The 140,681-nt window shown below is 49.0% G+C and overlaps 6 protein-coding genes and 1 non-coding gene across 14 annotated transcripts; all 7 read left to right on the top strand.

Annotated features, from left to right (window-relative positions):
• Positions 1 to 9,107: 9,107 nt before the first annotated feature.
• On the top strand, positions 9,108 to 24,715 carry LOC114808169 (butyrophilin subfamily 1 member A1-like). Its single transcript, XM_029056031.1, has 8 exons — positions 9,108 to 9,216; positions 12,992 to 13,210; positions 13,574 to 13,663; positions 14,878 to 15,225; positions 21,834 to 21,950; positions 22,549 to 22,569; positions 22,670 to 22,696; positions 23,595 to 24,715. The coding sequence occupies exons 3-8, from the start codon at positions 13,576 to 13,578 to the stop codon at positions 24,251 to 24,253; spliced, it is 1,260 nt and encodes a 419-aa protein (XP_028911864.1). The 5' UTR covers positions 9,108 to 9,216; positions 12,992 to 13,210; positions 13,574 to 13,575; the 3' UTR covers positions 24,254 to 24,715.
• Positions 24,716 to 55,904: 31,189 nt separating this feature from the next.
• LOC100089841 (butyrophilin subfamily 1 member A1-like) lies at positions 55,905 to 117,288 on the top strand. Of its 3 annotated transcripts, XM_029056019.2 has the most exons (9): positions 103,595 to 103,695; positions 106,751 to 106,806; positions 107,200 to 107,329; positions 107,563 to 107,652; positions 109,180 to 109,527; positions 114,452 to 114,568; positions 115,159 to 115,179; positions 115,280 to 115,306; positions 116,129 to 117,288. In XM_029056019.2, exons 4-9 carry the CDS (start codon positions 107,565 to 107,567, stop codon positions 116,809 to 116,811), a joined length of 1,284 nt encoding a protein of 427 aa, XP_028911852.1. In that variant the 5' UTR covers positions 103,595 to 103,695; positions 106,751 to 106,806; positions 107,200 to 107,329; positions 107,563 to 107,564; the 3' UTR covers positions 116,812 to 117,288. The 3 variants fall into 3 exon arrangements, with proteins under 3 accessions (XP_028911856.1, XP_028911852.1, XP_028911851.1); XM_029056018.2 differs by lacking the exon at positions 106,751 to 106,806; XM_029056023.2 differs by lacking the exons at positions 103,595 to 103,695; positions 106,751 to 106,806; positions 107,200 to 107,329; positions 107,563 to 107,652; positions 109,180 to 109,527 and adding exons at positions 55,905 to 56,164; positions 56,520 to 56,609; positions 57,562 to 57,906.
• LOC107547148 (selection and upkeep of intraepithelial T-cells protein 1-like) lies at positions 57,579 to 60,792 on the top strand. The gene is made up of 4 exons (XM_029056034.2): positions 57,579 to 57,668; positions 59,396 to 59,629; positions 60,473 to 60,493; positions 60,594 to 60,792. The coding sequence occupies exons 2-4, from the start codon at positions 59,458 to 59,460 to the stop codon at positions 60,626 to 60,628; spliced, it is 228 nt and encodes a 75-aa protein (XP_028911867.2). The 5' UTR covers positions 57,579 to 57,668; positions 59,396 to 59,457; the 3' UTR covers positions 60,629 to 60,792.
• On the top strand, positions 61,785 to 83,992 carry LOC114808168 (butyrophilin subfamily 1 member A1-like). Of its 6 annotated transcripts, none has more exons than XM_039910720.1 (7): positions 61,785 to 61,859; positions 77,490 to 77,577; positions 77,842 to 78,189; positions 80,919 to 81,035; positions 81,926 to 81,946; positions 82,047 to 82,073; positions 82,829 to 83,992. In XM_039910720.1, exons 2-7 carry the CDS (start codon positions 77,493 to 77,495, stop codon positions 83,509 to 83,511), a joined length of 1,281 nt encoding a protein of 426 aa, XP_039766654.1. In that variant the 5' UTR covers positions 61,785 to 61,859; positions 77,490 to 77,492; the 3' UTR covers positions 83,512 to 83,992. The 6 variants fall into 6 exon arrangements, with proteins under 6 accessions (XP_039766654.1, XP_039766653.1, XP_028911847.1 ...); XM_039910719.1 differs by having other exon boundaries at positions 61,796 to 61,859; positions 77,487 to 77,577; XM_029056014.2 differs by lacking the exon at positions 61,785 to 61,859 and adding an exon at positions 69,638 to 69,817 and having other exon boundaries at positions 77,374 to 77,577.
• TRNAR-CCG lies at positions 70,766 to 70,838 on the top strand. The gene has a single exon. It is a non-coding gene; the product is annotated as a tRNA-Arg (tRNA).
• A 7,996-nt stretch (positions 117,289 to 125,284) lies between the features above and the next one.
• LOC100087886 (myelin-oligodendrocyte glycoprotein-like) lies at positions 125,285 to 133,572 on the top strand. The gene is made up of 4 exons (XM_029056032.2): positions 125,285 to 125,381; positions 131,269 to 131,398; positions 131,632 to 131,721; positions 132,668 to 133,572. Exons 3-4 carry the CDS (start codon positions 131,634 to 131,636, stop codon positions 133,021 to 133,023), a joined length of 444 nt encoding a protein of 147 aa, XP_028911865.2. The 5' UTR covers positions 125,285 to 125,381; positions 131,269 to 131,398; positions 131,632 to 131,633; the 3' UTR covers positions 133,024 to 133,572.
• Positions 133,573 to 136,836: 3,264 nt separating this feature from the next.
• On the top strand, positions 136,837 to 139,764 carry LOC120637993 (butyrophilin subfamily 1 member A1-like). Its single transcript, XM_039910902.1, has 4 exons — positions 136,837 to 137,433; positions 138,030 to 138,050; positions 138,151 to 138,177; positions 138,737 to 139,764. The coding sequence occupies exons 1-4, from the start codon at positions 137,277 to 137,279 to the stop codon at positions 139,297 to 139,299; spliced, it is 768 nt and encodes a 255-aa protein (XP_039766836.1). The 5' UTR covers positions 136,837 to 137,276; the 3' UTR covers positions 139,300 to 139,764.
• The last annotated feature ends 917 nt before the right edge of the window (positions 139,765 to 140,681 follow it).

The raw sequence follows: 140,681 nt of genomic DNA, 5'->3' as shown, positions 1-140,681 counted from the left end.
TGAGCAGATGAGCACAGTGCTGAGGAGAGGGGAAGGGAGAGGGGGAGGAGCAGAGGGAAAGGGGGAAAGGGGGCTTACTTGAGGGGAGGTGGGGGAAGGGCAGAGAGGCAGCAGAGGGAGCAGAGGGGAAAGGGGAAGCTCAGTCTGGGAAGGCCTCTTGGAGGAGGTGAGCTCTCAGTAGGGCTTTGAAGAGGGGAGGAGAGTTAGTTTGGCGCAGGTGAGGAGGGAGGGCATTCCAGGACAGTGGGAAGACGTGGGCCAAGGGTCGACGGCGGTATAGGCAAGAATGTGGGACATTGAGGAGGTGGGCGGCAGAGGATTGGAGCCTAAGGGGTGGGCAGTAGAAAGAGAGAAGGGAGGAGAGGTAGGAGGGGGCAAGGTGATGGAGAGCCTTGAAGCTCAGAGTGAGAAGTTTTTGTTTCATGCGGAGGTTGATAGGCAACCACAGGAAAAATGAAATGTTTTCCCACCTTATCTTGGGACTCTGGACCCCGGAGAGTGAAGAAACAATGTGGCCACATGTATCCCTGGAGTAAGGGGGAGTGGGTAGAGTCATTCCTAGGAATCAGTCAATCAGTCAATTAATAGTATTGATTGAGCACCTACTGTGTGCAGAGCACTGACCTAAAGACTTATGAATGTACAATAATGTTTGTAGACATGAACCCTGCCCTCAGGGAGTGTACATTTTAGTGGGAGAGTCAGACACAAACTAATGAAATCCCAATTTTGGGTTCTCCCCTCCCTGCCAGGACTGTGATACTCATGTGGAACAGGGACTGGGTCCAGCCTGATAATCTTCTACCGACTCCAGTGCTTACTATAGTGCTTGGCACGTAGTAAGAACTAGCGAGGCCTAGTGGAATAGAACACGGGCCTGGGAGTTAGAAGGACCTGGGTTCTAATCCCAGTTCCACCACTTGTCTGCTGGGTGACCTTGGGCAAGTCACTTAATTTCTCCGTGGCTCAGTTACCACATCTGTAAAATGGGGATTAAGACTGTGAGCTTTATGTGGATCATGGATTGGGTCCGACCTGATTACCTTCTATCAACCGCAGCACTTAGTACCAGGCCTGGCACACAGTAAACTTTTCCAACTGCCTCTGGCGAGTCCTGTCAGTGATTGATAAGATGTTCAAATGCCGCCTTTCTATCGGAGAGTGGAGCCCACCAGGGACAAGTCCTGGAACTGATCCTGCAAAATGAACGTCAGGTCCTGGTGAGGAGAGCTTGGCCACCACCAAACAGCAGAGAATCTGCCCTTCTGCCAGGGCTGCCGGGTGTGACGGCCCAAGGAGGAGTCGGGTTGGTGAGTCTAGATGGACTCTGCCTTCCGGGGCTGGAGCTAAATTCTGGGGAAATTCTTCTGGAAACTGGAAGGGGTTGGGGTAACTACAGGGTGTAGAGGGCCATGTGCGGGGTGGATGGGAAATGTCCTGAGGGCTGCCCCTTCCCCAGTACAGGTAGAGGTAGGGGTGGCTGGGATACGGGGTGCCCTCAGGAACAGAGTGGAGGGGGAAAGACCCAACACCCCAAACTCCCTAAACTGGGAGGACTCTCTCCTCCCCTGACATTGAAACAAAGTCCCTGAACTGTTCTTATAGCCTCCAGTCCATGCTGCCCTCAGGGACTTTGGGCATATGAGGGTTGTGGGTGGGTGGGAAGGTTGGGTAATATAGGGGATGGTGGGAAGCAGGGAGAAGAAGAGATGAGGGAAAGATGCTCCCTTGGCCCCCTGAACCGGTCTAGAAGGAGGAGACAGATAACAAAACAAAACAAGTAGACAGGCATCAATACCTCAAAATAGATAAATAGAATTATAGATATATACACATCATTAATAAAATAAATAGAATAATAAATATGTACAAATATACACCAATGCCATGGGGCGGGGAAGGGGGTAGAGCAGAGGGAAGGAGTAGGGGCGATGGGGAGGGGAGGAGAAGCAGAGGAAAAGGGGAGTTCAATCTGGAAAGGCCTCCTGGAGGAGGTGAGCTCTCAGTGGGGCTTTGAAGGGGGGGGAGAACTAGTTTGGTGGATGTGAGGAGGGAGGGCATACCAGGCCAGAGGTAAGACTTGGGCCAGGGGTCAACGGTGGGACAGGCTAGAACGAGGAACAGTGAGGAGGATAGTGGCAGAGGAGCAGAGTGTGTGGGGTGGGCTGTAGGAAGAGAAAAGGGAGGTGAGGTAGGAGGGGGCAAGGTGATGGAGAGCTTGGAAGCCAACAGTGACGAGTTTTTGCTTGAAGTGATGGTTGATAGGAAACCACTGGAGATTTTGCCCAAGGTCACATATGAGACAAGTGGTGGAGCTGGGATTAGAACAATGATCCTCTGACTCCCATGCCCGTGCCCATTCCACTGTGCCATGTTAAGTCTCATCATCGTTGTCCATATAACTTTTAATTGGTTGTTCCGTTATTGCCTGTTGGGTAACTGACTAATCAAGATAAGGTAGGGGGAAATGAAGAGACTGCAACCCAAAAAGGCAAAGAAAGAATCTGATCCTTTCTGGTTAACCCTCCCAACTTTAATTTTGTCATCCCATCGGTTATCCTTTGCATTCGTTCATTCAATAGTATTGACTGAGCGCTTACTATGTGCAGAGCACTGTACTAAGCACTTGGAATGTATAATTCGGTAACAAATAGAGACAATACCTGCCCAGTAACAGGCTCACAGTCTAAATGGGGAAGACAGTAAAACAAGACAGAACAAAACAAAACAAAATCATCAAGATAAATAGAATCATAGAGATAAACACATCATTAACAAAATAAATAGCGTAATAAATAATGTAAATAAATATGCTCAGTGCTGAGGGGAAGGGGGAAGAACAGAGGGCAGTAGAGGGTGGGAATGGGGAGGGGAAGAGGAGCAGAGGGAAAGGGAGGCTCAGTCTGGGAAGGACTCCTGGAGGAGGTGAGCGCTCAGTAGAGCTTTGAAGAGGGGAAGAGAGTTAGTTTGGTGGACGTGAGGAGGGAGAGCATTTCAGGACAGCAGTAGGACGTGGGCCAGGGGTCAACAGCGGGTTAGGCATCAACGGGGGACAGTGAGGAGCAGAGGAGCAGAGTGTACAGGGTGGGCAGTAGAAAGAGAGGTGAGGTAGGAAGAGAGGTGGAGGTGGTAGGAAGGGGCCTGGTGATGGAGAGTTTTAAAGCCAAGAGTTTTTGTTTCATGTGAAGGTTGATAGGCAACTACTGGAAGTTTTTCAAGAGGGGAGTGACAGGCCCAGACCGTTTCTGTAGGAAGATGATCCGGGCAGTGAAGTTATAGACTGAAGTGGGGAGAGACAGGAGGAAGGGAGATCAGAGAGAAGGCTGACACAATAATCCAGTCGGCATATTATGAGAGCTTGTACCAGCAAGGTAGCAGTTTAGATGGAGAGGAAAGGGCAGATCTTGGAGATAGTATGAAGGTGAGACCGGCCGGTGTTGGTGATGGATCAGATGTGTGGGGTGAATGAGAGAGCAACATGGATATTCATTGATTCATTCATCTATTTATTTTTGGTATTTCAGTTCTCCCCAATGATGATGATCTGGGCAGCGGAGTGAAGAATAGACTGGAGTGGGGAGAGAGAGGAGGAAGGGAGATCAGAGTGGAGGCTGACACAATAATCCAGTCGGCATATTATGAAAGCATGTCCCAGCAAAGTAGCAGTTTAGATGAAGAGGAAAGGGTAGATCTTGGTGATATTGTGAAGGTGAAACCGGCAGGTGTTGGTGACGGATCAGATGTGTAGGATGAATGAGAGAGCAACATGGATATTCATTGATTCATCCGATCCATCACCAACACCGGCCGGTCTCACCTTGCTGGTACAAGCTCTCATAATATGCCGACTGGATTATTGGGCACCGATTGTCTCTGTTGTCTCTGTTGCGCATTCCAAGCGCTTAGTACAGAGCTCTGCACACAGTAAGCGCTCAATAAATATGATTGAACGAATGAATGAATCAACTGGGGTGAAGAAAAATTAAGTGGAGAAAAACTTCTGGAGGAGGCAGGATATCAGAAGGTCTTTGAAGGTTTTCTTCACCCCAGTTGATTCATTCATTCGTTCAATCATATTTATTGAGCGCTTACTGTGTGCAGAGCACTGTACTAAGTGCTTGGAATGTACAATTCGGCAATAGAGACAATCATGAGCAGGTTGATAGGCAACCACTGGAGGTTTTTGAAGAGGGGAGTGGCATGCCCAGTGTGTTTCTGTAGAAAGATAATTCGGTCAGCGGTGTGAAGTATAGACTGAAGCGGTGAGAGACAGGAGGATGGGAGATCAGAGAGGAGGCTGATGCAAAAATCCAGTCGGAATATTATGAGAGATTGTACCAGCAAGGTAGCAGTTTGGATGGACAGGAAAGGGCAGATCTTCATGATGATGTGAAGGTGAGACTGGCAGGTTTTGGTGACGGATTGGTTGTGTCGGATGAATGAGAGAGCTGAGTCAAGGATGACACCAAGGTTGCGTGCTTGTGAGAAGGGAAGGATGGTAGTGCTGTCCACGGTGATGGGAAAGTCAGGGAGAGGACAGGGTTTGAGAGGGAAGATAAGGAGCCCAGTCTTGGACATGATGAGTTTTAGGTGGTGGGTGGACACCCAGGTGGAGATGAAGGCAAGAGGAGATACGAGCCTGGAGGGAGGGAGGAAGAGAGAACAGGGGAGGAGATGAAGATATGGATGTCATGTAGATTTGGGTGTCACTTCACATCCTTTAAACTATCAGCTCAGCACACTGGCACTCACAACTTTCTAACTTCCCTGTACCTGGAAGTTATTTCAGTGTCTTTCTCCCCCATTAAAATGTAATTTCCTTTAGGACAGAAATGATGTCTATTAATACTGTTGTGCATTTCCCAGCACTTAGTACAGTATGCTGCCCAGGATAATCTTTCATTAACACCATTTACTAATGGATTGATATTGTACATAACAATTTATGGAATGGTATGGCACTTAAGGGCTTACTGTCTGCCAAGCCCTGTTCTAAGAACTGGGCTAGATGCAACCTAATCAGGTGGGACACAACCTTTTCCCACACAGGACTCAGAGTATAAAGAAGCAGTGTGGCTTAGTGGAAAGAGCACAGGCCTGGGATTCAGAGGACGTGGGTTCTAATCCCAGCCCCGCCACTCATCAGCTGTGTGACTGGGCAAGTCACTTAACTTGTCTGTGCCTCAGTTACCTCATCTGTAAAGTGGGGATTAAAACTGTGAGCCCCATGTGTATCAGAAGCAGTGTGGCTCAGTGGAAAAAGCCCGGGCTTGGGAGTCAGAGGTCATGGGTTCGAATCCTGGCTCTGCCACTTGTCAGCTGTGTGACTGTGGGCAAGTCACTTAACTTCTCGGTGCCTCAGTTACCTCATCTGCAAAATGGGGATGAAGACTCAGCCTCACGTGGGACAACCTGATTACCCTGTATCTACCCCAGCGCTTAGAACAGTGCTCTGCACATAGTAAGTGCTTAACAAATACCAACATTATCATTATTATTATCTACCCAATGCTTAGAACAGTGCTTGGCAAATAGCAAGTGCATAACAATTGCCATCATTATTATTTGACTATATAATTTAATATACTCTATTATTCAATTTTGAATAATTTCTATTCATTGGTTTCCCTCTCACTCTTCTAACTGCCTCTGGTGAGTTCTGCCTGTGATTGATAAGACATTCAAATATCACATTTTGGGGGGCGGGGGTGGTGCCCTTCAACCTCCCGTGTTGAAACTGATCCTGGAGAAGGAACTTCAGGTCCCGGTGAAGTGAGCCTGACCAACCACCAAATAACAGAGAATCTGCCCTTCTTTCGGGGCTGCCGGCTCGGACGGGCCAGGGATGAGTTGGGCTGGTGAGTCTGGGGGGACCCTGCTCTCAAGGGTGGGAGCTGAATTCTGGGGAAATTCTCTTGGTTACTGGACAGGCGTAGTTGTGAGTACAGAATGTAGAGGGCGTGGGGTGTGGGGGGATGAAAGATGTTATCAAGGCAGCCCCTGCGCCAGAAAAGCTAGAGGAAGGGGTGGCTGGGTTGGGGGTGCTCACAAGAAGGGATTGGAGGGGAAAGATACAACATCCCAAACTCCCTAGAATGTCAGTCAGTCAATCATATTTACTGAGCACTTACCGTGTGCAGAGTACTGCACTAAGCACTTGGGGGAATACAATAATAGACATATTCCCTGACCATAAAGAGCTTAGATTCTAGAGGGGAGACAGACGTTTATATAAACTACAAATATGTACATATATGCTTTGGGGCTGGGAGGGAGGATGAATAAGGGGAGCAAGTCAGGGTGACACAGAAGGGAACTGAAGATAAGGAAAAGAGGGTTTGGTCAGGGAAAGCCTTCTGGATGAGATATGCGTTCAGTAAGGCTTTGAAGTGGGGGAGAGGAATTGTCTGTTGGATATGAAGAGGGAGGGCATTCCAGACCAGACGTAAGATGTGGGCAAGACATTGATGGTGAGATAGAAGAGATCGAGGTACAGTTAGAAGTTATTATTAGAGGAGGGATGTGTGTAGGCTGGGTTGTAGTAGGAGATTAGCGAGGTGAGGTAGAAAAGGGCAGCATGACTGAGTTTTCTAAAGCCGATGGTGAGGAGTTTCTTTTTGATGTGGACGTGGATGGGTAACCACTTGAGGAGTGGGCTGGGGGTGCCGACAAGAGGGGATTGGAGGGGAAATATAGAACATCCCAAACTGCCTGGAATGCCAGTCAGTCAATCATATTTATTGAGCACTTACTTGAGATTCTTGAGGAGTGGGGGAACATGTCCTGAACGTTTTTGTAGAAAAATGATCCAGGCAGCTGAGTGAAGTATGGACTGGAGTGGGGAGAGACAGGAGGCTGGGAGGTCAGCAAAGGAGGCTGATACAGCAGTCAAGGTGGAGTAATATAAGTAATCAGATTATTATTATTACTACTAATAATAATAATCATATGTGTTAAGCACTCAACTAAGAGGCAGGCACTCTACAAAGCTCTGGAGCGGATACAAGCAGATGGGGTTGGACACAGTCCCCATATCATGTGCTCACAATCTCAATCCCCATTTTTACAGATGAGGGAACTGAGGCCCAGAGAAATGAAGTGATTTGTCCGAGGTCACACAGCAGACGAGTGGCAGAGCCAGGATTAGAACCCATGACTTTCTTACTCCCAGGCCCATGCTCTATCCACTACACCGTGCTGCTTCTCCTAATTAATGTGGTAGGACTTTGCATGGAGAGGAAAGAGAAGATTTTAGCGATGTTGTGGAGGTAGAACCGACAGGATTTAGTGATGGATTCAAGGCAAGATTGGATAAAATTTCAAGAAGGGGGTGTCTACAGTGTTGAAGACAGCTAAGCAGTCTAGGAGGATTTGGATAGAGTAGAGGCAATCAGATTTGGCAAGGAAAAAGTCAGTGGTGACCATAGCAAGGGCTGCTTCATTTGAGTGTTGGGGACTAAAGCCAGATTTAAGGGAATCAAGGAGAGAATTGGAGGAGAGGAAGTGGAGACAGCAGGTATTTACAACTCTTTCAAGACTATTGGAGAGAAATGGTAGGAGTGTGATGGGGTGATAACTGAAGGGAGCCACTGGGAGGGCTTTTTTAGGATAGAGGACAGGTAAGTATGTTTGAAAGAAGTAGGGAAGAAACTGTTGGAAAGTGAAGAGTTGGAAAAGGCATTCAGGGAGGGAAGAAGGAAGGGGTTGGCTGTTTTGAAAAGGTATGAGGAAGGGGATGAGAAGCACAGGTGGAGGGGGTTTGCCACTTGCCTGCTGTGTGGTGTTGGGCAAATCATTTAACTTCCCTGTTCCTTAGTTTCCTCATCTGTAAAATGGGGATTAAGACTTTGAGGTTTATATGGGACAGGGACTGTGACCACCCTGATTATCTCATGACTACCTCACAACTTAATACAGTGCCCAGTGTTTAGTAAGTGCTTAACAAATACCATTCAAATGCTGATGTGTCAATTAAATGGTTGTCTCTGGTGCCACTTGGCTTTTTGGGTTTAGTGATGTTTATTGGGAAGTATTATTCATTAATAAATTGTTAATCATTCCTGAATCTTCATTTATTGGTCATTTATTGCCTCATTCCTAGAGAGAGGCCCTTGGGTCAACAAAGGCCCGTTGTTGGGTAGGGATTGTCTCTATCTGTTGTCGAATTGTACTTTCCAAGTGCTTAGTACAGTGTTCTGCACACAGTAAGCACTCCATAAGTACGATTTAATCAATGAATGAACAAAGACAGTTTTTTGTTCTCGACTCCTCTGTGCCTCAGTTTCCTCAGCTGTAAAATGAGGATGAAATGCCTGTCTTTCCCGCTTACCTAGACTGTGACCCCCTTGTGGAACAGGGACTGTGTCCAGCAGTCTGATTAGCTTGTATCGACTCCAGGGATTAGTACAGTGCTTGGCACATAGTAAGAACTTAACAAATTTCACAATTATTATGATTGATATCCATGATGTAAAAATGAAAGTTTAATACAAATTCAATGTAGTACTATTATTACTCCATGCCAGAATCTCAGGTGGAGAAATTAACAAGACTGAGTCGTAATCATTCCTACAAACCAAACCTGAACTTCCCTTATCCTTTTCCAAATCCTCCTCGCCTCCCTCCCTCCAGTCAATCAATCAACCAGTAAAATTTATTAAGGGCTTACTGTGTTTCGAGCACCGTACAAGCACATAGGAGAGTACCATCTAACAGAGTTGGTAGACAGGTTGGCTACCCACAAGGAGTTTCTAGTCTAGAAGGGGAGACAACGTTGGAGCTTCAGAGATACAAAAAAAAACACTCCTGAGACTGTGGGACTGTTTGGTACCAAATATAGATTTCCTTTTTCCAGAAGGTAGAGCCCCGAAGAGTTTGTGGAATTCTGCCTGCACCAGGTGACTCCTCCCTGGAGGTCACAGGGCAGCAGGGCAGCCTAACTGACATCCAAACTCAGCAAACAAATTGCATTTCCTTTATATCAGTTTCCCTTTCATTTTTCTAACTTCGTCAGTGAGTTCTGCTCAGTGACTGATGAGACATTCAAATGTCGCCTTTCTATTGGAGGGTGGTAGCCAGACGAGTCACTTCTTGCAACTGATCCCGCACAAGGAACTTCCATTCCTGGTGAGGGGATCCTGGCTGCCACCGAACCATGGAGAATCTGCCCTGCTGCCGGGGCTGCCGGCTGTGACGGCCCAGGGGGTAGTCGGGCTGGTGAGTCTGAGGGGACCCTGCTCTTGGGGAGGGACCTGAATTTTGGGGAAATTCTTCTGGACAGAGAATTTGGGGTAAGGGTAGGCACAGGATGTAGAGGGCGATGTGGGGGGATGGGAGATGCCCTGAGGGCTGCACCTCTCCCAGAACAAGCAGAAGTAGGGGTGGTTGGGGTTGGAGGTGTCCTCAGAAGGGGGCAGAAGGGAAAGACTGAAGACCCCAAACTCCTTAGAATGGACAGGGTCTCTCCTCTTCTACCCATTGACTCCAATCCCTGGATTGTTCTGGTAGCCCCCTACAAGTAACCCTTTTGACCCCTGAATAGGAGGGCTGGTCCTTCCTTTCCCCCACAAAAATCCTCATGCTGGGCTCAGTGAAGCAGGAGGCAGAGAAAGCAGGTGGACCCACTGCCCAGCCCCAGATTCCTTCCCATCCTGCTGGGGGCAGGGCGAGTTGTCTGGGAAGACAGCAGGGCGACTGGGGAGCAAACAGTAGGAGGAGGCTGTGGAGAGGGGCCAGGATCCATCATCCCCCTGCCCCTCTATCCCACCTGCAGACTTCAGAGGGCAGTGCTGGGTGGGGGAGGTAACATGGGTGTGGAGAGCTGAGATGAATGAGAAAGCATGCACGGACTACACTGTTGAACTCGGCCTAACATGGCTAAGGAACCCTGAAGAGACCTGGAAAAGCAGGTGGTACAGAGGGATAGAAAGATTAAAGTGTGAAGTTGTCTTGCTACCCACCAACATCAGGGGCACAGGAGAAGGGCAGGGGGGATTTGACTGCACCGAGGGGATCCATGGATGCCGGATCCTGGAGAAACTCGGTGCCCATACTGAAGCCCAGAAGGCATAGGGCAGACCAGATAGACTCCCAGAGCCTGGGTTTAATGATTCTGATTCTCCCCCATCACAGCCTTTCTCCCTAGGAGAATCTTCCCTGCATCCCTGCAGGGCAAGGGAACAGGGTAGAAGCAGAGTGGCTCAATGGAAAGAGCCCGGGCTTGGGAGTCAGATGTCATGGTTTCTAATCCCGGCTCTGCCACTTCTCAGCTGTGTGACTCTGGGCAAATCACTACACTTCGCTGTGCCTCAGTTACCTCATCTGTAAAATGGGGTTTAAGACTGTGAGTCCCACATGGGACAACCTGATCAACTTGTATCCCTCCAAGCGCTTAGCATAGTGCCTTCCACATAGTAAGCGCCTAACAAAATACCATCATTATAATTACTATTATTATCAGTGGGAAGAGCCCCAGTCTGCAACAGGGAGAACTGGATCTAATCTCAGCTCCACCACTTACCTGCTTTGTTACTTTGGACAAATCACTTCACTTTTCTGGGCCTCAGTTTTCTCATTTAGAAAATGGGGATAAAATTACTTTTCTCCTTCTCCATTAAACTCTGAGCAGTGGGTGGGACAGAGAGTGTGTCCAATCTGACTATAGGGTATCTACTTCTGTATTTAGTGCAGTGCACATAGTAAGTGCTTTACAAATTCCATTATTATTATTATTATTTTTATCTCCCAGAAAATGTGTAAGAATAATAATAATGTTGGTATTTGTTAAGCACTTACTATGTGCAGAGCACTATTCTAAGCACTGGGGATAGATACAGGGTAATCAGGTTGTCCCACCTGAGGCTCACAGTTAATCCCCATTTTACAGATGAGGTAATTGAGGCACAGAGAAGTTAAGTGACTTGCCCACAGTCACACAGCTGACAAGTGGCAGAGCTGGGATTCAAACCATGACCTCTGACTCCCAAGCCTGGGCCCTTTCCACTGAGGCACTCTGCTTCTCGATGCATGCAGGGGATACTGCAGATGGTGTTATTTTGGTGAAGGTGCTGGGCCCTCCGGCTATTTTCCACTATACCCCCACCCCAAACCTGCCCCCATCACCCCGGCCTCAAACTGGTCTGGGAAACGTGGTGGAGATGGGACCGAGGTGGGAGTTCTCCCTTGGCTTCAACTACCACCACTATGTGAATGATTACCAAATCGACATCTACAGCCCTGATCTCCTTCCCACTCTGCAGTTTCACATTTCCTTCTACCTTCAAGACATCTCTATTTGGATGCCCTGCTGACCCCTCAAACTTAACTGTCCAAAACAGAAAACTCCTTATCTTCCCACACAAACCTTGTCCTCCCTGTGACTTTCCCATCACTTTTGAGAGTACCACCAACCTTCCTATCTCACAAGCCAGTAAGCTCCTTGTTATCCTTGACTTCTTTCTCTCATTCAACCCACGTTTTTAATCTATCATTAAATCCTGTTGGTTCAACCTTCACAACATTGCTAAAATCCCTCTTTTCCTCTCCATCCAAACTACTACCATGTTAATCCAAGCACTTATCCTGTCCTGCCTTGATTACTGTATTAGCCTTCTTGCTGACCTCCCTGCCTCCTGTCTCTCTCCACACCAGTCCATACTTCACTCTGCTTCCTGGATCATTTTCCTACAGAAACATTCAGTCCATGTTTCCCCACTCCTCAAGAACTTCCAGTAGTTGCTGATCCCCCTTCGTATCTAACAGAAACTCCTTACCATCAGTGTTAAAGCACTCACTCTCCTACCTACTACCTCACCTACCTACCTCCTACCCTCCTGCCCTACCCTCCTACCTCACCTCACTACTGTTCTACTATAACCTGCCCCACACACTTCCCTCCTGTAATGCCAGCCTTCTCATGTACCTCAATCTCATCTATGTTGTCACAGACTTCTTGTCCTGTCTCTGGCCTGGAAACCCTTCCCTCTTCATATCTGACAGATAATTACTCTCCTCCAATTCAAAGGCTTACTGAAGGCACATCTCCTCCAAGAGGCCTTCCCTAACTAAGCCCTCATTTCTTCTTTTCCCACTCCCTTCTGTGTCACCCAGACTTGCTTCCTTTATTTACCACGTCTGCCCCCAGCCCCACAGCACTAATGTAAACTTTCCTCATTTATTCATATTAATTTCTGTCTCTCCCTCTAGACTGTAAGAACATTATGGGCAGGGAATGTGTGTTACACTGTTGTACTGTCCCAAGCACCTTACTGTCCCAAGCACCTTAGTACAGTGCCCCACAGATAGTAAGTGCTCAATAAATATGATTGACTGATTGGAACTGGGTCATCCCTTAGTTCTCCCCCACTTGGGGTAGAGACATTTTGGAGTCAGAGGGAGCCATTGGGGGATTGGGCTTGGCTGCCCACCTCCCACTTCTAGCACCTGTCCATTCTCCAATCACAGCCTCACCCACTGACACCCCCAGCCACTGGGACAGAGAAGGAGAGAGAAATCCTGCACATCCCTTATCTGGGCAAGGAGGGAGCTAATGGATCAAGCACATTGTGAAGTTGGGGGAATCTGATTCCTCTCTCTCCTCCTCTCCTCGCCCCCACCCCTCTTAACCTGACTAACACTTTTGGGGAACAGAGGCAGAAAGGAGGTGGGAGGAGCAAGGGGTGGAGGGAAGGCAGGCAGTGCCCCAACTCTACATTTCCCAGAACAGGAATGGTGGTCCCTTCCCTTCCCTCTCCACACTCCCACCTCCATCGTCCAGGAGAATTCCTGTACTCAAGGGGACAACAGATCCAGGAGGGACACGAGCATCCTCAAAGTGGGGAAACAATTCCAACCACGGTGTTCACACCTATCTGGTCTGGGTCTGGGAGAGGATCAAGGAACTGGGTATTCTCCTCCTACAACTGTTTGTATTCTTCACCATAACAGGTTTCCAGAGTCCATTCACTCTCCTGTTCAACTTTCACTTCCACAGTGGCTGGTTGGAGCAGGGTGAGGTGGTAGCCTTCTACTAAGACCCAGCTGCCGGGACCCCTTGGGGACTGGGGACCCCCTGAAGAGCCCGGTCCATAACTCAGCTCTGCAAGTCTCCTGCACCCCTGCCCAGAATGTGGAAATGCCAGATGAAGACAAAGGAAACATCCCAAAGCTCCTGTTGACCTTTGACCTCTGTTCTCAAACCACCATCTCTCAGGTCAGTGTCCTGCAGCTGTAAATGCCCAGGAGATGCTGGCCAAGGGGCTGGAGCCCTGATCCCACTACCCATGTTGGAGTGAAGAGCAGATTCAGGTCATCTCCCTGACTCAACCTGAGGGACAGAGTCTGTGAGTTGTCTGGCATGGGTGTGGGAGTGTTGGGGATTGATATCTGGGTGCCTGGGGTAAGAAAGTTGGTTTGGGACATTTGGTGACAGATGTGACAAGAAGCTGATCTGTACCGATGTCAGAGCCAAGAGTCTTGCACTGCTCTGTGCCTCATGTCCCAGCCTTGGTCTGGCTCTCTGATGGTGAGTGGGACAGGTTTTGACTGAGCCACTGTTGTCTGTCTGTGGCCCCAGAGATGGAGAACGTGGCAGGTTGCCCAGAATCCTTCACATCCAGGTTCCTCGTCATCCTCCTTTTTCTCCAGCTGCTCACAATGGGTTCAGGTAAGAATTTCTTCCCCATTTCACTGCCCTGTGAGGATGTCTCATAAACAAATAACTAAATAAATAAATCCCCCGGGGGTCACCAGTGTGAATGTTTCTCTAAGAGATCGGTGCCAGGGGGATTGTATGTCCTCTCAATCAATCGAGTGTATTTATTGAACATTTACCCTTTGCCAAGTACTGTCCCAAGTAATTGGGAGAGTATGATATAACAGAGTTTGTAGACACAGTCCATACCCACAAAGAGCTTACAGTCTAGAGGGGGAGGTGGGCATATATGTACATAAATTTTGTGGGGCTGAGGGTGGACAGGAGGCAGGGAGGTCAGAAAAAAGCTGATGCAGTAATCATGGTGGGATAGGATAAGTGCTTAGATTAATGTGGTAGCAGTTTGGGTGGAGAGGAAAAGGTGGATTTTAGCAATGTTGAAAAAGTTTCACTGACAGGATTTGGTGATAGATTAAATATGTGTGTTGAATGAGAAAGATGTATTGAGGATAATGCCAAGGTAACGGGCTTGTGAGAAAGGGAGGATGGTGGTGGTGTTTATAATGATGGGAAAGTCATAGGGAGTGCAGGCTTTTGGTGAGAAGATAAGGAACTCTGTTTTGGACATGTTAAGAGTGAGGTATCTGCAGGACATCCAAGTAGAAATGTCCTAAAGGCAGAAGAAAGTGTAAGATTGCAGAGAAGAAGGGAGATCAGGGCTGGCAATGGAGATTTAATAATAATAATAATGTTGGTATTTGTTAAGCGCTTACTATGTGCCAAGCACTGTTCTAAGCACTGGGGTAGACACAGGGGAATCAGGTTGTCCCACGTAGGGCTCACAATCTTAATCCCCATTTTACAGATGAGGTAACTGAGGCACCAAGAAGTTAAGTGACTTGCCCAAAGTCACACAGCTGACAAATGGCCGAGTGGAATTTGAACCCATGACCTCTGACTCCAAAGCCCCAAAGCCCGTGCTTTTTCCACTGAGCCATGCTGATTTGGGAATCATGTGCATAGAGATGGTAGTTGAAGCTGTGGGAGCGAAAGAGTTCTCCAAGGGAGCAAGTATAGATGGAGAATAGAAGAGGACCGGACACCCTGGGGCCTTCAGAGAGCAGACAGGAGGCAGCTCTGTTCTTCCTCTGGAGATGTCTCTCCTGCCCACCAAAGCCCCAGGCCCTGCTCCTTTCTGACAGTCTCTCTCTCTCTCTTTGTTACAGCTCAGTTTTCTGTGATTGGACCTGCAGAGCCTGTCCTGGCCTTGGAGGGGGGAGACACTGAGATGCCCTGTCACCTGAACCCTAAGGAAAGCGCTGAGTTTATGGAGGTGAGGTGGTTCCGATCCCAGCCTTCTAATGTCGTGCACCTGTACGATAGTGGAGCCGAGCTGTTTGGAGAGCAGATGGAGGAATATCAAGGGAGGACAGAGTTGGTGACAGACGCCCTGGATTATGGGAGTGTGACTGTGAGACTACGCAATGTCAGAGTCTCTGATGAAGGAAACTATCATTGTTCTTTCTATGATGGCAATTCTGAAGATGAAGCCCCTCTGGAGCTGCAGGTGGTTGGTGAGTGGCTGGTTTTTCATTGTGACCAGTGGAGGATTTTTCTCTCTCATTCTTACGCAGTCTCATAGACAGTCCTGGCCTTACCCAGAATTCCTTACAGCTTCAGGGCTCTACAATGTCCACTCCCTCTTGCCCAGAGTCCTATAAGCTGCCCAACCCCAAGCTGGTCCACAGGCAGCACTGCTCAGTGCAGCATTTCCACCAAACATTTCCCATGGGTCAGACTTCCTGAGTCAGTTTCCAGACTGGATTCCTGTGATTCTGAATAGCTTGGTGCTAAGATAAGGCTCAGGGCAAGGCATTCCCCTCTCTCCTGCTGGACAGGTTTTTCCCAAGAAATATTTATGTTTTCTAATGTTGGGTTCTCTCCTGATTCAGGGGCTATTCAGGGTTGGGGCAGGAGCCTGTTCTGGTGGTTCCAGCCCAGTGTGGTTAGGATGTATCCCGGCTAGACTACTGTGTCAGCCTTCTCTCTGACCTCCCTTCCTCCTCTCTCGCCCCGCTCCGGTCTATTCTTCACTCCGCTGCCCGGCTCATCTTCCTGCAGAAACGATCTGGGCATGTCACTCCCCTTCTTAAACAACTCCAGTGGTTGCCTATCGACCTCCGCTCCAAACAAAAACTCCTCACTCTAGGCTTCAAGGCTCTCCATCACCTTGCCCCTTCCTACCTCTCCTCCCTTCTCTCTTTCTACCACCCACCCCGCACGCTCCGCTCCTCTGCCGCCCACCTCCTCACCGTCCCTCGGTCTCGCCTATCCCGCCGTCGACCCCTGGGTCACGTCCTCCCGCGGTCCCGGAACGCCCTCCCTCCTCACCTCCGCCAAACCGATTCTCTTTCCCTCTTCAAAACCTTACTTAAAAATCACCTCCTCCAAGAGGCGTTCCCAGACTGAGCTCCTCTTCCCCCTCTACTCCCTCTGCCATCCCCCCTTTACCTCTCCGCAGCTAAAGCCTCATTTTCCCCTTTTCCCTCTGCTCCTCCACCTCTCCCTTCCCATCCCCACAGCACTGTACTTGTCCGCTCAACTGTATATATTTTCGTTACCCTATTTATTTTGTTAATGAATTGTACATCGCCTTGATTCTATTTAGTTGCCATTGTTTTTACGAGATGTTCTTCCCCTTGACGCTGTTTAGTGCCATTGTTCTTGTCTGTCCGTCTCCCCCGATTAGACCGTAAGCCCGTCAAACGGCAGGGACTGTCTCTATCTGTTGCCGACTTGTTCATCCCAAGCGCTTAGTACAGTGCTCTGCACATAGTAAGCGCTCAATAAATACTATTGAATGAATGAATGAATGATGAGGCATGGCCATATCTGAGTCTGCTTATGTTCCATTTTTATAAAGTATTTATAAGTGCTTAGTAAATGTATGACCTTGGGCAAATCACTTCACTTCTCTCTGTCTCAGTTATCTCATCTGTAAAATGGGGATTGAAACTATGAGCCCCACGTGGGACAGAGACTGTGTCCAACAAGATTTATTTATATTCACCACAGCGCTTAAAACAGTGCCTGGCACATAGTAAGCACATGAAATATACAATTATTATTATTATTATTGTTATTATTACCCAGAGTTCCCACCCATCCACTTTGCTCCTCCAAAGCCAACCTACTCACTGTACCTCCATCGCGTCCCTCTCACTGTCACCTCTTATTCATGTTATCCCTTCTATCTGGAACTCCCTCCCTATTCTTTATCATTATCATTATTGTTATTATTGTTATATTTGTTAAGCGCTGATGCACTCCAAAGGAGCGGGTTTGTCTGTGGGCACTTAGATCCAGGCACGGAAGAATGAAACAAACTGGCTCACTGAGTTTTGCTAATAAAGCTATGACTTTAATGCATAAACCTACAAGAAAGCTATGGCTTTAATGCATATGCCTATGAAACAAGGCTATGGCTTTAAAATACATAAACCTATGAAAAGCTATGGATCCAATGAACAAAACATACCCAAACCTTGAAGAAAATGTATTACACCCCCAGGGTCCCACAGGCAAAGTTAACCAAGCCTCAAACAAAAGGTATTACAATCCCCTAGGGTCTCAATGTCTCACCTCACCACGGAGCACTTCATGAACGTGCACCAACCTCTATCCCAGATGGACAAGGCCTCGAACCCCTTTGTCTCTCTAGTAACTCGGCGGGTCCTTTACAGAGTTTTGGGCCAGGCGTTCCCGGATAAACCAAGCACGCTCTGGACTGTCCTAGCCTCCACTCCAGGTTGCAAGGAGCAGCAGTTAGCCCACGTGAACAGGGCTTTTATTGCAGAGGGGGCGTGGAAGTGGAAGCTGGGCGTTTGTATTCCCCTGACCAACCGGGCGAGTAAACCGCATCACTGCCATGTTTTGGAACAGATTATCTGCCTGCAACTCGAAACATTAGAGTTTCTTCTGCATGGATGCTAATATATGTATAAACAGTTCATGGAAATGCCCAGTGGGGAATTTAAGTGAGATGTTTAGCCTTTGTTAAGTGCAACCTTGGGCCTTATCTGTGAGCTGTAGCCCCTAACTACATGTCCTTCGTTACCCATACAAAACCAATAAGAGCATGTAACAATTTCCGGATAACAGAGGAGAAGGCAGGCCTTTCCAAAATGGAGTCAGTTTGTCTTGGTGTGGTGAGGCGATTGTGGACATATCTCAGGGTGGTCTCACAAGTGCTTACTATGTGCCAACCACTGTTCAAAGCGTTAGGGTAGATACAAGGTTATCAGGCAGGACACAGTCCTTACACAGTCTGTGTAGGAGAAAGTGGGAATTATTCCCCATTTTACAGATGAGGGAACTGAGGCACGGAATTTAAGTGAGTTACCCAAGGTCACACAGCAGACAAGTGGTGGATCCAGGATTGGCATCCATGTCCTCTGATTCCCAGGCCCATGTTCTTTCCACTAGGCCATGCTGCTTATCGTTCATGTTCATGTCCAACAGACCACAACTCTCCCCATCTTCAAAATTCAGTCTGTCAACCAATCAATCAATCATATTTACTGAGCTTTTACTATGTGCAGAGCACCATACTAAATGCTTTGGAGAGTATAATCCAACAAAATTAGCAGACATATTCCCTTCCCATAACGATCTTACAGTCTAAAGGGGGAGACATACGTTGATATGAATAAATAATTTATAATATATAATTTAAATATATGTACATAAGTACTGTGGATTTGAGGGTGGGGTAAACATCCAATGTCCAAAGGTCACAGAGCCAAGTGCAAGGATAACACAGAAGGGAGAACAAGCTGGGGAAAAGAGGCAGCTTAATCAAAGAAGGCCTCTTAGAGAAGACTTGACCTTAATAAGGCTTTGAAGGTGGAGAGAGTGGGGGTGTGGAATATTTGGAGAGGGAGGGAGTTCCAGGCTGGGGAAAGGATGTGGAAAAGGGGTCCGTGGAGAGATAGACGAGATTGGGGCAGAGTGAGCAAGTTGGGTTTTAGTAGATTAATGAGGTGAGAAAGGATGGGGGTGAGCTGATTGAATGCGTCACATCTCCTCCAAGATTTGCTCTTCCTCCACCCTTCCTTTTCATTCAATAGTATTTATTGAGCGCTTACTATGTGCAGAGCACTGTACTAAGCGCTTGGGATGAACAAGTCGGCAACAGATAGAGACAGTCCCTGCCATTTGACGGGCTTACAGTCTAATCGGACTCCACCCTTCCTTTGCACTTGGGTCTGTTCCACTGACACATTTTAATGGTCACCCCACCCTGGCCCCAGAGCACTATGTCCTTCCTCTCATACTTGACTGATTCCCCTATCTGTTATGTATTATATTTTCTGTCTGCCCTACTATCAGTCATATTTACTAAGCACTTACTGTGTAGAGCACTGTACTAAGCACTTGAGAGAGTACAATATAACAGAATTGATAGGCATGCTCCCTGCCCACTACAGGCTTACCTTCTAGAGGAGGAGACTTACATTAATATAAATAAATAAATTATGGATATGTACAAAAGGGTCATGGGACTGAGGGACGGGTGAATAAAGGTTTCGAATCCCAACTGCAAGGTTGAAGCAGAAGGGAGTGGGAGAAGAGGAAATGAGGGCCTACTCAGTGAAAGTCTCTTGGAGAGATATGTCTTCAATAAGGTTTTCAAGGTGGAGAGAGTGATCATCTGTTGAATGTGAAGTGGCAGGGCATAGCAGGCCAGAGGCAGGACATGGGTGAGTGGTCAGCGGTGAGATAGACAGTATAGAGGTGTGGGGAGTCACATCACTAGTGAGTTACTAGACTGTGAATTCCTTGTAGCCAAGGATATCGTGTCTATGAACTCTCTTACTGTATTTTCCTAGGTATTTAACACAGTGCTCTTCTCTTAGTAAATACCACTGATTGATTTATTAATAATAATTATGGTATTTGTTAAGCGCTATGTGCAGAGCACTGTTCTAAGCACTGGGGTAGATACAGGATAATCAGATTGTCCCATGTGGGGCTCACATTTTTTTTAATCCCCATTTTTGCAGATGAGGAACTGAGGCACAGAGAAGTGAAGTGACTTGCCCAAGGTCACACAGCAGACAAGTGGCGGGGCCAGGATTAGAACCCACAACCTCTGACTCCCTAGCCCAGGCTCTTTCCACTAAGCCACGCTGCTTCTTAGAGAAGCTTCTTAGAGAAGCAGCATGGCTCAGTGGAAAGAGCACGGGCTTTGGAGTCAGAGGTCCTGGGTTCGAATCCCGGCTCTGCCACTTGTCAGCTGTGTGACTGTGGGCAAGTCACTTAACTTCTCTGTGCCTCAGTTACCTCATCTGTAAAATGGGGATTAAGACTGTGAGCCCCACATGGGACAACCTGATTCCCTTGTGTCTACCCCAGCGCTTAGAACAGTGCTCTGCACATAGTAAGCGCTTAACAAATACCAACATTATTATTATTATTCTTTTATTTATTGATAACAAGTGCTTTATCCCCATTCTACAGATGAGGTAATTGAGGTACCGAGAAGTTAAGTGATTTGTCGAAGGTCACTCAGCAGGCTAATGGTGGATTCAGGATAAAACACAGATCCTCTGACTCCCTGGCCAGTGTTCTTTTGATGAGGCCATGTTTCTCTATTGGTTTTCATTCATTCATTCATTCATTCATTGGTATGTATTGAGCACTTATTGTGTGGACAGAATTCATTCATTCAATCATATTTATTGAGCGTTTACTGTGTGCAGAGCACTGTACTAAGCAATTGGGAGAGTACAATACAACCAAAAAAAGATGCATTCCCTGCCCACAACGAACTTTTCAACAGAAGTATATAAGCATCCCACACCCTGTCTTATCCAGCCTCCCACACACCCATACACACTTGAGTTTTGAAGGGGAAGCAGGACTGGATGGGGGCAAGAAAATGAGTGGAGGGGTGAGGTTGAGAAGGAATTTGTGGTCCAGACCAAGGTAAGAACAGAGCACAGGACCCTGCTCGCCCTCCCGCCCTTCTCCCCCAAGTGAGAACCCCTGGTTGCTGCACTGCTGACCCTCTTCTAGCGTCTTCCCTGGGGGAAGCACCGGCTGGGTAGACACAGGGAGTCGAAGCCCGAGGGGAAGCAGCATTTTCCTGGTTCCATGGGGATACTGTGTTGTAAGAATAATAATCATAATTTTGGTATTTGTTAACTGCTTACTATGTGCCAAGCACTTTATTAAGCACTGGGGTACGTATAAGGTAATCAGGTCCCATATGGGAAGCAGCATGCCTAATGGCAACAGCAAGAACTTGGGAGTCAGAGGTCGTGGATTCTAATCCTAGCTCCCCCTCTTATCTGCTCTGTGACCTTGCGCCAGGTACTTCATTTCTCTGTGCCTCAGTTACCTCATCTGTAAAAAGGGGATTAAAAATGTGAGCCTCATATGGGATAGGGTCCAACCTGATTTATATTTACCCCAGTGCTTAGAACAGTGCTTGGCACATAGGAAGCGCTTAAGAAATACCATGATCATTATTATTATTATTATTAATGTTACATGGGGCTCACATTTTAAGTAGGAAGGAGCACAAGTATTTAATCCCCATTTTGCAGATGGGGGAACTGAGGCACAGAGAAGGTAAGTGATTTACCCAAGGTCACACAGAAGACAAGTGGTGGAGTCCAGAGTAGAACCCCGGTCGTCTGATTCCAAGGTTCCTGCTCTTTCCCCTCTGCTACGCTGATTCTCCTGTGTTGGCAGAAATAGCCGAAGCCCGAGAATGGGAAGAAGGGGAGCGAGACCCTCCAACCATGGACACAGCGCTCTCCCTGGGGAATCACGAGAGGCACCTTCTACTCCGTGACCTTCCTGTCACCTCAGACCAGCCGGCCTGGCCCAGGAAATGCTCAGCCTTCGTCCTTCCCCAACAGTGCTCTCTATGCTCCCCAAACCACTGGGTTTCCAACTCTACACCTCCTTCCCTTCAGAGACAGGAAGGGAGACCAGAGCTCTCTGCCCCTGCTTTGGGCTCTTAGCATGTCCTGAAGCAAAGACACAGCGAGGATCATAAGACCCCCGGTCATGTCTCCTCCCATGTGGATCTAACTCCCCCAGAGCTATAGAATAGGCCATACTTGCCCCATGTTTCCCTCTGATGATATTTTTGGGAATTCTATTTCAGCTTCCCTCTTCCCGACGGCTCTGTCCTTGATGGTGGCCCTGGGAGTGACCCTTCCTCTGCTGGGACTGCTCATCGCTGGGGGTCTTTATCTCATCTGGAAACACCCCAGGGACAAAGGTAAAGGAACGAGAATATTTCTGAGACTTCTTTCTTGCGGCAGGGAAAGGCAGTAGACCAGATAGGGAAGGGAGAGACAGACAGATCACAAGTTACTGCCCCCAGATACCTGGCAAAGACAGATCCCCAACCTCACACATACAACCCACAATATGGCACCGTATTTTCCCAAGAGAAAGGACCGACCAACCCTCTGACTTTGTCACCCGTCACTCACGTGGGTGGGGAGACAATAGGGAGTAGAGAAATCCCAGTCCTCGGATGTAGTTCAGACTGGAGCCTATCGATAACCTTGCATTTTTCTGTCCCCACCCCAGTCCCCCCAGTGCAGCCACAATCCCAGTGGAGCCGGGAGATCTGAGATCTGGGAAATAGAGACTGGTCACAATCAACCGGCTCTTCCCAGAGATTCTGGGGACAATGGTCACCATTCCAGATCTATGGCTCATTCCTTGGGCAGTGGGTATCTTCCCGAGGAGCCAGTCCCCTGCTATATGTCCAAGAAACTGACTTTCTCCAACCCCATTTCAACCCCTGCTAGCCTACCCCCAGTTCTCCCATTCTAGAGTATCCCTGACTTATTTCTGTTCATTTCCAGAGAAATTCCTGTTGGAGCTCAGTAAGTTCCGTGTTTCTTTCATTTCTGTCATTTTCTCATGTTGGTGTTTGTTCGTGCTCCATCAGCCCAGTGACATCTCCTCTCTCTGTTGTCTTTGCAGGGCAGACACTGGTAGAGCTACGCCCCAGTAAGTGACCCTAACATGCTCTGTGATAACTGGTCCCTCCCACTTCGGGGTTCCAGACCCTCCTTGGCTTCTGCCCTGACCCCCAGACCCAGGGCCCTTTCCAGAACCCTTTGTGGCCTCTTCACCCTCCATTCATTCATTCATTGAAGTGTATTTTTTGAGCGCTTACTGTATGCAAAGCACTGTGCTAAGCGCTTGGGAGAGTACAATAGAATATGACACATTCCCTGCCCACCACTCCTCCCGCTCATCTTTCTCCTCTGCCTCCTGCTCCTCCCTGCTGCTGCTGTCAGGAGCCTCCTGGAATGGCCAGACCAGATTGCGGTGCATGGCTCAGTGGAAAGAGCCCGGGCTTGGGAGACAGAGGTCATGGGTTCGAATCCCGGCTCTGCCACTTGTCAGCTATGTGACTGGGGCAAGTCACTTCACTTCTCTGGGCCTCAGTTACCTCATCTGTAAAATGGGGATTGACTGAGCCTCACGTGGGGCAACCTGATTACCCTGTATCTACCCCAGTGCTTAGAACAGTGCTCTGCACATAGTAAGCGCTTAACAAATAATAACATTATTATTGCGGTGGGGACAGAGGGGAGGTGAAGCCCCAGGCAGGAGCGGGGGCCCCTCCGGCAGAGATGGTGGGCGGCTGGGGCCTGAGCCCTGGGGGCGGGGCGGAGCGCGATGACGTCACCGCAGTATCTCGTCCGGGGGGGGGGCGGGGCGGAGCCTGGGGGGGGGGGACAGTGTGCGGCGGTGGCCGGGGGGCCGGCGGAGTGGGGGGGTCACAGCTCTGGACCCGCCCCCTCCGGGCAGCCCTCCTGGGCTGCGCCCTGGCCCGGCCCGGCCCCGGAGTCTCTTCTGCCCCGAGCCCCCAACGCTCACCCGCACACTCTGTCCGCAGCCAACGTCACTCTCGATCCCCACACGACGCATCCCCGACTCGTCCTGTCTGAGGATCGGAAACGGGTGACACTGAGAAACACACGGCGGTACCTGCCCGACAACCCGGAGAGATTCAGTCATAACTCCTGTGTGCTGGGCCGCGAGCGCTTCACCTCCGGGAGACATTGCTGGGAGGTGGAGGTGGGAGAAGCGACTATCTGGTATCTGGGGGTCTGTAGGGAAAATGTGAGGAGAAAAGGGGGCATCTCGGAGTCACCTGCGGATGGATTCTGGGCCGTGAAGAAAGATTATGATGGATACTATGCGCTCACCTCTCCTCGCGTCCCTCTCCCCCTGACCACCTCCCCCAGCCGGGTGGTGGTTTACCTGGACTACGAGGCTGGAGACGTCTCCTTCTACAGTGGCACTGACGGATCCCACATCTACACTTTCCCCCGCGCCGCCTTCTCGGGGACCCTCCGACCTTTCTTCCGCCTTTATTACACGAATCAATGCCTGACCATCTGCCCTGTCCCTGCCCCCGCTCAGGAGACTCCAGTGAACCCCCCTGGCCTGGGACCAGCCTCAGCCACTGGAGAAGGGGATCCCCTCCCTGGGGCCGATGCCCCATTGCTCCCCCAACCCAAGCCGGGCCCCGGAGTCCCTCCTGCCCCTTAGGGAGCCTCCCGGCCCCTCCCCTCTGCCCCCTGTACCGCTCCTTCCCCTCCCGGGGCTGCAGCTACCTGTGTCCCCGCCTCCTCCTCTGCTCCCCCAGGGCAGGCCCAGCCTAGGAGGGGTCTCTGCTACTGTTGCTGCTGCTGGGGAAGTGTCCCTGCTGAGGGCGGGGCTGGGGGCAGTAAAGCAGCTGCTGCAACTCTGGTACCTCAGTGGGGTTTTACAAGTGCCACTGACCCTCCTGCTCCTTACTCCTCCACCAGACCCTGAACTCGGAGGGCAGAGGGGCAGCTCGCCTCCACCGCACAGTTGTGATAGACTCCAGATTCTCCTGGTTTATGGCAATTCTTTTTGAACTTTCGTGTGGGATTGGGTTCTGTTCCTGGCTCAGTGTGGAGGTGGCTAATGTGATTATGGGCTTCACCTTGAATTCACCAGAATAATAATAATGATGGCATTTGTTAAGCGCTTACTATGTGCCAGGCACTGTTTTAAGTGCAGGGGTAGGTACAAGGTAATCAGGTTGTCCCACGTGGGGCCGACGGTCTTAATCCCCATTTTACGGATGAGGTAACTGAGGCACAGAGAAGTTAAGTGAGTTGCCCAAAGTCACACAGCTGACAAGTGGCAGAGCCGGGATTAGAACTCACGACCTCTGGCTCCCAAGCCCGTGTTCTTTCCACTAAGCTAATAGTTATGGTATTTGTTAAGCTCTTACAATGTCACAGGCACTGTACTAAGCGGTGGCATGGATACAATCAAAATGGGTTGGACACAATTTCTATCCGACGTGGGACTCTTGAGAAGCAGCATGGTGTAGTGGCTAGGGCACGGGCCTGAGAGTCAGAAGGTCATGGGTTCTGATCCCGGTTCTGCCACTTGTCTGCTGTGTGAACTTAGTCAAGTCACTTCTCTTCTCTGTGCCTCAGTTACCTCATCTGTAAAGTGATGATTAAGACTGTGAGCCCCACGTGGGATGGGGACCAAGTCCACCCTGATTACCTTGTATCAACCCCAGTGCTTAGAACAGTGCTTGGCACATAGTAAGAGCTTAATAAGTTCTATTATGATTATTATTATCACTAAAAATCCCCATTTTATAGAAGTGGTAAGTGAGGCACAGAGAAATGAAGTGACTTGCCAAAGGTAACAGAGCAGACAAGTGAGAGAGGCTGAATTAGAAATCAGGGCCTTCTGACCCCCAGGCTCATGTTCTATCCATTAAGGCACACTGCTTCTCAGTGTGATGCCCCATACCCGCCGACACTCTCCCTGCGCTCCGTGACACAGCGGGAATAGGATGGGCGGGATGAGAGAGTGTGAATGGTGCCACACAGACCAGACCAGCAGAACTCCAATCAACTCCTCCGTGCACATTCTCACCCCAAATTCTCAGAATTGAGGCTCATCCCTTATTTCTAATGGGGGACTCCATCCCTGAGCACCTACTGCATTCAGCTCACCCAACTGAGAATGGATTGTGCACAGAGCACTGGAGAAAGTGTTTGGGAGCATACGATGAGAATTACAGTCACTATGCCTGCCCTCAAGAAACTGAGATTTTCATGGGGAAGAGCGGTAAACACAGATTGTAATAACAGGATTAATAAGTGAAATAAATCGGCTCCACACCTGCTGATTTCGTTAATCCGTTGGGGTGACATATTTGGGAAGGTGGGGATTGGTCGGGGATTGGGTTCTGTAGGAGAGGGGTTTTCATGGGGAGCTGTAAAGGGAGGTGGGGAACACAGGCTCAGTGTTTTGGGCATGTTTTGTCAGAGGTGAGAGGAAGGAGTGGTAACAAAGTTGGCTTGTGAGGAGTGAAGAGTGCAAGCGTGAGTGGTTGAGAATACCGGAAAGGTGAGAAGGAAGCAGTGTGGTGTAGTGGAAAGAGCCTGGGTCTGGGAGTCAGAGGACCTGGGTTCTAATCCCAGAGCTGCCATTTGTCTGCTGGGTGACCTTGGGCAAGACACTTAACTTCTCTGTGCCTCAGTTGCCTCACCTGTGAAATGGGGTTTAAGACTGTGAACCCACTGTGGGACATGGACCGTGTCTAATCTGATTAATTTGTATCTACCCCAGCGCTTTCTACAGTGCCTGGCACATAGTAAGGGCCCGACAAACACAATAAACTCTAATAAAGGAGAGAACTGGGGGAGAATCCTACATCCTATGAGCAGAAAGATTTGCTTTTTCTGGAGAAATCTGTAACCACAGGAGGTTTTTGAGGAGCTGAGTGAAGGCTCTGATTTTTAGTCAGTCACTCATTTTAAGAACACAGTTCCCAGAGTGCAATGCAGAAAAATCTAAAAAATAATAATTGTGGTATTTGTTAAATATTTATCATGTGCCAAGCACTGTTCTATACGCTGGGGTAGACACAGGGTAATCAGGTTTTCCCATGTGGGGCTCACCCTTTTAATCCCCATTTTACAGATGAGGTAACTGAGGCACAGAGAAGTTAAGTGACTTGCCCAAGGTCACCCAGCAGACAAGTGGTGGATGGGGGAGAGGCTGGGGACAAGAAGATTAGTGAGTTGCATCAGTGCAACTGAGAGATGACAGGAACATGACCCAACCTGGTGATTGAAAGAGTGGGAGGAAGGAGTGAATCTGGAAAATTTTGAAGGGAAAACCCAGCAGGATGTAGTGGCGCTGTGGCCTAATGAAGCATGGGCCTGAGAATCAGAGGATTCTAATCCTGGCTCTGCCACTGTCTGTTTTGTGACTTGGACAAGCCACATAGCTTCTCTGTGCCTCAGTTACCTCCTTTGTAAAACATGGATCAAGACTTACAGCCCCAATAGGACATGGACTATGTCCAACCCAATTACCTTTTCTACAAGCTAGCACTATACAAGCTAGAGAAGCAGCGTGGCTCAGTGGAAAGAACACGGGCTTTGGAGTCAGGGCTCATGAGTTCGAATCCCAGCTCTGCCACTTGTCGGCTGTGTGACTGTGGGCAAGTCACTTAACTTCTCTGTGCCTCAGTTCCCTCATCTGTAAAATGGGGATTAAGACTGTGAGCCCCACATGGGACAACCTGATTCCCCTATGTCTTCCCCAGCGCTTAGAACAGTGCTCGGCACATAGTAAGCGCTTAACAAATACCAACATTATTATTATTATTATTATTATTCACTAAATACAGTGCCTGGCAAGTAGTAAGCACTTAAATACAATTAAAAAAGAAAAGTGTTGGACTTGAAATGGGAGGAAGAAGACAGAATGCAGACAAGATGACACCATCTGGAAGCTAGTGACCAGGGGCCCACAGTTGCTCAGCAACCCAACATAATCATAAGAATGATAATAATAGTGATGATGATAATACCAATAATAATAATAATAATAATAATGGCATTTGTTAAGCGCTTACTATGTGCTAGGCACTGTTCTAAGCACTGGGGTAGATACAAGATAATCAGGTCCCTGTCCCACAAAGGGCTCACAGTCTTAATCTTCATTTTACAGATGAGGGAACTAAGGCACAGAGAATAATGTTGGAATTTGTTAAGCGCTTACTATGTGCCGAGCACTGTTCTAAGCGCTGGGGTAGACACAGTGGAATCAGGTTGTCCCACGTGGGGCTCACAGTCTTCATCCCCATTTTACAGATGAGGTAACTGAGGTACAGAGAAGTTAAGTGACTTGCCCAAAGTCACACAGCTGACAAATGGCCGAGCCGGGGTTTGAACCCATGACCTCTGACTCCAAAGCCCGTGCTCTTTCCACTGAGCCACGCTGCTTCTCAGCGTGCCTTGAGAAGCAAAGTGCCTTGCACAAGGTCACACAGCAGACAAGTAGCAGAGCTGGGATTAGGACCTGGACCTTCTGACTCCCAGGCCCATACTTTATCCACTAGGCCATGAGGCTTCCCATGAAAAGTGTGATATTTGTTAAGTGCTTACGAGGTGCCAAGTACTGAGAAGAAGCTCGGCCTGGGAATCAGAAGGACTGGGTTCTAATCCTAACTCTGCTAGTTGTCTGCTGTGTGACCTTGGCCAAACCATTTAACTTCTCTGTACCTCAGTTACCTCATCTGTAAAATGGGGATTAAGACTGTGAGCTCTTGAGGAACATGGACTGTGTCCACCCTGATTAACTGGTGTTTAGTTCAGTGCCTGGCACATATTAAGTATTTAACATACCATAAAAGAAAACAAAATACTTCTAGGTGCTGGGGCAAATCCCAGAGAATCCCAGAGAAGCAGCATGGCTCAGTGGAAGGAGCACGGGCTTTGAAGTCAGAGGTCATGGGTTCGAATCCCGGCTCGGCCATTTGTCAGCTGTGTGACTTTGGGCAAGTCACTTAACTTCTCTGTACCTCAGTTACCTCATCTGTAAAATGGGGATTAAGACTGTGAGCCCCACGTGGGACAGCCTGATTCCCTTGTGTCTACCCCAGCGCTTAGAACAGTGCTTGGCACATTGTAAGTGCTTAACAAATACCAACATTATTATTATTAAATCCCACTGAATGAGGCTTAGCAGAGTCCCTTTCCCTCATGGGGCTCACAACCATCTCTCTCCCTCCAAGATGGTCGGATGACATTCTTATTCACCAGTTCACAAAGAAGATTGAGACTGTCAGGTTGTGGTTCCCTCTCACTTTTCCCTTTGCCTGCCCCTGCATCTTTGCCCGCTGCTCTCCTGTCCTCGCTTTCCTTTGGTCTGATCAGTGCTGCTTTGTTCCTCCAGACCTGAACATGCTTCCTGTTCCCCTTCTCCTCCAATTCTTCCTGAAAATGGCTCCGCATCATTGAGCTTTCTGTGTCTCCCCAACCGTGCACTTCTATCGGGATGGGCAGAACTTGGGTAGAGAGTCAGTGGAAGAATATCGAGAGAAAAAGGAGTTTGTGAGTACTTCCATTGTGGATGGGCGTGTGGTACTGAGAATATGCAGCGTTGGAGTCTCTGATGAAGGCTGTCACTAGTGCTTCTACTAAGGTAGCATCTGTCATGGCTAAGCCATTCTGGAGCTGCCGGTGGAAGCTGGAGTGGCTGATTTTTGCCAATTGGGAATGTTTCTCTCCCAGTCCCAAGCCCCACTACATCCTCAATCCCTTTCAGCTCCAGGACACTCCAGACTGTCCCCTCCACCTCCAGAGGATCGCATCCTGTTGCCAGACACCTTGCTGGCCACAGGCAGGACTGCTTAACACAACCCAAAATCCTTTAAGTTGCACAGTTGACTTCATCCCTGAAAACATTCCATGGAGGTAGCACTGTTTTTAGGTAGCCAGGGGTATTTAGGTGGTGGAAGGAGGCAGACAGTCTCAGACGTCCTCTGGTCAATCCTGGTATCCCTGGTAGGGGAACAACCTTCGCTATTTGGGGATGGATTTGAGGATGCTTTAGGGAACCCAACACACTACTTTCCTCCCTATCTCAGAAGCCAGTAACCTTGGTTTGGTCCTTGACTCATCTTTCCCGACATATTCATTCATTCAATAGTATTTATTGAGCGCTTGCTATGTTCAGAGCACTGTACTAAGCGCTTGGAATGTACAAATCGGTAACAGAGAGACAGTCCCTGCCCTTTGACGGGCTTACAGTCTAATCGAGGGAGACGGACAGACAAGAACAATAGCAATAAATAGAATCAAGATAAATAGAATCAAGACATAGTCCATCTGTCACCAAATCCGGTCGTTTCTATCTTGAAACTTTGCTGAAATATGCCCTTTCCTCTCTATCCAAACTATTACCATGCTAATACAAGCACTAATCCTATCCCCCCTTAATTACTGTATCAGCCTTCTTGATGACCTTCCTGCCTCCCATCTCTTCCCACTTCAGTCCATATTTCACTTTGCTGCATGAATCATTTTTCACCAAAAACATTCAGTCCATGTCTCCCCACTCCTCAAGAACCTCCATTGGCTGCCCATCCACTTTCACATCAAAAGGAAACTCCTTATCACTGGCTTTAAAGCACTCAATCAGCTCACCCCATCCTACCTCACCTCACTAATCTCACTAATCACCTCACCAACCCCAGCCCACACATTCCGCTCCTCTAACGCCGTTTTACTCATTCTGCCCTGATCTCTTCTACCTTGCTATTGATCACTTTCCCATATCCTCCCCATAGCCTGGATCTCCCTCCCCGTCCAAATACACTATACCACCACTTTCTCCACCTTCAAAGCATTGTTAAGGTCACATGTCTTCCAACAAGTTTCTGCAATTAAGCCTGCTTTTCCCTGGTTCACTCTCTCTTCTGTGTTGTCTATGCACTTGGATCTGTGACCTTTAGACATTTGCTATTCACTCCAACCCCTACCCCAAAGTTTTTATGTACATATCTTTATATATTATAAACTACTTAATTATATTAATGTCTGTCTCTCCATCAAGACTGTAGGCTCGTTATGGGCAAGGAAAGTGCCTGCTAATTCTGTTGTACTGTGCTCTCCCAAGTGCTTAGCACTGTGCTCTGCACATAGGAAGCACTCGATGAATACCACTGTTTGATTGATTTTGGGAGCCCCATGTGGGATCTGATTATCTTTAATCTACTACAGTGCAAGAACACAGTAAGCAGTTAACGTATATTGTTATTATTATTATCCACTTGGAGGGGCATGAGGATGGAAGGGTCCTGCTGAAATGTATGTAGCTTAGAAGTGAACAGTTGAAGATGGCAGTCACAGAAGAAAGGAGAGAGGGTGTGTTTTAGAAAGATATGAAAGGATGGGGTCAAAAACACAGGTGGAAGGGGGTTGCTAGTTGTCTGTTGTGTAATCTTGAGTAAGTCAACCTCTGTGATCCTCAGTTTCCTCATCTGTTAAATGGGGATTAAGTCTGTAAACCCTATATAGGACAGGAACAAAGTCCAACCTGACCATCTAATGACTGCCCCAGCACTTACTACAGTGTCTGGTACATAGTAAGTGCTTAACAAATATCATTAAAAATGCTAATATGTCAATTAAATGGGTGTTTCTCATACTATTTGGCTTGCTGGGTTTAGAGATGTTTATAAGGAATTCTTATTTACTAATGAATTATTAATTGTTTCCAAATCTTCATCTATTAATCAATACAAAATCAATATTATTATTCCAGCTCAGAATTTCAGATGCAGAAATTCACAGGACTATATTGTAAATATTTCCAAAGACAAAACCTAAAATTCCCTTATTTCTCTGTCATCTCCTCCTTAACTCCCTTACTCCAATCAATCGATCAAATTTATTGAGCACTTTCTATTTGCAGACCACTGTACTAAATGCTTAGGAGAGTACAGTTAGTAGACACATTCCCTGCCCACAAGGAGCTTCTGGTCCAGAAGGGGAGGCAATGTCGGATACTTCTGAGATAAAAAGATCAGCTGGAAGCAGCCTGTGGCCAGGACTGTAGGAGTGTTTGGCTCCAAATGTGGATTTTCTTTTTCCAAGGAGTAGAGCCCAGGAGAGTTTGTGGAGTTCTGCCTGCACCAGATGTCTACTTCCTGGAGGTCAAAGGGCACCAGGGCAGCCTAACTGACACCCAAACTCAACTCACAAGTTGCAATTCCTGTTCATCAGTTTCTCTCACTCTTCCAACTGCCTCTGATGAGTTCTGCCAGTGACCGATAAGAGGTTCAAATGGCACCTTTCTATCGGAGGGTGGTGCCCTTCACAGTCAAATGTTGGAACTGATCCTGCAAAAGGGACTTCAGTTCCTGGTGAGGTGAGCCTGGCCACCATCAAATAACGGAGAATCTGCCCTGCTGCCAGGGCTAATGGCTGTGATGGCCCAGGGAGGCGTCCCCTGATTAGACTGTAAGCCCGTCAATGAGAAGGGACTGTCTCTATCTGTTGGCAATCTGTACATTCCAAGCGCTTAGTACAGTGCTCTGCACATAGTGAGCGCTCAATAAATACTATTTAACGAATGAATGAACTGGTGAGTCTGGGGGAACCCTCCTCTTGGGGGCTGGAGGTGAAAATTCTCCTGTGAACTGGAGGCGGGTAAGGGTGTCCACATGATGTAGAGGATGATGTAGCTGGGACAGGAGAGGTCATGGGGGTTGCCCCTTCCCCGAACAACTAGAGATAGGGGTGGCAGGGAGTGGGGCTGCCCACAGGAAGAGGTTGGGAGGGGAACACCCCAAACTCCCTATAATCAATCATTCAGTGATATTTATTGAGTGCTTTTGTGTCCTGAACACTGTACTAAGCACTTGAGAGAATAAACTATAACTGAGTTGTTAGACATATTCCCTGTCCACAATGAGTTTACAGTCTAGGGGAAGATCTCTCCTCCCCATCAAGTGGACCTCAATGTCTAGGTTATTCTGGTAGTACCTGTCGACATTGCCCCCAGGGAATTTAGGTCCAAGAGGGCTGTGGGTGGTGGAAAGGTTGGAATTGATGTGAAGTGCCGGGAAACAGGGAGAAGAAGAAAAGGGGAAAGACTTTCATTTGACCCCTTAACTCCAATCCTCCTGATCCCGGAGTAGGGAGGGTGGGCCCCTTTTCTCCCCTCCCCAGCAGAACTCCTCACCCACCTCACCCTATGCCTGGCGAAATTAAACACAGAGAACCTAGGCTGACCTGCCACCCAGCTCTCTCTTTCTCTCCCACCCTGGGGGACTGCTGGGGGCAGGTGAGTGGCCTGGGGTGCCAGCTGGGCAGTCAGGAAGGGACATCCTTCCCTTATTGGCACCTGATTGACATCCATGCCCATCACCCTCATCAGTTGTTCTGGACAATTAACTCAATCTTTAGGCCCCCCTCCATCTCCCCTTCCCCCATCCCTCTCCCACAACGATCTGGCCACCTACTTCATTAGGAAAATTTACACCATCAGGTCTGAGCTTCCCAAAATAGTGATGGTATTTATTAAGCACTTACTATGTGCCAGGCACTGTTCTAAGCGCTGGGGCAGATACAAGGTAATGAGGTTGTCCCACATGGGGCTCACAGTCTTAATCCCCATTTTACAGATGAGGGAACTGAGGCACAGAGAAGTTAAGTGACTTGCCCAAAGTCACACAGCTGACAAGTGGCAGAGTCGGGATTAGAACCCACGACCTCTGACTCCCAAGCCCGGGTTCTTTCCGCTAAGCCACACTGCTTCTCTATCAAAATCACCCCTCCCCCTCCACCATCCCCCCAATCCTCTCGACCTCCTCTTCTACTTTTCCATGCTTCCCAGCAGTATCTTCAGAGAAGATCTCCTCCCTTTTTTCAAGTCCCAACCCTCCACATGTGCATCAGATCCCATTCTCTCCCACCTTATAAAAACTCTCACCCCTTCCCTCCTCCCCTCCTTAACTTCCATCTTCAACCACTCACTCTCCATCAGCATCTTCCCCTCTGCCTCTGAACATGCCCGTCTCCCCATCCTTAAAAAACCCTCCCTTGACCCCACAGCCTCCTCCAGGTATTACCTCATCTCCCTTTTACCCTTCCTTTCCAAACTTCTGGAGTGATCTATAATTCTATTCATTTATATAAATACCTGTTAACTTGTTTTGATCTGCACATATCTAAAATTCTATTTATTTATATTGATGCTATTGATGCCTGTTTACTTGTTTTGATGTCTGTCTCCCTCCTTCTAGACTGTAATCCCACTGTGGGCAGGGATTGTCTCTCAATTTCTGAATTGTATTTTCCAAGTGCTCTGCACACAGTAAGCACTCAATAAATACGATTGAATGAATGAATGAAAAGAGGTAGAAGGAGTGGGCAGTGGAGAGGGGCCAGATTCCAGCATCTCTGTATCCCTCCATTCCCACCAGTGGTTCTCAGAGGATAGTAATCAGTGGAGGGAAGCAGAGCAGGGAGGAGCATCCATAAACAGCACTGCTGACCCCAGTCCCACATTACCGCGGAGCCCTGGAAGGAACCATGGAGAAGCAGGTCGGGCAGAGGGGCAGAAAGGTCATGGTGTGAAGTGGTGTTGTTGCCCACTAGTCTCTGGGGCATGGAGGAAGGGAAGGGGTTTTTTGGCTGCCCCAAGGGGACCATGGATACTGGCCCCTGATGAAATGCATTGCCTATGTTGGAGCCCAGAAATGCACTGGGCAGGCAGGCTCCAGAGCCTGGGGTTTAAATGATCCTGGCCCTCCCCATCACGGCCTCCCTACCCCCAGGGTACCTTCTCTGGTTCCTATTGGGTATGGGAACAGTCTTGCACAGGGGGAAGAGCTTGGGGCTGAGAGTCAGGAGAAAGAGATCTAATCTCAGCTCCACCACTTGCTTGCTTACTCCACCTTGGGAAAGTCACTCTATGCTCTGGGCCTCAGTTTTCTCATTTGTAAAATGGGAATAAGATACTTTATCACTTTCCCCATTAGACTGTAAGCCTTACGTGTCCCATTGGCTAGTATGGTATCTACCTCAATATTTAGTGTAGTGCATATAGTAAGTGCTTTACAAGTACCACAGTTATTACTACTACTATTATCATTGTTGTCATTATTATTATTTGTTAATATTATTAGGGGCTCCCAGTGAATATGTGCAGGGGCTCCTGCAGATGTTACCATGCTTTTAGGCATGCTAGGTCCTTCCCTTTCTTCCCTGTCTACCCTCCCCTCTGGCTTTGTGGAAAGATCAGGGGCTTGGGTTCTAATTCATTCAATCATATTTACTGAGTGCTTACTGTGTGCAGAGCACTGTACTAGGTGCTTGGAAAGTACAATTCGGCAACAGAGACAATCCCTACCCAACAACGGGCTTACAACAAAACAAGTAGACAGGCATCAATAGCATCAATATAAATGAGTAGAATTATAGATATATACAGAATTAATAAATGAATAGAATAATAAATATGTACCTATACACACAAGTGGTGTGGGGCGGGGAGAGCAGTGGGATGGAGTGAAAGACCATTTCTCTAACAAGCAGTCCCTCAGGCACGATTCTGCTCTGGGTATGAGGTAAGAAAAGAAAAGTGACTGGACACTAGGCTTGAGGCCTGGAAACTTACCTCAAAACTGATCTTCCAATCTTCCTCCACATAGTTTTCACCATGATTCTCTACCTCCTAAAATATACGACAGTACTATTTTCATTTCCTGCATTTGTTATTGCCTTTCATTTATCTCCAGAATGATGAAAAAACAACAACCCTCTGACCCTGCACCCATAGGAATTCTTCCAGGCAGCAGATGGCTCTGATTTCTGTTGGCAGGGTGGGGAACAAAGCTTTAGACAGAGTTCCCCAGGAACAGATTGAGCTCTGTGAGCTGTCTCAGTCCGGCTTCTGTTCCCTCCACTCCACAGAAACTGCCCTCTCAAAGATCATTGATGATCTCTTTCTTGCCAGATCCAACAACCCCTACTCCATCCTAATCCTCCTCGACCTCTCAGCTGCCTTCCACACTGTGGACAACCCCCTTAACCTGGAAACATGATCCAACGTTGGCCTCACTGACACTGCCCTCTCCTGGTTCTCCTCTTTTTTCTCTGGCCACTCATTCTCAGTTTCCTTCGTGGACTCCTCCTCTTCCTCGCACCCCCTAACTCTGGGGGGTCCCTCAGAGTTCAGTTCTGAGTCCCCTTCTATTCTTCATGTACACTCACTCTCTTGGAGAACTCATTCACTCCCATAGCTTCAACTACCACCTCGATGCAGATGATACCCAAATCTACAACTCCAGTCCTGATCTCTCTCCCTCCCTGCGTCTTGCATTTCCTCCTGCCTTCAAGACATCACTATGAGCCTGGGCACTAGCAAACAGTGGAGAATCTGTCCTGCTGCTGGGGCTGCTGGCTGTGATGTCCCAGGGAGAAGTTGGGCTGGTGAGCCTGGGGGGACCCCGCTCTTGGGGGCTGGAACTGAATTTTGGGGAAATTGTCTTGGAAACTGGAGGGGGGATGGGGTATCCACAGGATGTAGAGATGATGTAGATCAGCTAGAAGTAGGGGTGGGGTGGGTGGGGGTGACCAAAGAAAGAGGGCAGAGGGAACAGCCTGAACACCTTAAACTCCTTTAATCAATCAACCAATCTAACAATTGTATTTATTGAGCACTTACTGTGAGTTGAGCACTGTACTGAACACTTGGGAGAGTACAGTATAACAGAGTTGGTAGACCTATTCCTTGCCCACAATAAGTTTACAGTCTAGGGGAATGGGCAGGGTCTCTCCTCCCCCTCCCAGTGGCCCCTAATGCTGGGTTGTTCTAGTAGCCCTGGTCCACATTTCCCCCAGGGAGTTTGGCCCCATGAGGTTTGTGAGTAGTGGGAAGGTTGGAGTAGATGGGGGATGGTGGGAAACAGGTGGAAGAAGAAAAGGAGAAAAGACTTTCATTTGGCCCCCCGAACCCTAATCCTCTGACTCCTGAATGGCCTGGGGGTGGCAGTCCCTCGCCTCACCTCCCTAACAGAACTCCTCACCCACCCTCATCCTGAGCCTGGAGAAGCTGGAGGCAGAGAACATAGGCTGACCCAGCTCTTGCTTTCTCTTCCACCTTGGGGCACTTTTGGGGTCAGGTGGGTGGCCTGGGGTGACAGCAGGGCAGCTGGAGAAGCATCATGAGTTAGAGGGAAAGAGCACGGGCTTGGGAGTCAGAGGACATGGGTTCTAATCCCAGCCCCGCCAATTGTCTGCTGTGTGACCATGGGCAAGCCATTTAACTTCTCTGTGCCTCAGTTACCCCCTCTGTAAAATGAGGATTAAGACTGTGATCCCCATGTGGGACAACCTGAGTACCTTGTATCTACCCAGGGCTTAGAACAGTGCTTCGCACATAGTAAGCGCTTAACAAATAACATCATCATCAACAGGCAGAAGGAGGGAGCTGTGGAGAGGGGCCAGAGTCCAGTATCCCTCTGCTCCTCTGTTTCCACCCGCAGTTCTCAGAGGGTAGTAGTCGGTTGGGAGAAGTAGAGCAGGGGGAAGCTGAGAGAAAAGAGGGACTATCCACCTACCACAGTGCTGACCCCAGGCCCATATGGCCTAGGAGTCCTAAAGGGAGCTGTGGAGAATCAGGGTAGGCAGAAGGGTAGAAAGGGCATGGTGTGAAGTTGTGTTGTAACCACCAGTCTCTGGGGCACAGGGGAAGGGGAGGGGAGATTTTGGCTCCCCAGAGGGGACCCATGGATGAAGGATCCTGATGAAACTGTTGCCCACATTGGTGCCCAGAAAGGCACTGGGCAGACAGACTCCAGAGCCTGGGGTTTAATCATCCTGACTCTCCCCATCACAGCCTCCCTGCCCCCAGGAGAACTTTCCCTGTGTCCCTTTTGGGCTTGGGAACAGTGTAACCTCATGGGAAGATCCTGAGCCTGGGAGTCAAGAGACCTGGGAGTCAGGAGACCTGGGGTCTAATCTCGGCTCTACCACTTGCCTGCTATGTTGCCTTGGGAAAGTCACTTCTCTTCTTTGGGCCTCATTTTTCTCATTTGTAAAATGGGGATAAGATACCTTATCTCCTTCTCCATTAGATTACCTCACTATTTAGTGCAGTGCATGTAGTAAGTGCTTAAGAGATAACAGTTATTACTATTATTATTTTCATTGTCATTATTACTGTTACCATTTTGGGGGCTCTTAGTGACCATGTGCAGGGGTTACAGTAGATAGTAGCAAGTTTTTAGGGATGCTGGACCCTCCCCTTTCTTCCCTGCCCACTCTCCCCCCACCCTGCCCACATCACCCTGTCTTTGCATGGGTTTGGAGAAGGAGGGAGGGGCAAAGTTTGGAAATTAGGTCTAGTCATCTCCTTTCATCTCTCCAATTTGGGTTAGCAACATCTGAGGGTCAGAGGAAACCATAGGGGGATTGGGCTTTATCCCCACCTTTTGGTCCCTGAATCAAGACCATTACCTCATCATTGCCTCACCCAGTGAAACCCCCGCCTCCAGGGCAGAGAGAGAGAAAGAAGCCCTGAACATCCCTCTTCTAGGAAAGGATAGGGCTAAGGGATCTGGCATATGGTGAAATTGTTAGAGGATCTGTCCTCCTGCTCCCTCCCTCCACCCCACCCTCCCTGCCTAATTCTCCTGGGGAGCAGGAGCAGAGGGGAGGTGGAAGGAGCTGGGGGAGCCAGACCCCAACTCAAACATTCACAGAATAGGGCTGGTTTGATTCCCCTCCCCAATCCACAACCCTGCTTCTGTCATCCAGAAAAATCCATGTGCCCCCAGGGACCCTGGCCCTGCTCTCTGCCCAGCTGGGGCCTGTCCTGGCTGCCGAGAACCTGGGAGGGACACGAGGATCATTCATTCATTCACTCATTCATTCATTCATTCAATCGTATTTATTGAGAGCCTACTATGTGCAGAGCACGGGACTCAGTACTTGGAATGTACAATTCAGCAACATATAGAGACAATCCCTGCATAACAACGGGCTCACAGTCTAAATGGGGGAGACAGACAACAAAACAAAACAAAACAAGTATTCTGGCATCAATATCATCAAGAGAAATAGAATCATAGATATATATTCATCATTAACAAAATAAATAGAGGAATAAATAATATTTACAAATATGCACAAGTGCTGTGGGGTAGGGAAGGGGGAAGAGCAGAGGGAGAGAGTAGGGGGAATGGAGAGGGGAGGAGGAGCAGAGGGAAAGGGAGAACTCAGTCTGGGAAGGCCTCCTGTAAGAGGTGAGCTCTAAGTAGGGCTTTGAAGAGAGGAAGAGAGTTAGCTTGGCGGATGTGAGGAGGGAGGGCATTCCCGGTCAGCGGTAGGACGTGGGACAGCGGTCGACAGAGGGATAGGCGTGAACGGGGGACGGTGAGGAGGTGAGCGACAGAGGAGCGGAGCATGCGGGGTGGGCTGTAGAAGGAGAGAAGGGAGGTGAGGTAGGAGGGGGCTAAGTGATGGAGAGCTTTGAAGCCAAGAGGAAGGAGTTTGTATTTCAGACCAAGGTTGATTAAGGCTGGGACCCTTTGCAAACCCTGGACCACACCATAGTCCTACAAATCTCCTTAATCTCTGCCCTGACTCTGAAGATACCAGATGGAGATAAAGACAGTGTCCCAAAGCTCCTGCTGACCCTGGACCTCTGTTCTCAAACCACCAACTCTAAGGTCAGTGTCCTGCAACTATGAATGTCCAGAAGATGCCAGCCGACTGGCTGGAGCCCAGATCCTGAAGTCCATGTCGGAACAAAGAGCAGATGCAGATTGACTCCTTGGCTCAACTGAGGGACAGAAGCTGTGCGTGGTCTGGTGGAGGCCAGGGAGGTTGGGGATTGGTATCTGGGCACCTGGGGGCAGAAATTTGGTATAGAACAGTTGGTGACATATGACAGGATGCTGCCCCTGTACTGAAGTCAGGTCCAGGAGTTTACTCTCTTCTGCAGCCTGTGTTCCCTCCCTTATCTGGCTCTTTGATAGGGAGGAACAGGTATTGATTGAGCCATTATTGTCTCTCTATGGCCCCAGTGATGAAGAAGATGGAGGGTTTCCCAGATTCCTTCACATCCAGATGCCTCATCCTCCTCTTCTTTTTCCAGCTGCTCACACTGGGCTCAAGTAGGCGTTTCTTCTCCAGTTCACTGCCTCAAAGGGATGTTTCAGAAGAAGAGCAAAATCCCCTGTGTGTCCCCAGTCTGAATGCTTCTCTCCAGAGAAAAGAGCCGAGAGGACTGTGCGTCTACTCTCAGCTCAGGATGCTCTTGGGGCCTTCAGAAGGATGAGGGGCAGCTCTGCCCTTCTCTTTTGGGCTACTGTTCTCCCCCTTCAATAATCAAAGTCCCAGCTCCTCTCCTACTGTCTCCCTTTGTTCCAGCTCAGTTTGCCGTGATTGGCCCTGATGAGCTCATCCTAGCCCTGGAAGGAGAAATTGCTGATTTACCCTGTCACCTTGACCCCAAGATGCCTGCTGAATACATGGAGATGAGGTGGTTCTGATCCCAGGTTTCTAACATTGTCCACCTGTACGGGAATGGAGAGGATCAGGTTGAAGACCAGATGGAGGAGTATCAAGGGAGGACGGAGTTGGTGAAACATGCCATGGATTACGGGAGTGTGGCTGTGAGAATACACAGTGTCAGAGTCTCTGATGAGGGAGAATTTCGCTGCTCTTTCTATGATGGCCAAGAGTATGAAGTAGCCCCTCTGGAGGTGCAGGTGGTTGGTGAGTGACTGTATTTTCACTGTGACCAGTGGTGCATGTAACTGTCTAAGTCTAAAGCAGCCTTCTAGACCGTCCTGCCCCTACCCAGCATTCCCTTCTGCTCTAGGACTCTACAGGGTCCTCTCCTCCTGTAAAGAGTCCTTTTCTAGTGCCCCCAACCCCCTGGTGCTCCACAGGCAGCAATGTCCACAGCAGCAATTCCATGGAACATTTTTTATGGGTCAATTCCTCCTGGGCCTGTTTCTGGACTGGATTTCTTTGATTCCAAGCAGCTAGGGGCTAAGATATGGCTCTGTGCAGACATCTCCCTCTCATCTGGAGACATTTTCCCTGGAGACATTTATGTTTTCTAATATCTGGCTCTCTTCTGACACAGAAGCTGTGCAGGGTCAGGGCAGGACTGGCTTCCGGTTGTATCAGTCCAATCTTTTGGGGTTGGGAGCAAAGCCCCGTCTGGAGCTGGTTATGCTCCATCACCGTGGGGACTAGTCTGTGGTCATGTGGGTTCAGGGAGGGTTGGGTGGAGGTGGGTTGTGGTGAGGCCAGGGCTAGTTGGGGCAGGGCCTGGGGAGACAGTAGGAGTGATAATAGTAATATAAATGATAATTGGGTGTTTTTTTGGTATGTGCCTACTGTGCCCCAAACACTTTACCAATCCTTGTGGTAGATAGAGCCTAAAAGCAGTTCAGACACACTCCTTGTCCCAGCTGGGCTCACAGTCTATGGTTGGAGTAGAAGGAGAGGCTTTAAGGCTGTCAATCAACTCTCCCTTTCCTATAACAGCCTTGCTAATCCCAGCTCAATCACTTCACTCCTCCAGTGCCCACCCACTCACTGTGCCTTCATCTCAATTATCTCATTGTTGCCTCCTTTCTCTTTCCTGACTGGAACTCCCTACCCATTCATAACCCACAGAAAACCACTCTGCCAATCTTTAAAGCCTTACTAAATTCATGTCTTCCCCAAGATTTTCCCTTCTTTTGGCATTTCCTATGCACTTGGGTCTGTACTCTTGAAGCACTTTGATACTCACCCCATCCCCTGCCCATTTCCCCTACTTGAAATTTATTTGTGTCTGTTTCCCCCACTAGCTTGTAAGCTCTTTGAGGGCAGGGATCACGTTTACAAACTCCCTTGTATTGTATTCTCCCAGTCCTTAGTCTGGTCCTATGTGCCCAGTAAGCACTCAACTAATAAAATTGATCAAGTGAGATGAAGTAACTGAAGCACATAGAATTTAAGGGATTTGCCCAAGGTCACATAACAGGCATGTCAGACAGCAGGACGTAGCACGGCCTAGTGGAAGCAGCATGGGCCTATGAGTCAGGAAGACCTGGGTTCTAATCCTGGCTTTGCCACTTGTCTGCTATGTTACCTCGGGCAAGTCATTTAACTTCTCTGTGTCTGAGTTACTTTATCTGTTAAATGGGGATTAAGACTGTGAGCCCTGTGTGGGACAGGGACTATGTCCAACTCAATTATCTTGTACCTATCCCACTGCTTAGTACACTGCCTGGCACATAGTAAGTGCTTAATAAATACTATGAAAATAATAAAAGTGACAAAGTCAAAATTTGAACCCAGGTCCTCTGATTCCCAGGCCCATGTTCTTTCCACAGAGCCATGCTTCTTCACTGTGGGTTTTTAGCATACAGTTGTAGACATCACACCATCCTATCATGTATGCACACACACGTACAAGCTTCAGTTTTGAAGGGCGCACAGGCATGAATGGGGCCACAGGTCAGGGAAGCAGAAAATGGAGGTGTGGAGTGCGTTTGGGAGGGAATTTGGAGTTTAGGCCAAGGTAGGAACAGAGTGAGGGCACTCCTCCCCATCTTGTCCTTCTCACCACAGTGAGGAAACCTGTGTGTTGCACTGCTGCCCCTCCCCCCACACCTTCCCAAAGAGTACCACTAGCTGGGTGGACACAGGGAGCAGCGTGAGATCGGAGGGCAGATGGACAGGTCAGAGTTCTGAGTTCCTAGCTGGCTGGTGGAGGGGAGACCAGCCCACAGCCCCAACCCCCCAAAACGACTCCCAACCTGACATTCTGTTTCTCCCAGAGAAGAAACCAACTAACCCTGTGTCTGCGACAACTATCACTGATGGAGGTGGGGAGACAATAAGGAGTAGAGACCCCATCCTCAACTCCCCCATTCAGACTGAAGCCCAGCTCTCCCCATCCGTTTCCTGCCCCAGTCCCGTCCTGCCGTCCAGTTCCCCAGTACAGCCACAGTCCTAGGGGAGCCTTAAGATCTGAGCACTGGAAGATGCGGACTGATAACAGTGAATGATGGGGGTGTGTCTGTGTGAGTGTGTGTGTCTGTGTGAGTGTGTGTGTGTCTATGTGAGTGTGTCTGTGTAACTGTATCCTGAGTGTAGTGCCTGAGCCAGGGAGACAACTTCATTTTAATTTATTAATTTATATTAATGGCCTGTCTCCCCTTCTAGGCTGTAAGTGCCTTGTGGCCATGGAACTCTGTTGTATTCCCTGAAGTGCTTAGTACAGTGCTCTTCACACAGAAAGCACTCAGTAAATACCAATAATTGCTTGATTGATTGATGATAACCAACTGGCTCTTCCTGGAGATTTTAGGGACGATGATCACCATTCGAGAAGGTGTCCATCCTGATTATCTTGTATAATAATAATGATTGTGGTACTCGTTGAGCGTTTATTGTGTAATAATAATAATAATAATGTTGGTATTTGTTAAGCGCTTACTATGTGCCGAACACTGTTCTAAGCACTGGGGTAGATACAGGGTAATCAGGTTGTCCCACGTGAGGCTCACAGTTAATCCCCATTTTACAGATGAGGTAACTGAGGCATAGAGAAGTTAAGTGACTTGCCCACAGTCACACAGCTGACAGGTGGCAGAGCCGGAATTCAAACTCATGACCTCTGACTCCCAAGCCTGTGCTCTTTCCACTGAGCCACGCTGCTTCTCTGAACGCTGGATTAGATACAACTTGAGCAGGTTGGATGCGGTCCCTAATCCACACAGGGCTCAGTCTAAATTGAGAAGCGGCGTGGCCTAGTGGAAAGAGTATGGGCCTGGGAATCTGAAGGACCTGGGTTCTAATCCAGACTCAGCCACATGTCTGCTGTGTGATCTTGGGAAGGCCACTTCACTATTCTGTGCCTCAGTGATCTCCTCTGCAAAATGGGGATAAGAGTGATAATAATAATAACTGTGGTATTTGTTAAACACATACTGTGTGCCAGGCACTGTAATGAGGGCTGGGGTGGATTCAAGCAAATCGGGTTTGGACACAGCCCCTGTCCCACGTGGGGCTCATGATCTTGATCACCATTTTACAGATGAGGTAACTGAGACCCAAAGAAGTGAATAACAATAATAATAATAACTGTGGTACTTGTTAAGTCCTTACTATGTATCAGGCACTGTACTAATCGCTGGGGTGGGTTCAAGCAAATCTGGTTGGAACCAGCCCCATCCCATGTGGGACTCAGAAACTCAACCCCCATTTTACAGATGAGGCAACTGAGGTTGAGAGGTGAAGTGACTTGCCCAAGGTCACACAGCAGTTTTTTGGGGATCTGAAATTAGAACGCTTGTCCTTCTGAGTCCCAGGTCTGTGCTCTATCCACTAAGCCATGCTGCTTTGGCTGTTGCTGCTGCTGCTACTCTAGCAATAGCTCTCATTCTCAGCCGCCCCCTCCCATCTAACTGGAGCCTTATATGATCCAACACACAGATGGGAGCTCAATCCGTGTTTTAGTGTTAAGGCGATGATGAGGGATTAACAGTGAGTTGGTACCAATTCCATTCAGTGGAAATTTAAATTAAAAGCAGAATTTAAAATCAGAAAGTTTGTCTTTCCTTTCACATATTTAGCCTATGTTCTGTTAAGAGATCAGGCCAAACTCAAGAGCTGGATTTTGTCCAAGCACTGAGAAATCCTAGAATTAAACAAATATCAGCAACAATTGCTGTTAGGTCATTTTTAGATTTTAAGCTCCTTGGGGATAAGGACTGCATCTTTCACTTCTATTTTATGTTTTTCAAGCACTTAGAACAGAGCGCTGTACACCACAGGGGCTCTGCTCAATAAATAAAAACCTAATTTAAATATACAAGTAATAGTAAAATACGGTCTGAGAAAATCATTGTGCATATTACTGCATATGCCACACTAATAACAACTTAAGTTTTCACTCTGCACATTGCATTGCAGCGTTGCAGGTAGATGGGCTACGTCACCCCTTTCGTGCCTAAAGGTTTATTTGTAATATACTAATCAAAATGGTTTAGGATAAGCTTATTTTTTTTGCTAAATTTTTAGGTCTCAAAAATCAACAGAGCGTTCTTTCAAAGGTGTCCCTATTCCGGACTACATGCCACATTCATTCATTCATTCAACTGTACTTATTGAGCGCTTACTGTGTGCAGAGCACTGTACAAAGTGCTTCATCACGGTCAGGGAAGCTATGATACATTGAACTCTCCTAAGTGTGTAGTTTAGTGCTTGGCACACGGTAAGCACTCAATAAATATGATTGATTGATAAAACTGCTTATTACAATTCGATGTGTACATTGCCAGTTCATCTTTATCTGTTGCCAAATTGTACTTTCCAAGCGCTTAGTACAGTGCTCTGCACATAGTAAGCGCTCAATAAATACTATTGAATGAACATAAGCGCTCAATAAATACGATTGATTGAATGAATGAAGGAACTGATTAATGAAATGTTTTTCCACCCAATATTGGGGCTCTGGTTCCCAGAGAGTGAAGAAACAGTGTGACCACGTGTGTCCCCTGGAGCAGGAGGGAGTGGGTAGAGTCATTCCTGGGAATCAATCATTCAGTCAATTAATAGTATTGATTGAGCACCTACTGTGTGCAGAGCACTGACCTAAAGACTTGTGAATGTACAATAATGTTCGTAGACATGAGCCCTGCCCTCAGGGAGTGTACATTTTAGAGGGAGAGTCGGACGCAAACTAATCAATGAAATCCCAATTTTGGGTTCTCCCCTCCCTGCCTGGACTGTGAGCCCCATGTGGAACAGGGACTGCGTCCAGCTTGATTATCTTCTATCCACCCCGGTGCTTAGTACAGTGCTCAGCACGTAGTAGAACTAGCAAGACCTAGTGGAATAGAACACAGGCCTGGGAGTCAGAAAGACTTGGGTTCTAATCCCAGCTCCACCACCTGTCTGCTGGGTGACCTTGGGCAAGTCACTTAACTTCTCCGTGGCTCAGGTACCTCATCTGTAAAATGGGGATTAAGACTGTGAGCCTTATGTGGGTCATGGCCTGGGTCTGACCTGATTATCTCTATCAACTGCAGCACTTAGTACCCGGCCTGGCACACAGTAAACTCTCCCAACTGCCTCTGGCAAGTCCTGTCAGTGATCGATAAGACGTTCAAATGCCGCCTTTCTATCGGAGGCAGGTCCCGGTGAGGAGAGCTTGCCTGCCACCAAAGAGCAGAGAATCTGCCCTTCTGCCGGGGCTGCTTGGTGTGACGGCCCAGGGAGGAGTCGGGCTGGTGAGTCTAGGAGGACCCTGCCCTCTGGGGCTGGAGCTGAATTCTGGGGAAATTCTGCTGGAAACCAGAGGGAGATGGGGGAAAGCACAGGGTGTAGAGGGGCATGCGCAGGGTGGATGGGAAATGTCCTGAGGGCTGCCCCTTCCCCAGGACAGGTAGAGGTGGGGGTGGCTGGGATAGGGGGTGCCCTCAGGAACAGAGTGGAGGGGAAAGACCTAACACCCCAAACTCCCTAAACTGAGTGGACTTTCTCATCCCCCTGACATTGACCACAGTCCCTGAGCTGTTCCTGTAGCCTCCAGTCCACACTGCCCTCAGGAACCTTGGACACATGAGGGTTGTGGGTGGGTGGGAAGGTTGGGTAACATGGGGGTTGATGAGAAGCAGGGAGAAGAAGAGATGGGGGAAAGACTCTCCGTTGGCCCCATGAACCTGTCTAGAAGGGGAAGACAGACAACAAAACAAAACAAGTAGACAGGCATCAATACCTTCAAAATAGATTAATAGAATTATAGATACATACATATCATTAATAAAATAATAGAATAATAAATATGAACTAATATACACCAGTGCTGTGGGGCGGGGAAAGGGGTAGAGCAGAGGGAGGTAGTACGGGTAATGGGGAGGGGAAGAAGAGTAGAGGAAAAGGGGAGTTCAGTCTGGGAAGGCCTCTGGAGGAGGTGAGCTCTCAGTAGGGCTTTGAAGGGGACAAGACAGCTAGTTTGGCGGATGTGAGGAGGGAGGACATTCAAGGCCAGAGGTAAGAATTGGGGCATGGTTCGACGATGGGACAGGCCAGAACGAGGAACAGTGAGGAGGATAGTGGCAGAGGAGCAGAGTGTATGGGTTGGGCTGTAGAAAGAGAGAAGGGAGGTGAGGTAGGAGGGGGCAAGGTGATGGAGAGCTTGGAAGCCAACAGTGAGGAGTTTTTGCTTAAAGGGAAGGCTGATAGGACACCACTGGAAATTTTGCCCAAGGTCACATATGAGACAAGTGATGGAGCTGGGATTAGAACAACGATCCTCTGACTCCCATGCCCGTGCCCATTCCACTGTGCAGTGTTAAGGCTCATCATCGTTGTCCGTATAACTTTTAATTGGTTGTTCCATTATTGCCTGCTGGGTAACTGACTAACCAAGATGAGGTAGGGGAAAATGAAGAGACTGCAACACAAAAAGGCAAAGAAAGAATCTGATCCTTTCCGGTTAACCCTCCCAACTTTAATTTTGTCATCCCATCGGTTATAATAATGTTGGTATTTGTATTCTAATAATAATAATAACTATTATTATATTATCAGATAATATAATATTAAATAATATTATTCTAATAATAATAATGTTATCCTCTGCATTCGTTCATTCAATAGTATTGATTGAGCACTTACTTTGTACAGAGCACTGTACTAAGCACCTGGCATATATAATTCGGTAAGAGATAGAGACAATCCCTGCCCAGTAACGGGCTCACAGTCTAAATGGGGGAGACAGTAAAACAAAACAGAACAAAACAAAACAACATCATCAAGATAAATAGAATCATAGAGAAATACACATCATTAACAAAATAAATAGCATAATAAATAATATATACAAATATGCTCAGTGCTGGGGGGAAGGGAGAAGAGCAGAGAGCAGGAGGGGGGGGAATGGGGAGGGAAAGAGGAGCAGCGGGAAAGGGGGGCCTCAGTCTGGGAAGGCCTCCTGGAGGAGGTGAGCGCTCAGTAGGGCTTTGAAGAGGGGAAGAGAGTTAGTTTGGCGGACATGAGGAGGGAGGGCATTTCAGGACAGCAGTAGGATGTGGGCCATGGGTCGACAGCGGGATAGGCATCAATGGGGGACAGTGAGGAGCAGAGGAGCGGAGTGTACAGGGTGGGCAGTAGAAAGAGAGAAGGGAGGTCAGGTAGGAGGGGGCCAGGTGATGGAGCGCTTTGAAGCCAAGAGTGAGGAGTTTTTGTTTCGTGTGAAGGTTGTTAGGCAACCACTGGAGGTTTTCGAGGAGGGGAGTGACAGGCCCAGACCGTTTCTGTAGGAAAATAATCAGGGCAGCGGAGTGAAGAATAGACTGGAGTGGGGAGAGAGAGGAGGAAGGGAGATCAGAGCGGAGGCTGACACAATAATCCAGTCCGCATATTATGAGAGCTTGTACCAGCAAGGTAGCAGTTTAGATGGAGAGGAAAGGGCAGATCTTGGGGATACTGTGAAGGTGAGACCAGTAGGTGTTGGTGACGGATTGGATGTGTGGGGTGAATGAGAGAGCAACATGGATATTCACTGATTCATTCATCTATTTATTTTTGGCATTTCAGTTCTCCCCAACCTTCAAAGACTTTCTGATATCCCACCTCCTCCAGGAGTTTTTCTCCACTTAATTTTTCTTCACCCCAGTTGATTCATTCATTTGTTCAATCATATTTATTGAGTGTTTACTGTGTGCAGAGCACTGTACTAAGCACTTGGAATGTACAATTCAGCAACAGAGACAATCTGTGCCCAATAACAGGCTCACAGTGTAAAAGGGGGAGACAGACAGCAAAATAAAACAAGTAGTCAGGCATTAATACCATCAAAATAGATGAATAGAATAATAGATAAATATACCTCATTAATAAAATAGAGTAATAAGTGATTTATACAAATATACACAAGTGCTGTGCGGAGTGGAAGGGGGTAGAGCAGAGGGAGGGAGTAGGGGGAATGGGGAGGTGAGGAAGGGCAGAGGGAAAGGAAGAGTTCCATTTGGGAAGGCCTCCTGGAGGAGGTGAGCTCTCAGTAGGGCTTTGAAGAGGGGAAGAGAGTTAGTTTGGCAGATGTGAGGAGGGAGGGCATTCCAGGACAGCGGAAGAACCGTGGGCCAGGGGTCGACGGCAGGACAGGCGAGAATGAGACTCTGTGAGGAGGTTAGCAGCAGAGGAGTGCAGTGTATCATTCATTCATTGAGTGCTTACTATGTGCAGAGCACTGCACTGAGCGCTTGGAATGTACAAATCGGTAACAGATAGAGACAGTCCCTGCCCTCTGATGGGCTTACGGTCTAATCGGGGGAGACAGACAAGAACAATGGCAATAAATAAAATCAAGGGGAAGAACATATTAAAACAATAGCAAATAAATAGAATCAAGGTGATTTACCCAAAATAAATCGGGTAATGAAGATATATGCAGTTTAGTGGACGAGTACAGTGCTGAGTGGATGGGATGGGAGAGGGGGAGGAGCAGAGGGAAAAGGGGGAGAAGAGGGTTTAGCTATGGAGAGGTGGGGGGGGGGGGTAAGAGGGAGCAGAGGGAAAAGTGGAGCTCAGTCTGGGAAGGCCTCTTGCAGGAGGTGAGCTTTAAGTAGGGTTTTGAAGAGGGGAAGAGAATTCGTTTGGCGGAGGTGAGGAGGGAGGCTAATCCAGGACCACGGGAGGGCGTGGCCCAGGGGTCGACGGCGGGATAGGCGAGAACGGGGGACAGTGAGGAGGTGGGAGGCATCCAGTGGGCTGTAGAAGGAGAGAAGGGAGGTGAGGTAGGAGAGGGCAAAGTAATGGAGAGCTTTGACACCAAGAGTGAGGAGTTTTCCTTCATGCACAGGTTGATAGGCAACCACTGGAGGTTTTTGAAGAGGGGAGTGGCATGCCCAGAGTGTTTCTGTAGAAAGATAATTTGGTCTGCGGAGTGAAGTATAGACTGAAGTGGGGAGAGACAGGAGGATGGGAGATCAGAGAGGATGCTGATGCAATAATCCACTGGGAATATTATGAGAGATTGTACCAACAAGGTAGCAGTTTCGATGGAGAGGAAAGGGCAGATCTTCACGATGATGTGAAGGTGAGACTGGTGGGTTTTGGTGATGGATTGGTTGTGTGGGGTGAATGAGTGAGCTGAGTCAAGGATGACACCAAGGTTGCGGGCTTGTGAGATGAAAAAGATGGTAGTGCCGTCCACAGTGATGGGAAAGTCAGGGTTGAGGACAGGGTTTGGGAAGGAAGATAGGGAGCCCAGTCTTGGACATGATGAGCTTTAGGTGGTGGGTGGACACCCAGGTGGAGATGTCCTGAAGGCAGGAGGAGATACGAGCCTGAAGGGAGGGAGAGAGAACAGGGGAGGAGATGTAGATTTGGGTGTCATGTAGATTTGGGTGTCACTTCACATCCTCCAAACTATCAGCTCAGCACACTGGCACTCACAACTTTCTAACTTCCCTGTAGTTGGAAGTTATTTTAGTGTCTTTCTCCCCCACTAAAATGTAATTTCTTTGAGGACAGAGATGGTGTCTAGTAATACTATTGTGCATTTCCCAGCACTTAGTACAGTATGCTGCCCAGGATAATCTTTCATTAGCACCATTTATTAATGGATTGATATTGTACATAACAATTTATGGAATGGTATGGCACTTAAGAGCTTACTGTGTGCCAAGCCCTATTCTAAGAACTGGGGTAGATGCAACCTAATCAGGTGGGACACAGTCCTTTGCCCACATAGGACTTAGAGTATAAAGAAGCAGTTTGGCTTAGTGGAGAGAGCACAGGCCTGGGATTCAGAGGACGTGGGTTCTAATCCCAGTCCCGCCACTTATCAGCTGTGTGACTTTGGGCAAGTCACTTAACTTGTCTGTGCCTCAGTTACCTCATCTGTAAAATGGGGATTAAAACTGTGAGCCCCATGTGTATCTACCCCAGTGCTTAGAACAGTGCTTGGCATATAGCAAGTGCATAACAAATACCATCATAATTATGAGAGTATATAATTTAATATACTCTATTATTCAATTTTGAATAATTTTCATTCATCAGTTTCCCTCTCACTCTTCTAACTGCCTCTGGTGAGTTCTGCCAGTGATTGATAAGACATTCAAATATCACATTTTGGGGGGGCGGGAGTGGTGCCCTTCAACCTCCCGTGTTGAAACTGATCCTGAAGAAAAAACTTCAGGTCCTGGTGAGGTGAGCCTGACCAACCACCAAATAACAGAGAATCTGCCCTTTTTTCGGAGCTGCTGGCTCGGACGGGCCAGGGATGAATCGGGCTGGTGAGTCTGGGGGGACCCTGCTCTCAAGAGTGGGAGCTGACTTCTGGGGAAATTCTCTTGGTTACTGGACAGGCGTAGGTTTGAGTACAGGATGTAGAGGGCGTGGGGCGTGGGGGGGATGAAAGATGTTATCAAGGCAGCTCCTGCGCCAGAACAGCTAGAGGAAGGGGTGGCTGGGTTGGCGGTGCCCACAAGAAGGGATTGGAGGGGAAAGATAGAACATCCCAAACTCCCTAGAAAGTCAGTCAATCATATTTACTGAGCACTTACCGTGTGCAGAGTACTGTACTAAGCACTTGGGGGAATACAATAATAGACATATTCCCTGACCCCAAAGAGCTTAGAGCCTAGAGGGGAGACAGACATTTTTATAAACTACAAATATGTACATATATGCTTTGGGGCTGGGAGGGTGGATGAATAAGGGGAGCACGTCAGGGTGACACAGAAGGGAATTTAAGATAAGGAAAAGAGGGTTTGGTCAGGGAAAGCCTTCTGGACGAGATATGCGTTCAGTAAGGCTTTGAAGTGGGGGAGAGGAATTGTCTGTTGGATATGAAGAGGGAGGGCATTCCAGGCCAGAGGTAAGATGTGGGCAAGACATTGGTGGTGAAATAGACGAGATCGAGGTACAGTTAGAAGTTATTATTAGAGGAGGGATGTGTGTAGGCTGGGTTATAGTAGGAGATTAGCGAGGTGAGGTAGAAAAGGGCAGCATGACTGAGTTTTCTAAAGCCGATGGTGAGGAGTTTCTTTTTGATGCGGACGTAGATGGGTAACCACTTGAGGAGTGGGTTGGGGTGCCCACAAGAGGGGATTGGAGGGGAAATATAGAACATCCCAAACTGCCTGGAATGCCAGTCAGTCAATCATATTTATTGAGCACTTACTTGAGATTCTTGAGGAGTGGGGGAACATGTCCTGAACGTTTTTGTAGAAAAATGATCCAGGCAGCTGAGTGAAGTATGGACTGGAGTGGGGAGAGACAGGAGGCTGGGAGGTCAGCAAAGGAGGCTGATACAGCAGTCGAGGGGGAGTAATATAAGTGATCAGATTATTATTAGAGAAGCAGCGTGGCTCAGTGGAAAGAGCACGGGCTTTGGAGTCAGAGGTCATGGGTTCGAATCCCGGCTTTGCCACTTGTCAGCTGTGTGACTGTGGGCAAGTCACTTAACTTCTCTGTGCCTCAGTTACTTCATCTGTAAAATGGGGATTAACACTGTGAGCCCCACATGGGACAATCTGATTACCCTGTGTCTGCCCCAGCGCTTAGAACAGTGCTCTGCACATAGTAAGCGCTTAACAAATACCAACATTATTATTATTGTTATTATTATTATTACTACTACTAATAATAATCATATTTGTTAAGCACTCAACTAAGAGGCAGGCACTCTACAAAGCTCTGGAGTGGATACAAGCAGATGGGGCTGGACACAGTCCCCGTATCATGTGCTCACAATCTCAATCCCCATTTTTACAGATGAGGGAACTGACGCCCAGAGAAGTGAAGTGATTTGCCCGAGGTCACACAGCAGACAAGTGGCAGAGCCAGGATTAGAACCCATAACCTTCTGATTCCCAGGCCCATGCTCTATCCACTACACCGTGCTGCTTCTCCTAATTAATGTGGTAGGACTTTGCATGGAGAGGAAAGAGAAGATTTTAGCGATGTTGTGGAGGTAGAACCGACAGGATTTAGTGATGGATTCAAGGCAAGATTGGATAAAATTTCAAGAAGGGGGTGTCTACAGTGTTGAAGACAGCTAAGCAGTCTAGGAGGATTTGGATAGAGTAGAGGCAATCAGATTTGGCAAGGAGAAAGTCAATGGCGACCATAGCAAGGGCTGCTTCATTTGAGTGTTGGGGACTGAAGCCAGATTTAAGGGAATCTAGGAGAGAATTGGAGGAGAGGAAGTGGAGACAGCAAGTATTTACAACGTTTTCAAGAATTTTGGAGAGAAATGGTAGGAGTGTGATGGGGTGATAACTGGAGGGAGGCACTGGGAGGGTTTTTTTAGGATAGAGGACAGGTAAGTATGTTTGAAAGAAGTAGGGAAGAAACTGTTGGAAAGTGAAGAGTTGAAAAAGGCAGTCAGGGAGGGAAGAAGGGAGGGGTTGGCTGTTTTGAAAAGGTATGAGGAAGCACAGGTGGAGGGGGTTTGCCACTTGCCTGCTGTATGGTGTTGGACAAATCATTTAACTTCCCTGTTCCTTAGTTTCCTCACCTGTAAAATGGAGATTAAGACTTTGAGGTTTATATGGGACGCGGACTGTGACCACCCTGATTTTCTCGTGACTACCCCACAACTTAATACAGAGCCCGGTGCTTAGTAAGTGCTTAACAAATACCATTCAAATGCTGATGTGTCAATTAAATGGTTGTCTCTGGTGCCACTTGGCTTTTTGGGTTTCATGATGTTTACTGGGAATTATTATTCATTAATAAATAGTTAATCATTCCTGAATCTTCATTTATTGGTCATTTATTGCCTCATTCCTAGAGAGAGGCCCTTGGGTCAACAAAGGCCCATTGTTAGGTAGGGATTGTCTCTATCTGTTGCCAAATTGTACTTTCCAAGCGCTTAGTACAGTGTTCTGCACACAGTAAGTGCTCCATAAATACGATTGAATGAATGAATGAACAAAGACAGTTTTTTGTTCTTGAGTGTTCTGTACCTCAGTTTCCTCAGCTCTAAAATAAGGATGAAATGCCTGTCTTTCCCGCTCACCTAGACTGTGACCCCCTTGTGGAACAGAGACTGTGTCCAGCAGTCTGATTTGCTTGTATCGACTCCAGGGATTAGTACAGTGCTTGGCACATAGTAAGAACTTAACAAATTTCACAATTATTATGATGTAAAAAGGAAATGTAGTACTATTATTACTCCATCCCAGAATCTCAGGTGGAGAAATTAACAAGACTGAGTCATAATCATTCCTACAAACCAAACCTGAACTTCCCTTATCTTTTTCCAAATCCTCCTCGCCTCCCTCCCTCCAGTCAGTCAATCAACCAGTAAAATTTATTAAGGGCTTACTGTGTTTCTGAGCACTGTACAAGCACATAGGAGAGTACCATCTAACAGAGTTGGTAGACAGGTTGGCTACCCACAAGGAGTTTCTAGTCTAGAAGGGGAGACAACGTTGGCACTTCAGAGATACAAAAAAACCACTCCCGAGACTGTGGGACTGTTCGGCATCAAATGTAGATTTCCTTTTTCCAGAAGGTAGAGCCCCGAAGAGTTTGTGGAATTCTGCCTGCACCAGGGTATTCCTCCCTGGACGTCACGGGGCAGCAGGGCAGCCTAACTGACATCCAAACTCAACAAACAAATTGCATTTCCTTTATATCAGTTTCCCTTTCATTTTTCTATCTTTGTCGGTGAGTTCTGCTCAGTGACTGATGAGACATTCAAATGCTGCCTTTCTTTTGGAGGGTGGTGGCCAGACAAGTCAATTCTTGCAACTGATCCTGCACAAGGAACTTCCATTCCTGGTGAGGGGATCCTGGCTGCCACCAAACCATGGAGAATCTGCCCTGCTGCTGGGGCTGCGGGCTGTGACGGCCCAGCTGCTGAGTCTGAGGGGACCCTGCTCTTGGGGAGGGACCTGAATTTTGGGGAAATTCTTCTGGACAGAGAATTTGGGGTAAGGGTAGGCACAGGATGTAGAGGGCGATGTGGGGGGATGGGAGATGCCCTGAGGGCTGCACCTCTCCCAGAAAAAACAGAAGTAGGGGTGGCTGGGGTTGGGTGTTGGGTTTGCCCTCAGGAGGGAAAGACTGAACACCCCAAACTCCTTTGAATGGACAGGGTTCTCTCCTTCCCTACCCATTGACTCCCATCCCTGGATTGTTCTGGTAGCCCACGGCACGTAATTCTTCTGACCCCTGAATAAGGAGGGCTGGTCCTTCCTTTCCCCCACAAAAATCCTCATGCTGGGCTCAGTGAAGCAGGAGGCAGAGAACGCAGGTTGACCCACCACCCTCCTACCTCACCTCACTACTCTTCTAATATAACCTGCCCTGCACACTTCCCTCCTCTAATGCCTCCTCTAATTCCCTCACTGTACCTCAATCTCGTCTATGTTGCCGTAGACTTCTTGTCTTGTCTCCGGCCTGGAAGCCCTTACCTCTTCATATCTGACAGAGAATTACTCTCCTCCACTTCAAAGGCTTATTGAAGGCACATCTCTTCCTCCTTCTCTAAGTCCTCATTTCTTCTTTTCCCACTCCCTTCTGTGTCACCCAGACTTGCTTCCTTTATTCACCACCTCTGTCCTCAGCACTAATGTAAACATTCCTCATTTATTCATATTAATTTCTGTCTCTCCCTCTACACTATAAGAACGTATGGGCGAGGAATGTGTGTTTCACTGTTGTACTGTCCCAAGCACCTTAGTTCAGTGCCCCACAGATAGTAAGTGCTCAATAAATATGATTGACTGATTGGAACTGGGTCATCCCTTAGTTCTCCCCCACTTGGGGTAGAGACATTTTGGGGTCAGAGGGAGCCACTGGGGGATTAGGCTTGGCACCCCACCTCCCACTTCTAGCACCCTGTCCGTTCTCCAATCACAGCCTCACCCACTGACACCCCCAGCCACTGGGACAGAGAAGGAGAGAGAAACCCCGCACATCCCTTATCTGGGCAAGGAGGGAGCTAATGGATCTAGCACATTGTGGAGTTGGGGAACTCTGATTCCTCTCTCTCCTCCCCTCCCCACCCCCATCCCTCCCAACCTGACTAACACTTTTGGGGAACAGAGGCAGAAAGGAGGTGGGAGGAACAAGGGGTGGAGAGAAGGCAGGCAATGCGCCAACTCTACATTTCCCAGAACAGGAATGGTGGTTCCTTCCCTTCTCTCTCCACACTCCCACCTCCATCATCCAGGAGAATTCCTGTACTCAAGGGGACAACAGATCCAGGAGGGACACAAGCATCCTCAAAGTGGGGAAACAATTCCAACCACGCGTTCACACATATCTGGTCTGGGTCTGGGAGAGGATCCAGGAACTGGGTATTCTCCTCCTACAACTGTTTTTATTCCTCACCATAACAGGTTTCCAGAGTCCAGTCAACTCTCCTGTTCAACTTTCACTTCCACAGTGGCTGGTTGGGGCAGGGTGAGGTGGTAGCCTTCTACTAAGTACCAGCTGCTGGAACCCCCTGGGGACTGGGGACCCCCCGAAGAGCCTGGTCCATAACTCAGCTCTGCAAGGCTCCTGCACCCCTACCCAGAATGTGGAAATGCCAGATGAAGACAAAGGAAACATTCCAAAGCTCCTGCTGACCTTTGACCTCTATTCTCAAACCACCATCTCTCAGGTCAGTGTCCTGCAGCTGTAAATGCCCAGGAGATCCTGGCCAAGGGGCTGGAGCTCTGATCCCACTACCCATGTGGGAGTGAAGAACAGATTCAGGTCATCTCCCTGACTCAAGCTGAGGGACAGAGTCTGTGAGTTGTCTGGCATGGGTGTGGGAGTGTTGGGGATTGATATCTGGGTGCCTGGGGTAAGAAAGTTGGTTTGGGACATTTGGTGACAGATGTGACAAGAAGCTGATCTGTACCGATGTCAGATCCAAGAGTCTTGCACTGCTCATGTCCCAGCCTTGGTCTGGCTCTCTGATGGTGAGTGGGGCAGGTTTTGACTGAGCCACTGTTGTCTGTCTGTGGCCCCAGAGATGGAGAACGTGGCAGATTGCCCAGAATCCTTCACATCCAGGTTCCTCATCATCCTCCTCTTTCTCCAGCTGCTCACAATGGGTTCAGGTAAGAATTTCTTCCCCATTTCACTGCCCTATGAGGATGTCTCATAAATAAATAAATAAATAAATAAATAAATAAATAAATCCCCCGGGGGTCACCAGTGTGAATGGTTTCTCTCAGAGATCAGTGCCAGGGGGATTGTATGTCCTCTCAATCAATCGAGTGTATTTATTGAACACTTACCCTTTGCAAAGTACTGTTGTAAGCAACTGGGGGAGTATGATATAACAGAGTTGGTAGACATATTCCTTACCCACAAAGAGCTTACAGTCTAGAGGGAGAGATGGGCATATATGTACATAACTTTTGTGGGGCTGAGGGTGGACAGGAGGCAGGGAGGTCAGCAAAGAGGCTGAAGCAGTAATCATGGCAGGATAGGATAAGTGCTTAGATTAATGTGGTAGCAGTTTGGGTGGAGAGGAAAAGGTGGATTTTAGCAATGTTGCAAAAGTTGCACTGACAGGATTTGGTGATAGATTGAATATGTGTATTGAATGAGAAAGATATGTTGAGGATAATGCCAAGATAACGGGCTTGTGAGAGAGGGAGGACGGTGGTGGTGTTTACATTGATGGGAAAGTCATGGGGAGTGCAGGCTTTTGGTGCGCAGAAAAGTAACTCTGTTTTGGACATGTTAAGGGTGAGGTATCTGCAGGACATCCAAGTAGAAATGTCCTAAAGGCAGAAGAAAGTATACGTTTGCAGAAAAGAAGGGAGATCAGGGCTGGAGGTGGAGATTTGGGAATCATGTGCATAGAGATGGTAATTGAAGTGGGAGCGAATGAGTTCTCCAAGGGATCAGGTATAGATGGAGAATAGAAGAGGACCGGACAGCCTGGAGCCTTCAGAGAGCAGACAGGAGGCAGCTCTGTCCTTCCTCTGGAGATGTCTCTCCTGCCTATCAAAGCCCCAGGTCCTGCTCCTTTCTGACAGTCTCTCTCTCTCTTTTTTACAGCTCAGTTTTCTGTGATTGGACCTGCAGAGCCTGTCCTGGCCTTGGAGGGGGGAGACACTGAGATGTCCTGTCACCTGAACCCTAAGAAAAGTGCTGAGTTTATGGAGGTGAGGTGGTTCCTATTCCAGCCTTCTAATGTCGTGCACCTGTATGATAGTGGAGTTGAGCTGTTTGGAGAACAGATGGAGTATCAAGAGAGGACAGAATTGGTGAGAGACACCATGGATTATGGGAGTGTGGCTGTGAGACTACACAGTGTCAGAGCCTCTGATGAGGGAAACTATCATTGTTCTTTCTCTGATGGCATTTCTGCTGATGAAGCCCCTCTGGAGCTGCAGGTGGTTGGTGAGTGGCTGGTTTTTCATTGTGACCAGTGGAGGATTTTTCTCTCTCATTCTTATGCAGTCGCTTAGACAGTCCAGTTCTTTCCCAGAGCCCCTTGCAGCTTCAGGGCTCTACAGTGTCCACTCCCTCTTACCCAGAGTCCTATCCAAGCTGCCCCCAACCCCATGTTGTTCCACAGGCAGCACTGCTTGATGCAGCATTTCCACAAAACATTTTCCATGGGTCAGACTCTTCCTGAGTCAGTTTCCAGACTGGATTCCTGTGATTCTGAATAGCTTGGTGCTAAATAAGGCTCAGGACAAGCATTCCCCTCTCACCTGCTGGACAGGTTTTTCCCAAGAAACATTTGTTTTCTAATGTTAGGTTCTCTCCTGATTCAGGGGCTCTACAGGGTTGGGGCAGGAGCCTGTTCTAGTGGTTCCAGCCCAGGCTGGTTAGGATGAGGCATGGCCATATCTGAGCCTGCTTATGTTCCATTTTTATAAAGTATTTATAAGTGCTTACTAACTGCATGACCTTAGGCAAGTCACTTCACTTATCTGTGTCACAGTTACCTCAACTGTGAAATGGAGATTGAGACTATGAGCCCCACGTGGGACAGAGACTGTGTCCAGCCAGATTTATTTTTATTCACCCCAGCACTTAGAACAGCGCCTGGCACATAGTAAGCACATAAAAAATGCAATTATTATTATTGTTATTATTACCCAGAGTTCCCACCCATCCACTTTGCTCCTTCTACGCCAACCTACTCACTGTACCTGATCGCGTCCCTCTCACTGTCACCTCTTGTTCATGTCATCCCTTCTACCTAGAACTCCCTCCATATTCTTTATCATTATCATTATTATTATTGTTATATTTTTTAGGCACTGATGCACCCCAAAGGGGCACTTAGTTCCAAGCGCAGAAGAATGAAACAAACTGACTGAATTTTGCTAATAAAACTATGACTTTAATGCATAACCTACAAGAAAGCTATGGCTTTCTACCAATGCAACCTACAAGAAAGCTATGGCTTTAATGCATAAGCCTATGAAAAAATGCTATGGCTTTAAAATATATAAAGCTATGAAAAAGCTATGGATCCAGTGAACAAAACATACCCAAACCTTGAAGAAAATGTATTACACCCCTCCAGGGTCCCACAGGCAAAGTTATGGAATAGGCCATATTTGCCCCATGTTTCCCTCTGATGATATTTTTGGGAATTCTATTTCAGCTACCCTCTTCCCGACGGCTCTGTCCTTGATGGTGGCCCTGGGAGATTTGGGAATCATGTGCATAGAGATGGTAGTTGAAGTTGTGGGAGCGAATGAGTTCTCCAAGGGATCAGGTATAGATGGAGAATAGAAGAGGACCGGACAGCCTGGAGCCTTCAGAGAGCAGACAGGAGGCAGCTCTGTCCTTCCTCTGGAGATGTCTCTCCTGCCTATCAAAGCCCCAGGTCCTGCTCCTTTCTGACAGTCTCTCTCTCTCTTTTTTACAGCTCAGTTTTCTGTGATTGGACCTGCAGAGCCTGTCCTGGCCTTGGAGGGGGGAGACACTGAGATGTCCTGTCACCTGAATCCTAAGAAAAGTGCTGAGTTTATGGAGGTGAGGTGGTTCCTATTCCAGCCTTCTAATGTCGTGCACCTGTACGATAGTGGAGTTGAGCTGTTTGGAGAACAGATGCTCATCGCTGGGGGTCTTTATCTCATCTGGAAACACCCCAGGGACAAAGGTAAAGGAATGAGAATATTTCTGAGACTTCTTTCTTGTGGCAGGGAAAGACAGTAGACCAGACAGGGAAGGGAGAGACAGACAGATCAGAAGTCAGTGCCCCCAGATAGCTGGCAGAGACAGATCCCCAACCTCACACATACAACCCACAATCTGGCAGAGTATTTCCCCAAGAGAAAGAACCGACCAACCCTCTGACTTTGTCACCCATCACTCACGCGGGTGGGGAGACGATAGGGAGTAGAGAAACCCCAGTCCTCGGATGCACTTCAGACTGGAGCCCATCGATAACCTTGCATTTTTCTGCACCACCCCAGTGTCCCCATAGTGGAGCCGGGAGATCTGAGATCTGGGCAATAGTGACTGGTCACAATCAACCAGCTCTTCCCGGCGATTCCGGGGACAGTGGTCACCATTCCAGATCTATGGCTCATTCCTTGGGCAGTGGGTATCTTCTCGAGGAGCCAGTCCCCTGCTGTATGTCCAAGAAACTGACCTTCTCCAACCCCATTTCAACCCCTGCCAGCCCACCCCCAGTTCTCCTGTTCTAATGATGATGATGTTGGTATTTGTTAAGCGCTTACTATGTGCCGAGCACTGTTCTAAGCGCTGGGGTAGACATAGGGGAATCAGGTTGTCCCACGTGGGGCTCACAGTCTTAATCCCCATTTTACAGATGAGGGAACTGAGGCCCAGAGAAGTTAAGTGACTTGCCCACAGTCACACAGCTGACAAGTGGCAGAGCTGGGATTCGAACTCATGAGCCCTGACTCCAAAGCCCATGCTCTTTCCACTGAGCCACGCTGTTCTAGAGAGTCCCTGACTTATTTCTGTTCGTTTCCAGAGAAATTCCTATTGGAGCTCAGTAAGTTCCGTGTTTCTTTCATTTCTGTCATTTTCTCATGTTGGTGTTTGTATGTGCTCCATCAGCCCAGTGACATCTCCTCTCTCTGTTGTTTTTGCAGGGCAGACACTGGAAGAATTATGCTGCAGTAAGTGACCCTAACATGCTCTGTGATAACTGGTCCCTCCCACTTCGGAGGTCCAAGCCCTCCTTGGCTTCTGCCCTGACCCCCAGACCCAGGGTCCCTTCCAGAACCCTCTGCGGCCTCTTCACCCTCCATTCATTCATTCATTGATTGAAGTGTATTTTTTGAGCGCTCACTGTATGCAAAGCACTGAACTAAGCGCTTGGGAGAGTACAATAGAACATCAGACACATTCCCTGCCCACCACTCCTCCCGCTCTTCTTTCTCCTCCCCCTCCTGCTCCTCCCTGCTGCTGTTAGGAGCCTCCCGGAATGGCTGGACCTGAGTGCGGGGGGGACAGAGGGGAGGTGAAGCCCCAGGCAGGAGCGGGGGCTCCCCGGCGGAGATGGGGGGTCGGCTGGGGCCTGAGCCCTGGGGGCGGGGCGGAGCGCGATGACGTCACCGCCGTGTCTCATCCGGGGGGCGGGGCGGAGCCTCCGGGCGGGGCCCGTGGGGGACACAGTGTGCGGCGGTGGCCGGGGGGCCGGCGGAGTGGGGGGTCACAGCTCCGGACCCGCCCCCTCCGGGCAGCCCTCCCGTGCTGCGCCCGGGCCCGGCCCGGACCCGCCCCGGAGTCTCCTCTGCCCCGAGCCCCCAACGCTCACCCACACACTCTGTCCGCAGCCCACGGCACTCTCGATCCCGACACGGCGTTCCGCCTACTCGTCCTATCTGAGGATCGGAAACGGGCGACAGTGGGATACAAACTGCAGGACCTGCCCAACAACCCGGAGAGATTCACTGGTTCTGCCGGTGTGCGGGGCCACGAGAGCTTCACCTCCAGGAGACATTGCTGGGCGGTGGAGGTGGGAGAAGCGACTGTCTGGTCTCTGGGGGTTTGTAGGGAAAATGTGAGGAGAAAATGGGAGATCTCGGAGTCACCTACGGATGGATTCTGGGCCGTGAAGGAAGATGACGGTGAATACTGGGCACTCACCTCTCCTCGCGTCCCTCTCCCCCTGACCACCTCCCCCAGCCGGGTGGTGGTTTACCTGGACTTCGAGGCCGGAGACGTCTCCTTCTACAGTGGCACCGACGGATCCCACATCTACACTTTCCCCCGCGCCGCCTTCTCTGGGGCACTCCGACCTTTCTTCTGCTTTTATCGCGGATATGAATCCCTGACCATCTGCCTTGTGCCTGGTGGGGCTGGGGAAAACCCTGTCCCTGACCCCGCTCAGGAGACTCCAGTGAGCCCCCCAGGTGGGTGATCCCCTCCCTGGGGCCGATGCCCCATTGCTCCCCCCCGCCCCAGCCCGGCTCCGGAGATCCTCCTGCCCCTAGGGAGCCTCCCGCCCCCTGCCCTCTGTCCCCTGTAGCGCTCCTTCCCCTCCCAGGGCTGCAGCTACTGTGTCCCCGCCTCCTCCTCTGCTCCCCCAGGGCAGGCCCAGCCTAGGAGGGGTCTCTGCTACTGCTGCTGCTGCCAGGGAGGGTAGGAGGGGGCCGGCGAAGCAGCTGCTGCGGCTCTGGTCCAATAGTGGGGTTTCACGAGTGCCTCTGACCCTCCTGCTCCTGACTCCTCCACCGGACCCCGAACTCAGAGGGCAGAAGGGCAACTGGTTTCCACCGCCCAGTTGTCACAGACTCCAGATTCTCCTGGTTCATGGCAATTCCTTTTGAACAGTCTTGTGGGACTGGGTTCTAGTCTTGGCTCAGTGCGGAGCTGGCTAATGTGGTTATGGGCCTCACCTTGAATTCACCAGAATAATAATAATTATGGTGTTTGTTAAGCTCTTACTATGTGCTAGGCACTGAACTGAGCCGTGGCATGTAGACAAGCAAGCTGGGTTGGACACTGTCCCACATGGGACTCACTCTTGAGAAGCAGCATGGTGTAGTGACTAGAGCACGGGCCTGAAAGTCAGAAGGTCATGGGTTCTAATCCTGGCTCTGCCACTTGTCTGCTGTGTGATCTTAGGCAAATCACTTCACTTCTCTGAGCCTCAGTTAACTCATCTGTAAAATGATGATTAAGACTGTGAGCCCCACGTGGGATGGGGACTGAGTCCAACCTGATTACCTTGTATCTACCCCAGTGCTTAGAACAGTGCTTGGCACATAGTAAGCACTTAATAAATGTTATTATGATTATTTTGTCACTATGAATCCCCATTTTATAGAAGAGGTAAGTGAGGCACAGAGAAATGAAGTGACTTGCCAAAGGTGACAGAGCAGACAAGTGAGAGAGGCTGCATTAGAACCCAGGGCCTTCTGACGCTTAGGCTAACGCTCTATCCATTAGGCCACACTGCTTCTCGATGTGATGCCCCATACCCGCCGACTCTCTCTCTGCTCTCTGTGCCCCAGGGGGAATAGGATGGGTGGGATGAGAGAATGTGAATGGTGCCACACAGATCAGAAGAACTCACATCAACTCCTCCGAGCTCATTCTCACCCCGAATTCTCAGAATTGAGGCTCATCTGTTACTTCTGATGGGAGTCCATCCCTGAGCTCCTACCGCCTTCAGCACACTCGACTGAGACTGGATTGTGCACAGAGCACTGGAGGAAGTGTTGGGGAGCATACACTGAGACAGTCATAGTGCCTGCCCTCAAGAAACTGGCATTCTCATGGGAGAGAGCAGTAGGCGCAGATTGTATTAACAGGATTAATAGATGAAATAAGCTTGCAGCACACATTTGCTAATTGTGCTAATCTGTTGGGGTGACTGACCGACTCTGTTCCTTCTGTTGCCCCCAGTGTGGCCACAATCTCAGTGGAGCATAGACATCTGAGCTTTGGGAAATGCCTGCTTATACCAATCCAACTGGCTCTTTCTGGAGATTCCAGGAATGATGGCTCCCATTTTGGATCCATGGATCATTTCTTGGGCATTGGGGATTCTTTATAAGATCCCAGTTGCCTGTAACATATTCCAGAAATCTATTCCTATGACCACAACTCATCCCCTCCCAAGCCTACCCTCATTTCTCCCACTCTGGAATCCCTGAGTTATATCTGTTCCTTTATAGAGAAACTCCTGATCAAACTCAGTAAGTTCTGTGTTTCTTTCATTTCTGTCCCATATCTTATGTTGGTGTTCATGTCTCATCTACCACCCTGTTAATGTTTCCCCTCTATATTTCCTTGCCAGATGGATACTGGACCAGTTACCCCCAAATAAGTGCCCCTGACATTCTCTGAGGTTCCAGCTCCTTCCCCTCCCTGAAAGCCAGTTTCAGGGCCATTCCCAGAGCCCTGTGCGGCCCCCTCTAATCAGCACTGCCCTGTTCCTCCAGCCCTGAATATGCTGCCTGTTCCCGTTCTTCTTCAACTCTGTCTGAAAATGGCTCTGTATCCTTGCACTCTCATTGCACTCATTGTCGTCCTCATCTTCTCTTTGCATTTGCTCTTTACATATTCACCCTTTTCTCGTGTGCTGGTTGCTGCTAGCGCCCCTTTCCCACTTTTTCTCGGCAGCAGGGGCCACACCAGAATCCCGAGTCAAACCAGGTCTCTATTTACTGAGAAAAGCACCCACATCGCCCCATCCTCTGGGGGACACTCATGCAAATGATGGGTGAAGTTTGGGAGCCCCGGGAACTGATAGTCAGCGGATGGACTCGGAATAGTAATAAACTCTTGGTCAAACCCGGACTCCTTCCTCCTGTCAGATAACCTTGGGAGGGACCGATGGGGTCATGAGATAATTGGATCTACTACTTCCTGCTGACCGGAACCCCAGCTCTGCCTATTGTGGGAGAACCAGGGGGTGGGAGTACTGGGTTTCTGGATAACATATGAAAAACCTGTCAGGTATCTGCTGGGGAAAGAGAGGAGGAAGAGGGGTGTTACTCAGCTCCCCCTCCTACTGAGACCCTGCCCCTAGCTCCTCTCTGATTGTCTCCCTTTGTTAAAGTTCAGTTTGCTGTGGGTGGATTAGCAGAGCCCTTCCTGGCCCAGGTCTGGGAAAACAGTTTCTCTGTCACCTGAACCCCAACATGAGCACTGAGAACATAGAGGAGAAGGAATTCCAACCCGAGTTCTCCTCGTCTTTGCATTTGTATCCGGATGGGCATGACCAGGACAGACTGTGAGCCCTTTGTGGACAGGGATTCTCTCTCTTTATAGCTGTATTGTACTCTGCTGAGTATAGTGCTCAACACACTGTAAATGCTCAAGATATATGATTTAATTGAACTGAATTGAATTGAAGCAGGAATATTGAGGGAGGAGGGAGATGTTGAGAGACACCATCATAGGAATGTGATTCTAAGAATATGTGACATCAGAGTCTCTGATGAAGGACATCAGCAGTACTTTTTCTGAGGTGACCATACTATGGCCAAGCTATTCTGGAGGTTGGTTTTATCTTCGCTGTGACCAATGGGGGATATTTCTCTCCTTGTCTTAGACACCACTGCATCCAAAATCCCTTTCAGCTCAGAGATACTGCAGAGTGTCCACTCCCCCTTCCCAATCCTCTCCTGTTGCCCCAGACCTGCTGCTGGCCTTTAGCAGCACTATTCAACAATACCTAGTAGATAGTGCTGTCTAGTGGCCTGGGAGTCAGAAGGATTTGGGTTCTAATCCCATCTCTGCCACTTGTCTGCTGTGTGACAACATCTCTGTACCTCAGTTGCCTTTTCTCTAAAATGGAGATTAAGACTGGGAGTCCAATGTGGAACAGGGATTGTGTCCAAACTGATTGTATCAACCCAATGTGTCCAAGCTTGTATCAACCCAATGCTTAGTACAGTGCCTGGCACATGGTAAGGGCTTAACAAGCACCATAAAACCCCCACCCTACCCAGAATCCTCTGGACCTGCAGTGCTGTCCTCAACCCTGCCAACAGTCCTCGGTTGAAGCAATGTCTATAATAACAATGGTGGTATTTGTTAAGTGCTTACTATGTGCAAAGCACTGTTCTAAGCCCTGGGTGTTACAAGGTGATCAGTTGTCCCACGTGGGGCTCATGTGGCCAGCAGTATTATGGAGAAATAAGGAGTTATGCTCAGCTCTCAGATGTCCCTGTCAACCCTAGAAACCCTGGTAGGGGAAAGGCTGTGGGAATTTTGGGGTGAATTAATGAATGCAGTAGGGAACAGGTATGAGGGACAAGGTAAAATACAGACTCACTGGAGATGGAGAGAGTTTTATAGAGAAGTGGGGGTGGGGCAAGAGAACCAGGGTTAGCTTGGGGATGTAGTGCGTTTGGGACTTCTCTCCGCCTGGGTAGTGAAACAATTATTCTGCTTCAGGTACATAGTAAGCACTTAACATATATCATTATTATACACACGAAGGGGCAGGAGGGTGGAAGGATCCAGCTGGAGTGTATGTCTCTGGAAAGTGAACAGTTGAAGATGACAGTTACTGAGAAAAGGAGGGAGTGAGTGAGTGTTTTAGAAAGATATGAAGGGATGGGTTCAGAAGCACAGGTGGAGAGGGGGCACTTCTTGTTTGCAGTGTTATCTTGGGCAACTCACTTAACTTCCATGATCCTCCATTCCCTCATCTGTTAAATGGGATCACATCTGTAAACCCTACATAGGACAGGGACTAAGTCCAACCTGATAATCTAGTGACTACCCCAACACTAACTCCAGTGTCTGGTACACAGGAAGTGCTTAACAAATACTATTAAAAATGCTAATCTGTGAATTAAATGCGTGTTTCTCATGCTATTTGGCTTGCTGGGTTTAGCAGTGTTTATTGGGAATTATTGTTTACAAATGAATTATTGATTGTTTACAGATCTTCATCAGTTGGGCAATCCAAATTCAATGTATTATTATTCCAACTCAGAATTTCAGATGGAGAAATTCAAGAGAATGTATTGTAAATATTTCTAAAGACAAAACCTAAAATTCTCTCCTCCCCCTCCAATTGACCCTACTGTTCTGAGTTGTTCCGGGAGCACCAGTATACATTGCCCCCAGGGAGATTAGGCCCACAAAGGCTGTGGGTGGTGGGAAGGTTGGAGAAGATGGGAGGTGCTGGTTATTCCTTTGCTATCTCCTCCTCACATCCCTTACTCCAATCAATCAATCAATCAATCAAATTTATTGAGCACTTACTGTGTCCACGGCACTGTACTAAGTGCTTAGGAGAGTGCAATATAAAAGAGTTGGTAGACACATTCCCTGTCCACAAGGAGCTTATAGTGCAGACAGGGAGGCAATGTTGAGTACTTCTGAGGTAAAAAAAAATATTAAGGAGAAGCAGCGTGGCTCAATAGAAAGAGCACGGGCTTTGGAGTCAGAGGTCATGGGTTCAAATCACAGCTTGGCCACTTGTCAGCTGTGTGACTGTGGGCAAGTCACTTAACTTCTCTGTGCCTCAGTTACCTCATCTGTAAAAATGGGGATTAAGACTGTGAGCCCACGTGGGGCAACCTGATTCCCCTGTGTCTACCCCGGCGCTTAGAACAGTGTTCTGCAAATAGTAAGCGCTCAACAAATACCAACATTATTGTTAACCAGAAACAGGCTGTGGCCAGGACTGTAGGCTTGTTTGGCACCAAATGTGGATTTCCTTCTTCCAGAGAGTAGAAGGAAATGGTTTGTGGAGTTGTGCCTGCACTTGGTGTCACTTCTCTGGAAGTCACAGGGCACCAGGGCAGCCAAACTGACACCCAAACTCAGCTCACAAACTGCAATTCCTGTTCATCAGTTTCCCGCTCAATCTTCCAACTGCCTCTGGTGAGTTCTGCCAGTGACCGATAAGATGTTCAATTACCGCCTTTCTATCAGAGGGTGGTGCCCTTCAGAGTCAAGTGTTGGAACTGATCCTGCAAAATAATAATAATAATGTTGGTATTTGTTAAGCGCTTACTATTTGCAGAGCACTGTTCTAAGCGCTGGGGTAGACACAGGGGAATCAGGTTGTCCCACGTGGGGCTCACAGTCTTAATCCCCATTTTACAGATGAGGGAACTGAGGCACAGAGAAGTTAAGTGACTTGCCCACAGTCACACAGCTGACAAGTGGCAGAGCTGGGATTCGAACTCACGAGCCCTGACTCCAAAGCCCGTGCTCTTTCCACTGCACCACGCTGCTTCTCAAAAGCAAAAGGGACTTCAGTTCCTGGTGAGGTGAGCCTGGCCACCAACAAATAACGGGGAATCTGCCCTGCTGTTGGGGCTGCTGGCTGTGACGGCCCAGGGAGGAGTTGGGCTGGTGAGTCTCGGGGAACCCTGCTCTCAGGGGCTGGAGCTGAATTATAGGGAAATTTTCTTGGCAACTGGAGGCGGGTAAGGGTATCCTTAGAATAAAGAGGGTGATGTGTTTGGGACAGGAGATATCTTGAGGGTTGCACCTCTCCCAGAACAACTAGAGTTAGGGGTGGAGGGAGTCGGGGTTCCCACAGGAAGGGAGTGGGAGGGAAAGGACTGAACACCCCAAACTCCCTATATTCAATCAATTATTCAATGTTATTTATTGAGCACTTTCTGTGTGCTGAAGACTGTACTCTGCACTTGGGAGAGTACACTATAACCGAGTTGGTAGACATATCTTTATCTTGATGATGTTGTCTTGTTTTTGTTTTGTTCTGTTTTGCTTTGCTGTCTGTCTCCTCCATTTAGACTGTGAGCCTGTCATTGGGCAGGGATTGTCTCTATCTGTTGCCGAATTGTACATTCCAAGCACTTTGTACAACTCTCTGCACAAAGTAAGTGCTCAATACTATTGAATGAATGAATGAACATATTCCCTGTCCACATATTCCCTCTGTCCCTGTCCATTCCCTGTTACAATCTAGGGGAATGGTCAGGATATCTCTTTCCCCTCCAATTGACCCTGCTGTCTGGGTTGTTCTGGAAGCACTGGTCTAACTGCCTCCATGGAGATTAAGCCCACAAGGGCTGTGAGTGGTGGGAAGGTTGGAGAAGATGGGAAGTGCCGGGAAATAGGGGGAGAAGAAAAGAGGAAAAACCTTCATTTGGTCCCTTAACCCCAATTCTCCTGATCCCAAAGTATGGAGGGGGTCCCTCTCCTCTCCTCCCCTCCCCAACAGAACTCCTCACCCACCTCACCCTGTGCCTGGAGGAATTGAAGACAGAGAATCTAGGCTGACCCATGGCCCAACCCTCACTTCCTCCCCCACATCCCTGGGGACTGCTGGGGGCAGATGAGTGGCCTGGGGAGACAGCAGGGCAGCTGGGAAGGGAAGAGGCAGAATGAAGGGGGCTGTGGAGAGGGGCCAGATTCCATCATCTCCCTGTCCTTATTTTCCTTCGTGTGGTTCTCAGAGGGTAGTAGTCAGTGGATGGAAGCAAAGCAGGGGGAAGCTGTGAGAAAAGAGGGAGCATCCATGGACAGCACTGCTGACCCATCCTACATGACCGAGGATCCATGGTAAGAACTGTGGAGAAGCAGAGTGGGCAAAGGGGCAGAAAGGTCATGGTGTGAAGTTGTGTTGTTACCCACCAGCCTCTGGGGCACAGAGGAAGGGGAGGGGGGATTGGGACTCTTGGATGAGGGGTCCTGATGAAACTGTTGTCCACACTGGAGCCCAGAAAGGCACCAGGCAGAAAGACTCCAGAGTTTAGAGTTTAATGATCTTGACCCTACCCATCACAGCCTCCCTGCTCCAGGGCAATCTTCCCTGGGTCCTTATCAGGCAGGGGAACAGGGTAGCCTAGTGGGAAGAGCCCAGTCCTGGGAGTCAGCAGACCTGGGGTCTATTCTTGGCTGTAGCACTTGCCTAGAATGTTACCTTGGGAAAGTTAATTCTCTTCTCAGGGCCTTACTTTTTTTCTAATTTGTAAAATGGGGATAAAAGATACCTTATCTTCTCTTGTTCCCAGGACTGTGGGAATTTTGGCACCAAATATGGTTTTCCTTTTTCCAGAGAGTAGAGGCCTGGTAAGTTTATGGAGTTCTCCCTGCACACTAGGCGACTCCTCCCTGGAGGTCACGTGTCAACAGAACAGCACTAACTGACACCCAGACTCAGCTCACAAGCCATATTTCTGGTTTATCAGTTTCTCTTTCACTCTTCCAACTACCTCTGGTGAGTCCTGCCCAGTGACTGATGAGACTTTCAAATGCCGCCTTTCTATTGGATGGTGGTACCCATCAAACCTAATTCCTGGAACTGATCCTGCAAAAGGAACATCAGTTCCTGGTGAGATGAGCCTGACCACCAAAACATGGACAATCTACCCTGCTGCTGGGGCTGCTGTCCTTGACAGCCCAGGGAGAAGTCAGGCTGGTGAGTCTGAGGGGACCCTACTCTCAGGGGTGGGAGCTAAATTCTGGAGAAATTCTCCTGGAAACTGGAGAGCAGTGGGGTATCCACAGGATGGGAGGATGATGTGGGGGGAATGGGAGTTGTCCTGAGGTCTGCCCCTCCCCCAGAATTGCTAGTAGAAGGGGTGTTTGGGGTGGGGAGTGCCCACAGGAAGGGGACAGACCAGAACACCCCAAACTCTCTGGATTGTCTGGGTCTCTTCACCCTCCAACTGCCCTCATTGACCGCCATCCCTGTGTTGTTCCAGTAAAACTATTTCCAGGAAACCCCTTTCCATGCTGCCCATAGGGAGTTTGAGCACATAATGGTCGGGGGGTGGGTAGGTTGAGATAACATGGAGGATGGAGGGAAGCAGGGAGATAAAGAGATGAAGGAAAGAGCCTCACTTGGTTCTCTGAACCTGATCCCCTGCACCCCCAGATAGGGAGGATGGGTGCCTCTTTTCCACCGGAGAAATGAGGAGCATGGCTTAGTGGATAGAGCATGGGCCTGGGAGTCAGAGGACCTGGGTTCTTATCCCAGCTCTGCCACTTGTCTGCTGTGTGACCTTGGGCAAGTCACTTAACTGGTCTGTGAATCCGTAAAATGAAAATTAAGACTGTGAGCCCCATGTGGGACATAGACAGTGTTCAACTTGATTACCTTGTATCTACCCCAATGCTTAGAACAGTGCCTGATACATAGTAAGTACTTAACAAAGACAATACATTTTTTAATAAAGTGCTAATACATCTTCACTCTTGGCCCTGGGTGGTGGAAGGCAGAGAATCCAGCCTGAAGAACCACCCAGCTCCAGGTTCCTTCCCCATTCTGGGGGCTGCTGAGGGTGGGTGAATGGTCTGGGGTGACAGTAGGATGGCTGCATAGGGAACAGTCAGAAGGAGGGGTGTGTAGAGAAGAGCCCTGTATGACCACGTGGCCTAATGGATAAGGCGTCTGATTCCGGATCAGAAGATTGAGGGTTCGAGTCCCTTCGCGGTTGCCTAAATCATTTCTGTGAGCCCCACGTGGGACAACCTGATTCCCCTGTGTCTACCCCAGCGCTTAGAACAGTGCTTGGCACATAGTAAGCGCTTAACAAATACCAACATTATTAAGAGCCAGAGTCCAGCAGAGTCCAGAGTCCCCCTACCGCTCCATTCCCATGCGCCACCTTCAGAGAGCAGTAATGGATGGGATTTGTCTACCCAGAGGGGACCCATGGATGAGGAATCCTGATGAAACTCATTGCCCACACTGGAGCCCAGTCAGGCATGAGACAGACTCCAGAGCCTGGGTTTCAATGACCCTGACTCTCCCCGACCCGAGCCTCCATGGCTCCAGGGGAAATTTTCCTGGATCTCTGCCATGCATGGGAACAGTATGGCCTAATGGGAAGAGCCCACGACTGTGAGTCAAGAGACCTGGGATCTAATCCCGGCTCTATCACTTGCCTGCTGTGTTACCCTGGGCAAGTCATGCTACTTCTCTGGGCCTCAGTTTTCTCATTTGTAAAATGGGGATAAAATAACTTTTCTATTAGACTGTGAACCCTTTGTAGGAGAGAGATTTGTCCCATCTGTTTATAGGATGTCTACCCCATTACTTACTGCAGTGTTTGGTACATAGTAAGCACTTAAAAAATTCCACGATTATTATTATCACTATGGTCTCCCAGTTACTGTGCTTGAGGACTGCTGCAGATTGTCATATTCTGGGAGATTTGGGAGCCCTGTGATCTCCCCATGCTTTCCCTTTCACACCCTTTCCACCCCCTACTCCCACCACTTTGGCCTTTCACTGGTCTGAGGAAGGTGAGGATGGGGAGGGGATGGAGAATGGTGCTGGATTTATCTCCTTCCTTTCCCCCACAAGGGTTAGGGACACTGAAGAGGTGGTGGAGCAGCTGGAAGATCAGGTTTGGCTCCCCACCTCCTACTCCCTACACCCCAAACTTTCCCCCATCACTGACTCACCCAAGGACATTCCTGGCCACTGGGACAGAGAGAGAGAGGGGACCCCGGCACATTCCCGCTCTGGGGTAGTAGGGGATTATGGTATCTGGCACATGGTGGGGTTGGGAGAGGATCCTCCTCCGGCCCCCTCCACCTCCTGCCTAACACTTCTTGGGAGCCGAGGCAGAGGGCAGGTGGAAGGATCCAGTTGGGAACAGTGTCCCAGATGGAACACTCCTGGAACAGGGATGGTAGTTCCTACCCCTGCCCCTCCCCCTCGACACGCCCACCTCTGTTGTCCAGGAGAATTCCTGAAGCCATGGGAATCCCTGCTTCTCCCCAACTTGTTGCCCAGCTGGAGTCCATCATGGCCATCAAGGACCTGGGAGGGACACGATGGTCCTCAAAATGGGGAAACTTCCCACCACAGTGTTCACGCAGGTCCGGTATGGGTCTGGGAGAGGATCTGGGGACAGGGTATTCTCCTCCCACCATAGGTTTTATTCTTCACTGTAACAGCATGTGGAAAGGAGTCCAGAACAGAGTCTGGGCCACACCCTGTTCCACTCTCACTTCCAATCTGGATGATTGGGGAAGGGTGAGTTGGTAGCATTCTGTTAAGAACCAGTTCTCTGGTGGGGCCTTTGGGGATCTGGAACTGCCTGCAGAATCCAATTCACAACTCAGTCCTGCAAGACTCCTTCACCCCTATCTGAACTCTGGGGATGATAAAGAAAAACACAGAAAATGTCCCAGCTCTCCCGATGACCTTTGACCTCTGATTTCAAATTACCAACTCTTAGGTCAGTTTCCTGCAGCTATAAATGTCCAGGAAATTCATTCATTCATTCAATCATATTTATTGAGTGAATACTGTGTGCAGAGCAGTGTACTAAGCTCTGGAAAGTACAGTTCAGCAACAAAAAGAGACAATCCCAAACCACAACGGGCTCACAGTCTAGAAGGGGGGAGACAGACATCAAAACAAACAAAAAGGCATCAATAGCATTAATAGAAAAAATAGAATTATAGATATATATATATACACATCAAATAAGTAAACAGGCATTAATATAAATAGAATTTTTAGATCTGTACTTATATATACAAGTGCTTAGGGGCAGGGAAAGGAGTAGAGCAAAGGGAGTGAGTTGGGGCGATGGAGGGGAAGCTGAGGAAAAGGGGGGCTTAGTCTGGGAAGGCCTCCTGGAGGTGGTGAGCCTTCATTAGGGCTTTGAAGGGGGGGGTGTGATTGTTTGGCAGATTTGAGGAGGGAGGGCATTCCAGGCCAGAGGTAGGACGTGGGCCAGGGTTCGAAAGCGGGACAGGTGAGAACGAGGCACCGTGAGAAGGTTAGCACCAGAGGAGCGGAGTGTGTGGGCTGTGTTGTAGAAGGAGAGTAGAAAGGTAGTAAGGAGTGCTCTGAAGCCAATAGTGAGGAGGTTTTGCTTGATAAGAAGGTTGATAGGAACCACTGGAGATTTTTGAGGAGTGGGGTGACTCCCTGAACGTTTCTGATAGAAGATAATCGGGCAGCAGAGTGAAGTATAGACTGAAGTGGGGAGAGACACGAGGTTGGGAGCTCTTGGGAGCTCAGAAAGGAGGCTGATGCAATATTCCAGTGGGGATAGGATGAGTGATTATATTAACATGGTAGCGTTTGGATGAAGAGGAAAGGGTGGATCTTGGTGATGTTGTGAGGTGAGACCGGCAAGTTTTGGTGACAGATTGGATATGTGGGGTGAATGAGAGAGCAAAGTCAAGGATGACACCAAGTTTGCAGGCTTGTTGCAGGCTTGTGAGATGAAAAGGATGGTATGGCCATCCATAGTGACGGGAAAGTCAAGGAGAGGACAGTGTTTGGGAGGGAAAATAGTAGTTCAGTCTTGGACATGTTGAGTTTTAGGTGGTGGGAGGACATTCAAGTGGAGATATCCTGAAGACTGAAGGAGATGTGAGCCTGGAGGGATGGAGAGAGAACAGGGGAGGAGATACCGATTTGGGTGTCATTCACAGAAATGATAGTTGAAGCCATTGGAGTGAATGGCTCTCGCCCCCCTTTCCTTCCGCCGCTCTCGCTCCACTAACCCACAGCCCTGGATCACCTCCTCTGTCCGCCTCCTAAGGTCCTATGCTCCAGCTTCTGAGCGCTGCTGGAGAAAGTCCAAGCACCAAGCCGACCTCACACACTTCAAATTTATCCTTTCCTGCCTTAACTCTGCCCTCTCCTCCGCCAGGCAAAACTTCTTCTCCTCCCTCATCGACACCCATGCCCGTCACCCCCGCCGATTGTTCCGGACCTTTAACTCTCTCCTTAGGCCCCCTGTTCCTCCCCATCCCCCATCTCTCACCCCCAGTGAGCTGGCCACCTATTTCCTCACGAAAATCAACACAATCAGGTCTGAGCTCCCCAGAATCACCCCTCCGCCTCTCCCCTCCCCCCCACCAACCCTCTCCCCTACTTTCCCATCCTTCCCTGCAGTATCCTCAGAGGAGATCTCCTCCCTCCTCGCAAGTGCCACCCCCTCCACCTGCGCCTCGGACCCCATTCCCTCTCACCTTATTAAAGAAGAGAAGCAGCGTGGCTTAGTGGAAAGAGCACGGGCTTTGGAGTCAGGGCTCATGAGTTCGAATCCCAGATCTGCCACTTGTCGGCTGTGTGACTGTGGGCAAGTCACTTAACTTCTCTGTGCCTCAGTTCCCTCATCTGTAAAATGGGGATTAAGACTGTGAGCCCCACGTGGGACAACCTGATTCCCCTATGTCTACCCCAGTGCTTAGAACAGTGCTCGGCACATAGTAAGCGCTTAACAAATACCAACATTATTATTATTATTATTATTAAAACCATCGCCCTTGCCCTCCTCCCTTCCTTAACTTCTATTTTTAACCACTCAATCTCCAATGGCTCCTTCCCCTCTGCCTTCAAACATGCCCACGTCTCCCCCATCCTAAAAAAACCCGCTCTTGACCCCACTTCCCCCTCCAGTTATCGCCCTATCTCCCTACTACACTTCCTTTCCAAAATCCTAGAATGAGTCGTCTACAATCGATGCTTAGAATTCCTTAACTCCCATTCTCTCCTAGACCCCCTCCGATCTGGCTTCCGTCCCCTCCACTCTACCGAGACTGCTCTCTCTAAGGTCACCCGTGACTTCCTTCTTGCCAAATCCAATGGCTCCTACTCCATTCTGATCCTCCTTGACCTCTCTGCTGCCTTTGACACTGTCGACCATCCCCTCCTCCTCCATACCTTATCTCACATTGGCTTCACAGACTCCGTCCTCTCCCGGTTCTCCTCTTACCTCTCTGGCCGGTCATTCTCGGTCTCCTTCGCTGGCGCCTCCTCCCCCTCCCATCCTTTAACTGTTGGAGTTCCTCAAGGGTCAGTTCTTGGCCCTCTTCTGTTCTCCATTTACACTCACTCCCTCGGTGAACTCATTCGCTTTCACGGCTTTGACTACCAGCTCTACGCAGATGACACGCAGATCTACATCTCCGCCACTGTCCTCTCCCCCTCCCTTCAGGCTCTCATCTCCTCCCGCCTCCGGGACGTCTCCACCTGGATGTCGGCCCGCCACCTAAAACTCAACGTGAGCAAGACTGAGCTCCTCATCTTCCCTCCCAAACCCGGTCCTCTCCCAGACTTCTCTATCACCGTGGATGGCACAACCATCCTTCCCGTCTCTCAGGCCCGCAATCTCGGTGTCATCCTTGACTCGTCTCTCTCGTTCACCCTGCACATCCTATCCGTTACCGAGACCTGCCGGTTTCACCTCTACAATATCGCCAAGATCCGCCCTTTCCTCTCCACCTAAACGGCTACCTTACTGCTACAGGCTCTCGTTATATCCCGGCTAGACTACTGTGTCAGCCTTCTCTCTGACCTCCCTTCCTCCTCTCTCGCCCCGCTCCAGTCTATTCTTCACTCCGCTGCCCGGCTCATCTTCCTGCAGAAACGATCTGGGCATGTCACTCCCCTTCTTAAACAACTCCAGTGGTTGCCTATCAACCTCCGCTCCAAACAAAAACTCCTCACTCTAGACTTCAAGGCTCTCCATCACCTTGCCCCTTCCTACCTCTTCTCCCTTCTCTCTTTCTACCGCCCACCCCGCACGCTCCGCTCCTCTGCCGCCCACCTCCTCACCGTCCCTCGGTCTCGCCTATCCCGCCGTCGACCCCTGGGCCACGTCCTCCCGCGGTCCCGGAACGCCCTTCCTCCTCACCTCCGCCAAACTGATTCTCTTCCCCTCTTCAAAACCCTACTTAGAACTCACCTCCTCCAAGAGGCGTTCCCAGACTGAGCTCCTCTTCTCCCTCTACTCCCTCTACCACCCCCCCCCTTTACCTCTCCGCAGCTAAACCCTCTTTTCCCCCTGTCCCTCTGCTCCTCCACCTCTCCCTTCCCATCCCCACAGCACTGTACTCGTCCGCTCAACTGTATATATTTCCGTTACCCTATTTATTTTGTTAATGAATTGTACATTGCCTTGATTCTATTTAGTTGCCATTGTTTTTACGAGATGTTCTTCCCCTCGACTCTATTTATTGCCATTATTCTCGTCTGTCCGTCCCCCCCGATTAGACCGTAAGCCCGTCAGATGGCAGGGACTGTCTCTATCTGTTGCCGACTTGTTCATTCCAAGCGCTTAGTACAGTGCTCTGCACATAGTAAGCACTCAATAAATACTATTGAATGAATGAATGAATGAGTTCACCATGGGAGTGAATGTAGATGGGAAGTAGTGTGGCTTAGTGGAAAGAGCATGGGCTTAGGAGTCGGAGGACATGGGTTCTAATTCTGGCTCCACCACTTGTCTTCTGTGTGACCTTGTGGACGCTGCTTAACTTCTCTGTGTCTCAGTTACCTCATCTGTAAAATGGGGGTTAAAACTGTGAGCCCCACATGGGACAACCTGATTACCTTGTATCTACCCCAACAGTTACAACAGTGTTTGGCACATAGGAAGTGCTTAACAAATACCATCATTATTATTATTATAGATGGAGAATAGAAGGGGACCAAGCACTGACCCTTGAGGAACCCTACAGTTAGGGGATGGAAGGGGAAGCAGGATCTTGCAAAGGAGACTGAGAATGAATGGCCAGAGAGATAAGAGGACAACCAGGAGAGGACAGAGTCAATGAAGCCAAGGTTGGATAATGTGTTGAGGAAAAGGGGATGGTCGACTATCAAAGGAAGATGAAAGTTTGAGGAGGATTAGGGTGCAGTAGGAGCCATTGGATTTGGCAAGAAGGAGGTCTTTGGTGACCTTTGAGAGGGCAGTTTCAGTGGAGTGGAGGGGCTGGAAGCCAGATTTGAAGGGGTCCAGGAGGGAGTTGGAGGAGAGGAATATGAGGCAGTGAGTGTAGATGACTCACTAGAGCCCTGATCCCATTGCCCATGTTGGAGGGAGAAGCAGATCCAGGTCATCTCTTTGATTCACCCTGAGGGGCAGAGTCTATGAGTGGTTTGGGAAAGGCCAGCGGGTGATGGGGATTGGTATTCAGGTATCTGGTGGCAGATATTTGTTTGGGAAAGTGGATGATGGTGACAGGAAGCTGACTTGTACCAATGTCCAGTCCAGGAATCTTGCATTGCCGTGTGCCCTGTGTACCAGTCCCTGCCTGGCTTTATAATGGTGAGTGATAGATATTGACTGAACCACTGTTGTCTCTCCATGGCCACTGCAAAGAAGAAGATGGTGGGTTTTCCAGAATCCTTCACAACTGGGTACCTCCTGCTCCTCCTCCTCTTCTTTCTCCATCTGTCCACTCTGGGTTCAGGTAAGAATTTTTGATCTTCTTCACTGGTCCATGGGGACATTTCAGAGGAAAAACAAACTTCCCTTTGAGTCTCCAGTCTGAATGTATCTCCCAAGAGAGAGCAGAGGTAAGGGGACTGTTAACCCTCTCTCAGCTCAACATGCCCCTGGGGCCTTCAGAGGGTGGACAAGAAGTGGCCTTGCTCTTCCCCTTCTGGATGGGGTTCTCCCTTGCCCACTGAGACCCCAGTACCAGCTTCTTTCTGACTGTCTCCCTTTGCTGCAGCTCAGTTTTCTGTGATTGGACCTGCTGAGCCCATTCTGGCCCTGGAGGGGGAAGATGCTGATTTACGCTGTCACCTGGATCCCAAGATGAGTGCTGAGCCCATGCAGGTGAGGTGGTTCCGATCCGAATTCTCTAACATTGTGCACCTGTATGATAATGGAGAGGACAAGTTTGAAGACCAGATGGAGGAGTATCAAAGGAGGACGGAGTTGGTGACAGACGCCATGGATTATGGGAGTGTGGCTGTGAGAATACACAGTGTAAGAGTCTCTGATGAGGGAAAGTTTCGCTGCTTTTTCGTTAATGACCAGATGTATGAAGATGCTCTTCTGGAGCTGCAGGTGGTTGGTGAGTGTTGTTTTTTTTTTTTGTGACCAATGTATTTTGTTCCTCTCCCAGTTTCAGGCAGCCTTCCAGACTGTCCTATTCCTACCCAAAACTGCTCTAGGACTGTGCAGTTTCCACTCGTCCTGTTTCGGGTCCCTTCCTGCTGCCCCCAGTGCCCTGCTGGTCCACAGGCAGCACTGCTTTTTGGAGCATTTCTATGAAACATTTTCCATTATTCCACTGGATTCCTGGGACAGCCAGTAGATTGGTGCTAATATAGGGGTCAGGGCAGGACACCCCCTTTACACCTTATGAACTGGCTTTTCTCCAGGAAACATTTGTGTTTTCTAATTTTGGGGTTTCTCCATCTGGGTCTTGTTATGCTCCATCAATGTGGGGACTGGTCAGGGGGTCACTTGGGGTAAGGGAGGGTTAGGTAGGAGTAGGGTGAAGTGAGGTCAGGGCTTGTTGGTGCAATATCTGAGGATGCAACAGGAGTTATAATAATGAAAATAATCATAATAGTGGTATTTGTTAATTGCTTACTATGTGCCAAGCACTTGTTTTGTTGTTCTGTTTTGCTGTCTGTCTCCCCCGTTTAGACTGTGAGCCCGTTATTGGGCAGGGATTGTCGCTATCTGTTGCTGAACTGTACTTTCCAAGTGCTTAGGACAATGCTCTGCACATAGTAAGCGCTCAAAAAAAAAATTGAATGAATGAATGAAGCACTTTACTAATTCCTGCAGTAGATAGAGCATAACAGATAAGTCACAGTAGCTACCACATGTTTCACAGTCTATGGTTGGAGAAGGAAGGGCTTTAAAGATCTCAATTAGCTCTCCCTTTCCTGCTTAGCCTTGCTAATCTCCCACTACAACCCAACCTGCTCACTTTGCTCCTCTAATGCCCACCTACTCCTTGGACCTCCATTTCATCTCTCTTGCTGTCGCCTCCTTTCTCTTATCCTCCCTCTAGCCGGGATCTCTTTCCCTGTTTACCTCTGACAGACCACCATTCTCCCATCTTCAAAGCCTGATGAAATTCACACCTCCTCCAAGATGTGCCCTCCCTTTGACATTTCCTATGCACTTGGGTTTGTACACTTAAAGCCCTTTGATACCCTGCCCTCAGCCCTACAGCTCTTATGTCTATATCCTTATACTCTGCTGTTCCCTTGTCTGTAATTTATTTTTATGTTTGTCTCCTCCACTAGAATGTAAATTCCTTGTGGGAAGTAATGATGCCTACCAACTCTTTTGTACTGTACTCTTCCAAGCATTTAGTATGGTGCTATGCACACTATAAGCACTCAGAAAAAAAAATGATTGATTAAATGAGAGCCATATTATCTCCATTACCGATGAGGTAACTGAGTCACAGAGAAATTAACTGACTTGACTTGCCCAAGGTCACTCAGCAGGCAAGTATCAGAGTCAGGATTAGAACCCTGGTCCTCTGATTCCCAGGCATATAGTCTTTCTACTAGGCCAAGTTTCTCTATGGATTTTCAACAGAGAGTTTTGAGCATCACATCCTCTATCATGTACGTACATACATACATGTACAGACTTGAGTCGTGAAGGGGGCAGAGGTCTGTTTAGGGGCACAGGTCAAGGAAGCGGAGAATGGAGGTGTGGAGTGAAGTTGGAAGGAATTTGGAGTCCAGGTTAAGGTACAAACAGAGTCCAGGGCCTCCTCCCCCTCATTCATTCATTCATTCAATTGTATTTATTGAGTGTTTACTATGTGCAGAGCACTGTACTAAGCACAGTTGGGCAACAGAGACAATCCCTGCTCAATAACGGGCTCACAGTCTAAAATGGGGAGACAGCAAAACAAAGCAAGTAGTCAGGCATCAATACCATCAAAATAATAAATAGAATCATGGATATGTACACATCATTAATAAAATAGAGTAATAAATGATATATACAAATATACACAAGTGCTGTAGGGAAGGGGAAAGGTGGTAGAGCAGAGGGAGGGAGCAAGGGCACTGGGGAGGAGAGGAGGAGCATAGGGAAAGGGAGGGTTCAGTCCTGGAAGGCCCCCTGGAGGAGGTGAGCCCTCCCACCCATCTCCCCAGTGGTAAGAAACCCCTGGGTGCTGCTCTGCTGCCCTGCTCCCAGGACTTTCCCTGAGGAAGCACTGACAAGATGGACAGAGGGCAGGAGCTTGAGCGGAAGCTTTTTCCTGGCTCCATGGGGATCCTATGCTGAAGGAAACAGTTGAAGCCTGAGAAGAGGGAGAAGGGGAGTGAAACCCTCCAACCGAGGTCATGGCGCTCTCTCCAGGGAATCTCAAGCTATTCCTTCTCCTCCCTGACTCCACTGGCCCCTCACCCCAGCTCGGCCTAGTCAGGGAAACTCTTGCCTTTTGTTACTCCACATGGTGACTCAACTCTCTGTGATCCCCAAACCACTGGGTTCCCAGCCAAGCAGCCCCCCACCCCCAACCAATCCTGCAGAGTGGAGGGGAGTCCTGGAGACCCTGCCCCTGCTCTGGACTCTCATCATGGCTTGGAACAGAGACAGCTAGGACTTGGGGTTCATGGACTCGCCCCCTCCTTCTAGGCTCTAACCCCCCTGGAGCCAAGGAAATTCTCTTATAGAGGACTCTCCCAAGCTCTTAGTACAGTGTTCCCAAACATAGGAAGTGCTCAATAAATACCAGTGATTGATTTGTTGACTGAAATATCTGGAATTGACCCATGTTTCCCTCTGAAGGTGTTCTTGGGTATTTCATTTCAGCTCCCCTCTTTCCGACGGCTTTGTCCTTGATGGTGGCCCTGGGTGTGACCCTCCCTGTGCTGGGACTTCTCATCACTGGGGGTCTTTATCTCATCTGGAAACACCCCAGGGACAAAGGTAAAGGAACAAGAATGTTCCTGTACACCCCATTACTGTAGGGAAAGATAGGAGGACAGCATGGGATTGGAGGGCAGATAGGTCAGAGTACTGAGCTCCCAGCTGACTGGTCGGGGGGAGAGCAGGCCACAGGCCCAACCCCCCAAAACGACTCCCAACCTGACATTCTGTTTTTCCCAGAGAAGAAACCGACTAACCCTGTGTCTGCAACGACTGTCACTGATGGAGGTGGGGAGACAATAAGGAGTAGAGACCCCATCCTCAACTCCCCCATTCAGATTGAAGCCCAGCTCTCCCCATCCATTTCCTGCCCCAGTCCCATCCTGCCGTCCAGTTCCCCAGTGCAGCCACAGTCCCCGGGGAGCCTTGAGATCTGAGCACTGGAAGATGCCGACTGATAACAGTGAATGGATGGGGGGTGTTTGTGTGTGTGTGTCTGTGTGAGTGTGTTCTTGTATCTGTATTCTGAGTGTAGTGCCTGGGCCAGGGAGACAACTTCATCTTAATTTATTTATTTATATTAATGGTCTGTCTCCCTTTCCAGGATATAAGCCCCTTGTGGCCAGGGAACTCTGTTGTATTCCCTGAAGCGCTTAGTACAGTGCTCTGCACACAGAAAACACTCAGTAAATACCATTAATTGCTTGCTTGATTGATGATAACCTACTGGCTCTTCCTGGAGATTTCAGGGACAGTGGTCACCATTCCAGATCCCTTGGCAGTTGGGATTCTGTCCACGGGGTCATTCCCTGACCTATGTACCAGAAATAGACTCCTCTGACCCCATCATATCCCCTCCCAGCCCACCCCGAGTTCTCCCCTTCTGGCATGTCCCCGAGTTATTTTAATATTAATTATTTTAAATTAATATTAATTCTTTTCCTTTTCAGGGAAACTCCAGATCGAGCTCAGTAAGTTCTGTGTTTCTTTCATTTCTGTCGGTTTTCTCCTGTTGGAGTTTGCGTCTGCTCCACCAGCCCAGTGATGTCTCCTCTCTCCGTTCCCTTGCAGGGTGGAGCAGGGGCCAGTTGCACATGGGTAAGTGACCCTGACCTTTTCTGAGATCTTAGGTCCCTCCCACCCCCGGGGGTCCTGGCCCTTTCCGACTCCATCCCTGAGAACCAGATCCAGGGCTGTTGCCAGTGTCCTCTGCTACCTTCTCCTCCTCCTCTTCCTCAGTCAATGTCAGTCAGTGGTTTGTATTGAGTGCTTACTGTGTGCAGAGCACCGTACTAAGCGCTTGGGAGAGAACGATAATGACAATAGACATTCCCTGCACACAACGTGCTAACAGTTTAGAGGGGTGGACAGGCATTAATAGAAATAAATGAAATATATATGTATATTCATATATATATTTATATATAAATTCTTCCTTCTCTTCCTCCTGCCCCCCCCCGTCTCCTCCCTGTTGCTATCGGGGCTCCAGTAGCCCCCAGGAATGGCTGGACTAGAGTAGGGGGGACAGAGTGGAGGTGAAGCCCCAGGCAGGAGCGGGGGCTCCCCGGCGGAGATGGGGGGGCGGCTGGGGCCTGAGCCCCGGGGGCGGGGCGGAGCGCGATGACATCACCGCCGTGTCTCGTCCGGGGGGCGGGGCGGGGCGGAGCCTCCGGGCGGGGCCCGTGGGACACACAGTGTGCGGCGGTGGCCAGGGGGGCCCGCGGGGCGGGGGGGTCACGGCTCCGGACCCGCCCCCTCCGGGCAGCCCTGCCGGGCTGCGCCCTGGCCCGGCCCGGCCCCGGGGTCTCCTCTGCCCCGAGCCCCCAACGCTCACCCACACACTCTGTCCGCAGCCAACGTCACTCTCGATCCCGACTCGGCGTATCGCTTTCTCGTCCTGTCTGAGGATGGGAAACGGGTGACAGTGGGATTCATACGGCAGGACCTGCCCGACAAGCCGGAGAGATTCAGTGATGTTTGGTGTGTGCTGGGCCGCGAGTGCTTCACCTCCGGGACACATTGCTGGGCGGTGGATGTGGAAGACGCGACCGTCTGGTCTCTGGGGGTCTGTAGGGAAAATGTGAGGAGAAAAGGGAAGATCTCGGAGTCACCTGCCGACGGACTCTGGGCCGTGAAGAAAGAGAGAGAACAATACTGGGCGCTCACCTCTCCTCGCGTCCCTCTCTCCCTGACCACCTCCCCCCGCCGGGTGGTGGTTTACCTGGACTGCGAGGCCGGAGACGTCTCCTTCTACAATGGCACTGACGGATCCCACATCTACACTTTCCCCCGCGCCGCCTTCTCGGGGACCCTCCGACCTTTCTTCCGCCTTTATTACCTGTATCAATCCCTGAAAATCTGCCCTGTCCCTGGTGGGGAAGGGGAAAACCCTGTCCCTGCCCCCGCTCAGGAGACTCCAGTGACCCCCCCAGGGCAGGGACCGGCCTCAGTCGCTGGAGATGGGGATCCCCTCCCTGGGGCCGTTGCCCCATTGCTCCCCCCGCAGCCCGGCTCCGGAGTCCCTCCTGCCCCTTAGGGAGCCTCCCGGCCCTGACCTGCCCTCTGCCCCCTGTACCGCTCATTCCCCCCCCCCCCACCCTCCCCAGGGCTGCATCTGCTGTGTCCCCGCCTCCTCCGCTGCTCCCCCAGGGCAGGCCCAGCCTAGGAGGGGTCTCTGCTATTGCTGCTGCTGCTGGGGAAGTGTCCCTGCTGAGGGCGGGGCTGGGGGCAGTAAAGCAGCTGCTGCAACTCTGGTACCTCAGTGGGGTTTTACAAGTGCCACTGACCCTCCTGCGCCTTACTCCTCCACCAGACCCTGAACTCGGAGGGCAGAGGGGCAGCTCGCCTCCATCGCACAGTTGTGATAGACTCCAGATTCTCCTGGTTTATGGCAATTCTTTTTGAACATTCGTGTGGGATTGGGTTCTGTTCCTGGCTCAGTGTGGCGCTGGCTAATGTGGTTACATGCCTCACCTTGAATTCCCCATAATAATAATAATAATGATGGCATTTGTTAAGCGCTTACTATGTCCCAAGCACTGTTTTAAGTGCAGGGGTAGATACAAGGTAATCAGGTTGTCCTACGTGGGGCCGAAGGTCTTAATGCCCATTTTACGGATGAGTAACTGAGGCACAGAGAAGTTAAGTGAGTTGCCCAAAATCACACAGCTGACAAGTGGCGGAGCCGCGATTAGAACCCACAACCTCTGGCTCCCAAGCCCGTGTTCTTTCCACTAAACTGATAGTTACGGTATTTGTTAAGCTCTTACAATGTTCCAGGCACCGAACTAAGCGATGGCGTGGATACAATCAAAATGGGTTGGAAACAATTTCTATCCGACGTGGGACTCTTGAGAAGCAGCATGGTGTAGTGGCTAGGGCACGGGCCTGAAAGTCAGAAGGTCATGGGTTCTGATCCCAGTTCTGCCACTTGTCTGCTGTGTGAACTTACTCAAGTCACTTCTCTTTCTGTGCCTCAGTTACCTCATCTGTAAAGTGATGATTAAGACTGTGAGCCCCACGTGGGAGGGGGACCGAGTCCACCCTGATTACCTTGTATCTACCCCAGTGCTTAAAACAGTGCTTGGCACATAGTAAGTGCTTAATAAGTTCCATTATTATTATTATTATCATTATTAATCCCCATTTTATAGAAGAGGTGAGGCACAGGGAAGTGAAGTGACTTCCCAAAGGTGACAGAGCAGACAAATGAGAGAGGCTGAATTAGAAATCAGAGCCTTTTGAGTCCCAGGCTCATGTTCTTTCCATTAGGGCACACTGCTTCTCAGTGTGATGCCTCATACCCGCCGACACTCTCGCTGCGCTCCGTGACACAGCAGGAATAGGATGGGCGGGATAAGAGAGTGTGAATGGTGCCACACAGACCAGACTGGCAGAACTCCAATCAACTGCTCCGTGCACATTCTCACCCCAGATTCTCAGAATTGAGGCTCATCCCTTATTTCATTCATTCAATAGTATTTATTGAGCACTTACTATGTGCAGAGCACTGTACTAAGCACTTGGGATGAACAAGTCGGCAACAGATAGAGACAGTCCCTGCCGTTTGACGGGCTTACAGTCTAATCGGGGGAGACGGACAGACAAGAACAATGGCAATAAATAGAGTCAAGGGGAAGAACATCTCGTAAAAACAGTGGCAACTAAATAGAATCAAGGCGATGTACAATTCATTAAAATAAATAGGGTAACGAAAATATATACAGTTGAGCGGACGAGTACAGTGCTGTGGGGATGGGAAGGGAGAGGTGGAGGAGCAGAGGGAAAAGGGGAAAAAGAGGGTTTAGCTGCGGAGAGGTAAAGGGGGGATGGCAGAGGGAGTAGAGGGAGAAGAGGAGCTCAGTCTGGGAACGCCTCTTGAAGGAGGTGAGTTTTAAGTAGGGTTTTGAAGAGGGGAAGAGAATCAGTTTGGCGGAGGTGAGGAGGGAGGGCGTTCCAGGACCGCGGGAGGACGTGACCCAGGGGTCGACGGCGGGATAGGCGAGACCGAGGGACGGTGAGGAGGTGGGCGGCAGAGGAGCGGAGCGTGCGGGGTGGGTGGTAGAAAGAGAGAAGGGAGGAGAGGTAGAAAGGGGCAAGGTGATGTAGAGCCTCGAAGCCTAGAGTGAGGAGTTTTTGTTTGGAGCGGAGGTTGATAGGCAACCACTGGAGTGGTTTAAGAAGGGGAGTGACATGCCCAGATCGTTTCTGCAGGAAGATGAGCCGGGCAGCTGAGTGAAGAATAGACCGGAGCGGGGCGAGAGAGGAGGAAGGGAGGTCAGAGAGAAGGCTGACACAGTAGTCTAGCCAGGATATAACGAGAGCCTGTAACCGTAAGGTAGCCGTTTGGGTGGAGAGGAAAGGGCGGATCTTGGCGATATTGTAGAGGTGAAACCGGCAGGTCTCGGTAACGGATAGGATGCGTGGGGTGAACGAGAGAGACGAGTCAAGGATGACACCGAGATTGCGGGCCTGAGAGACGGGAAGGATGGTCGTGCCATCCACGGTGATAGAGAAGTCTGGGAGAGGACCGGGTTTGGGAGGGAAGATGAGGAGCTCAGTCTTGCTCATGTTGAGTTTTAGGTGGCGGGCCGACATCCAGGTGGAGACGTCCCGGAGGCAGGAGGAGATGCGAGCCTGAAGGGAGGGGGAGAGGACAGGGGCGGAGCTGTAGATCTGCGTGTCATCTGCGTAGAGATGGTAGTCAAAGCCGTGAGAGCGAATGAGTTCACCGAGGGAGTGAGTGTAAATGGAGAACAGAAGAGGGCCAAGAACTGACCCTTGAGGAACTCCAACAGTTAAAGGATGGGAGGGGGAGGAGGCTCCAGCGAAGGAGACCGAGAATGACCGGCCAGAGAGGTAAGAGGAGAACCAGGAGAGGACAGAGTCTGTGAACCCAAGGTGAGATAAGGTATGGAGGAGGAGGGGATGGTCGACAGTGTCAAAGGCAGCAGAGAGGTCGAGGAGGATTAGAATGGAGTAGGAGCCATTGGATTTGGCAAGAAGGAGGTCATGGGTGACCTTAGAGAGAGCAGTCTCGGTAGAGTGGAGGGGACGGAAGCCAGATCGGAGGGGGTCTAGGAGAGAATGGGAGTTAAGGAATTCTAAGCATCGATTGTAGACGACTCATTCTAGGATTTTGGAAAGGAAGTGTAGTAGGGAGATAGGGCGATAACTGGAGGGGGAAGTGGGGTCAAGAGCGGGTTTTTTTTAGGATGGGGGAGACGTGGGCATGTTTGAAGGCAGAGGGGAAGGAACCCTTGGAGATTGAGTGGTTAAAAATAGAAGTTAAGGAAGGTAGGAGGGCAGGGGCGACGGTTTTAATAAGGTGAGGTTTTAATAAGGGAATGGGGTCCGAGGCGCAGGTGGAGGGGGTGGCACTTGCGAGGAGGGAGGAGATCTCCTCTGAGGATACTGCAGGGAAGGATGGGAAAGTAGGGGAGGGGGTTGGTGGGGGGGAGGGGAGAGGCGGAGGGGTGACTTTGAGGAGCTCAGACCTGATCGTGTTGATTTTCGTGAGGAAATAGGTGGCCAGATCATTGGGGGTGAGAGATGGGGGAGGGGGAGGAACAGGGGGCCTAAGGAGAGAGTTAAAGCTCCGGAACAATCGGCGGGGGTGACGGGCATGGGTGTTGATGAGGGAGGAGAAGAAGCTTTGCCTGGTGGAGGAGAGGGCAGAGTTAAGGCAGGAAAGGATAAATTTGAAGTGTGTGAGGTCGGCTCGGTGCTTGGACTTTCACCAGCAGCGCTCAGCAGCTCGAGCATAGGAGCGTAGGAGGCGGACGGAGGAGGTGATCCAGGGCTGTGGGTTAGTGGAGCGAGAGCGGCGGAGGGAAAGGGGGGCGAGAGAGTCGAGATGAGTAGAGAGGGTGGAGTTGAGAGCGGAGACCTGATCGTCGAGAGTGGGAAGAGAGGACAGGGCGGCAAGGTGAGGAGAGATGCTATTGGAAAGACGGATGGGATCGAGAGAGCGGAGGTCTCTGTGGGGCAGTAGCGAAGATTTGCAGGGGGAGGGAGTGTGAGAGATGAGGCAGGTGAGAAGATTATGGTCAGAGAGAGGGATTTCAGAGTTGGTGAGGGAGGAGATAGTGCAGCGGTAGGAGATGACGAGATCGAGGGTGTGACCGAGTCGGTGAGTGGGCGCGGTATGGTGGAGGAGGAGGTCGGCAGAGTCGAGGAGGGATAGGCGGGCGGCAGAGGAGTCGTCGGGTACATCCATATGGATGTTGAAGTCTCCAAGGATCAGAGTGGGCAGAGAGAAGGAAGGTGAGAAAGGGGTCAAGGTGGTTGAAGAAGTCGGAGGTGGGACCGGGAGGGCGGTAGATGACAGCGACAAGTAACTGGAGGGGGTGGTAGAGGCGAATGATATGGGCTTCGAAGGAGGGCAAGGAGAGGGAGGGGGGAGGAGGGATAGTGCGGAAGCGGCAACGGGGCGAGAGGAAGAAGCCGACGCCTCCTCCCTTACCGGTGAGTCTGGGGGAGTGGGAGAAGGAGAGGCCTCCACTGGAGAGAGCGGCGGCGGAGACCGTGTCTTTGGGAGAGAGCCACGTTTCCGAAAGGGTTATTTCTGATGGGGGACTCCATCCCTGAGCACCTACTGCATTCAGCTCACCCGACTCAGAATAGATGTGCACAGAGCACTGGAGGAGGTGTTTGGGAGCATACGATGAGAATTACAGTCACTATGCCTGCCCTCAAAAAACTGAGATTTTCATGGGGAAGAGTGGTAAACACAGATTGTGTTAGGGTGGGGAACGCAGGGACACTGTTTTGGACGTGTCTTGTCAGAGGTGAGAGGAAGGAGTGGTAACAGAGTTGGCTTGTGAGGAGTGAAGAGTGCAAGCGTGAGTGGTTGAGAATACCAGAAAGGTGAGAAGTAAGCAGTGTGGTATAGTGGAAAGAGCCTGGGTCCGGGGGTCAGAGGACCTGGGTTCTAATCCCAGAGCTGCCATTTGTCTGCTGGGTGACCTTGGGCAAGACACAACTTCTCTATGACTCAGTTGCCTCACCTGTAAATGCAGTTTAAGACTGTGAACCCCCTGTGGGACATGGACCGTGTCTAATCTGATTAATTTGTATCTACCCCAGCGCTTTCTACAGTGCCTGGGACATAGTAAGGGCCTGACAAACACAAATAATTTCTCTCTAATAAAGGAGAGAACTGGGGGAGAATCCTACATCCCATGAGCAGAAAGATTTGCTTGTTCTGGAGAAATCTGTAACCACAGGAGGTTTTTGAGGAGCTGAGTGAAGGCTCAGATTTGTAGTCAATCACTCATTTTAAGAACACAGTTCCCAGTGTGGAATGTAGAAAAATCTACATAATAATAATTATGGTATTTGTTAAATTTTTACCATGTGCCAAGCACTGTTCTAAGCACTTGGATAGACACAGGGTAATCAGGTTGTCCCATGTGGGGTTCACACTTTTAATCCCCATTTTACAGGTGAGATAACTGAGGCACAGAGAAGTTAAGTAACTTGCTCAAGGTCAACCAGCAGTCAAGTGGTGGATGGGGGAGGGGCTGGGGACAAGAAGATTAGTGAGTTGCATCAGTGCAACTGAGAGATGACAGGAACATGACCCAACCTGGTGATTGAAAGAGTGGGAGGAAGGAGTGAATCTGGAAAATTTTGAAGGGAAAAACCAGCAGGATGTAGTGGCGCTGTGGCCTCTGAAGCACAGGCCTGAGAATCAGAGGATTCTAATCCTGGCTCTGCCTCTCTCTGTTTTGTGACTTGAACAAGTCACTTAGCTTCTCTGTGCCTCAGTTACCTCCTTTGTAAAACATGGATCAAGACTTAGAGCCCCAGTAGGACATGGACTATGTCCAACCCATTTACCTTTTATCCAACCTAGCACTAAATACAGTGCCTGGCAAGTAATAAACACTTAATACAATTTAAATACAAAGTGTTGGACTTGAAGTGGGAGGAAGAAGACAGAATGCAGACAAGAAGACACCATCTAGAAGCTAGTGACCAGGAGCCCACAATTGCTCAGCAACCCAACATAATCATGAGAATGATGATAATAGTGATGATGATAATACCAATAATAATGAATAATAATAATGGCATTTGTTAAGCGCTTCCTATGTGCTAGGCACTGTTCTAAACACTGGGGTAGATACAAGATCCCATTCCCGCTCACCTTATAAAAACCATCGCCCCTGTCCTCCTCCCCTCCTTAGCTTCTATCTTTAACCACTCACTCTCCAATGGCTTCTTCCCCTCTGCTTTCAAACATGCCCATGTCTCCCCCATCCTAAAAAAACCCTCGCTCGACCCCACTTGCCCTTCCAGCTATCGCCCTCTCTTCCTACTACCCTTCCTTTCCAAGATCCTAGGAGTCGTCTACACTTGCTGCTTAGAATTCCTTAACTCCCATTCTTTCCTGGACCCCCTCCAATCTGGCTTCCGTCCCCTCCGCTCTACCGAGACTGCTCTCTCTAAGGTCACCCGTGACCTCCTTCTTGCCAAATCCAATGGCTCCTACTCTATTCTAATCCTCGTTGACCTCTCAGCTACCTTTGACACTGTCGACCATCCCCTCCTCCTCCATACCTTATCTCACCTTGGCTTCTCGGGCTCCATCCTCTCCTGGTTCTCCTCTTATCTCTCTGGCCGGTCATTCTCAGTCTCCTTCGCAGGCTCCTCTTCCCCCTCCCATCCTCTAACTGTTGGGGTTAATAATAATAATGTTGGTATTTGTTAAACGCTTACTATGTGCCGAGCACTGTTCTAAGCGCTGGGGTAGACATAGGGGAATCAGGTTGTCCCACGTGGGGCTCACAGTCTTAATCCCCATTTTACAGATGAGGGAACTGAGGCACGGAGAAGTTAAGTGACTTGCCCACAGTCACACAGCCGACAAGTGGCAGAGCTGGGATTCGAACTCATGAGCCCTGACTCTCAAGTGTCAGTTCTTGGCCCTCTTCTGTTCTCCATATACACTCACTCCCTCGATGAACTCATTCGCTCTCCTGGCTTCAACTATCACTTCTATGCAGATGACACACAGATCTACATCTCTGCCCCTGTCCTCTCCCCCTCCCTTCAGGCTCGTATCTCCTCCTGCCTCGAAGATGTCTCTACCTGGATATCTGCCCACCACCTAAAACTCAATATGACCCAAACTGAGCTCCTCATCTTCCCTCCCAAGCCCTGTCCGCTTCCTGACTTCCCTATCACCGTGGATGGTACGACCATCTTTCCCGTCTCTCAGGACCGCAATCTTGGTGTCATCTTTGACTCGGCTCTCTCGTTCACCCCACACATCCAATCCGTTATCAAAACCTGCCGGTCTCACCTTTATAATATCGCCAATATCCGCCCTTTCCTCTCCACCCAAATGGCTATCGTACTGCTACAGGCTCTCGTAATATCCCGGCTAGATTACTGTGTCGGCCTGCTCTCTGATCTCCCTTCCTCCTCTCTCTCCCTGCTCCAGTCTATTCTTCACTCCGCTTCCAGGCTCATCTTCCTGCAGAAACGCTCTGGGCCTGTCACTGCCCTTCTTAAACACCTCCAGTGGTTGCCTATCAACCTCCGCACAAAACAAAAACTTCTCACTCGAGGCTTCAAGGCTCTCCATCACCTTGCCCCCTCCTACCTCTCCTCCCTTATCTCTTTCCACTGCCCACCCCACACGCTCCGCTCCTCTGCCGCCCACCACCTCACCGTCCCCTGTTCTCGCCTATTCCGCCGTCGACCCCTGGGCCACGTTCTCCCGCGGTCCCAGAATGCCCTCCCTCTTCACCTCCACCAAACTAATTCTCTTCCCCTCTTCAAAACCCTACTTAAGTTCACTTCCTCCAAGAGGCCTTCCCAGACTGAGCTCCCCTTTTTCCTCTGCTCCCTCTACCCCCCCGCCCACCTCTCCCTCTTCTCTAAACCCTCTTCTCCCCCCTTTCCCTCTGCTCCTCCCCCTCTCCCATCCCATCCCCTCAGCACTGTACTCGTCCGCTCAACTGTATATATCTTCATTACCCTATTTATTTTGTTAATGAGATGTACATCACCTTGATTCTATTTGCTATTGTTTTAATATGTTCTTCTCCTTGATTCTATTTAGTGCCATTGTTCTTGTCTGTCTCCCCCGATTAGACTGTAAGCCAGTCAAAGGGCAAGGGACTGTCTCTATCTGTTACTGATTTGCACATTCCAAGCACTTAGTACAGTGCTCTGCACATAGTAAGCGCTCAATAAATACTATTGAATGAATATTCCCTGAAGTACTTAGTACATTGCTCTATACACAGAAAGCACTCAGTAAATACCATTAATTGCTTGATTGATTGATAACCAACTGGCTCTTCCTGAAGATTTCAAGGACGATTGTCACCATTCCAGAATGTGTCCATCCTGATTATCTTGTATAATAATAATGATTTTGGTACTCATTGAGCGCTTATTGTGTGCCAAGCACTGTTCTGAACGCTGGATTAGATACAAGTTGATCAGGCTGGACACGGTCCCTAATCCACACAGGGCTCAGTCTAAGTAGAGAAGTGGCATGGCCTAGTGCAAAGAGTATGGGCCTGGGAATCAGAAGGACCTGAGTTCTAATCTCTGCTCCCCCACTTGTCTGCTGTGTGACCTTGGGCAAGTCATTTTACTTCTTTGTACCTCAGTTAATACATCTGTAAAATTGGAATGAGACGGGGAGCCCAATGTAGGACAGGGACTCTGTCCTACCCAATTATCTCGCATCTACCCCAGCGTTTAGTACAGTTCTTGGCACATAATACGGGCTTAGGAAATATCACCATTAGAGAAGCCACCTGGCTTAGTGGTTAAAGCGTGGGCTAGGGAGTCAGAGGGACCTGGGTTCTAATCCAGACTCAGCCATATGTCTGCTGTGTGACCTTGGGCAGGCCACTTCACCTTTCTGTGCCTCAGTGATCTCCTCTGTAAAATGGGGATAAAAGTGATAATAATAACTGTGGTATTTGTTAAAAGCATACTGTGTGCCAGGCACTGTACTGAGGGCTGCGGTGGATTCAACCAAATCGGGTTTGGACACAGGCCCTGTCCCATGTGGGACTCATGATCTTGATCACCATTTAACAGATGAGGTAACTGAGGCCCAAAGAAGTGAATAATAATAATAATTAAAACTGTGGTATTTGTTAAGCACTTACTATCTTCCAGGTACCGTACTAATCGCTTGGGTGGATTCAAGCAAATCGGGTTGGACTCTGCACCTGTCCCATGTGGGGCTCAGAAACTCAACCCCCAATTTACAGATGAGGCAACTGAGGCTCAGAGTAGTTAAGTGACTTGCCCAAGGTCACAACAGTTATGTGGTGAAGCCGTAATTAGAACGCTTGTCCTTCTGAGTCCCAGGTCTGTGCTCTATCCACTATGCCATGCCGCTTTGGCTGCTGCTGCTCTCCTAGCAATAGCTCTCATTCTCAGCCCTCCCCCATTATGTAACTGGACTCTTAAATGATCCAACACACAGATGGGAGATCGATCCATGTTTCAGTGATAAGGCGATGACGGGGAATTAACAGTGAGTTGGTACCAATTCCATTCAGTGGATATTTAAATTAAAGGCAGAATTGAAAATCAGAAAGTTTATTGTCTTTCCTTTCAGAGATTTAGCCTACATTCTGTTATGAGATCAGGCCAAACTCAAGAGCTGAATTTTGTCCAAGCACTGAGAAATCCTAGAATTAAACAAAATATCAGCAGGAATTGCTCTTGGGTCATTATTAGATTTTATGCTCCTTGGGGAGAAGGACCACATCTTTTACTTCTATTTTATGTTTTCCAAGCACTTAGAACAAAGCTCTGTACACCATAGGGGCTCTGCTCAATAAATGAAAACCGAATTTAAATATACAAGTAATAGTAAAATATGGTCTGAGAAAATCAGTGTGCATATTACTGCATTTGCCAAAATAATAACAACTTGAGTTATCACTCTGCATGTTGCATTGCTGCGTTGCAGGTAGATGGGCTACGTCAGCCCATTTGTGCCTCAAGGTTTATTTGTAATATGTTAATCAAAACTGGTTTAGGATAAGTTTATTTTTTTGGCCAAATTTTTGGGCTCAAAAATCAGCAGAGCTTTCTTTCAAAGGTGTCCCCATTCTGGACCACATACCACATTCATCCATTCATTCATTCATTCATTCAACTGTATTTATTGAGCGCTTACTGTGTGCAGAGCACTGTACAAAGTGCTTCATCATGGTCAGGGAAAGTGTCTACCAACTATGTTACATTGAACTCTCCTAAGTGTGTAGTTGAGTGCTTGGCACATTAAGCGCTCAATTAATATGATTGATTGATTGATGAAATTGCTTATTAGAATTTAATGTGTACATTGCCAGTGCTTTTTTATCTGTTGCCAAATTGTACTTTCCAAGCACTTAGTACGGTGCTTTGCACACATAAGCACTCAATAAATACGATTGAATGAATGAATTAATTAATTCATTAAATATTTTCCAGCCCTATGTGGGGGCTCTGGTTCCCAGGGAGTGAAGAAACAGTGTGGCCTCGTGTGTCCCCTGGAGCAGGGGGGAGTGGGTAGAGTCATTCCTGGGAATCAATCAATCAGACAATTAATAGTATTGATTGAGCACCTACTGTGTGCAGAGCACTGACCTAAAGACTTGTGAATGTACAGTAATGTTCGTAGACATGAGCCCTGCCCTCAGGGAGTGTACATTTTAGTGGGAGAGTCAGACACAAACTAATTAATGAAATCCCAATTTTGGATTCTCCCCTCCCTGCCTGGACTGTGAGTCCCAAGTGGAACAGGGACTGGGTACGGCCTGATAATCTTCTATCCTCCCCGGTGGTTAGTACAGTGCTCGGCACGTAGTAAGAACCAGTGTGGCCTAGTGGAATGGAACACAGGCCTGCGAGTCAGAAGGATCTGGGTTCTAATCCCAGCTCCACCACTTGTCTGCTGGGTGACGTTGGGCAAGTCACTTAACTTCTCCGTGGCTCAGTTACCTCATCTGTAAAATGGGGATTAAGACTGTGAGCCTTATGTGGGTCATGGCCTGGGTCTGACCTGATTTTCTCTATCAACCGCAGGTCTTAGTACCTGGCCTGGCACAGAGTAAACTCTTCCAACTGCCTCTGGCAAGTCCTGTCAGTGATCGATAAGACATTCACATGTCGCCTTTCTATTGGAGGGTGGAGCCCACCAGGTTCAAGTCCTGGAAATGATCCTGCAAAAGGAACTTCAGGTCCCGGTGAGTCCCCCAGACCCTGGGAAATGGCTGGAATTGTCCCATGTTTGCCTCTGATGATAATTTTGGGAATTCTATTTCAGCTCCCCTCTTCCCGACAGCTCTGTCTTGATGGTGACCCTGGGTGTGACTCTCCCTGTGCTGGGACTGCTTATCGCTGGGGGTCTTTTTCTCAACTGGAAACAGCTCAGGGACAAAGGTAAAGGAGAGAGAATATTCCTGTGACATCCCCATTACTGCAGGGAAAGGCAGGAGGCTAGATGAGGAAGGGAAAGACAGATCAGAGGTCAGAGCTCCCAGATTCCCGGGAAAGACAGGTCATTCATTCATTCATTCATTCATTCAATAGTATTTATTGAGCGCTTACTATGTGCAGAGCACTGTACTAAGCGCTTGGGATGAACAAGTCGGCAACAGATAGAGACAGTCCCTGCCGTTTGACGGGCTTACAGTCTAATCGGGGGAGACGGACAGACAAGAACAATGGCAATAAATAGAGTCAAGGGGAAGAACATGTACAATTCATTAACAAAATAAATAGGGTAACGAAAATATATACAGTTGAGGTCCCCAACCTCACACACACAACCCATAACTTGACATTCTGTATCCACCAGAGAAAGGTCCTACTGACCCTGGGTCCGTGCCAATGGTCACTCCTGGAGGTGGGGAGACAATAGGGAGTAGAGACCTCTACTCCAGTAATGTAGTACAGACCGGAAATAACCTCTCCCCTTGCATTTTCTGCTCGCAACCTCAGTCCCCCCAGAGCAGCTGCAATCCGAGCGGGGCGGGGAGACCTGAGCTCTGGGAAATCCCGACTGGTCACAATCAACAACGATCATTCCGGGGACAATGATCCCCATTCCCGATCCACGGATCATTCCTTGGAGAGTGGGGATTCTTTCTGTGGGGCCAGTCCCCTGCCACATGTCCCAGAAACTAACCCCTCCAACTCCATTTCAACCCCGGATAGCCCACGCCCAGTTTTCCCATTCTGGAGGGTCCCTGACCTATTTCTGTTCATTTCCAGAGAAACTCCTGTTGGAACTCAGTAAGTTCTGTGTTTCTTCCATTTCTGTCATTTTCTTACGTTGATGTTCGTATCCTCTCCATCAACCTGGTGACGTCTCCTCTCTCTGTTCCCTTTGCAGGGCAGACACTGGTAGAGTTACGCCCCATTAAGTGACCCTAACAGGTTCTGTGATTTCTACTCCCTCCCACTGCGGAGGTCCTGGCCCTCCTCGGCTCCCACCCTGAGGCCCGGACTCAGGACCGTGTCCGAGCCTCTAGGTGAGTCCTTTGTGAGCGCGGCAGTGCCTGGGGTGGGGGGTCCCTTGGGGCAGGGGCCCCAGCTCTGGAGCAGTCCCCACACGGCCCTGCCCAGAACGGTGCGGCTCGGCCTAGGGAGTCCGCTCCCTTCTATCTCCCTTGGGTGCTCCTCTGTCCCCGCCACCCCCACCGGGCAGCCCTCCTGTTGTTGGCAGTGGGGCCGCTCCCGGGCTCCGGCCTGGCCTGACCCGCCCCGGTCCCGGGGTCTCCTCTTCCCTGAGCCCCCAGCGCTCACCCACACACTCTGTCCACAGCCAATGTCACTCTCCATCCCGACACAGCGCATCCCCAACTGGTCCTATCCGAGAATTGGAAACAGGTGACACTGGGAGACACGAGGCAGGACCTGCCCGACAACCCGAGGAGATTCAGTCATGATTTCTGTGTGCTGGGCCGCGAGCGCTTCACCTCCGGGAGACACTGCTGGGAGGTGGAGGTCGGGGAGAAAAGAAGCTGGTATCTGGGGGTTTGTAGGGAAAATGTGAGGAGAAAATGGTGGATCTCAGCATCCCCTGTGGATGGACTCTGGACCGTAGAGAAAATTGAAGATCGATACTGGGCCCACACTTCAGCCCGTCCCCATCTCCTCCTGACCCCCTGCCCCCGCCAGGTGGTGGTTTACCTGGACTACGAGGCCGAGGCCGGAGATGTCTCCTTCTACAGTGGCACCAACGGATCCCACATCTACACTTTCCCCCGCGCTGCCTTCTCGGGGACCCTCTGGCCTTTCTTCTACCTTTGGTCTAGTGATCCAATCCCCCTGACCTGCCTGTGCTGATGGGGCTGGAGGAGACCCAGTCCCTGCCCCCTCTCAAGACACCTCAGTGACCCCTCCCCTAACGGTGGGATCAGCCTCAGCCGCTTGGAACGAGACTGGTGCCCCATTGCTCCCCTCCCAGCCCAGCCCTGGGGTCCCTCCTGCCCCTTAGGGAGCCACCCGGCCCCTGCCCTCTGACCCCTGTAGCTTTCTGTCTCCTCCCAGGGTTGCAGCTTCTCGTGTCCCTGGCTCCTCTGCTGCTCCCTCAGGGCAGGCCCAGACTCGGGGCGTCTGTCTGCTGCTGCTCCTGGTGCTCGGAGATTGCCCTCGCTGGGGGCAGTAAAGCGTATGCTGCGACTCTGGTGCATCAGTGGGGGTAACCCAAGTGCCCCTGCCCCTCCTGCTGCTGCCACCTCCACTAGACCCTGAACTCGGAGGGCAGAGGGGCAGTTCACCTCCATAGGACCCTGAACTCGGAGGGTACTGAGGCAGCTTGCTTCCACCGCCACAGTAGTTGGAGACTCCAATTCTCCCCACTCCTCCGCTCATGGCGGTGAGACAGCTTGGAGTTTCAGTCTGTCAGTAAGTCCATCGTATTTATTGAGTGGTAACTGTGTGCAGAGCACTGTACTTACTGTTTGGGGGACTACATTATAACTATATAACCCGACACACACCCTGCACCCAACTAGCTTACAATCTAGAGGGGAAGACAGATGTAATATAAATAAATGAATTATAGATATGTACATAAATGCTATGGAACTGGCATCGGGGGGTGGGGGGTGGGGCTGAATTAAGGGAGAAATCTATCCCAGCACTTAGTGCAGTGCCTGGCACATGGAAAGTACATAACAAATACCATTTTAAAAAAAAATGTGACAGATCCAGTGTGGAAGGAAGAAGACAGAGATCAGACAAACATGACCCCAGTGTTGAGAGTTTCTGGAAGCTGGTGACTAGGGAACCACAGTTGCTCACAAACCTAACACAATAATGATAATAGTAATAATAATAAAATAATAATATGGAAAAACGTGGTATTCATTAAGCGCTTCCTAGGTACCAAGTACCTATAGGCAGAATATTCTAGTGGCATGGGGTTGGGGGTTAGAAGGGTCTGGGTTCTACTCATAGCTTTGCCACTGCTGTGTGACTTTGGGCAAACCACATAAATTCCCTATGCCTCAGTAATCTCATCTATAAAATGGGGATTAAGATGTGAACCCCATGTGGGACATAGATGGTGTCCATCCTGATTAGTTTGGTACAGGTTCTGGCATATAGTAAGTGCTTAACAAATATCCTTTTTTTTAAAAAAAAAAAAAAAGAAAAAGCACTGTTATAAGTGCTGGAGCAAATCCAATCAAGTTTGACACAGTCCCTATCCCACTTGTGGGTCATAACCATCTCTCTCCACCCTAGATGGTCGGCTGATGTTCTCATCCATGTATTCACAGAGAAGCTTGAGATGATCAGGTTGAGCTCCCAGGGGATCTGGGTTCTAATTCCTGCTGCACCACTTACCTTCTGTGAGACCTTGGGCAGGTCACTTCACTTTTCTGTGCCTCAGTTATCTGTAAAATGGGATTTAAAACTGTGGGCCCCATGTGGAATATGGACAGTGTCCAAGCTGATTATTTTCTCTCTACTCCTAGGCTTAGTGATTTCCTGCCACCATAGTAAACACTTAACAAATACTATAAAAATATTTGGAATCCTCTTGGGCTACCAAGTTGTCTTTAACCCTACTAATGGTTCTCGGTGGAAGCTCTGTCTGTAAGGTGGTTAGGCTTGCATCCCGTGATATTGAAGTGGAGGAAGGAGGCAGATTCAGTCCTCAGAACTCCCCTCGACTCCAGAATTCGTAGTGGGGGAAGTCCTTGTGAATTAGGGAGTGGATTTGGGGTTGCAATAGGGAAGACAAATGGAGGAAGATGTAAAAAATATCTGACAGACTCATCGAGGAGAGATGAGAATTTTAAAGAGAGCCTGGGGTAGAGCAGGAGAAGACCTGGGAGTGGATCAGGGGTGGAGTGTTTGTGGGGCTCCCTCAGCCCATCTGGGATGAAATGATAATTCTGCTTTGTGGACAAATAAAATTTAGACATTTACAAATAGAATTCAGACTTGTTACTCTTGATCCCTTTGAAATACTCTAACTCTCCAAAGTTAGATCATTGGCACACTGCACTCCCCTAATGCCAAGCTACTCACTCTACCTCAAACTCATCTTTCTTGTGGCCAACCTCTCGCCAATGTCCTGCCTCTGGCCTGGAAAGTCTTCCCTCTTCATATCTGACAGACAGTTCGTCTCCCTAGCTCCAAAACCTTACTCAAGGCAGATTTCCTCCAAGAGACCTCCCCTGACTAAGCCCTCATTTCCTTTTCCCCCTCTCCCTTCTGTGTCACCCTGACTGGCTCCCTTTATTCACCGCACCTCCCCACCAGTCCCTCAACACTTATGTCAATATCTGTAATTTATTTATTTATATTAATGTCTGTCTCCCCCTCTAGACTGACTGCTCACTGAGGGCAGGGAATGTGTCTGTTCTACTGTTGTAATCTCCCATGTGAGAAGCAGCATGCACTGATGGATAGAGCACGGGTCTGAGAGTCAGAAGAGCTGGGTTCTAGCTTCCCTGTGCCTCAGTTACCTCATCTGTAAAATGGGGATTAAGACTGGGATCCCCATGTGGAACATAGGTTGTATCTAAACTGATGATACAGGAGCAGTATGGCATAGTGTATATAATATGATATGTTGGTATTTGTTAAGCGCTTACTATGTGCAGGGCACTGTTCTAAGCGCTGGGGAAGATACAGGGTAATCAGGTTGTCCTACGTGAGGCTCACAGTCTCGATCACCATATTACAGAGGAGGTAACTGAGGCAGAGAGACGTTAAGTAACTTGCCCACAGTCACACAGCTGACAAGTGGCATATAGTATAGAACTTGGGCCTGGGAGTCTGAATGTCTTGAGTTCTAATCCTGGCTCCATCACTGGCCTGTTGTGTGACCTTGGGTAAGACACTTAATTTCCCTGTGCCTTAGTTACCTCACCTTTAAAATGGGAGTTGAGGCTGTGACCCATATTGGAGGCCAACCCGATATGATTGTATCCCACCCAGAGCCTAGAACAGTGCCTCACATATAGGGAGTGCTAACAAGCACCATAATTATTAATTATTATCTGGTATCTACCCCAGTGCTTAGTAAAGTGCCTGGCACATAGTAAGGACTTAGCAAGTACCATTAAAAAATACTTTAGTACAGTGCTCTCCACACAGTAAGTGCTCAGTAAATACAATTGATAGATAGATTGATTGACTGATTGGCACTTAGAGGCAAAATAAACCATCCTTTTATGCATCCTGCAATCTAAGCTTTATACTTGTACGAGGTATGGATAACTTTTGATTCAGGCAGATCTCTCCCTCCCAAGTCATGGGCTCCTTCTCTGGAACCTGCCTGGAGGAGCACAAAGACAGAGGGATCCAGCTGGGATACATGTTGGCCAGATGGTCCTTGGAGCCTAAGGTGTGGTGCTCAGATGCCAGGGGAGAGACAGTCCATCCAGGTTCTGACCCTAAATCAGAGTTGGCCTGTTTGGTGTGGTGATGTCTGTGATCATCTGAGAAGGCGCTGTGGGGATCATGTCCGGCTCCATCTAGAACGCTCTCCTGAGCCAGGAGAAGGGAACAGAGATTTCCATAGGAGATTGGTAATGCCCCCTGAAATGGAGCATTCCATGGGGAAAGCCCTGACCAATGTAGCACCAGCCCAGGGGTGATGGAGGAAAAGCAGACTCACCTTGATTCCATGTGGATTCTGCATTGACAGGAACTGGCCAAGCATAGCAGGGGTGGAATCAGGGAGAAGAAGCCAGAAATTCAAACAAGGAACGAGGCCCTTCCATTCTTCCCCAGTCTGTGGATGGAGATCGGGAAAGAGGACCTTCTGAAATCACACTTCCTCCAGGAGTTTTTCTCCGATTAATTTTTCTTCTCCCCAGTTCATATCCTCCAAACTATCAGTTCAGCACACTGGCACCAACAACTTTCTAACTTCCCGGAACCTGGAGGTTAAGTGTCTTTCTCCCCACTAAAATGTAATTTCTTTGAGGACAGAGATAATGTCTATCAATACTATTGTGCATTTCCCAGCACTTAGCACAGTATGCTGCCCAGGTTAATCTTTCATTAACACCATTTATTAATGGATTGATATTGTTCATAATTTATTGAATGGTATGGTACTTAAGAGCTTACTGTATACCAAGCACTGTTCTAAAAACTGGGGTAGATGCAACCTAATCAGGTTGGACACAGTCCTTTTCCCACATGGGGCTCAGAGTATAGAGAAGAAGCATGGCTTAGTGGAAAGAGCATGGGCCTGGGAGTCAGATAACATGGGTTCTAATCCCAACCCCGTCACTCATCAGTTGTGTGACTTTGGGCAAGTCACTTAACTTGTCTGTGCCTCAGTTACCTCCTCTTTAAAATAGGGATTAAAACTGTGAGCCCCATGTGGGACAACCTGATTACCTTGTATCTACTGCAGTGCTTAGAACAGTGCTTGGCACATAGCAAGCGCTTAACAAATACCATCATTATTACTAGAGTATATAATTTAATATACTCTATTCAATTTTGAGCAATTTCTGTTCATTGATTTCCCTCTCACTCTTCCAACTGCCTCCAGTGAGTTCTACCAGTGATTGATAAGACGTTCAAATACCGCCTTTTTTCAGTGGGTGGTGTCCTTAAACCTCAAGTGTTGGAACTGATCCTGGAGAAGGAACTTCAGGTTCTGGTGAGATGAGCCTGACCAACCACCAAATAATGGAGAATCTGCCCTTCTGTCAGGGCTGCTGGCTCTGATGACCCAGGGAGAAGTCGGGCTGGTGAGTTCGGGGGGGACCCTGCTCTCAAGGGTGGGAGCTGAATTCTGAGGAAATTATCCTGGAAATTGGATAGGAGTAGGTCTGAGTACAGGATACAGAGGGCCATGGGGCATAAGGGTTGGGAGATGTTATGAAGGTGGCCCCTCCCTCAGAACAGCTAGAGGAAGGATTGGCTGGGGAGGGGGTGCCCACAAGAAGGGATTGGAGGGGAAATATGAATATCCCAAACTCCCTGGAATATCAGTCAATCATATTTATTGAGGACTTACTGTGTGTAGAGTACTTTACTAAGCACTTGGGGGAATACAGTAACAGAAATATTCCCTGACCACAAAGAGCTTGGAGTCTAGAGGGGGAGACAGACATTAGTATAAACTACAAATATGTACATATATGCTTTGGGGCTGGGAGGGAGGATGAATAAGGGGAGCATGTCAGGGTGACACAGAAGGGAAGTGAAGATAAGGAAAAGATGGCTTAGTCAGGGAAGGCCTTTTGGATGAGATATGTGTTCAGTAAGGCTTTGAAGTGGGGGAGAGTAATTGTCTGTTGGATATGAAGAGGGAGGGCATTCCAGACCAGAGGTAAGATGTGGGCAAGATGGTGGTGGTGAGATAGAAGAAATCGAGGTACAGTAAGAAGTTAGTATTAAAGGAGGGATGTGTGTAGGCTGGGTTGTAGTAGGAGATTATCAAGGTGAGGTAGGAAGGGGCAGCATAATTGAGTTTTCTAAAGCAGATGGTGAGGATTTTCTGTTTGATATGGGAGTGGATGGATAACCACTGGAGGAGTGGGTTGGGGGTGCCCACAGGAAGGGATTGGAGGGGGAATATAGAACATCCCAAACGCTCTGGAATGTCAGTCAGTCAATCCTATTTACTGAGCACTTACTTGAGGTTCTTGAGGAGTGGGGGAACATGTCCTGAAGTTTTTGTAAAAAAATGATCCGGGCAGCTGAGTAAAGTGTGGACTGGAGTAGGGAGAGACAGGAGGCTGGGAGGTCAGCAAAGGAGGCTGATACAGCAATCAAAGTGGGGTAATATAAGTGATCAGATTATTATTAATAGTAGTAGCAATAAGAATAATAATAATCATATTTGTTAAGCACTTAACTAAATGCCAGGCACTCTACAAGGCTACAAAAAGGGACTGTGTCCAACAGTTTGATTAGCTTGTATCGACTCCAGTGATCAGTACAGTGCTTGGCACATAGTAAGAACTTAACAAATTTCACAATTATTATGATTGAGATCCATGATGTAAAAATGAAAGTGCAATAAAAATTCAATGTAATTCTATTACTACTCCATCCCAGAATCTCAGAAGGAGAAATTAACAAGACTGAATCATAATCATTCCTACAGACCAAACCTGAACTTCCCTTATTCTTTTCCAATTCCTCCTCGACTACCTCCCTTCCGTCTGTCAACTGACCAGTTAAATTTACTAAGTGCTTACTGTGTTTCCGAGCACTGTACAAGTACATAGGGGAGTACCATCTAACAGAGTTGGTAGGCACGACGGCTACCCACAAGGAGTTTCTAGTTAGAAGGGGAGACAATATTGGCACTTAAGAGATACAAAAAAAACCACTCCCAGGAATGTGTGACTGTTTGGCACCAAACGTGGATTTCCTTTTTCCAGAAAGTAAAGCCCTGGAGAGTTTGTGGAATTCTGCCTGCACCAGGAGACTCCTCTCTGGAGGTCATAGGGCAACAGGGCAGCCTAACTGACATCCAAACTCATTAAACAAACTGTATTTCCTTTTTATCAGTTTCCCTTTCATTTTCTTAACTTTGTCGGTGAGTTCTGCTCAGTGACTGATGAGACATTCAAATGCCGCTTTTCTATTGGACAGTGGTAGCCATACGAGTCAATTCTTGCAATTGATGCTGCACAAGGAACTTCAGTTCTTGGGGAGGTGATCCTGGCTGCCATCAAACCATGGAGAATCTGCCCTGCTGCTGGGGCTACCGGCTGTGACAGCCCAGAGAGGAGTCGGGCTGGTGAGTCTGAGGGGACCCTGCTCTTGGGAAGGGACCTGAATTTTGGGGAAATTCTTCTGGACAGAGAAGGAGGGGTAGGGGTATGCACAGGATGTAGAGGGCAATGTGGGTGGGTGGATGATGCCCTGAGGGCTGCACCTCTCCCAGAACAAGCAGAAGTAGGGGTGGCTGGGGTTGGGGGTGCCCTCAGGAAGGGGGCGGAAGGGAAAGACTGAACACCCTAAACTCCCTGGAATGAACAGGGTCTCCCCTCCCATACCCATTCACTCCAATCCTTGGATTGTTCTGGTAGCCCCCTACACGTAATTCTTCTGACCCCTGAATAGGGAGGGCTGGTCCTTCTTTTACCCGACAGAAGTCCTCACGCTGTGCTCGGTGAAGCAGGAGGCAGATGAAGCAGAGAACCCAGGTTGACCCACCGCCCACCCCGGCTTCCTCCCCATCCTGCTGGGGGAGGGCGAGTTGTCTGGGGAGACAGCAGGGCCACTGGGGAGGGAACAGTCAGAAGAAAGAGGCTGTGGAGAGGGGCTGGGGTCCATCATCCCCCTGCCCCTCTATTTCCACCTGCAGACTTCAGAAGGCAGTGCTGGGTTGGGGAGGTAACATGGGTGTGGAGAGCTGAGATGAATGAGGAAGCATGCACGGACCACACTGTTGACCTCAGCCCCACATGACTAAGGGAACCCTGGAGAGAACTGTGGAAAAGCAGGTCGTACTGAGGGATAGAAAGATCAAAGTGTGAAATTGTCTTGTTACCCACCAACATCAGGGGCACAGGGGAAGGGCAGGGGGGATATGACTGCAGCAAGGGAACCCATAGATGCTGGATCCTGGCGAAGCCCTTTGCCCATACTGAATCCCAGAAGGCACCGAACAGACCAGATGGACCAAAGCCTGGGTTTAATGATTCTGATTCTCCCTATCACAGCCTTCCGGCCTAGGGGAACCTTCCCCGGATCCCTGCAGGGCATGGGAACAGTGTGGCCCTCTGGTAAGAGCCCAGGTCTGCAACTGGGAGAACTGGATCTAATCTTGGCTCCACCACTTACCTGCTTTGTTACCTTGGGCAAATCACTTCACTTTTCTGGGCCTCAGTTTTCTCATTTAGAAAATGGGGATAAAATAGCAACTCTTTCTCCATTAAATTCTGAGCTGTGGGTGGGACAGAGAGTGTATGGGACAGAGAGTGTATCCAATCTGACTATAGGGAATCTACTTCAGTATTTAGTGCAGTGTACATAATAAGTGCTTTACAAATTTCATTATTATTATTGTTATTATTATTACTATCTCCCAGTAAATATATGTGGGGGGCTGCTGCAGATGGTGCCATTTTGTTGAAGGTGCTGGACCCTCCCCGCTTCTTTTCCACTCTCCCCCTCCCCCCACAATCTGCCCCCATTACCCTGGCCTCAAACTGGTCTGGGAAGGGTGGGGTAGAGATGGGAACAGAGGTGGGAGTTCTCCCTTGGCTTCAACTACCACCTCTATGTGAATGATAACCAAATCTACATCTTCAGCCCTTGTCTCCCTGCCACGCTGCAGTCTCACATTTCCTCCTACCTTCAAGACATCTCTATTTGGATGCCCTGCTGACCCCTCAAACTTAACATGTCCAAAACAGAAAACTCCTTATCTTCCCACACAAAGCTTGTCCTCCCCGTGACTTTCCCATCACTTTAGACAGCACCACCAACCCTTCTACCTCACAAGCCAGAAACCTTGTTGTTATCCTTGACTTCTCTCTCTCATTCAACCCACTTATTTAATCTGTCATTAAATCCTGTTGGTTCAACCTTCACGACATTGCTAAAATCCCTCCTTTCCTCTCCATCCAAACTGCTACCATGTTAATCCAAGCACTTATCCCATCCTGCTTTGATTACTGTATCAGCCTTCTTGCTGACTTCCCTGTTTCCTGTCTCTCCCCACTCCAGTCCATACTTCACTCTGTTTCCTGGATCATTTTTCTACAGAAACATCCATGTTTCCCCACTCCTCAAGAACTTCCAGTAGTTGCCTATCCCCCTTCGCATCAAACAGAAACTCCTTACCATCAGTGTTAAAGCACTCAGTCACCTACCTACTACCTCCTACCTCACCTACCTACCTTCTATCCTCCTACCCTACCCTCCTACCTCACCTTGCTACTCTTCTGTTATAACCTGCCCTGCACACTTCCCTCCTCTAATGCCAGCCTTCTCACTGTACCTCAAACCTGTCTATGTTGCCACAGACCTCTTGTCCTGTCTCTGGCCTGGAAAGCCTTCCCTCTTTATATCTGACAGATAATTGCTCTCCTCTACTTCAAAGGCTAATTGAAGACACATCTCCTCCAAGTGGCCTTTCCAAACTAAGCCCTCATTTCTTCTTTTCCCACTCCCTTATGTGTCACCCAGACTTGCTTCCTTTATTCACCAGCTCTGCCCCTAGCCCCACAGCAGTTATGTAAACATCCCTCATTTTTTCATATTAATGTCTGTCTCTCCTTCTAAACTGTAAGCACGTTGTGGGCAGGGAATGTGTGTTACACTGTTGTACTCTCCCAAGCACCGTAGTACAGTGCCCCACAGACAGTAAGCACTCAATAAATATGATTGACTGATTGACTGATTGGAGCTGGGTCATCCCTTAGTTCTTCCCCACTTGAGTTAGAGACATCTTGGGGTCAGAGGGAGCCATTGGGAGATTAGGCTTGGCTCCCCACCTCCTGCTTCTAGCACCCTGTCCATTCTCCAATCACAGCCTCACCCACTGACATCCCCAGCCACTGGGGCAGAGAGGGAGAGAGGAACTCCATACATCCCTGATCTGGGCATGGAGGGAGCTAATGCATCTGGCACATTGCGGAGTTGGGGGAGTTTGATTCCTCTCTCTCCTCCTCTCCCTGCTCCTCCCCCCTCCCAACCTAACCCTTTTGGGAAACAAAGGCAGAAAAGAGTTGGGAGGAGCAAGGGGTGGAGGGAAGGCAGGCAATGCCCCAACTCTAGCTTTCCCAGAACAGGAATAGTGGTTCCTTCCCTTCCCTCTCCACATTCCCACCTCCATCATCCAGGAGAATTCCTGTACTCGAGGGGACAATGGCTCCAGGAAGGACATGAGATGCTCAAAGTAAGTAAACAGTTCCCACAACGGGGTTCACTTATATCCGGTCTGGGTCTGGGAGAGGATCCAGGAACTGGGGATTATCCTCCCACAACCGTTTTTATTCCCCACCATAACAGGGTGTGGTGGGGAGTCCAGTCCGGAGTCCAGTCGCTGTCCTATTCTACTTTCACTTCCACAGTGGCTGGTTGGGGCACAGTGAAATTGTAGCCTTCTACTAACAACCAGTTCCTGGGCACCCTTGGGGGCTGGGACCCCCTGCAGAGCCCGGTCCATAACTTAGCTCTGCAGGGCTCCTGCACCCCTGCCCAGATTGAAGAGATGCCAAATGGAGACAAAGGAAACATCCCAAAGCTCCTGTTGACCTTTGACCTCTGTTCTCAAACCACCATCTCTCAGGTCAGTGTCCTGCAGCTGTAAATGCCCAGGAGATCCTGGCCAAGGGGCTGGAGCCCTGATCTCGCTGCCCATGTTGGAGTGAAGATCAGATTCAAGTCATCTCCCTGACTCACTCTGAGGGACAGAGGCTGTGAGTTGTCTGGCATGGGTGTGGGAGTGTTGGGGATTGATATCTGGGTGCCTGGGGTAAGAAAGTTGGTTTGGGACATTTGGTGACAGATGTGATAAGAAGCTGATCTGTACCGATATCAGATCCAAGAGTCTCGCACTGCTGTTTGCCTCATGTCCCAGCCTCGGTCTGGCTCTCTGATGGTGAGTGGGCCAGGTTTTGACTGAGCCACTGTTGTCTCTCTATGGTCCCAGAGATGGAGGACATGAGAGGTTTCCCAGAATCCTTCACATCCAGGTTCCTTGTCATCCTCCTCTTTCTCCAGCTGCTCACAATGAGTTCAGGTAGGAATTTCTTCCCCATTTCACTGTCCTATGAGGATGTCTCAGAGGAGAAAATAAACCCCCTGGGGGTCACCAGTGTGAATGTTATTCTCAGAGATCAGAGCCAGAGGGATTGTATATCCTCTCAGTCAATCAAGTGTATTTACTGAACACTTCCCATGTCCAAAACACTGTCCTAAGCACTTGGTAGAGTATCATATAACAGAGTTGGTAGACACATTCCTTACCCACAAAGAGCTTACAGTCTAGAGGGGGAGATGGGCATTGAAATAAATAAATGAATTACAGCTATGTATATAAATGTTGTGGGGCTAAGGGTGGGGTTAGTAAAGGCAGCAAATCCAAGTGAAAGAGTGATGCACAAGAGAATGGGAGGAGAGAAAAAGAGGGCTTGGTTGGGGAAGGCTTCTTGGAGGAAATGTGTTTTTAATATGTCTTTGACATCACGGAGTGATCCTCTATCAGATATGAAGGGGAAGGGTGTTCTAGGCCAGAGGCAGATTGTGGGTGAGGGTTTGGTGGTGAGATTGAGGTACAATGAGTAGGTAGACATTAAAGGAGCGAAGTGTGGAAGCTGGGTTATAGTAGGAAATCAGGACGGTAAGGTGGGAGACAGCAAGCTGATCGAGTGTTTTAAAGCTGATGGTAAGGAGTTCCTTCTTGACATGGAGGTGGAGAGGCATCCATTGGAGATTCTTGAGGAGTGGGGAAACATGGACTGAACATTTCTGTAGAAAAATGATCGAGACAACAGAGCGAAGTATGAACTGAAGTGAGTAGAGACAGGAGGCAGGGAGGTCTGCAAAGAGGCTGATGCAGTAATCATGGCAGCATAGGATAAATTCTTAGATTAGTGTAGTGGCAGTTGGGTGGAGAGGAAAGGGTGGATTTTAGCAATGTTGCAAAGGTTGCACTGACAGGGTTTGGTGATAGATTAAATATATGTGTTGAATGAGAAACATGTGTTGAGGATAATGCCAAGATAATGGACTTGTGAGACAGGGAGGATGGTGGTGGTGTTTATAGTGATGGGAAAGTCATAGGGAGGACAGGGTTTGGGTGTGAAGATAAGGAGCTCTGCTTTGGACATGGTAAGGGTGAGGTGTCTGCAGGCCATCCAAGGAGAAATGTCCCGAAGGCAGCAGCAAGTGTGAAATTACAGAGAAGAGAGTTGGGCAGGGATTGTCTCTGTAGCTTAATTGTACATCCCAAGTGCTTAATATAGTGTTCTGCACATAGCAAGCTCTCAGTAAATACTATTGAATGAATGAATGAATGAAAGATCAGGCTGGAGATGGAGATTTGGGAATCATCTGCATAGAGAAGGTAGTTGAAGCTATGGGAGCAAATAAATTCTCCAAGGGAGCGGGAATAGATGGAGAATAGAAAGGGACCAGACAGTCTGGGGCCTTCAGAGAGCAGACAGGGGGCAGCTCTGTCCTTCCTCTGGAGATGTCTCTCCCCCCAACAACCAAAGACCCAATCCCAGCTCCTTTCTGACAGTCTCTCTCTCTCTCTCTGTTCCAGCTCAGTTTTCTGTGATTGGACCTGCTGAGCCTGTCCTGGCCTTGGAGGGGGGAGACACTGAGATGCCCTGTCACCTGAACACTAAGGAAAGTGTTGAGTTTATGGAGGTGAGGTGGTTCCGATCCTGGCCCTCTAACGTCGTGCACCTGTATGATAGTGGAGTGGAACTGTTTGGAGAGCAGATGAAGGATTATCAAGGGAGGACGGAGTTGGTGACAGATGCCATGGATTATGGGAGTGTGGCTGTAAGAATACGCAATGTCAGAGTCTCTGATGAGGGAAACTATTACTGCGCTTTCTATGATGACTTTGATGATGACAAAGCCCTTCTGGAGCTGCAGTTGGTCGGTGAGTGTCTGGTTTTTCATTTTGGCCAGTGGAGGATTTTTCTCTCTCATTCCTACAAAGGCTTACAGGCATTCCTTTCCTTACCCAGACTTCCTTACAGATTCTGCACCCTACAATGTCTACTCTTCTTGCCAAGTTTGTGAGCATCAGAGAATCTGTCTTACCCCACCTCCCACACACACATACACACTTGAGATTTGAAGGGGGAACATCTCTGGATGGAGGCAAGGAGCAGGGAAGCAGAAAATGGAGTTGGGGAGTGAGGTTGGGAAGGAATTTGGGGCCCCCACCAAGGTAAGAACAGAGCACAGGACCCTCCTCTCCCTCCTGCCCTTCTCCCCTCAGTGAGAAACTCTGGTTGCTGCACTGCTGCCCCTCTCCCCACCCCTTCCTTGGGGGAAGCACTGGCAGGGTGGACACAGGGAGCTGAAGCCTGAGGGAATGTAGCATTTTCCTGGTTCCATGGGGTCCTGTGTTGTAATAATAATAATAATTTTGGTATTTGTTAAGACATTACTATGTGACAAATGCTGTACTAATCCCCAACACCCTGCTGGTCCACAGGCAGCATTGCCCAGTGCAGCATTTCCATGGAATATTTTCCATGGGTCAGCCTCTTCCTGGATCTGTCTCTGGACTGTATTCTTGTGATTTTGAATAGCTTGGGGCTAAGGTGGGGCTCAGGGCAATTCATCCCCTCTCACCTACTGGACAGGCTTTTCCCAGGAAACATTTATGTTTTCCATGTCTCTCCTGATCCGGGGACTGTTAAGGGTCGGGATGGGACTCTGTTCTGGTGGTCCCAACTTAGTCTGGTCAGGATGGAGCAAGGCTACATCTGGCATGATTATGCTCCATCGCTGTGGGGACCGGTCAGGGATCACAAGGGGTCAGGGAGGGTTGGGTTGAAGTGGGGTGAGGTGAGGTCAGGCTGGTTGGGGCAGGGTCTGTGAAGGCAGACAATAGGAGTAATAGTCATACTATTTATAATAAAATGGTCAATTTTTAAGTGCTTAATATGTGCCAAACACTCTACTAAGCCCTGTAGCAGATACAGCATGAGCAGGTCAGACAAAATCCCTGTTCTACATGGCCTCACCATCTAAGGAAAGGCTTTAAGTCTCTCAATCAGCTCTCCCTTTCACACTCAAGAGCAGTTTGGCCTAGTGGATACAGAAGGGGCCTGGGAGTCAGAAGGACCTGGGCTTTAATCCTGGCTCTGCCAATTATCCGCTGTGTGACCTTGGACAGGTCACTTAACTTCTCTGTGCCTCAGTTCCCTCATCTTTAAAATGGGGATGAAGACTGTGAGCCCTATGTGGGACAGGGACTGTGTCTAACTCAATTAGCTTGTATCTGCTCCAGCGATTGGAACCGTGCCTGGCTCATAGTAAGTGCTTAACAAATGTAGTCTTTATTATTATTACCCAGACTTCCTACCCACCCACTTTGCTCCTTCAATGCCAACCTACTCCCTGAACCTCGATCCCATCCCTCTCACTGTCAACGCAGTTCATGTCATTCTCTCCCTATTCATTATTATGAAACTCCTTTCTTATTCATTATTATTATTATTATATTTAAGTGCTTACTATGTGCCAAGCACTGTTCTAAGCACTAGGATAGATACAAGATTGTCAGGCTGGATACAGTCCCTATCCTGCATGGGGCTTACAGTCTATGTAGAAGGAAGTAGGATTTATTCCCCATTTTACAGATGAGGGAACTGAGGCACAGAGAATTTAAGTTAATCCCCCAAGGTCATACAGCAGAGAAGTGGTGGATCCTCTGTTCCCAGCTCCATGTTCTTTCCACTAGTCCACACTGCTTTTTGGTCATGTTCATGCCCAACAGATCACATCTCTCTCCATTTTCAAACTGTACTAAATTCAGTCAATCAATCAATCAATCATATTTATTGAGTGTTCACTATGTACAAAGAACTTGGGAGAGTACAATACAACAGAATTAGTAGACATGTTCCTTGCCCATAATGAACTTACAGTTTAGAGGGGGAGATAGACATCAATATGTATAATTTAAATATATATCCATGAGTGTCGTGGGGTTGGGTGGTGGGGCGATTTATCGAATGTCCAAAAGTCACAGATCCAAGTGCATAGATGACACAGAACGGAGAGTGAGCTGGGGAAAAGAGGGCTTAATCAGGGAAGGCCTCTTGGAGAAGATTCATTCATTCAGTCAATCATTTTTATTGAGTGCTTACTTAGTACAGAGCACAGAACTAAGTGCTTGGGCGAGTACAACAGTAAACAGACATTCCCTGCCTCCAATGAGCTTACAGTCTAGAGGGAACTTATACTTTGAAAGTGGAGAGAGTGGTGGTATGGCATACTTGGAGGGGGAGGGAGTTCCAGGGTAGGGGGAGGATATGGGAAAGGCGTCGGTGGAGAGATAAATGAGATTGGGGCACAGTGAGCAAACTGGGCTTTAGTAGATTAGTGAGGTGAGGTAGGATGGGGCGAGCTGATTGAGTGTTTCACATCTCCTCCAAGATTTGCTCTCCCTTCCACACTCCCTTTGCACTTGGGTCAGTTCCCCTGACACACTTTAATGGTCACCTCACTCTGGCCCCACAGCACTTATGTCCTTCCTCTCATACTTGGCTGATTTCCCTATCAGTTATGTATTTTATTTTCTGTCTCCCCCCCACCATCAGTAGTATTTATTAAGCACTTATGGTGCACAGAGCACCATACTAAGCACTTGAGAGATTACAATATAACAGAATTGATAGAATTCTGTTTTGACAGAATTGACAGGCTTACAGTCTAGAGGAGGAGACTTAAATTAATATAAATAAATTATGGATATGTACAAAAGGGTCATGGGGCTGAGGGAGGAATAAAGGGTGCGAATCCAAGTGCAAAGATGAAGCAGAAGGGAGTGAGAGAAGAGGAAATGAGGGCCTAGTCAGTGAAGTTGTCTTAGAGGAAATGTGTCTTCAATAAGGTTTTCCAAGTGGAGAGAGTGATCATCTGTTGGATATTATGTGGCAGGGCATCCCAGGCCAGAGGCAGGATATGGGTGAGAGGTGGGAGGCAAGATAGACAATATCGAGGTGTGGGGAGTCACATCACTAATGAGTTACTAGACTGTAAATTCCTTGTAAGCAAAGATTATCGTGTTTATGAACTCTCTCTTACTGTATTTTCCTAGGTATTTAATACAGTTCTCTTCACTCAGCAAATACCATTGATTGATTTATTGATAACAAGTGCTTTATCCCCATTCTACAGGTGAGGTAAATGAGGCACCGAGAAGTTAAGTGACTTTTCCAAGGTCACACAGCAGGCTGGTGGTGGATTTAGGATTAGAACCCAGGTCCTCTGACTCCCTGGCCAATGCTCTTTTGACAAGGCCATGTTTCTCTATTGGTTTTCATTCATTCATTCAAAGGTATTTATCGAGAGCTTACTGTATGGACAGCATTCATTCATTCATTCAATCATATTTATTGTTTACTGTGTGCAGAGCACTGTACTAAGCGATTGGGAGAGTACAGTACAACAACAAACAGACACATTCCCTGCCCACACCAAGCTTTTCAACAGAAGTACATGAACATCCCACACTGTCATACCCCGCCTCCCACACACACACTTAAATTTTGAAGGGCGAACAGCTCTGGATGGGGGCAAGGGTCAGGGAAACAGAAAATGAAGTGGTAGAGTGAAGTTGGGAAAGAATCTGTGGTCCAGACCAAGGTAAGAACAGAGCACAGGACCCTTCTCTTCCTCCAGCCTTTTTCCCCCAAGTGAGAACCCCTGGTTGCTGCACTGCTGCCCCATTTCTCATGTCTTCCCGGGGGGAAGCACTGGCAGGGTGGACACAGAAAGTCGAAGTCCGAGGGGAAGCAGCATTTTCCTGGTCCCATGGGGATCCCGTGTTGTAATAATAATCATAATTTTGGTATTTGTTAATTGCTTACTATGTGCCAAACACTGTACTAAGCACTGGGGTTTGCATAAGATAATCAGGTCCCATATGGGAAGCAGCATGGCCTAATGGCAAGAGCATGAGGTTGGGAGTTAGAGGTCGTGGATTATAATCCTAGCTCCCCCTCTTATCTGCTCTGTGTCCTTGCACCAGGTACTTCACCTCTCTGTGCCTCAGTTACCTCATCTGTAAAATGGGGATTATAAATGTGAGCCTCATGTGGGATAGCATCCAACCTGATTAATTTATATTTACCCCAGTGCTTAGAACAGTGCTTGGCACATAGGAAGCGCTTAAGAAATACCATCATCATTATTATTATTATTAATATTACATGGGGCTCACATTCTAAGTAGGAAGGAGCACAAGTATTTAATTCCCATTTTGCAGATGGGGGAACTGAGGCACAGAGAAGGTAAGTGACTTACCCAAGGTCACACAGAAGACAAGTGGTGGAGTCCAGAGTAGAACCCCGGTCGTCTCATTCCGAGGTTCCTGCTCTTTCCCCTCTGCTACACTGATTCTCCTGTGTTGGCAGAAATAGTCGCAGCTCGAGAATGGGGAGAAGGGGAGCGAGACCCTCCAACAGAGGACACAGCGCTCTCCCTGGGGAATCACAAGAGGAACCTTCTCCTCCGTGACCCCCCCGTCACCTCACACCAGCCCGGCCTGGCCCAGTAAATGTTCGGCCTTCGTCCTTCCCCACAGTGCTCTCTGAGCTCCCCAAACCACTGGGTCCCCAACCCTACACCCCCACCTTCCCTTCAAAAACAGAAAGGGGGACCAGGGGTCTCTGCCCCTGCTTTGGGCCCTCAGCATGTCACTGAGGCAAAGACACAGCAAGGATCATAGGACCCCCCAGTCATTCCTCCTCCCATGTGGATCTAATTCCCTCAGAGCTATGGAATAGGCCTTATTTGCCCCATGTTTCCCTCTGATGATATTTTTGGGAATTCTATTTCAGCTCCCCTCTTCCCGACGGCTCTGTCCTTGATGGTGGCCCTGGGAGTGACCCTCTCTGTGCTGGGACTGCTCATCTCTGGGGGTCTTTATCTCATCTGGAAACACCCCAGGGACAAAGGTAAAGGAACAAGACTATTTCTGAGACCTCTTTCTTGCGACAGGGAAAGGCAGTAGACCAGACAGGGAAGGGAGAGACAGATCAGAAGTCAGTGCCTCCAGATACCTGGCAAAGACAGATCCCCAACCTCACACATACAACCCACAACCTGGCACCGTATTTCCCCAAGAGAAAGGACCCACCAACCCTCTGACTTTGTCACCCGTCACTCACGCGGGTGGGGAGACGATAGGGAGTAAAGAAATCCCAGTCCTTGGCTGTAGTTCAGACTGGAGCCCTCGATATCCTTGCATTTTTCTGCCACCACCCCAGTCCCCTCAGCGCAGCCACAATCCCAGTGGAGCCGGGAGATCTGAGATCTGGGAAATAGCGACTGGTCACAGTCAACCGGCTCTTCCCGGCGATTCCGGGGACAATGGTCACCATTCCAGATCTATGGCTCATTCCTTGGGCAGCGGGTATCCTCCTGAGGAGCCGTCCCATGCTGTATGTCCAAGAAACTGACTTTCTCCAACACCATTTCAACCCTGCCAGCCACCCCCAGTTCTCCTGTTCTGGAGGGTCCCTGACTTATTTCTGTTCATTTCCAGAGAAATTCCTGTTGGAGCTCAGTAAGTTCCGTATTTCTTTCATTTCTGTCATTTTCTCATGTTGGTGTTTGTACGTGCTCCATCAGCCCCGTGACATCTCCTCTCTCTGTTGTCTTTGCAGGGCAGGCACTGGTAGAATTACGTCCCAGTAAGTGACCCTAACATGCTCTGTGATAACTGGTCCTGCCCACGTCGGGGGTCCAGACCCTCCTTGGCTTCTGCCCTGACTCCCAGACCCAAGGCCCTTCCCAGAATTCTCTGCGGCCTCTTCACCCTCTATTCATTCATTCATTGAAGTATATTTTTTGAGCGCTTACTGTATGCAAAGCACTGTACTATCCCGACTCTGCCCTTTGTCAGCTGTGTGACTATGAGTAAGTCACTTCACTTCTCTGTGCCTCAGTTCCCTCATCTGTAAAATGGGGATGAAGACTGTGAGCCTCACGGGGGACAACCTCATTCCCCTGTATCTACCCCAGCGCTTAGAACAGTGCTCTGCACGTAATAAGCGCTTAACAAATACCAACATTATTATTATTTCTAAGCGCTTGAGAAAGCACACTATAAAATCAGACACATTCCCTGCTCACCACTCCTCCCGCTCTTCTTTCTCCTCCGCCTCCTGCTCCTCCCTGCTGCTGTCAGGAGCCCCCTGGAATAGCTGGAGAGGGGACGTGACGCCCCAGGCAGGAGCGGGGGCTCCCCGGCGGAGATGGGGGAGGCGGCTGGGGCCTGAGCCCTGGGGGGCGGGGCGGAGCGCGATGACGTCACCATCGTGTCTCGTCCGGGGGGCGGGGCGGGGCGGAGCCGAGCCTCCGGGTGGGTCCCGTGGGACAGACAGTGTGCGGCGGTCACGGCTCCGGACTCGCCCCCTCCGGGCAGCCCTCCCGGGCTCCGGCCTGTCCCGTCCCGGCCCCGGGGTCTCCTCTGCCCCGAGCCCCCAACGCTCACCCACACACTCTGTCCGCAGCCAACGTCACTCTCGATCCCGACACAGCGTATCCCGAGCTCGTCCTGTCTGAGGATCGGAAACGGGTGACAGCGGGAGACACATGGCAGGACCTGCCCAACAACCCCGAGAGATTCAGTGATAATTGGTGTGTGCTGGGCCGCGAAAGCTTCACCTCCGGGAGACACTGCTGGGAGGTGGAGGTGGGAGATGAAAATGACTGGTCTCTGGGGGTTTGTAGGGAAAATGTGAGGAGAAAAGGGGAGATCTGGGAGTCACCTGCGGATGGATTCTGGGCTGTGCAGAAACTATATGGTGACTACCGTGCGCTCACCTCTCCTCGCGTCCCTCTCCCCCCGACCACCTCCCCCAGCCGGGTGGTGGTTTACCTGGACTACGAGGCCGGAGACGTCTCCTTCTACAGTGGCACCGACGGATCCCACATCTACACTTTCCCCCGCGCTGCCTTCTCTGGGACCCTCCGACCTTTCTTCCGCCTTTATTACACCGATGAATTCCTGACCATCTGTCCTGTGCCTGGTGGGGCTGGGGAAAACCCTGTCCCTGCCCCCGCTCAGGAGACTCCAGTGACCCCCCCAGGGGAGGGACCAGCCTCAGCCACTGGAGATGGGGATCCCCCCCCTGGGGCCGATGCCCCATTGCTCCCCCCCCAGCCCGGCTCCGGGGTCCCTCCTGCCCCTTAGGGAGCCTCCCGGCCCTGACCTGCCCTCTGCCCCCTGTACCGCTCATTCCCCCCCCCCCACCCTCCCCAGGGCTGCAGCTGCTGTGTCCCCGCCTCCTCCGCTGCTCCCCCAGGGCAGGCCCAGCCTAGGAGGGGTCTCTGCAATTGCTGCTGCTGCTGGGGAAGTGTCCCTGCTGAGGGCGGGGCTGGGGGCAGTAAAGCAGCTGCTGCAACTGTGGTACCTCAGTGGGGTTTTACAAGTGCCACTGACCCTCCTGCGCCTTACTCCTCCACCAGACCCTGAACTCGGAGGGCAGAGGGGCAGCTCGCCTCCACCGCACAGTTGTGATAGACTCCAGATTCTCCTGGTTTATGGCAATTCTTTTTGAACTTTCGTGTGGGATTGGGTTCTGTTCCTGGCTCAGTGTGGAGGTGGCTAATGTGATTATGGGCTTCACCTTGAATTCACCAGAATAATAATAATGATGGCATTTGTTAAGCGCTTACTATGTGCCAGGCACTGTTTTAAGTGCAGGGGTAGGTACAAGGTAATCAGGTTGTCCCACGTGGGGCCGACGGTCTTAATCCCCATTTTACGGATGAGGTAACTGAGGCACAGAGAAGTTAAGTGAGTTGCCCAAAGTCATACAGCTGACAAGTGGCAGAGCCGGGATTAGAACTCACGACCTCTGGCTCCCAAGCCCGTGTTCTTTCCACTAAGCTAATAGTTATGGTATTTGTTAAGCTCTTACAATGTCACAGGCACTGTACTAAGCGGTGGCATGGATACAATCAAAGTGGGTTGGAAACAATTTCTATCCGACATGGGACTCTTGAGAAGCAGCATGGTGTAGTGGCTAGGGCACGGGCCTGAGAATCAGAAGGTCATGGGTTCTGATCCCGACTCTGCCACTTGTCTGCTGTGTGAACTTAGTCAAGTCAATTCTCTTCTCTGTGCCTCAGTTACCTCATCTGTAAAGTGATGATTAAGACTGTGAGCCTCACGTGGGAGGGGGACCGAGTCCACCCTGATTACCTTGTATCTACCCCAGTGCTTAGAACAGTGCTTGGCACATAGAAAGTGCTTAATAAGTTCTATTATGATTATTATTATCACTAAAAATCCCCATTTTATAGAAGTGGTAAGTGAGGCACAGAGAAATGAAGTGACTTGCCAAAGGTGACAGAGCAGACAAGTGAGAGAGGCTGAATTAGAAATCAGGGCCTTCTGACCCCCAGGCTCATGTTCTATCCATTAGGGCACACTGCTTCTCAGTGTGATGCCCCATACCCGCCGACACTCTCCCTGCACTCCGCGACACAGCGGGAATAGGATGGGCGGGACGAGAGAATGTGAATGGTGCCACACAGACCAGACCGGCAGAACTCCAATCAACTCCTCCGTGCACATTCTCACTCCAAATTCTCAGAATTGAGGCTCATCCATTATTTCTGATGGGGGGACTCCATCCCTGAGCACCTACTGCATTCAGCTCACCCGACTGAGAATGGATTGTGCACAGAGCACTGGAGAAAGTGTTTAGGAGCGTACGATGAGAATTACAGTCACTATGCCTGCCCTCAAGACACTTAGATTTTCATGGGGAAGAGCGGTAAACGCAGATTGTATTAACAGGATTAGTAAGTGAAATAAATCAACTACACACATGTGGTAATTATGCTAATCTGTTGGGGTGACATGTTTGGGAAGGTGGGGATTGGTCAGGGATTGGGTTCTGTAGGAGAGGGGTTTTCATGGGGAGCTGTAAAGGGAGGTGGGGAACACAGGCTCAGTGTTTGGACGTGTCTTAGAGGCGAGAGGAAGGAGTGGTAACAAAGTTGGCTTGGGAGGAGTGAAGAGTGCAAGCGTGAGTGGTTGAGAATACCGGAAAGGTGAGAAGGAAGCAGTGTGGTGTAGGGGTCAGAGGACCTGGGTTCTAATCCCAGAGCTGCCATTTGTCTGCTGTGTGACCTTGGGCAAGACACTTAACTTCTCTATGCCTCAGTTGCTTCACCTGTGAAATGGGGTTTAAGACTGTGAACCCCCTGTGGGACATGGACCGTGTCAAATCTGATTAATTTATATCTACCCCAGCACTTTCTACAGTGCCTGGGACATAGTAAGGGCCCGACAAACACAATAAACTTTAATAAAGGAGAGAACTGGGGGAGAATCCTACATCCCATGAGCAGAAAGATTTGCTTGTTCTGGAGAAATCTGTAACCACAGGAGGTTTTTGAGGAGCTGAGTGAAGGCTCTGATTTGTAGTCAGTCACTCATTTTAAGAACACAGTTCCCAGTGTGGAATGTAGAAAAATCTACATAATAACAATTATGGTATTTGTTAAATATTTACCATGTGCCAAGCACTGTTCTAAGCACTGGGGTAGACACAGGGTAATCAGGTTGTCCCATGTGGGGTTCACACTTTTAATCCCCATTTTACAGGTGAGATAACTGAGGCACAGAGAAGTTAAGTGACTTGCTCAAGGTCAACCAGCAGACAAGTGGTGGATGGGGGAGGGGCTGGAGACAAGAAGATTAGTGAGTTGCATCAGTGAGATGACAGGAACATGACCCAACCTGGTGATTGAAAGAGTGGGAGGAAGGAGCGAATCTGGAAAATTTTGAAGGGAAAAGCCAGCAGGATGTAGTGGTGCTGTGGCCTATGAAGCACAGGCCTGAGAATCAGAGGATTCTAATCCTGACTCTGCCCACTGTCTGTCTTGTGACTTGGACAAGTCACTTAGCTTCTCTGTACCTCAGTTACCTCCTTTGTAAAACATGGATCAAAACTTAGAGCCCCAGTAGGACATGGACTATGTCCAACCCGTTTACCTTTTATCCAACCTAGCACTAAATACAGTGCCTGGCAAGTAGTAAACACTTAATACAATTTAAATAAAAAATGTTGGACTTGAAGTGGGAGGAGAAAGAATGCAGACATGATGACACCATCTGGAAGCTAGTGACCAGGAGCCCACAGTTGCTCAGCAACCCAACATAATCATGAGAATGATAATAATAGTGATGATGATAATACCAATAATAATGAATAATAATAATGGCATTTGTTATGCGCTCCCTATGTGCTAGGCACTGTTCTAAACACTAGGGTAGATACAAGATCCCATTCCCGCTCACCTTATAAAAACCATCGCCCCTGCCCTCCTCCCCTCCTTAACTTCTACCTTTAACCACTCTCTCTCCAATGGCTTCTTCCCCTCTGCCTTCAAACATGCCCATGTCTCCCCCATTCTAAAAAAACCCTCTCTCGACCCCACTTCCCCTTCCAGCTATCGCCCTATCTCCCTACTACCCTTCCTTTCCAAGATCCTAGAACGAGTCGTCTACACTTGCTGCTTAGAATTCCTTAACTCCCATTCTCTCCTGGACCCTCTCCAATCTGGCTTCCGTCCCCTCCACTCTACCGAGACTGCTCTCTCAAAGGTCACCCATGACCTCCTTCTTGCCAAAACCAATGGCTCCTACTCTATTCTAATCCTCCTTGACCTCTCAGCTGCCTTTGACACTGTCAACCATCCCCTTCTCCTCCACACCTTATCTCACCTTGGCTTCACGGACTCCGTCCTCTCCCGGTTCTCCTCTTATCTCTCTGGCCGGTCATTCTCAGTCTCCTTCGCAGGATCCTCCTCCCCATCCCATCCTCTAACTGTTGGAGTTCCTCAAGGGTAAATTCTTGGCCCTCTTCTGTTCTCCATATACACTCACTCCCTCAGTGAACTCATTCGCTCTCACAGCTTCAACTATCATCTCTATGCAGATGACACACAGATCTACATCTCTGCCCCTGTCCTCTCCCCCTCCCTTCAGGCTCGTATCTTCTCCTGCCTCCAAGATGTCTCTACCTGGATGTCTGCACGTCACCTAAAACTCAAGATGACCCAAACTGAGCTCCTCATCTTCCCTCCCAAGCCCTGTCCTCTTCCTGACTTCCCTATCACCGTGGATGGTACGACCATCCTTCCCGTCTCTCAGGCCCGCAACCTCGGTGTCATCTTTGACTCAGCTCTCTCGTTCCACCCCACACATCCGATCCGTCACCAAAACCTGCCAGTCTCACCTTTATAATATCGCCAATATCTGCCCTTTCCTCTCCACCCAAATGGCTATCTTACTGCTACAGGCTCTCGTAATATCCCGGCTAGATTACTGTGTCGGCCTGCTTTCTGATCTCCCTTCCTCTTCTCTCTCCCCACTCCAGTCTATTCTTCACTCCGCTGCCTGGCTCATCTTCCTGCAGAAACGCTCTGGGCATGCCACTGCCCTTCTTAAAAGCCTCCAGTGGTTGCCTATCAACCTCCTCACAATACAAAAACTTCTCACTCTAGGCTTCAAGGCTCTGCATCACCTTGCCCCCTCCTACCTCTCCTCCGTTCTTTCCTTCGACTGCCCACACTGCACGCTCCGCTCCTTTGCCGCCCACCTCCTCATCGTCCCCCGTTCTCACCTATCCCGCCGTCGACCCCTGGGCCACGTCCTCCCGTGGTCCAGGAATGCCCTCCCTCCTCATCTCCGCGAAACTCATTCTCTTCCCCTCTTCAAAACCCTATTTAAAGCTCACCTCCTCCAAGAGGCCTTCCCAGACTGAGCTCCCCTTTTCCCTCTCCTCCCTCTACCCCCCCTTCACCTCTCCGCAGCTAAACCCTCTTCTCCCCCCTTTCCCTCTTTCCTCCCCCTCTCCCTTCCCATCCCCCTCATTCGCTCAACTGTATATATCTTCATTACCCTATTCATTTATTTAATGAGATGTACATCACCTTGATTCTATTTATTTGCTATTGTTTTAATGAGATGTTCTTCTCCTTGATTCTATTTATTGCCATTGTTCTTGTCTGTCTGTCTCCCCCGATTAGACTGTAAGCCCCTCAAAAGGCAGGGACTGTCTCTATCTGTTACTGATTTGTACATTCCAAGTGCTTAGTACAGTGCTCTGCATATAGTAAGCACTCAATAAATACTAATGAATGAAAATTCCCTGAAGTGCTTAGTACATTGCTCTGAACACAGAAAGCACTCAGTAAATACCATTAATTGCTCGATTGATGATAACCAACTGGCTCTTCCTGAAGATTTCAGGGACGATTATCACCATTCCAGAATGTGTCCATCCTGATTATCTTGTATAATAATAATGATTTTGGTACTAATTGAGCGCTTATTGTGGGCCAAGCACTGTTCTGAACGCTGGATTAGATACAAGTTGATCAGGCTGGACATGGTCCCTAATCCACACAGGGCTCAGTCTAAGCAGAAAATAATAATAATAATAATGTTGGTATTTGTTAAGCGCTTACTATGTGCTGAGCACTGTTCTAAGTGCTGGGGTAGACATAGGGGAATCAGGTTGTCCCACGTGGGGCTCACAGTCTTAATCCCCATTTTCCAGATGAGGGAACTGAGGCACAGAGAAGTTAAGTGACTTGCCCACAGTCACACAGCCGACAAGTGGCAGAGCTGGGATTTGAACTCATGAGCCCTGACTCCAAAGCCCATGCTCTTTCCACTGAGCCACACTGTGGCCTAGTGGAAAGAGTATGGGCCTGGGAATCAGAAGGACTTGAGTTCTAATCTCTGCTCCCCCACTTGTCTGCTGTGTGACCTTGGGCAAGTCATTTTACTTCTTTGTACCTCAGTTAATGCATCTGTAAAATTGGAATGAGACTGGGAGCCCAATGTAGGACAGGGACTCTGTCCTACCCAATTATCTCGCATCTACCCCAGCATTTAGTACAGTTCTTGGCACATGATACGGGCTTAAAAAATATCTCCATTAGAGAAGCCACCTGGCTTAGTGGTTAAAGCGTGGGCTAGGGAATCAGAAGGACCTGGGTTCTAATCCAGACTCAGCCACATGTCTGCTGTGTGACCTTGGGCAGGCCACTTCACCTTTCTGTGCCTCAGTGATCTCCTCTGTAAAATGGGGATAAGAGTGATAATAATGATTACTGAGGTATTTGTTAAAAGCATACTGTGTGCCAGGCACTGTACTGAGGGCTGGGGTGGATTCAACCAAATCAGGTTTGGACACAGCCCCTGTCCCACGTGGGGCTCTTGATCTTGATCACCATTTAACAGATGAGGTAACTGAGGCCCAAAGAAGTGAATAATAATAATAATTATAACTGTGGTATTTGTTAAGCACTTACTATCTGCCAGGCCCCGTACTAATCGCTGGGGTGAATTCAAGCAAATCGGGATGGACTCTGCCTTGGTCCCATGTGGGGCTCAGAAACTCAACCCCCAATTTACAGATGAGGCAACTGAGGCTCAGAGTAGTGAAGTGACTTGCCCAAGGTCACAACAGATATGTGCTGAAGCCGTAATTAGAACGCTTGTCCTTCTGAGTCCCAGGTCTGTGCTCTATCCCCTATGCCATGCCGCTTTGGCTGCTGCTGCTGCCCTAGCAATAGCTCTCATTCTCAGCCCTCCCCCATTATGTAACTGGACTCTTAAATGATCCAACACACAGATGGGAGATCGATCCGTGTTTCAGTGATAAGGCGATGACGGGGAATTAACAGTGAGTTGGTACCAATTCCATTCAGTGGATATTTAAATTAAAGGCAGAATTTAAAATCAGAAAATTTATTGTTTTTCCTTTCACAGATTTAGCCTACATTCTGTTATGAGATCAGACCAAACTCAAGGGCTGAATTTTGTCCAAGCACTGAGAAATCCTATAATTAAACAAAATATCAACAGCAATTGCTCTTGGGTCATTATTAGATTTTATGCCCCTTGGGGAGAAGGACTGCATCCTTTACTTCTATTTTATGTTTTCCAAGCACTTAGAACAAAGCTCTGTACACCATAGGGGCTCTGCTCAATAAATGAAAACCGAATTTAACTATACAAGTAATAATAAAATATGGTCTGAGAAAATCAGTGTGCATATTACTGCATTTGCCACACTAAAAACAACTTGAGTTTTCACTCTGAATGTTGCATTGCTGCGTTGAAGGTAGATGGTTGGTTGGTTGGTATTTGTATTTGTTGAGCGCTTACTATGTGCCGAGCACTGTTCTAAGCGCTGGGGTAGACATAGGGGAATCAGGTTGTCCCACGTGGGGCTCACAGTCTTAATCCCCATTTTACAGATGAGGGAACTGAGGCACAGAGAAGTTAAGTGACTTGCCCACAGTCACACAGCCGACAAGTGGCAGAGCTGGGATTCGAACTCATGAGCCCTGACTCCAAAGCCCGTGCTCTTTCCACTGAGCCACGCTGCTTCTACATCAGCCCATTTGTCCCTCAAGGTTTATTTGTAATATGTTAATCAAAACTGGTTTAGGATAAGCTTATTTTTTTGGCCAAATTTTAGGTCTCAAATATCTACAGAGCATTCTTTCAAAGGTGTCCCCATTCTGGACCACATACCACATTCATTCATTCATTCATTCATTCAACTGTATTTATTGAGCACTTACTGTGTGCAGAGCACTGTACAAAGTGCTTCATCATGGTCAGGGAAAATGTCTGCCAACTATGTTACATTGAACTCTCCTAAGTGTGTAGTTTAATGCTTGGCACATGGTAAGTGCTCAATTCATATGATTGATTGATTGATGAAACTGCTTATTAGAATTCGATGTGTACATTGCCAGCGCTTCTTTATCTGTTGCCAAATTGTACTTTCCAAGCACATAGTACAGTGCTCTGCACACATAAGTGCTCAATAAATACGATTGAATGAATGAATGAATTAATTAATTAAATGTTTTCCAGCCCTATGTTGGGGCTCTGGTTTCCGGGGAGTGAAGAAACAGTGTGGCCACGTGTATCCCCTGGAGCAGGGGGGAGTGGGTAGAGTCATTCCTGGGAATCAGTCAATCAGTCAATTAATAGTATTGATTGAGCACCTACTGTGTGCAGAGCACTGACCTAAAGACTTGTGAATGTACAATAATGTTCATAGACATGAGCCCTGCCCTCAGGGAGTGTACATTTTAGGGGGAGAGTCGGATGCAAACTTATCCATCAGTGAAATCCCAATTTTGGGTTTTCCCCTCCCTGCCTGAACTGTGAGCCTCATGTGGAACAGGGCCTGGGTCCGGCCTGATTATCTTCTATCCACCCCGGTGGTTAGTACAGTGCTCGGCATGTAGTAAGAACTAGTGTGGCCTAGTGGAATAGAACACGGGCCTGGGAGTCAGAAGGAATTGGGTTCTAATCCCAGCTCCACCATTGTCTGCTAGGTGACCTGGGTAAGTCACTTAACTTCTCCGTGGCTCAGTTACCTCATCTGTAAAATGGGGATTAAGACTGTGAGCCTTATGTGGGTCATGGCCTGGGTCTGACCTGATTATCAACTGCAGCATTTAGTACCCGACCTGGCACACCCTTCCAACTCTTCCAACTGCCTCCGGAGAGTCCTGTCAGTGATGGATAAGACTTTCAAATGCCGCCTCTCTATTGGAGGGTGGAGCCCACCAGGGTCAAGTCCTGGAACTGATCCTGCAAAAGGAACTTCAGGTCCCGGTGAGGAGAGCTTGGCCGCCACCAACAGTAGAGAATCTACCTTTCTGCTGGGGCTGCCAGGTGTGACGGCCCAGGGAGGAGTCGGGCTGGTGAGTCTAGGGGGACCCTGCCCTCCGGGGCTGGAGCTGAATTCTGGGGAAATTCTCCTGGAAACTGGAGGGGGGTAGGGGTAACCACAGAGTGTAGAGGGCCATGTGCTGGGTGGATGGGAAATGTCCTGAGGGCTGCCCCTTCCCCAGGACAGGTAGAGGTAGGGATGGCAGGGGTAGGGGGTGCCCACAGGAACAGAGTGGAGGGGAAAGACCCAACACCCCATACTCCCTAAACTGGATGGAGTCTCTCCTCCCCCTGACATCGACACATTCCCTGAGCCGATCCTGTAGCCTTCATTCCACGCTGCCCTCAGGGACACATGAGGGTTGTGGGTAGGTTGAAGGTTGGGTAACATGGGGGATGGTGGGAAGCAGAGAGAAGAAGAGATGAGGGAAAGACTCTCCCTTGGATTCCTGAACCTGTCTAGAATGAGGAGACAGACAACAAAAGTAAACAAGAAGACAGGCATCAATACCTTCAAAATAAATGAATAGAATTATAGATATATACCCATCACTAATAAAATAAATAGAATAATAAATATGTGCAAATATACACCAGTGCAGTGGGGCGGGGAAGGGGATAGAGCAGAGGGAGGGAGTAGGGGCAATGGGGAGGGGAGGAAGGAGCAAAGGAAAAGGGAAGTTCAGTCTGGGAAGGTCTCCTGGAGGAGGTGAGCTCTCAGTAGGTCTTTGAAGCGGGGAAGAGAGTTAGTTTGGCAGATGGGAGGAGGGAGGGCATTTCAGGACAGTGGTAGGACATTGGCCAGGGGTCGTCAACGGGATAGACGTGAATGGAGGACAGTGAGGAGATGAGCGGCAGAGGAGCAGAGTGTACAGTGTGGGCAGTAGAAAGAGAGAAGGAAAGTGAGGTAGGAGGGAGCAAGGTGTTAGAGAGCTCTGAAGCCAAGAGTGAGAAGTTTTTTCTTCATGAACATGTTGATAGGCAACCACTGGAGGTTTTTGAGGAGGGGAGTGGCATGCCCAGAGTGTTTCTGTAGAAAGATAATTCGGGCTGCGGAGTGAAGTATAGACTGAAGCGGGGAAAGATAGGAGGATGGGAGGTCAGAGAGGAGGCTGATGCAATAATCCAGTCGGGATATTATGAGAGATTGTTCCAACAAGGTAGCAGTTTGGATGGAGAGGAAAGGGCAGATCTTGGCGATATTGTGAAGGTGAGACTGGAGTGTTTTGTTGATGGATTGGATGTGTGGGGTGAATGAGAGAGCAGAGGATGACACCAAGGTTGCGGGCTTGTAGATGGGAAAGATGGAAGTGCCGTCCACAGTGATGGGAAAGTCATGGAGAGCACAGGGTTTGAGAGGGAACATGAGGAGCCCAGTCTTGGACATGATGAGCTTTAGGTGGTGGGCGGACACCCAGGTGGAGATGTCCTGAAGGCAGGAGGAGATACTAGCCTGGAGGGAGGGAGAACAGGGGAGGAGATGTAGATTTGGGTGTCACTTCACATCCTCCAAATTATCAGCTCAGCACACTGGCACTCACAACTTACTAATTTACCTGTACCTTGAAATTATTTTCATGTCTTTCTCCGGTACTAAAATGAAATTTCTTTGAGGACAGAAATTGTGTCTATTAATACTATTGTACATTTCCCAGCACTTAGTACAGTATGTTGCCCAGGATAATCTTTCATTAACACCATTTATTAATGGTGTGACATTGTACATAACAATTTATGGAATGGTATGGCACTTAAGAGCTTACTGTGTGCCAAGCACTGTTCTAGGAATTGAGGTAGATGCAACTTAATCAGGTTGGACACAGTCCTTTTCCCACATGGAACTCAGAGTATAAAGAAACAGCATGGCTTAGTGGAAAGAACACGGGCCTGGGAGTCAGAAGACATGGGTTCTAATACCAGCCTTGCCACTCATCAACTATGTGACTTTGGAGAAGTCATTTAACTTGTCTGTGCCTCAGTTACTTCATCTGTAAAATGGGGATTAAAACTGTGAGCCCCATGTGGGACAACCTGATTACCTTGTGTCTACCGCAGTGCTTAGAACAGTACTTGGCACATAGCAAGCCCTTAACAAATACCATCGTTATTATTAGAGTATATAATTTAATATACTCTATTATTCAGTTTTGAGTAATTTCTGTTCATCGGTTTCTGTCTCATTCTTCCAATTGCCTCTGATGAGTTCTGCCAGTGATTGATAAGACATTCAAATGCCACCTTTCTTTCGGGGGGTGGTGCCCTTCAACCTCCCTTGTTGAAACTGATCCTGGAGAAGGAACTTCAGGTCCTGGTGAGATGAGCCTGACCAACCACCAAATAATGGAGAATCTGCCCTTCTGTTGGGGCTGCTGGCTCAGGTGGCCCAGAAAGGAGGAGTCAGGCTGGTGAGTCTTGGGGTAACTTGCTCTGAAGGGTGTGAGCTGAATTCTGGGGAAATTCTCCTGGAAATTGTACAGGAATAGCTGTGAGTACAGGATATGGAGGGCCATGGGGCACGGGGGATGGGAGATGTTATGAAGGCAGCCACTCCCCCAGAACAGCTAGAGGAAGAGATGGCTGGGTTGGGGGGGCCCACAAGAAGGGATTGGAGGGGAAATATAGAACATTCCAAACTCCCTGGAATGTCAGTCGATCATATTTATTGAGCACTTACTGTGTGCCGAGTACTTTACTAAGCACTTGGGGGAATAGAATAACAGACATTTCCTGACCACAAAGAGCTTGGAATCTAGACGGGGAGACTGACATTACTATAAACTACACATATGTACCTATATGTTTTGGGGCCAGGAGAGAAGATGAATAAGGGGAGCAAGTCAGGGTAACACAGAAGGGAAGCAGCGTGGCTCAGTGGAAAGAGCACGGGCTTTGGAGTCAGGGCTCATGAGTTCGAATCCCAGCTCTGCCACTTGTCGGCTGTGTGACTGTGGGCAAGTCATTTAACTTCTCTGTGCCTCAGTTCCCTCATCTGGAAAATGGGGATTAAGACTGTGAGCCCCACGTGGGACAACCTGATTCCCCTATGTCTACCCCAGCGCTTAGAACAGTGCTCGGCACATAGTAAGCGCTTAACAAATACCAACATTATTATTGAATTGAAGATAAGGAAAAGAGGGCTTAATCAGGGAAGGCCTCTTGGATGAGATATGAGATAAGGCTTTGAAGTGGGGGAGAGTAATTGTCTGTTGGATATGAAGAGGGAGGGCATTCCAGGCCAGAGGTAAGAGGTGGGCAAAACATTGGTAGTGAGATAGAAGAAATCAAGGTACAGTGAGAAGTTAATATTAGAGGAGTGATGTGTGTAGGCTGGGTTGTAGTAGGAGATTAGCGAGATGATTTAGGAAGGGGAAAAGAGTTAGGAAAAGAGTTTCAGTTTAATACAGGCGTGTATGGGTAACCACTTGAGGAGTCGGTTGGGGGTTCCCACAGGAAGGGATTGGAAGTGAAATATAGAACATCCCAAATTCCCTGGAATGTCAGTCAATCCTATTTATTGAGCACTTAATTGAGGTTCTTGAGGAGTGGAGGAACATGTCCTGAACATTTTTGTAGAAATTGAAGTATGGACTATGGCAGTTGAAGTATGGACTGGAGTGGGGAGAGACAGGAGGCTGGGAGGTCTGCAAAGGAGGCTTATATAGCAATCAAAGTGGGGTAATATAAGTGATCAGATTATTATTAGCAGTAGTAATACTAATAATAATAATCATATTTGTTAAGCGCTCAACTAAGTACCAGACACTCTACAAAGCTCTGGAGTGGATGCAAACAGACCTGCCTCAAACTGGTCTGGGAAAGGTGGGGTAGTGATGGGGACAGAGGTGGGAGTTCTATCTTGGCTTCAACTACCACCTCTGTGTGAATGATTACCAAATCGACATCTACAGCCCTGATCTCCCTCCCACTCTGCAGTCTCACCCTTCCTCCTACCTTCAAGACATCTGTACTTAGATGCCCTGCTGACCCCCTCAAACTTAACATGACCAAAACAAAAAACTCCTTATCTTCCCACACAATCTCTGCCCTCCCTGTGACTTTCCCATCACTTTTGAGAGAACCACCAACCTTTCTATCTCACAAGCCAGTAACCTTGTTGTTATCCTTGACTCCTCTCTTTCAACCCACATATTTAATATATTATTAAATCCTGTTGGTTCAACCTTCACAACATTGCTAAAATCCCTCCATTCCTCTCCATCCAAACTGCTACTATGTTAATCCAAGCACTTATCCTATCCTGCCTTGATTACTGTATCAGCCTTCTTGCTGACGTCTCTGCCTCCTCTCTCCCCCCACTCCTGTCCTTACTTCACTCTGCTTCCTGGATCATTTTTCTCCAGAAACATTCAGTCCATTTATCCCAACTCCTCAAGCACCTCCAGTGGTTGCCTATCCCTCTTCACATCGAACAGAAACTCCTTACCATCAGCATTAAAGCACTCAGTCACCTACCTACTACCTACTACCTCCTACCTTACCTAACTCCCTCCTACCCTCCTACCCTACCCTCCTAACTCACCTCGCTACTCTTCTACTCTAACCTGTCCCACACACTTCACTCCTCTAATGCCAACCTTCTCACCGTACCTCAATCTCCTCTATCTTGCCCCAGACCTCTTGTCCTGTCTCTGACCTGGAAAGCCCTCCCTCTTTTTATCTGACAAACAATGACTCTCCTCCACTTCAAAGGTTTATTGAAGGCACATCCTCTCCAAAAGACCTTCCCTAACTAAGCCTTCATTTCTTCTTTTTCCACTCCCTTCTGTGTCACCCAGACTTGCTTCCTTTATTCACCACCTCTGCCCCCAGCCCCACAGCATTTATGTAAACATCCCTCATTTATTCATATTAATGTCTGTCTCTCCCTCTAGACTGTAAGCACGTTGTGGACAGATAATGTGCCTGTTACACTGTTGTGCTGACTCTCCCAAGCACCTTAGTACAGTGTCCCACTAACAGTAAGCACTTAATAAATATGATTGATTGATTGATTGACTGACTGGAGGTGGGTCATCCCTTAGTTCTCCCGTACTTGGGTTAGGGACATCGTGGGGTCAGAGGGGGCCATTGGGAGATTAGGCATGGCTTTCCACCTCCCACTTCTGGCACCCTGTCCGTTCTCCAATCACAGCCTCACCCACTGACACCCCCAGCCACTGGGGCAGAGAGGGAGAGAGGAACCCCGCACATCCCTGTTCTGGGCAGGGAGGGAGCTAATGGATCTGACATATTGTGGAGTTGGAGGAATCTGAGAATCTGATTCCTCTCTCTCCTCCTCTCTCTCCCACCACCCCCCTCCCAACCTGACTAACATTTTTGGGGAACAGAGGCAGAAGAGAGTTGGGAAGAGCAAGGGGTGGGGGGAAGGTAGGCAATGCCCCAATTCAAACTTTCCCAGAACAGGAATGATGGTCCCTTCCCTTCCCTCTCCACACTCCCACCTCCATCATCCAGGAGAATTCCTGTACTCAAGGGGACAATGGAGCCAGGAGGGACACAAGTGTCCTCAAAGTGGGGAAACATTTCCCACCACAGTGTTTACACATATCTGGCCTGGGTCTGGGAGAGGATCCGGGAACTGGGGATTCTCCTCCAACAATTGTTTTTGTTCCTCACCATAACAGGTGTCCACAGTCCAGTCACTGTCCTGTTCAACTTTCACTTCCACAGTGGCTGGTTGGGGCAGGGTGAAGTGGTAGCCTTCTACTAAGAACCAGTTCTGGGGGATCGCTTGAAGGCTGGGACCCCCTGCAGAGCCCAGTTCCTAACTCAGCTCTGCAGGGCTCCTGCACCCTGCTCCTCAATCTCCAGATTGAGGAGATGCCAAATGGATACAAAGGAAACATCCCAAAGCTCCTGCTGACCTTTGATCTCTGTTCTGTAACCACCAACTCTCAGGTCAGTGTCCTGCAGCTGTAAATGCCCAAGAGATCCTGGCCAAGGGGCTCGAGCCCTGATCCCGCTGCCCATGTTGGAGTGAAGAGCAGATTCAGGTCTTCTCCCTGACTCACCCTGAGGGACAGAGACTGTGAGTTGTCTGGCATGAGTGTGGGAGTGTTGGGGATTGATATCTGGGTGTCTGGGGTAAGAAAGTTGGTTTGGGACATTTGGTGACAGATGTGACAAGAAGCTGAACTGTGCTGATGTCAGATCCAAGAGTCTTCCACTGCTGTGTGCCTCATGTCTCAGCCTTGGTCTGGCTCTCTGATGGTGAGTGGGACAGGTTTTGACTGAGCTACTGTTGTCTCTCTGTGGCCCCAGAGATGGAGAACGTGGCAAGTTTCCCAGAATCCTTCACATCCAGGTTCCTCGTCATCCTCCTCTTTCTCCAGCTGCTCACAATGGGTTCAGGTAGGAATTTCTTCCCCATTTCACAGCCTTATGAGGATGTCTCAGAGGAGAAAATAAATCCCCTGGTGGTCACCAGTGTGAGTGTTTCAGAGATCAGAGCTGGGGGGATTGTATGTCCTCTCAGTCAATCAAGTGTTTTTATTGAACACTTACCATGTGCAAAGCACTGTCCTAAGCATTTGGGAGAGTATGATATAGCAGAGTTGGTAGACACATTCCTTTCCCACAAAGAGCTTACAGTCTAGAGGGGAAGATGGGCATTGAAATAAATACATGAATTACATATATGTACATAGATTTTGTGGGCTGAGGGTGGACAGGAGGCAGGGAGGTCAGCAAAGAGGCTGATGCAGTAATCATGGTGGGATAGGATAAGTGCTTAGATTACTGTGGTAGCAGTTTGGGTGGCAAGGAAAGGGTGGATTTTAGCAATGTTGCAAAGGTTGCACTGACAGGATTTGGTGATAGATTGAATATATATGTTGAATGAGAAAGATGTGTTGAGGATAATGCCAAGATAAAGGGGTTGTGAGACAGGGAGGATGGTGGTACTGTTTATAGTGATGGGAAAGTCATGGGCAGGACAGGCTTTTGGTGCAAAGATAAGGAACTCTGTTTTGGACATGTTAAGGGTGAGATATCTGCAGGACTTCCAAGAAGAAATGTCCTGAAGACAGGAGAAAGTGTGAGATTGCAGAGAAGAGGAGAGATCAGGGCTGGAGATGGAGATTTGGGAATCATCTGTATAGAGATGGTAGTTGAAGCTATTGGAGCGAATGAGTTCTCCAAGGGAGCCGGTATAGATGGAGAATAGAAGGTGACCGGACACTCTGGTGCCTTCAGAGAGCAGACAGGGGACAGCTCTGTCCTTCCTCTGGAGATGTCTCTCCCGCCCACCAAAGCCCCAGGCCCTGCTCCTTTCTGACAGTCTCACTCTCTGTTACAGCTCAGTTTTCTGTGATTGGACCTGCTGAGCCTGTCCTGGCCTTGGAGGGGGAAGACACTGAGATGCACTGTCACTTGAACCCTAAGAAAAGTGTTGAGTTTATGGAGGCGAGGTGGTTCCGATCCCAGCCCTCTAATGTCGTGCACCTGTACGATAGTGGAGCGGAGCTGTTTGGAGAGCAGATGGAGGAGTATCAAGGGAGGACGGAGTTGGTGAGAGATGCCATGGATTATGGGAGTGTGGCTGTGAGACTACGCAATGTCAGAGTCTCTGATGAGGGAAACTATCTTTGTTCTTTCTATGACGGCAATTCTGATGATGAAGCCCCTCTAGAGCTGCAGGTGGTTGGTGAGTAGCCGGTTTTTCATTGTGACCAGTGGACTCATTCTTATGCAGCCTTACAGACAATCCTTTCCTTACCCAGAATCCCTTACAGCTTCAGCCCTCTACAAGGTCCACTCCTCTTACCCAGTGTCCTAGTCTTGCTGCCCCCTCACTCAACATTGACCAGTGCAGTATTTCCATGGAACACTCTCCATGGGTCAGTCTCTTCCTGGGTTGTTTCTGGACTGGATTTCTGTGATTCTGAATAACTTGGGGCTAAGCTGGGGCTCAGGGAAAGACACCCCTTCTTCACCTACTGGACAGGCTTTCCCCAGAACCTCTTTTATATTTTCTAATGTTGGGGTCTCACCTGATCTGGGGACTGTGAAGAGTCGGGACAGGACTCTGTTCTGGTGGTCTCAGCCCAGTCTGGTCAGGATGGAGCAGGGCTACATCTAGGTCTGGTTACGCTCCATCGCTGTGGGGACCGGTTGGGGGTCACAAGAGGTCATGGAGGGTTGGGTTGAACTGGGGTGAGGTGAGGTCAGGCTGGTTGGGGCAGGGTCTGTGAAGGCAGACAATAGGAGTAATAATAATAATACTACTAATAATAAAATGGTCAATTTTAAAGTGCTTACTATGTGCCAAGCACTTTACTAAGCCCCGTGGTAGATGCAGCATGAGCAGGTCAGACAAAATCCCTGTTTTTCATGGCCTCACCCTCTAAGGAAGGGCTTTAAGTCTCTTAATCAGCTCTCCCTTTCCGACACAGGAGCAACTTGGCCTAGTGGATAGAGAAGGGGCCTGGGAGTCAGAAGGACCTGGGCTTTAATCCTGGCTCTGCCAATTATCTGCAGTGTGACCTTGGACAAGTCACTTAACTTCTCTGTGCCTTAGTTCCCTCATCTTTAAAATGGGGATGAAGACTGTGAGCTCTATGTGGGACAGGGACTGTGTCTAACCCAATTAGCTTGTATCTGCCCCAGTGCTTGGAAAAGTGCCTGGCTAATAGTAAGCGCTTAACAAATGCAATCATTGTTATTACCTAGACCTTCTACCCACCCACTTTGCCCCTTCAACACCAACCTACTCCTGGTACCTCAACCCCATCCCTCTTGTTGTCAACCCTTGTCGTGTCATCCTTCCCTATTCATTATCATTATTATTGCATTTGTTAAGCGCTTACTAGGTGCCATCCACTGTGCTAAACACTAGGGTAGATACAAGGTTATCAGGCTGGACACAATCCCTTTCCTGCATTAGTCTCACAGTCTGTGTACGAGGAAGTAGGATTTCTTCCCCATTTTACAGATGAGGGAACTGAAGCACAGAGATTTTAAGTTAGTCGCCAAAGGTTATACAGCAGACAAATGGTGGATCCAGGATTAGCATCCAGGTCTTCTGTTCCCATCTTCTTTCCACTAGGTCACACTGCTTTTCGTTCATGTTCATGTCCAGCAGAACACATCTCTCTCTATTTTCAAACCTTACTAAATTCAATCAATCAATCAATCATATTTATTGAGTGTTCTCTATGTGCAGAGCACCAAACTAAGCAGCTGGGAGAGTACAATGCAACATAATGACAAGTTCTTGCCTGTAATGCCCTTACAGTCTAGAGGGGGAGACAGACATTGATATCTATAATTTAAATATATATCCATGATTGCTTTGAGGTTGAAGGTAGGGCAAATATCTAATGTCCAAAAGTCACAGATCCAAGTGCATAGAAGACACAGAAGAGAGAGCGAGCTGGGGAAAAGAGGGCTTAATCAGGAAAGGCCTCTTGGAGAAGATTCATTCATCCATTCAATCGTATTTATTGAGTGCTTACTTAGTACAGAGAACTGTACTAAGCACTTGGGAGACTACAATACAACAATTCTCTGCCCACAACGAGCTTACAGTCTAGAGGGAACTAATGCTTTGAAGGTGGAGAGAATGATGGTATGGCATATACAGAGGGGGAGGGAGTTCCAGGCTAGAGGGAGGATGTGGGAAAGGCTTCGGTGGAGAAATAGACAGATTGGGGCATAGCGAGCAAGTTGGTACTAGAGCAGGGTGGGCTGTAGTAGAATAGTGAGGTGAGGTAGGATGGAATGAGCTGTTTGAGTGCTTCGCATCTCCTCCATGAATTGCTCTCCCTTCCACCTTACTTTTGCACTTGGGTCTGTTCCCCTGAAGCACTCTGTTGGTCACCCCACCCCAGCCCCACAGCACTTGTGTCCATCCTCTCATACTCTGCTGATTCCCCTGTTATGTATTTCATTTTCTGTCTCCCTCTCTATCAGCCATATGTATTGAGCACTTACTATGTGTAGAGCACTGTATTAAGCACTTGTAAGAGTACACTATGACAGAATGGTAGACATGCTCCCTGCCCACAGTGGGCTTACAGCCTAGAGGAGACTTACATTAATATAAATAAATAAATTATGGATATGTACGAAAGGGCCGTGGCGCTGTGGGAGGGGTGAATAAAGGGGGCAAATCCAAGTATGAAGCAGAAGGAAGTGAGAGAAGAGGAAATGAGGCCCTAGTCAGTGATGGCTTCTTGGAGGAGATGTGCCTTCTATAAGATTTTCAAAGTGGAGACAGTGATCGTCTCTTGGATATGAAATGGCAGGGCATCCCAGACCAGAGGCAGGACGTGGGTGCGAGGTTGGCATCGAGATAGATGACATCAAGGTTTGAGGAGTCACATCACTAATAAGTTACTAGACTGTGAACTCCTTGTAGGCAAGGATATCTCTCTTACTATGCTTTCCCAGGTATTTAATACAGTGCTATTCACTCAGTAAATACCATTGATCTATTTATTGATAACAGGTCTTTATCCCCATTCTATAGATGAGGTAATTGAGGTACCGAGAAGTTAAGTGATTTGTCCAAGGTCACACAGCAGGCTAGTGGTGAATTCAGGATTACAACCTAGGTCCTTTGACTCCCTGGCCAATGTTCTTTCGACTAGGCCATGTTGCTCTATGGGTTTTTATTCATTCATTCATTCAGTGGTATTTATTCAGCACTTCCTGTGTGGACAGCATTGTACTAAGCACTTGGGAGAGTACAATACAACAAAACCAGATGCATTCCCTGCCCACACCATTTTTAAAAAAGGTTTATGAGCATCCCACACTCTGTCATACCCCCCTCCCACACATACATACACACTTGAGTTTTGAAGTGGGAACAGGTCTGTATGGGGGCAAGGGTCAGGGAAGCAGAAAATGGAGGTGTGGAATGAGGTTGAGAGAGAATTTGGGGTCCAGGCTAAGGTAAAAACAGAGCAGAGGACCCTCCTTCCCCTCCCACCCTTCTCCCCTGGTAAGAACCCCTGGGTGCTGCACTGCTGCCCCTCTTCCCACTCCTTCCCTGGGGGAAGCATTGGGGTATGTACACGATAATCAGGTCCCTTATGGGAAGCGGCATGGCCTAATGGCAACAGCATGGGTTTGGGAGTCAGAGGTTATGGGTTCTAATCCTGACTCCCCCACTTGTCTGCTGTGTGACCTCGGGCAAGTTACTTCACTTCTCTGTGCCTCAGTTACCTCATCTGCAAAACGGGGATGAAGAATGGGAGCCTCATGTGGGACAGGGACTGTGACCAACCTGATTACCTTGTATCTATGCCAGTGTTTAGAACAGCCCTTGGCACATAGTAAGCGCTTAACATATACCATCATTATAATTATTGTTATTATTATCAATAGTACATGGGGCTCCCATTCTAAATAGGAGGGAGCACAAGTATTTAGTCTCCATTTTGCAGATGGGGGAACGGAGACACAGAGAAGGTAAGTGATTTGCCCAAGGTCACAAAGAGGTGGAGTCCAGATTAGAACCCAGCTTATCTGATTCTGAGGTTTGTGCTCTTTCCCCTCTGCTACGCCGTTTCTCCTTTGCTGGTAGAATTAGTCAAGAATGGAGATAAGGGGAGTGAGATCTCCAGCCTAGGGCACTGGGCTCTCCCTGGGGAATCACAAGAGGCCCCTTCTCCTCAGTGACCCCCCCGTCACCTCACCCCAACATGGCCTGGCCAGGGAAACTCTTGCCCTTTGTCCTTCCCCATAGTGCTGTCTGTGCTCCTCAAACCACTCGGTTCTCAGCCCTGCACTCCACCCTCCTCTGCACACAGGAAGGGAGACCAGGGGTCAGTGCCTCTGCTCCGGGCTCTCAGCATGTCGTAGAGCAAAGACACAGTGAGGTCCTGGGGCCCCTGGTCTCGCCTCCTCCCGAGTGGTTCTAACTCTCCCTGAACTATGGAAAAGGCCCAACTTGCCCCATGTTTCCCTCTGATGATATTTTTGGGAATTCTGTTTCAGCTCCTCTCTTCCCATCGGGTTTGTCCTTGATGGTGGCCCTGGGAGTGACCCTCCCTGTGCTGGGACTGCTCATCGCTGGGGGTCTCTATGTCTTCTGGAACCAGCACAGGGACAAAGGTAAAGGAGCGAGAATATTGCAGAGACATCTTCCTTGTGGCAGGGAAAGGCAGTAGACCAGATGGGGAAGGGAAAGACAGAGAGGTCAGAGATCACTGCCCCCACATACCTGGAGAAGACAGACCCCACCCCCAACCTCACACACATGACCCACAGCCTGATATTTTCCCAGATAAAAGACCCACCCACCCTATATATGTGCCAACTGTTACTCATGGAGGTGGGTAGGCAATAGGGAGTAGAAACCCAAGGCCCCACTGATCGAGTTCAGACTGGAGCCCACCAATCCTCTTGCATTCTTTTCCCATCACTCCCAGCCCCCTCAAGTGCAGCCACAACCCCAGCAGAGCTGGGAGATCAGTTTTGAGAAAGGTCAACAGGTCACAATCAACCAACTCTTCCTGGAGATTTCAGGGACAATGGTCACCATTCCCAATCCATGAATCCTTCTCTGGGTAGTGGGGATTCTTTCCGAGGGTCCAGTCCCTTGCCACACGTCCCAGAAACTGACTCCTCAACCCCATTTCATCCCCTCCCAGCCCACCCCAAGTTCTCCTGTTCCGAAGGGTCCCTGACTTCATTCTGTTCCTTTTCAGGGAAACTCCAGATGGAGCTCAGTAAGTTCTGTGTTTCTTCCATTTCTGTCTGCTTTCTCATGTTGACGTTTGTGTCCCCTCCACCAGCCAGGTAACGTCCCTTCTCTCTGTTCCCTTGCAGAGTGGAGTTTGTTTCAATTACACGAGGGTAAGTGACCCTGAAATTCTCTGGCGTCTCTTAGGCACAGACCCGGGGCCATAGCAAGAACCTTCGATGGCCTTCTCCTCTTCACCCACCTCTTCCTTTCCCTTCTCCTCGCCCTCTTCCTCCCTGCTGCTGTCAGGGGCTCCAGGAGCCTCTTGAAATGGCTGGAACAGAGTGGGGAGACACACGGGAGCTGAAGCACCACGCAGGAATCGAGATCCCCAGCGCAGACCGAAGGACCTTGGGTCCTGAGTCCTGGGGGAGGGGCAGAGCGCCGCTTGATGTTTCGCGGGGGAAGGTGGTGTCTCCGCCTCCGAGCGGGACCTGTGTGAGCGTGGCAGGACCCGGGGGTCCCGCGGGGTAGGGGTTACAGCTCCGGAGCGCCCCCGTCCCCCCCTCCCCCTCACCCCCCGCAAACTGCCCGGTACCCCGGGGGGGGGGGGCTCCTCTGTCCCCGCCGCCCCCTCCGGGAAGCCTTCCCGAGCTCCGGCCTGTCCTGTCCCGGCCCCGAGGTCTCCTCTGCCCTGAGCCCCCAACGCTCACCCACACACTCTGTCCGCAGCCAGTGTCACTCTCGATCCCGACACGGCGCATCCCGGACTCGTGCTGTCTGAGGATCGGAAACGGGTGACAGTGGGAGACAAACGGCAGGACCTGCCCGACAACCCGGAGAGATTCAGTCATAACTCCTGTGTGCTGGGCCGCGAGCGCTTCACCTCCGGGAGACATTGCTGGGTGGTGGAGGTCGGGGAGAGAAGAGTCTGGTATCTAGGGGTTTGTAGGGAAAATGTGAGAAGGAAAGCAGGGATCTCAGTGTCACCTGCGCTTGGATTCTGGACCTTGGAGAAATATGGAGATGGATACTGGGCCCACACTTCTCCCCGTATCCCTCTGCCCCTGACCACCCGCTCCCGCCGGGTGGTGGTTTACCTGGACTGCGAGGCTGGAGCCGTCTCCTTCTACAGTGGCACTGACGGATCCCACATCTACACTTTCTCCCACGCCGCCTTCTCGGGAACCCTCCGACCTTTCTTCTGGCTTTGGTCCAGTGATCCAGCCCCTCTGACCATCTGCCCTGTGCCCGGTTGGGCTGGGGGAGACCCGATCCCTGCCCCCTCTCATTGAGCGCCTCATAGGGGGGACCAGACAGGGATCCCCTCACTGGGGCCGATGGCCCATTGCTCCCCCCCAGCCCAGCCCCGGGGTCCCTCCTGCCCCTTAGGGAGCCTCCCGGCCCCAGCCCTGTGACCCTGCAGGTGTCCGTCCCCTCCCGAGGCTGCAGCTGCCTGTGTCCCCGCCTCCTCTGCTGTTGGATGGGTGGGAGGAAGGAGCAAATGTGGAAAATTGTGTGAGGAAAAACTAGCAGGATTTAGTGGCAGCTCGGGGGAGCAACATGTCCTTATGAGCAAAGGGCCTGAAAGTCGGAAGATCTGAGTTTGAATCCCAGCTCGGTCACGGTCCATTTTGTGACCTTGGGTAAGTCACCTCACTTCTCTGGGCCTTAATTATCTCTTTTGTAAAAAGTGGACTAAGACTGAGCTCCATTTAGGACATGCACTGTGTCCATCCTGATTATCTTGTATAATTATAATTTTGGTACTTGTTGAGCTCTTACTGTGTGCCAAGCCCTGTTCTAAGCACTGGATTAGATACAAGGTGATCAGGTTGGACATGGTCCCTAATCCGCACAGGGCTCAGTCTAAGTAGAGCAGCAGCATGGCCTAGTGGAAAGAGTATGGGCCTAGGAATCAGAAGGACCTGGGTTCTAATCTCTGCTCTGCCACTTGTCTGCTGTGTGACCTTGGGCAAGTCATTTCACTTCTTTGTACCTCAGTTAATGAATCTGTAAAATGGAATGAGACTGGGAGCCCTATGTGGGACAGGGACTATATCCAACCCGATTATCTCGCATCTACCCCAGCGCTTAGTACAATTCTTGGCACATAATATGTGCTTAAAAAATATCACTATTAGAGAAGCCACCTTAGTGGATAAAACATGGGCTTGGGAGTCAGAAGGACCTAGGTTCTAATCTAGGCTCAGCCACATGTCTTCTGTGTGACCTTGGGCAGGCCACTTCATTTTTCTGTGCTTCAGTTACCCCCTCTGTAAAATAGGGATGAGTGATAATAATAATAACTGTGGCATTTTTTAAACACATATTATGTGCCAGGCACTGTACTGAGGGCTAGGGTAGATTCAAGCAAATTGGGGTTGGACACAGCCCCTGTCCCACGTGGGGCTCATGATCTCAATCACCATTTTACAGATGAGGTAACTGAGGCCCTAAGAAGTGAATAATAATAATAATAATAACTGTGGTATTGGTTAAGTGCTTACTATGTGCCAGGGACCTTACTAATCACTGGGTTGGATTCAAGCAAATCGCATTAGACCCAGCCCCTGTCCCATGTGGGGCTCAGAAACTCAACTCCCATTCTACAGAAGAGGCAACTGAGGCTCAGAGAGGTAAAGTGACTTGCCCAAGGTCACACAGCAGCTATGTG

This window comes from Ornithorhynchus anatinus, chromosome X5 (genome assembly GCF_004115215.2).
Source record: "Ornithorhynchus anatinus isolate Pmale09 chromosome X5, mOrnAna1.pri.v4, whole genome shotgun sequence".
Taxonomy (NCBI): Eukaryota; Metazoa; Chordata; class Mammalia; order Monotremata; family Ornithorhynchidae; genus Ornithorhynchus; species Ornithorhynchus anatinus.
This window is presented reverse-complemented; position numbering and strand designations above follow the sequence as displayed.

What these genes read in the sequence shown, in the direction of transcription:
- LOC120637993 (XM_039910902.1), top strand. Translation starts at nt 137,277, where the DNA reads ATGTTTCCCTCTGATGATATTTTTGGGAATTCTGTTTCAGCTCCTCTC. An exon ending in GAACCAGCACAGGGACAAAG is followed by an intron (nt 137,434 to 138,029) that starts GTAAAGGAGCGA and finishes GTTCCTTTTCAG; the next exon opens with GGAAACTCCAGATGGAGCTC. An exon ending in GAAACTCCAGATGGAGCTCA is followed by an intron (nt 138,051 to 138,150) that starts GTAAGTTCTGTG and finishes GTTCCCTTGCAG; the next exon opens with AGTGGAGTTTGTTTCAATTA.
- LOC107547148 (XM_029056034.2), top strand. Translation starts at nt 59,458, where the DNA reads ATGTCCTGTCACCTGAATCCTAAGAAAAGTGCTGAGTTTATGGAGGTG. An exon ending in GAAACACCCCAGGGACAAAG is followed by an intron (nt 59,630 to 60,472) that starts GTAAAGGAATGA and finishes GTTCGTTTCCAG; the next exon opens with AGAAATTCCTATTGGAGCTC. An exon ending in GAAATTCCTATTGGAGCTCA is followed by an intron (nt 60,494 to 60,593) that starts GTAAGTTCCGTG and finishes TTGTTTTTGCAG; the next exon opens with GGCAGACACTGGAAGAATTA.
- LOC100089841 (XM_029056018.2), top strand. Translation starts at nt 107,565, where the DNA reads ATGGAGGACATGAGAGGTTTCCCAGAATCCTTCACATCCAGGTTCCTT. An exon ending in GCTGCTCACAATGAGTTCAG is followed by an intron (nt 107,653 to 109,179) that starts GTAGGAATTTCT and finishes TCTCTGTTCCAG; the next exon opens with CTCAGTTTTCTGTGATTGGA. An exon ending in TCTGGAGCTGCAGTTGGTCG is followed by an intron (nt 109,528 to 114,451) that starts GTGAGTGTCTGG and finishes ATTCTATTTCAG; the next exon opens with CTCCCCTCTTCCCGACGGCT.
- LOC114808169 (XM_029056031.1), top strand. Translation starts at nt 13,576, where the DNA reads ATGGAGAACGTGGCAGGTTGCCCAGAATCCTTCACATCCAGGTTCCTC. An exon ending in GCTGCTCACAATGGGTTCAG is followed by an intron (nt 13,664 to 14,877) that starts GTAAGAATTTCT and finishes TCTTTGTTACAG; the next exon opens with CTCAGTTTTCTGTGATTGGA. An exon ending in TCTGGAGCTGCAGGTGGTTG is followed by an intron (nt 15,226 to 21,833) that starts GTGAGTGGCTGG and finishes ATTCTATTTCAG; the next exon opens with CTTCCCTCTTCCCGACGGCT.
- LOC100087886 (XM_029056032.2), top strand. Translation starts at nt 131,634, where the DNA reads ATGGAGAACGTGGCAAGTTTCCCAGAATCCTTCACATCCAGGTTCCTC. An exon ending in GCTGCTCACAATGGGTTCAG is followed by an intron (nt 131,722 to 132,667) that starts GTAGGAATTTCT and finishes TCTCTGTTACAG; the next exon opens with CTCAGTTTTCTGTGATTGGA.
- LOC114808168 (XM_029056014.2), top strand. Translation starts at nt 77,472, where the DNA reads ATGGCCACTGCAAAGAAGAAGATGGTGGGTTTTCCAGAATCCTTCACA. An exon ending in GAAACACCCCAGGGACAAAG is followed by an intron (nt 81,036 to 81,925) that starts GTAAAGGAACAA and finishes TTTCCTTTTCAG; the next exon opens with GGAAACTCCAGATCGAGCTC. An exon ending in CAGGGGCCAGTTGCACATGG is followed by an intron (nt 82,074 to 82,828) that starts GTAAGTGACCCT and finishes CTCTGTCCGCAG; the next exon opens with CCAACGTCACTCTCGATCCC.